The 144,179-nt window shown below is 40.0% G+C and overlaps 1 protein-coding gene, 1 non-coding gene and 1 pseudogene across 4 annotated transcripts; 1 reads left to right on the top strand and 2 right to left on the bottom strand.

Moving 5' to 3' along the window:
- Positions 1-1,095: 1,095 nt before the first annotated feature.
- On the bottom strand, positions 1,096-1,202 carry LOC133768400 (U6 spliceosomal RNA). Its single transcript, XR_009866949.1, has one exon. It is a non-coding gene; the product is annotated as a U6 spliceosomal RNA (small nuclear RNA).
- A 57,523-nt stretch (positions 1,203-58,725) lies between these two features.
- Positions 58,726-136,793, top strand: CWC22 (CWC22 spliceosome associated protein homolog). 3 transcript variants are annotated; one of them, XM_062188604.1, is made up of 21 exons: positions 58,726-58,965; positions 72,818-73,026; positions 82,464-82,601; positions 88,491-88,558; positions 90,746-90,856; positions 94,908-95,165; positions 96,351-96,479; positions 98,759-98,927; positions 100,282-100,335; positions 102,963-103,098; positions 103,191-103,397; positions 103,496-103,558; positions 108,661-108,765; positions 110,005-110,086; positions 117,255-117,315; positions 120,431-120,508; positions 121,406-121,558; positions 122,767-122,894; positions 127,104-127,205; positions 127,289-127,515; positions 134,310-136,793. In XM_062188604.1, the coding sequence occupies exons 3-21, from the start codon at positions 82,575-82,577 to the stop codon at positions 134,894-134,896; spliced, it is 2,745 nt and encodes a 914-aa protein (XP_062044588.1). In that variant the 5' UTR covers positions 58,726-58,965; positions 72,818-73,026; positions 82,464-82,574; the 3' UTR covers positions 134,897-136,793. The 3 variants fall into 3 exon arrangements, with proteins under 3 accessions (XP_062044588.1, XP_062044578.1, XP_062044597.1); XM_062188594.1 differs by lacking the exon at positions 72,818-73,026; XM_062188613.1 differs by lacking the exons at positions 58,726-58,965; positions 72,818-73,026 and adding an exon at positions 64,159-64,395.
- On the bottom strand, positions 72,655-72,926 carry LOC133757796 (protein AF1q-like; annotated as a pseudogene).
- Positions 136,794-144,179: the final 7,386 nt, after the last annotated feature.

Here is a 144,179-nt window from a genome sequence, read left to right as displayed (position 1 = left end):
AATAGCAATCTAATGCTGTTCCATTAAACAGAGATGAGTATAGAATATGGAGCTATGAAACTGAAACAATTTCATTTTGTATGATTAACAAATTATCTGAAAATTCAAGTCCTACAATTTGAGCAGTGTGACTGCTACACAGACTTTTGAGTGTCTAGGGCTCCCCAAAAGAAAGGGCTCAGTATTTCAGGTCAGAAGACCTCACTGGTATAATTCAGTAGCTACCTTTTCTACTTATATGAATTTGGGCAAGTTATTCAACTTTCTCTATGTTCACTTTTCTTCTGCAGAGTGAAAGAACCATCACTTCACTCCTCACATGGTTGACTAGAGGACCAAATGAGGGGAGTCACATGGGCAAAAGCCCTCCATCATCTGTAAAGAACTCTCAAAATCAGTTAACATGTTAATAATGTAGTGTGGGAATACCACAAGGAAGACAAAAGGGAAGCTCATCAAAATTGCTCATAACCTTTTTAAAATGCAACATGTACATTGCGCCCGAGAATGCTACATAAAAGAACTAGACATCCTCTGTTTTTTCCATTACTACTTGTTAATATGTAAAAACATTTACGTATTACACTTTATTTAATGTTCTAAGTTCTGCCATGCTTAAAGAGAATTGAGACTTTCTTATTTATATAAAGGGAACAAAATTCATACATATCATATATACAGTTCTTTTTTTATTTTATTTAATGAATATAAATTTCCAAAGTACAGCTTATGGATTACAATGGCTTCCCCCCCTCCATAACTTCCCTCCCACCCACAACACTCCCCTCTCCCACTTCTTCTCCCCTTCCATTCACATCAAGATTAATTTTCAATTATCTTTATATACAGAAGATCAATTTAGCATATATTAAGTAAAGATTTCAACAGTTTGCACCCACAGAGAAACACAAAGTGTAAAATACTATTTGAGCACTAGTTATAGCATTAATTAAACACCTAAGAATAATTGTGTATTAATTACAGAGTTCAACCAATAGTTTTAAGTAGAACATAAAAAAATACTAAAAGGGAGAAGTATTAAGTTCTTTTTTTTCTTTTTTTTTTTTTTTTGCTTGTTATATAGTTTTTTTTATTAAAAATATGGAACGCTTCACGAATTTGCATGTCATCCTTGCGCAGGGGCCATGCTAATCTTCTCTGTATCGTTCCAATTTTAGTATATGTGCTGCCGAAGCGAGCACCATATATACAGTTCTAAAAGCATAATACTGAGGTCGGCGCTGTGGCGTAGCAGGTAAAGCTGCTGCCTGCATTGCTGGCATCTCATATTGGCACCAGTTCAAATCCCGGCTGCTCCACTTCCCATCCAGCTCTCTGCTATGGCCTGGGAAAGCAGTAGAAGATGGTCCAAGTCCTTGGGCCCCAGCACCCACGTGGGAGATCCAGAAGAAGCTCCTGGTTCCTGGCTTCAGATTAGCATAGCTCTGGCCATTGTAGCCAACTGCGGAGTGAACCAGCGGATGGAAGACCTCACTCTCTCTCTCTCTCAGCCTCTCCTCTCTATGTGTAACTCTGATTTTCAAATAAATGAATAAATCTTAAAAAAAAAAAGTATAATACTTCGCACCTCATCTTCCTTCACTCCCACCCTCCTTCCTTTCTTATTTTGAGAATTGAGAATTTATAAATGCTTTCTTTAATTACTGTCATTCAATAATGTACCATATTGCAACACTTGGGGGCGGTATTTCTTTTTAAAAATTCCTCTGTCCTATGAGCTAATTCACTGAGGCGGTGCAATGAAACATCTTTTAATATGTCAAAATTAAAACAATTTAACATCCATGTCAACTATAACTCACAGCCACTGGGGAAAAAATCATAGTATTCCATTTCTGAATACACTCGAATAATTTCTAAAACAAGAAGCTCATGGGCTAACACAGCTGTAGAGCTGGAAAGTCTGCCAAGCAGAGCAGAAAAAACAAATGCATACTGCTGGCCCCAGCTACTCAAGCTGTCTTCAAGCTGGAAGCAGGTTAGGGAGCATGTCGTGGTGTAAATGGCAGCAGCAATTAGTAGGTGCAAAGAAAATCAAATCAAGTGTTACCTCACCACCCTAATAAGGTCCATTTGGGAAATACCATGTAAACTAACTGGTTGTTTCCCTGGAAACAGGCAGCAGGGATTCTGCCAAAGAATTCCCCACCCCATGCTTAAAATACTGACTTATAGAAACATCAGTTCAGTATATAAAGGGGCCAGAGTTATGAGCAGCTAGCCTACTACTCCTTTTTATGGAGGCTCTAATGGCATAGGTCAATGGGAATCACTGCTCTAATAGGCTGTAAAGATAGAATATATACTCTCCAGCATGAACCGAAACTATCATAGCTGAATCGACTCCAAATATAGGTCAAACGGCCAAGCCGATCAGCCTCCTCCCAGCGATATGGCATCAGTAACATCTATTGAGTTCTAAACGTGCCAGACTATCTTAAGCTTCATTTAGCGCACTCATTCTTCTCCCAAGGCTGAGATTGATACTGGTACTGAGCCACAGGTTAAATAAATAGCCAAAATTGAATTCAGAAGGTCTGACTGCGGAACCTAAGCGTTTAATATCGCATGGCACAATGCTTTACACAAGGTCAAATTGTTGAGTAGTATTCATGCAGCCCAGAGTCTAATCTTCTACTTCTGCTAAACCTATGAGGCTCCCCTATACTTTGTTTTTTATTAATATAAACAGAACAGATTTCATGTATTTCATATATACAAGTCTAAGAAAATGGCCGTACTCCCCTCCCACTACCCCTCCCTCCCCACTTTCTTTGTTTTCCTTTAAATTTTGCAATAACATATTTTCCATTTATTTTATAATCACAGGCTTAATGCATCACTAACCATAATGTTAAACAAGTAAAAAGTAGAAAGACCACAGTTCCACAGGGATATAGACAGGGGCTATAAACAATAACCAAATCATTAGATGCCAAGTTTCATTCTTATCCCCCATACCTCTTCACACTTGATCTTAGTCAAAAGTGATCCCCCAAACCTTCTTAAGTAAAGAAACTGCACTAAGTAATGTACAAGGCCCTTCTTTGGCTCAGAAATTCTCAGGTTGACACAAAATGCAGGATACCGTATTTTTAGATACTTGCCTCCAGCAATCATAGATAGTAACAAAGAAAACTCATTTTGAGAGGCCAGCGCTGTAACATAGTGGATTAAGCCTCTGCCTGAGGCACCGGCATCCCATATGGGCAATAGTTCAAGTCCTGGCTGCTCCTCTTCCCATTCAGCTCTCTGCTATGGCCTGGGAAAGCAGAAGAGGGCCCAAGTGCTCAGACCCCTGCACCCACGTGGGAGACCCAGAAGAAGTTCCTAGCTCCTGGCTTCAGATCAGCTCAGCTCTGGCCATTGCAGCCATTTAGAGACTGAATCAGTGGATGGAAGACCTTTCTCTCTGTCTCTCCCTCTCTCTGTCTGTAACTCTACCTCTCAAATAAATAAATAAAATCTTTAAAAGAAAACTCGTTTTAAATATTTCAAAGGCAGACCATAAGTCACCAGTTTAGTTGTTTAAATAAATGCACGTTTATCGCTTATCTACAGATTATGATATGAAGGGCTATACATAAACATTGTTTAACTGTAATTAAATGGGAAAGAGGCACCGCCATCGAGTGAGAATGAAGGGCATCAAATATCAGAGTTTGAGGCAGCCAGTACGAACTTCAGCTACGATACTTCCCAATTCTGAATTTAGCTGGCTTCCACTGGGACTTAATATGGCAGTTTTGAGAAGCTTCCTAACATAATAGAAATCATTGCCTAAAGATATTCTGACTGTAATTGCTGACCTTTTCAATAAAATATTCAGGAACTTAATGTAAAACACTGCAATATTATTAGGTAATCTTACATTCATTTTAAAAGATCTCTTTATTCTAATAGAATATCAATTCAGCATTAAATTAGACTGCTTCGTATTCATCATGGGTATGAAACTATTTCTCAAAAGCATAACTTCAAACTGGACTTTTCTACAAATTAAATGAAATATTTCTTCCTTCTAACAACGCATTTCTCAACTGTAAGTCTTAAGTCCTCCGAGATTTTAAAGAATGGAGCCCATTTATTTCTTCCAAATTCTTGTTCTTGTCAGAGACGTTGCCAGAGGCTTACCTGAAAAACAATTGCAGCATGATTTTCAGACATTAAAAAAAAATTCAGATTTCAAATAAGTCTCAAAACTGCTAAAACTTCAGAACTGAATTAAGTGCAAGTGGTTAAACATCCAGGAAGTAGGTTTTTCAAAAATAAAATTTAAAAATTTGTGGTATGTGCTCTTTATGTATGAACTAGCAAGGTCATCCAAGCAGACTCCAGAGTTTCCGATTCACAAACTGACTTTGGCCTTTTCCCCCAGAATGTAACCACTACATTGTAAAAACCATAAATATTAGAAGACAAGCTTCATGAATGAATAACCTCCCTTTTCTAGTTTCTGAATAATTCACTTCTTGTTGTCTGGTGCATATTCAAATTGGCAGTCCTGTAAGAAGGAGTCCTACATGTATTCTTTATACATGTCTACAGTATTCTTTCAGAGGTTGAGAAATTTGATATAAATTTTGTCATTTAGCCTATGTTGTATTTTTTTATTTGGAGGTAGAGGATCAACTGTCATATTTATGACATAAATGCTGGAAGAATTTTATTTCATTACTATTATAGCCTGACAATCTTACAAATATTAGGGAGTAGACAGCATCTTTTTCATTATCTTAAAGACTTAAGTATGCATTGGTGTCTTTATTTTTTAGGAATAATCCAAAACTAAAATAATAGTCAAAACATTCACAGAATTCTTCTTGGAAACCTACTTTAGTCTATTAATTCTCAAAAATCCCATTAGATCAGACCAAAAAGCTTTTCCAAGGGCCATAAACTGAACTAGAAAACAAGATCTCAGACAGTAATAACATAATGAGAAAACTAGCTCTATTTATACCAGAATTAATTGAAAAAATTGCTTAAATTGATTCTTAGCTTGATTTGAACTACATTTAATCAAACAAACAAAAAACCAAGAGTATCTAGGCAAGATAATCAACTTTAATATACTTTAAAAGTCATTTTTACTTTTATTACATTATTCTCATCTTTCCATTATGCTGTGTTTTTTCTTAAGTTGTCATATTGAAAGGACAAAAGGAAGTTAACATTTTTATATTCCAGCATAGTGCCAAAAGCCTTGAATTATCTCACTGAATAGTCATAACTTCCCTGCAAGGAATATATTATTCTCCAGCAATTTCTGATGAGAGACTTCGCATTTGAAAATAATGCTGCCACGCTATTTATTGATGTGGCTAAAAAGACTGACCTGGGAGCAACAATTTTTCAACCATGGAAAAAATACTCCTCTTGTGGAAAAAAATATCAGAACCTAGTGATTAATTCAGACTTTAAAGACCATAAGATTAGCCGACAAGAGCTTGTCATCGGACAAATGTGCACTCAGGGCACTCTGAGGCCTTGGGTGAGAACTGAGACTGAAGGTAACATAGGGTCCCTGCCTTCAAAAGGCTTAGAACTTAAGACTGCAGAAGATTACTTAAGAATTAAGCACTTGGGGCCAGCATTCTGGAACAACAGATTAAGCTACCACTCCAGATGCCACATCCCGTATAAGAATGCCAGTTCAACTCCTGGTTCCTCTGCTTCTGATCCAACTCCCTGTCATTGTCCCTGGGAAACAGCAGATGATGGCTCTAGTACTTGAGTCCCTGAGACTTGGATGTGATTCCTGGCTGTTGGCTTCCACCTGGCCTAGCTCCAGCTGTTATGGTCGTTTGGGGACTGAATCAGCAAATGGAAGTTCTCTCTCCAGCTGTCTCTCCCTCTCTCTGTCACTCTGCCTTCAAATGAATTGTTAAAAAATAAAATAAAATAAAATAAGCATTTGGGTGGGAATTTGGCTCAGCAGTTAAGCTGTAATTTGGGATACCTGCATCCCGTATCGGAGTGCCTGGGTTCAAGTCCCACCTCCGCTCTCCATTCTAACTTCCTATTAATGTGCACCCTCAGAGGCAGTAGATGTTGGTTCAAGTAGCTGAGTCCCCGACACCCATGCAAGAGACCTAGATTTAGTTCCAGCCTCCTGACTTCAGCCTGGGCCGGCCCTGGCTATAGCAGGCATTTGGGGAAATAAACCAACGGATGAGAGATCTCTGTTTGTGTCTGGCTCTTTCTCTCTGTGTCTCTCTATCTTTCAAATAAGTAAAATAAATTTACAAAAACTAAACCACAAAATCTGAAATAATGACCTAAATATTTTTTTAAAAATTAAGTACTTTCTTAGGTTTCCATAAACATCTAGGTCCAGATATGTTCTCATTCTAACCCAAATGTCTCTCAAGTGCCTTCCAACTAAAGATAACTGAACAAATCTTAGCCTGACTTCTAGGCTTTGATGATGTTTTCTCCCAGATCGCCTACAGAGCAATGTACACCAGGCTCTCTTTGTGCCCTGTGCTGTGCTATGATGGGTTTGGGGGCTCTTAGATCTCTTACCCAATTTCTGGACACAGTTACATGAAATTAAGGCTTCCAGGACTGGCTGCAAGAATGCGTGGTGGTGCTCTGGTACTGTACACAGCGTGGAGGTTATATATAACATGACTTCATGGTGTCGGTGGAGGAATTCCAGAGTAGGTTCTTTCTTAGTCTTCAGTAAGCATCTTTATTTGCTTTTAACAGTGCCTGTAACTACATTGTCACCATGTTTTCATTAAGTCTACTACGACACAGAAGGTGTGTACCTGCCCTTTCCCCATGTGCTACAGTAGGCATCAGTTAGTGATCAGTAAGTTAGGACACCACCTTAGGGTGCCGCCCAACTGAGCTTTACATCCATCTGTTGGAGAAGGTCCCAGGGCACAGTCCTAACCTAGAGATTGCCTCCTACTCAGGAGCCCTGGCTGAAAAAAAAATCCCTCTTAAAATGCAAATATCCAAATCCAAAAGGGAATTGCCATAATAAATGTCAGGCAAAGAGGACACTGTTGAGCTAATCCTAGACTGACACACACAATGAGCAGAGATCTGAAATTCACCCGCTCTCCAGATCCACTGCCTTCCTCAGGCCAATTGGAACTCCAGTCTGACTTCACAAATCCTGGCTCAGGAGCCTGAAGTGAAGACTGGTCCAGGACTGAAAGTCAAAGACCAACTGGAAGCAGTGTCAGAACGAAAGCAGCCAGCAGAAGGAGGGCAGACCCACTTGAGGAAGGCAAAGAAAACGGTCTCATCTGACACAACAATTAAGCAATGTGTTGTATTACTGCCCCTAGCTATAAAAGCTTGCATTCCCATTCTCCAGGTGAGAAATCCTCTAATCCATAAACACAGTTTTAAAATGTAAAATTTTTCTCTTATTTGGAAGTAAAATTTCCCCTGGAAAGCACCACAATCTTGGCAGACCCAATTGTAATTCCCACTAATGCACATATCCATGTCAGAAAAGGGAGACTCAAAACCTGCTCATGAAAAGCTTTAGGAAATGAAAACCACAGTGCTGCCTTTTGTTGTCACGATCTCCCAACCTCTCCTTCACACACTCTGCTCCAGGAACAATGTTCTCCCTGCTGCCCTTTGAACAAACTAGACACTCTTCTGCCCCTGGACCTTTGCACTGGTTTTTCCTCTGTACGGCAGATTGTCTCCACCTGCCTACGTGGCCCACTACCTCATTGCCTTCATGCCTTTGCCCAATATCACCTTCTAAAAAATCCTCTCTGACAAACGATCTAAGACTGTAATCCATTTCTCACTGCCTCTTTACCCACCATTCCCCTCATCCTGTTTTGTTTCTTCTCAGCATTTATCATATTACAGTAAACTATGATATTTAATTATTTACTATTGTTCAGGGACAGTTAGTATAAAAGACTTGGTGTTGCTCTTTAGAACGGGCCAACATAGGAGGCAGACCTTCGGCTGGTTCTGGGAACTTGAATTTGTAACATTCACTATTTTACTAACTGACATGCTTGTTTTGGATTCCTGGGCACTGAGTGCAGCTTTTCCAGGCTGTTCTTGAAAACAATCTGATTTATGGTGAACACATGATTTCCTGCACGGAGTCTAGAATCTTGGTAATGGATGTCTGGTTGCACAGGCAGCTCAGGATAAACATTCTGGACTCTGAGTCTCCAGTGGGATTCTCTGGGAAGAAAAGTGCCTCTGAGCATGTGTGGCTGTATTTCATTGCTACAGGTAGAGGCAGTTTCTAGGTGCCATCTCGGACGTCTCATCTACTCTGCCCCTCCTCCTGGGAGAAAGGACTTTGAGGGCTATGCCAGGACATCTCCACACTCTGCCTGTTAGCTTCTGTCCTCTCAGATCCTGGTGTATACCCACAACTGTGAGGACATCTGAGTCCTGTGAATCCTTCCAGTAGGTCACTGAACAAATGAATAATCAAGGGGCCCTCACACAAAAAAATTTATTCATTGCTTACCATGTTTTTTTCCCTGAGTAGAAGAACATAAGCTCCTCAGGGCAGGGATTTAAAAATCTCTTTAGTGAGCATTAAGCCTAACTGCTAAGATAATCACTTCCCTGAGTCAGATACCCAGTTCTGGCTCCTGACTCCAGCTTCTTGCCAATGTAGACCCTCGGAGGCAGCAGGGATGCTTGGTGAATGGGTTCCTGGGACCCACGTGGGAGACATGGATCGCATTAAAACTCCTGGTTCTCATCTGCCCAACCACATCATTCACATTCACAGGCGTGAACCAGAAGATAGGAGTGCACTCTCTTGCACAAGTGTGCTCTCTCTCTCCCCTCTCTCACTCTCTGCCTCCCAAATAAATAATGCTTTTAAGTAAAGATCGCTTTAGCTTATTGATATGACCCCAATGCCCAGAAGAATGTCACCACACAACAGGCATTCAAAAAGCAGTTGAATGAATAAATGAGGAATACAGCAAATATTATCCAATGAAATAGATTTATTGTTAATAAATAAAAATGTATCAGTTTATACTTCCCAAAATCTTTAAGAGGACATTTCATCTATAAAGAGAGAACACTATTCCATGAGGAAAAACTGCTCTGAAATGAAAGGCACACGCTGAATTACAAATATTATGATAAAGCAAAAGGCTGATTTCATACTGCAAAAATATCACAAATGTGAGTCATATCAGCTAAGAAAATTGTCTTCAAGCTCAGAGAAAAACTAGAAAAAAAGTGAATATAGTAAGTTACATTTCAAAACTCAAAATCAAAAACATCCAATAAGGAAAAGTCCAGTTATCCACACTACACATACATAGTAGGTTCAAAATAAATAATTGTTGAATGAATTCAGCAAAATAGAAAAAAAAAATCAGATTGGCATCAATATCCCTGCTTCAACTATCAAAGCAATTGAAATATTTTAGAAGAAAAGATACTGACACAAGAATTCAACAAGCAGCCAGCGCTGTGGCGTAGCAGATAAAGCTGCCTCCCACAGTGCCAGCATCCCACATGGGCACTGGTTCACGTCCCAGCTGCTCCTCTTCCAATCCAGCTCTCTGCTATGGCCTGGGAAAGCAGTGAAAGATAGACCAAGCACTTGGGCCCCTGCACCCACATGGGAGTCCCGGAAGAAGCTCTTGACTCCTGGCTTCAGATCAGCCCAGCTCTGGGCATTGGGACCACTTGGGGAGTGAATCAGCAGATGGAAGACTCTCTTTCTCTATCTCTATCTCTATCTCTATCTCTCCCTCCTCTCTATGTCTGTAACTCTGCCTCTCAAATAAATAAATACATCTTTAGGAAAAAAAAAAAAAAAAGAACTCAACAATCAAGAGATCATATACCAGGGCAACAAAAAGACATTCCCAGATACTCAGTAATACAGAAAGTATAGCAGTTATGAATACTTCCTAAAACATTTGCACAAAAAGAATAATCTTACAGACTAAAATAAATAATTACAAAACAAATTGAAGTAGCAAAACAATCAGCACGAACAGAAAATTTACAGAACAATGAAAGCCTTTCTATCAAGTTAAGGACCAAGGCAGAGATTTAACTATCACAATTTTAATTAATTTAACTCTGTCAAAGTTGTCCTCTAAATTCCGTGGGTTCTGGAACCAGAATATAAAATGAGGTCTATGTATCATATGCCTAAATAATTAGAAGGTGCAAATCAAGCTAAAAAGCAGCTAGTTAAAACCTGTCCGATCTCATAGCTTGACAAATATACCTTTCCAAGTGAGTGTGGTCACTCTGCTAGGGTGCTTCCAATGCAGTGTTGCAATTCTTCCATTGAAAGTGACTAACAGGTGACTCACAGGTGTGTCTATGTTCTAGAAGCTGTGTCTTGATTCCTCCTATCTACCCGCTCTCTATCCTAGAAATCTGTTGATGGGATGGAAGTATTTGAATGAAAATAAATTTAAAATGCATGTAGTTTATAAATTACTATAGATTGATTCCATACATTTATTCTCTTCATTGATTTCAATGAAGTTACTTATTACATTACGCTGCTGAAGAGTTTCACATAATTTGTATTCCATTGACAGTAACAGCAAATTAGACAATCTTCCTCTAGCCATTGTAAATCTTGGAACATTTTTTAACAATTTTATTTGGAAAAACTTCATTGTGCTATGACAGTAAAAATGGAAGTGTCAATAAAAATCTTAAGGGAATATTTGGATTTAGAAATACCCATTAATTCTTCATATTATGTTCAAATATTGTAATGCATCATGTATGAAAATTATCATAGAAAATAGTGTGAAATGTTCATTTTCATTATCACAATTTGTAACATTGCAATTTTCACCACCCTTAAAGCAAAGTCAGATGTAAAAATTCATATTTACTTTCACATGTCATATCTAGATTTACATGTATAGGAAATTTAGAGTATAGTTATTTAATATTGTGAAACATCCCCCAGTTGCCATGTGGAACCGTGACAAACACTGTGCTAATTCATAACTCCCTCCAAAACATGAAGAAGGATCAAGAAAATGGCAGCTCAGTACCCTGAGAAAACATTGTACACAACACTCTATTACATCTTTGTTATAATGACAGGAAATATTTTTCAAGTTAATGTGTCTTGTCTGTGACCAAGGACTTACATTGTTCAAGGTCTCACTTTATTCCAAACCAGTGTCAGCAGTAGCGCAGCCCCCAAAACTTTACAGTAGCACAATTTTTATTGACTTCTGTTTCAGGATCATCAGGCAGGACTCAGGGAGAAAAATTTCTCTGGAGAAATGATTGATGTTAGAAAAGTAGATAATTAATTTTACAGGTCATATTATATCAGCATTGAGTATAGAATCTCAAGAGGTAGCGACACTCATAAACTCTTTAATGCATTTATTTGGGGACTGGCACTGTAGTGCAGTGAGTTAAAGCCCTGGCCTGTGGTACCGGGATCCTATAAGGGTACCAGTTTGAATCCCAGTTGCTCCACTTCCTATCCAGATCTCTGCTATGGCCTGGGAAAGCAGTAGAAGATTGCCCAAGTCCTTGGGCCCCTGCACCCACATGGGAGACCTGGAAGAAGTTCCTGGCTCCTGGCTTCAGATCATCTCAGCTCTGGCCCCTGCAGTCATTTAGGGAGTGAACCAGCAGATGGAAGACCTTCCTCTCTCTGGCTCTATCTCTCTATATAGCTCTTTCAAATAAATAAAATAAACCTTTAAAAAATACATTTATTTGTATGTGTTCCTGAGATAGACCCTTATGAAATACATATCTCAAGCAGAAAGTCTCCTTGCCAGAGCCAACCAATATTATTTATACTTAGCAAAATGTAAAAGTATTAAATTTTGGAAAGAAGAAAGTGAAAATCTTAAATCCTACACAATTGTCTGCCTAGAAAATACAACTGAATCGATGGAAAGGCTATGGGAATTATTTCAATAACATGCCCAGTTATATATTTACACCTTGAAATGACTGTATGATATAACATGCGACAAAGAATCATGAAAAAATCATTCACAAAGGCAATAAGACATTTGTGTAGAAATATTTCTAGATGATGGAACACCCATTTGAATGTAAAACTCCTTGTGAATAGCACTATGCTGCCTGGTCTCTATACGAGAGCAGATATTACCGACCTGCATCTCTGCAAACACAAGACATCTGGCACATATCCAGTCTATGCATCTAGGAATGGAGATCCTTCCCCTCAAAAACAGTATGTAACTATTCACATGGTACCTCCAATCCCAAATAGACAGTCGCCCACATGTGAAAACACATCTACAAGAATCAAGGGGCAATTTATACATCTTCTTGGATTTCTCTAGCACACAAATTAAGAACACTATGGATGTGTAATGAAAAGACACCCTTACGTCACCACATTTAACTGTATCCCTCCTGTCTTATTTGAAAAGGTTTTTTTTATGAAGAACACTGTAAAATCAAAATAATAAACATGAATATTCAGTAAGAGACATAAAAGTACCTGATTGTTGCAGATAAACTTTAGGGTAATATATCAACAAATTTATCTAGAAAAATAATTGTTGTCAGCAGTTTCTTGATTTTGTAGATTTCAGAGTAAGAGACTGACTCATCTGTGGCTTTACCACTCACTTTACCTGCCACATCCTGGTTTTATCAAGAATTATTTTGTATTATTTCATAATATTCCAGCAAAATGATACCAAAATTACTATTCAAAAATGCATATGAATAAAATGAAGAGAGTTACATGAAGAAAGCTCTAAAATGTCACTAACTGGTAATGAAAATGGGCTTGAATGAGAGGAGAAATAAACCATGTGGGTACTCTGGAATAGTGTGCTGGACTATTCTATTTTCAACTTGGGAAAGCTAGAGCTACATTCCCGGACCCCCTTCTCTGTATGATTCTAAGTTTTAATTGGCCAAAAAGAGTGACTTTATGAAATTTTGGAGTTGGAAGTAAATCAACAGCTACTGTTCTGTGATACTGTTAATGTGAATGTACTTCAAAAGGCGCATAAAAAATGGACTTAAAAAGATATGTTTTTGGTGCAAAAAATGAGATCCATGAATATTTCTTTCATAATATACGTTTTCATAAACTTTTGAAAACTCTATTTGTATGAATACCCAAACTTTAAATACAAAAATAAACTTTTCTTCTTGTTCTGTGAAATTATTGAAGATACCCTGTAGCTATTTGCCATGACAGAGAGCAGCTGAGATTTCTATGAGTTCCAGGTTGTCTTCTCCATATTGTTCCCATGTCTAGCACTTTTCCTTGATTGCTGATCCTACTGACCAATAGTGATACCAGCGTATCACCAGACATTAGGATACAAACCCATATGACTGTGGTAGGCAGTCTCCATAGAGAGCCACCTTCAACTTCTCTCTTCTTTGGATGTGTTTTTCTTCTTTCCATCAACAGGTAGAATTTGTTTCTCCTCCCCTTAACAGTAGGCTAAACTTGTGACTTGGTTTGACCACTAGACTGTAGGAGACACCATGCTGTGCAGCCTGAGTTCTCACTTAAAAAAACTATAACTTCTCCTTTTGCACTTGGCTGTGCTAGAAAGAAGTTCAAGTTATCTAGCTGGAGAAAAAGGCCAAAAGGGGAAGAGCTGAAGCATCTATCTTAGCTGAGATTACTATAAAAGCAGTTATTTACTTCTTGTAGTCTGGAAGCTAGATCAGGGTGCAAGTATGGTTAGGTTCTAATGGGGGACTTTTCCATGTTTCAGAGTCTTTTGTTGGATCCCTACATGGTGGAAAGAGAACGAGAAAGCTCTCTTCTGTCTCTTCTTTTTTTTTTTTTTCCTCAAATTTTTGTTTATTTATTTGAAAGTCAGAGTTACAGAGAAGGAGAGGCAAAGGCAGAGACAGAGAAGCCTTCCATCTGCTGGTTCACTTCTCAAAATGGCCACAACAGCCAGGGCTGGGCCAGGACAAAGCCAGGAGCTCAGAGCTTCTTTGGGTCTCCTATGTGGGTGTAGGGGCCCTGTCAAGCACATTAGCAGAGAGCTGGATTGGAAGTGGAACTGCCAGGAACTGCCCACATGGGATGCCAGCACTGCAGGCAGCAGCTTTACCCACTATGCCACAGCGCCAACCCTCTGCTGTCTCTTTTACAAAGGCACTGATCCTACCCAAAAGAGCCCAACCTAACTACATCTCAAAAGTCCTATCTCCTAATACTATCACACTGGGTGTTGGGATTTTATGTGATGAATTCTGGGGGAACAAAATCAGCTATAACAATGTTCTAGCAACAGAGAGCATTAAGGCTCCAAAACTGTGAGAGACATCGTTGGAGTCTCTAGCCCAGCTTTGGCCCAGCTCCTGCTTGGATACAACCACATGAGCAATCTCAGCCTTCACTAGATGGAGCTGAAGAGCTGCAAAACGGAGCCCAATCAACCCACAAAATTATGTGAAATAATCAACTTTTCTTCTTAAACCCACTAAGTTTTGTACTGATTTGTCTCAGTAATTTAAACAGTGAGAAAATCTAGTCTGTAAAAACGGCAGGAATATTCTTCTGTTCCTCCTTTGGGTCTTGATAAATGTAATCTAAAGGTCATCAGTAAGAATATTCAGTGATGATGCCAATAATTTTTGAAAATCAAAATAATGGCACACTTGCCTGACCAAGCATTAAAGTTTTTAAAAGCCTCAGAATAAGAAAAAGAATCGTAACTATACTTATTCAACATTTACAACATCCTAGGCATTGTTCAAAGTATTGTTATTTGTTCTTAATGCATCCAGGTGAAAATCTGAAATCAATTTTTCTGGTTTTCATGTCAATAACTCCAGAGCAGCAACATTAAAGCAGAATAGGGAAGATAATCAATAAAGCTGCAAATTTATTAATTTAGGCCAGACTGTGAGAGTTCATTAATGGATCACATGTATAGGAACACTGGGTTTGTTCATATGTTTCACTGAATGAAGAAACTTTCAGAACAAAAGAAGTTTCAGTCTTCTGAAAGGTCTCCTAAGCAACCTAAGACAGGTATACCTCTCATTTTAGCGGGGGGAGAAGATTAGGAGAAAAAAAATTAACTCCAGGATTTCAGACATTGCAGCATTTTGTTCCACATAGCATCGTGTAACAGGAAAGAGTCATCGGAGAAGGTAAAGTATAACTTCTGTGCATGAAGCTTGCTTCCACAGTTCAGATGAAAATCCTTGGGGCAAAAAGGAGATCTACAGGCACTAATTTAAGCTGAAAAAAAACCCACTTTGAGGCCAATGAGCAACACATTAATAACACAGATGATGGAAAAGATGCCCAGTGCATAATTTGATTTGTTCAGGGCCATATTTTAGTGCCAGAGCTGTTCCCAAGATCCCAACCCATTCTATCCAGGAGTGATTCCTCTCTACTGCTTCCACGCTAAATCCCCTCAAGAATCATCCTCTTCAGTTCCTGCAACTTAAAGAAGGAAGAAAGCAAAGGCAAAGTATTGGTCACATCATCTCTCAACATCTGGCACGGATCCTCTCCATGGAACACATTGGAGAAGCATTATCAGGGGAAGGAAGTGAAATATGTATTACTCAACAGGATCTTCCACTCTGCTCAGCAAAGGCAAGCTGTTTAAAAGCTTAATTCTGTTTAGTATATCAATCTAATATACAAATATTGATTTCTATCTATGCTAATAAGGTATAAAGCAAGATTATCCTATTCTTTTAAATTAAAAGATTTATTTTCTAAATATAACTAGGATTTTTGGCTTTCATAATTAATACAGTACTTAAAAAGGAAGGATTTCTTCTTTTGATTTACCACCAACAGGGCCAGGTATTTAGTTGCAGTTAATGATTAAAATGCTCTGAAGTAGACAGCCTGCACTTTGCTTGAAGTACAATTTCATCTGTGGGAATATGGCTCCCAGTTCATGAAGCCACATTAAAACCATATGTTTCTTTATTTAAAGGCACCTGTTCACCAAAGGCAATGCCAGCATAAAATCAAGATTCAAGAGAGATCAGACCGTATCACTAAGAAAGGGTACTCCAAGGTCATGGGTGTTTTATAACATCCTAAACAAAGAAAATTCCTCTGAGGTCTTCAGAATGGCCAAAACACGTGCCATGTCATACTCTCTTCTCTAAATATGAATGCTGCTTATGTTTTTAGGGATTGTTCTGTTCCCAGTACTGCAGTGTCGCTGAAGTGTGTAGTCTCAAACATTCCCTAGCCCCTCCCAGCATTCTCAGCAGACAGCATCTATCAGTTTCTCATCTTGCAAGATGGGTCTGGGAAAATCTTTTATTATTTAGGAAACTCCCCCAGATGGCAACACCACCACTATTCATAAAGGCAATGAAAAAAACCCTCAGTTTTCAACTCAAGGAGTTTGTCAGGCTACACCTGGAATCCCCCTTCCGTTGTGCCATGACCAGGACACTGTCTCAAGGAAGTGAATTGGGGCAACTACAGCCCGTCCATTGTTTCCTGTCTTTCAGCGGTTACTGTCTTTCCTTCTTTGATGTCTAGAAAACCATTTTTTGATATATTTTGTATTTTTTTTGTTTGTTTATTTCGGGCAAAACAGTAAATCGAGTCTCCTTTTACCTTGGCTAGAAGCAAAACTCAGAAATCAGTTTTGTTAATTTAATATGAATATGATCTGTCTTAAAAACAAAATACAGGTTTCAGTGGCGATAAGGAAGAAAGGAAATGAGGTTCAAGGTGTGTGGGGATAGAAACAAAGAACAGGAAAGAATTGGACACTAACCTGCTCTACCTCAGTATTTTTCTAAGTGTAGCTTGGAAAACAGAGATCAAGAACTTTAGGGTTACGTGTAGACTTATATTGCTGACTCAGCATTGACTACTCAGACAAAACTACATAAATAAGAAGCCCTCATGGAGTCACCTTCTTTGAATTGTCTTCAGGTCAACATTTGCAGAAGGGCATCTCCGTGTAGGCTGTCTCTATTTCAACATGAAGAAAATGTCAGCAGCTCCCACAATAGAATACATTTCTAGGCACTCCTGTGTTGTGCATCTTCACTCCACCATACCTTCACCATACTCACTCTCCTTCAGGTCACAGAGCATGTAGTAGTGACCTAATTGACCAAAATCAATCTCTGAGGGATGATTGTCATTCAACATCCACAACCTTTTGTATCCCATTCCTCTCCTAAAGAATTAAGCAACGGTAAGGGTAAGTTTGAGCATATCTAAAGATTTCAAAAATAGATCTACCAGCACAGTGAGGAGAGGAAGTTCACAACGGGGTTTTTAATCAATCCCAGTAATAGGTGACATACTATTATGTATATGTGCAGTGATGTCTGCTTCATAAACGTCCCAGGACCCTGGCAGACTAGATGGAAAGTCTTTGGTAAACTAATGGACAATGATTTAGTCCAACAAGGAGATGTGAATCTTCTCTAGTGCCTGCCCATTGCTAAAATGAACCAGTCTTCACCTCTTTTATCTGAACAAAAGCTAGATTTCAGTCATCTGAATGTTAATTCATGCAAATCTCACAGATGTTATTTAAATGAACAGGAAACTGTCAGCATGGTTCCATTTAAACAGCATGTTGCTTGAACTTAAGTGCATGACTGAACAGGGCTGAAATGCAGCAGTGTAGATAAGCTGGATGACACGCTGAGTCAGACTGTGCTCAGGGGGGTAGTCTGATGATGCAAGCCATTAAGAGAGGGGGGAAAGACACCAAATAATAAATGTTTTCCCCTTAAAGCATAGCCTTAATCACTGACTCAGATGAGAAAAAAATAGTATATCAATCTAATACACAAATGTTGATTTCTATCTATGCTAATAAGGTATAAAACAAGATTATCCTATTCTTTTAAAGTTAAAGATATATTTTCTAAATATAACTAGGATTGTTCATAACAGTGCTTATGAATCAGGTTGATACTTAGAGTCTGCTAGGAAGTAGCGTATTAGAAAGGGCTGTAACCTGGCATTCTCACAAGAGCAGCAGTACCTAAAACACTACTTCTGTATGAAGTAATATCATATATGGCTTTCTTCATCAGGGGTAAATGCTACTCCCATACCTTCAGTATAACAGAATCCAAGTTGGCATCCAGAAATAAAATGCATGAGTGTTGCCATTGATTTCTCAACAACGTTGCAGTGGGTTCGTTTCTGAGAGGAGCAGCGTGGTGGGGGCAAGAGGCGCGGAGTCAACACACAGACCCCGGGAGTCGGGTGAAAGCAGGCTTGAGGCGAGCAGCCCGCAGACTCGTTTATTACAGTTGGTACAACAGCTTATATAGCCAAGACCAGCCAATCTGGTCAAGGGGCGGTCTATGCCCCAACCAATCACAGCCTGTTGCCAGGCAGGCTCCATTGCCAGGTGGGTTTCAAAGCCATTCCTGAGTAACTGATGCTTGCTTGCCAGTGGCCACCTTGGCATGGCCTTCTCATTCCACTACACATGAGCACCTTAAACTCTTCTTCACATCTTAGATACATTCATCTATAGTCTCTGAAACTCTTTACCTACAGGTTTCAGTTCAGAAATTACTGAGACAAGTAGGACTATGATATGAAGAGCTCAAATAATCTCCCTGATGCTCTTAAATTTATTTTGTTCCTAAAAGTACAGTATTTCGTAGGCATAAGCTATTAGTTGCAGTTGGCTCTCCAGGTAGTTCATAGTCTCCAGATCTCTACTGTGTTATCCTGGGCTAAAAGGATTGCCTCAATTTCTTTCTTAGTATTCTATTCTACTATTTGAATTATCTTGTTTAACAAGGATTGTGAACCTGGCTAACTATTTGAAGCTGCTTGTTCACAGAGAGATAGAACCATGTCCCTTCCATTCTTAGCTGAAATCCAGAGTCTGATTAGTAATAATGTGATGAAGGGGGAGAATTTATTATGACACCTGCTTAGCTATGTGCTGTCTACATTCTTTTTGTTTTATGGTTTATATATTTATTTGAGAGGCAGAGTTACAGACAGAGGGAGAGACAGAAAGAGAGGTCTTCCAATCTCTGGTTCACTCCCCAAATGGCTGCAATGGCAGGACCTGAGCCAATCTGAAGCCAGGAGCCAGGAGCCAGGAGCTTCATTCAGGCTCCCATGTGGATACAAGGGTCCAAGCACTTGAGCCATCTTCCACTGTATTCCCAAGGCATCAGTAGGGATGCTGGATTAGAAATGGAGCAGCCGGGACAGGAACCAGCGCCCATATGGGATGTTGGTGCCACAGGCAGAGGCTTAACCTGTTAACCCACAGCAGTGACCCCAGCACAGCCTACCTTCTGGCTGTTGTCTACTACCTTCCGGTCTTGACTACTGTTGAGCCAAAGTGTTGCTGGAATATTTGATGGTCCATGGATGATTCTCAGCAGTCTACGAACTCCCAACATAAATTTTATGTATGATTAGTTTTTATCATATGCTAATGTATGTTCATCAAAGTCTCCAAGAATTATTACCTCAAAGAAGTCTGAGGTTCATCATCCAAAAAAGAAGTCCTTTTTTCCTGTTCTAGTTTGTCCTATTCATAACTTCTTCCTTCTTCCTACTGATGAGGGCCACTGAAATCCCAAAAAGAACAGTAAAGATGAGCTAAACAGAATTTTTCCAACTCTACAGCAGGTTGTACAGGTCAACCAAATCACTGAGCAATGTCCCCTGTACTCCAATTTCTTCTTCATATTTCCCACTGTGGTTAAGAAAAATCAGTAACTGCTATTACTTAATGATACAATATTATGAAACAGTTTCTTAATGCATGGTTAATTGATTTTTCACCCAATTAAAGCATTTCCTTCAAACTGCACAGGATGTCAGTGGATGGTATCAACTTCCAAGGATATTCTCTACCACAAGTTTTATTGTTTCTTTGCTTTGCTTTTTCTATTTAAAGCTATCATAGTTAAAGGGAGAAAATGCCAAACTTAATCCCAGTTGACATGGAAAGAGGTAAACAAATGCAAACTAATTTCCTTGTTTGAACAGTCATTCTCACCAAGAGTTGGTTATCTTCAGAAACTAAACTCTTCTGTCAGCTCATGTCTCAGTTGTTACTGAAATCTATCAGATAGTATTTGCAACTACAACAAATCACTCTATTTCCTTAATTAATTCATTTTCACCTCAAATAAGAAATTGGTTGATTTAACAACTGGAGTCACTGTGCACTTGCTCCCCATGTAGGACCTCTGCCCTTAATGTGTTGTACTATGAGAATTAACGGTAAAACAAATCTTCAAACAGTACTTTGTACTTTATGTGTCTGTGTGGGTGCAAACTGTTGAAATCTTTACTCAGTATAGAGTTGATCTTCTGTATATAAATCTAATTAAAATGAATCTTAATGAAGAATGGAATGGGAGAGGGAGTGGGAGATGGGATAGTTTGTGGGTGGGAGGGTGATTATGGGGGGAAGAATCGTTATAATCCAAAAGTTGTACTTTTGAAATTTATATTTATTAAATAAAAATTTTCCATTAAAAAAAGAAATTGGTTGATTTTCCCCTGCTGTATTAAAATATAATTGAGAAATAAAAATTGTACATATTTAAGAAACAATATGATGTTTTTATTTTCACATCAAGCTAACATATTCATCAACTCACATAGTTACCACTATTTTGTGCGTGGTGAGAACACTTAAGATAAACTCTCAGTAAATTTTTGCCTTTTAAAATTTTTAATTAACAATAGTTGTACTTATTTTTCAGGCACAGAGTGACAATTTAGTAAATGTATACAATGTGAACTGGTCAAATCAGGGGAATAACATTTCCCTTTCCTTGTCATTGCTCTATAATTTATGGCTTTCAGCTTCTCTCTTCTATTTGCTCAGAAACTATATAATAGGTTATTGTGAACTATACTCACCCCACCATGTTGTATGACCCTGGGAAAGTATTCCTTCTATCTAATCTGATTTGGTATCCATCAACCAATCTCTCACTATCTCCCCTCACCCTCTTCCCAAACTCTAATATTCACTATTCCATGTTCAGATCCACTTTTCTAAGCTTCTACCTAAGAAACAGAAATGTAGTATTTGTCTTTCTGTGTCTGGAATAACTTAATTGTCCTCCACTTCCATCCATTTCATTGCAAATGTCATGATTTCACCCATGTTGTGACCAAAGAGTATTCTATTATGTATGTATGCCATCTTTCTTTATCCATTCATCTTTGGACTGACACCTTAGTTGATTCCACATCTTGGTGACTGTGAGCAGTATTGCCATAAACATGACAGATTCTCTTTGATATAATGATTTAATTTGTTTTGGATAAATATCCAAAACAAATTAATAATAGGATTGGTGTATCATATGGCAGTTCTAGCTTTCGTTTTTTAAGTGTCTATTCTGTTTTCCATAGTGGCAGTACTAATTTAATTTATATTCCCACTAAAAATTATATAATAGTCTGATCTCTTCTCTTAGCAAATTTCTGATCTCTTCTCTTAGCAAATTTCAAGTGTACAACGTATTGTTGTTAACTATAGCCCCATGCTATACATTAGATCTCCAAAACCTACTTATCTTATAAGTGAAAGCCTCTATACTTTGAACAAAGTCTCCCCATTTCCCTCCCCTCCAGCATCTGGTAACCACTATTCCATTCTCTGTTTCTACTTCTAAAGTTCAACTTCTTTAAATTCCATATGTAAGTGAAATCATGGAGTATTTTATTTTTCTGTGTCTGATTTATTTTACTACATATGAAGTCTTCTAGGTTCATCCTTACCTTGTCAGTTGAACTATTTTTTGCCGGAGGAAAAAAAATCCATGAAGGTCGATACATGCGTAGATGTCTCAGAATCTGTATTGTTGTATTTTTTGTTGTTGATGATTTCCGATAGAAGGAATTGCATTCAGCATTTCAGCATGAACACTGAAATAGTAACTTGTGTGTGAAAGGAGGCAGACTATGGTGGAGAAAGTGGTCCATGGAGCTAGCTTTAGGAATGATGTTTTAATAAGACAAAATGAAAGCAAACAAAACACTTGTGGGAAATCAGAGTAGCCCTCTCTTGTTTTCCCCAAAATACAACCGTAAAAGTCTTCACCATACCTAAGCCCAGGAGGCAGTAAAAACACTTTCCATTCTCCATTTCTAGCTATGGAATTATAGTCAGGATTGTAAATGTCTTCAGGGTTAGGCAGACAATGTAAGTAACTGAAGTTGCTGGATATTCATTTGGTAACAGAGCACATTGGGAACAGGGTTATATATCTATATCTAAAATCTTTCATATGCTAAAAAAGAATAAATAAGCATCATGTTGTCCAAATGACACACAGCAACACAGTAAAACCAGCCACCGTTCATCAGTGTGGTCCCTGTGACCTTCTTCTGCCATCCCCAGATCCAAGTTGTAGATGCAGTTCTCACAGGCCAGCGAAGGGCTCAGCAGACAGTGACTTGATGAGGATCTTAGAAACTGGAGCTAGGGGCTCCTGGGAATGATAATTTTAAAAGGCCATAATCTTGGCAAGTGCCCTGTCACGTCTCTCTTCTCTTTGGAAAGCCTCAAGAATTGACCAAGCTACTTCTACTTTCAATGCCACATTTTGCTTCTATCTAGGGCTTTTCTTTGAATAAATGGCAAAATAAGTAATCCAACAATTATTTCCTTATTCTAGTTTTATTGCAAGCATGGAGCATTTTTGTGATTTTTCTTATTTTTATTAATTAATCATAAAAAGTAATTTACAAGATGGCTTACACATACCTAGGCTTTTTTTTTTTCCAAATTCCCATTCTACTGTTTCACCTCTAGATGCAAAGATAATGATTACATAGGTGATAATGAAAGCTTTTACAGTGAAATCTGCTTCGTATTCAGAAGAATCACCAAGCATTTCAGAAGCTCCTGTTAGTCATAGTCTCTAGGTAGGAAGCTGAGTGGGAAAAGGGGATAGCTACAGAGAAGTGAAGGGAAATACTCCAAGACTACCCCTAGGATGAGAGAAGACAAGGGCAGGAAAGGAAGCAGTTGCCTCGGCAGCTTAAAGGTTTACTCATCCCCCACTTCTCTTTCATCTCTCTCCTGTCTCTCCATAGAACCTACATTTAAAAGCTGCAAGATAATGAACAAAGGAGATAACAATTTTAAGCAAAGGAAAGGTAAGACACAGGAGAGAGAATATCCTAGACCAGAGTACACAAAAGTAAGGAAGAAATATAAGGCGAGTTTCTCTGAGTAGCCACTCTGATGAATGAGGTCCATTAGCCTGGGCCAAAGTTCAGTTAACCAATGTCAGTCAAGCAAGTATTTTGTGGTCTTTCACCCATATTCCTAGTGAAGACTTTATAAGCACCAGAGCTCTGATATTGACTAAGCATTTCCAAAGTAATGTTCATGATCAGCCACTACTTTAGCAATGGTTTCCTCCTACTTCTTTCCAATTTCATAGCATGCATAATAATTCTAAACTCCAAAAATAACATTTTAAATATTCATTTGGCTTTAAATACAAGGTTGTGCATGCGCATGTGTGTGTCCTTGTGTATGTGTGTGTATACTCTGACTGGGAATTTTTCTGTACAATTTTAAAAACCAATTCTTAAACAATTAAAATAACTGAAAGACAAAAATTCTATTAACCAATGAAAAAAAATCAATCCAAGAAAGCAAAGAGAAAAGGAGAGCTGGAGTGATCTGTAGCATTCATTTATGTAGAACTAACCAGATCGTATTAACTGGAAGCAATGACCTTTCCTATGTCAACAAGAAAAAGGAAGTCAACATCTTAAATTGAGAATTTTGCTTGGAAACTTCTCTTAGCAATTTTTAACTTGATTAGTAAAAATAGTTTCTGCCAGCCAAAATTATGCAACATTCTCCAAGATTAACATATTCTTAGCAACTACATCCTCTTGGAAAAAACAAAATTATAGGTTGTTTTTTAGAAGTGTTTAAGAATATTTTAAGTGGGCCTACCTACTAAATATTCATTTTAACACATTAGAAAAATTGAGAATGAAGATCCAGAAGTCTCTCCATCATCAAAATATAAAATATATAAAATGTTTCTTAATAATTCAGTACTTAATTAATTATATAAATGAGCCTGAGAATTTCTAAAATTTACTAAAATCAGTTCATGATCTATAAATCGGTCTGTTGTTCTGCTATAAATCCAAGGTATTGAAGACACAATCAAAAGGCATTAATCAGATTGAAGTAATAAAATTGCATCAAGTTGCTATCTAAATACTCTAAAGAGCAAAAAATAAGAATAGGTCATTCACAGAAGAAGAAATCAAGTGGATATTAGGCACAAGGGGAAAGGTAGCATAATTCACAGTTCTTAAGAGCAAGGAACTCTAGACTGTCTACATTCAAATCCAGGCAGTCACTTTCTAGCTATGTGATCTTGGACAAATCACTGACAACTCCATGCTTTAGTTTTATCTATAGAATGAAGACAATGAGATAGCCTATTGCCTAGGAATGCTATCAGCATACAGGAGACAATCCACAAAAGGAATTTAGCAAATAATTGTCATAGTATATGCATTCAACCACTTATAGATGATTATTAATATTTTAAGAAAGTGGAGTCAATCTCATTAATTAGGAAACTGAAAAACAGAATGGGATTTTATTTTACCATATTGCAGTATCAAATTTGAATAGATTAATAGTGCCCAGTATTGTTAGGAAGTGAAGAACCTGGTATGCATATACACCATACATGAGAATTTATAATTGGTTCTACCCCTCTGGAAGAGAATTCAGAAACAAGAGGGTTGTAGAAAAGAAGAGAGGATATGGCCGGTGCCGTGGCTCAACAGGCTAATTCTCCGCCTTGCGGCGCCAGCACACCGGGTTCTAGTCCTGGTCGGGGCACTGGATTCTGTCCCGGTTGCCCCTCTTCCAGGCCAGCTCTCTGCTATGGTCCGGGAATGCAGTGGAGGATGGCTCAAGTCCTTGGGCCCTGCACCCGCATGGGAGACCAGGAGAAGCACCTGGCTCCTGCCTTTGGATCAGCACCGTGCGCCGGCCGCAGCGCGACGGCCATTGGAGGGTGGGCCAACGGCAAAGGAAGACCTTTCTCTCTGTCTCTCTCTCTCTCTCACTGTCCACTCTGCCTGTCAAAGAAAAGAAGAGAGGCAAACTGCATATGCAGCCTTCCCGAACTCTTCCTGGGGGATATTCTGGCATCATTACTTGTTATATTCTACTCCTTGCAAGTCATTTACTAGAAAGGTTTTATTTAGGTATATTTAACAAATACAAGAGCAAGGGAAATATTACACAAAGACACCTACTCTTTATATTAAAGCTATTTTCCAGTCCAGTGACGGACAATAGCTTTCTTTCAGTAAGTTCTTACAGACCTTTATGAATCTATATTCAATAAAATAAGCATGTGGCTTCTATTGGTTCTTGACTGTAAATAAATCTTTAATATATAATATTGAATGTATAACTTCTTTTTTCTCTCTTCTTTTTCTATTGGAAAATTTTCTCAAGACTTCATTCCTCTGACTTGAATCAGACTAACTTCACACATAAAAGTGAGGAAGTTCCCTTGGTTACAGCATTTTTTAAAGTACAAAACATAAAATAATAAAATGTTAAGCAGTAGTCAGATACTCTTGGAGCTATAATCCAGCCAACAAGCTCAAGTTGTGTCATTTTGAGACCTCAGGAGAGTTTCTCAACCTCGTTGAGACTCAGTTCTGTCATCTGTAAATCACAAGAATACTCTAACTTACTGAAACCACAGAATGGGAAAATATGTATCCCCCACATGTTGCTGCTTTGTTATTTTTGGAAAGAACTTCCTCCTCCCACAGTTTATCAATAGAGACACTGGCTTACAGAGCTCTCTATTGATCTCACTCCAAATCTAAGAGGACAAGACCCTCCATGGGTCAATGTTGAAGTGGGATCCTCCACCATGCAAAGTTATCTTCAGCACTTCGGGATGATACAGAGGGAAGACAGGGTTGAGAGAGGAGAAGGTGTATGACTTTTAAAAGGGAACAGAGTTCCCCTGCTGCATTTGACCTTTACAAAGAGAAACAAAGAGAATAGATATCAAGTTAGAGGCATCAGATTTTGTTTTGTTTTTTTGCATCCCCTGGAAAAAAAATTCAAGAGAAACCAAACAGGGATGATGGACTGAAGTGAGCCTGGCAGTGGGAAATGGAAGAGTGCTCAGCATGAAGTCTACCCTAGACCTGTATCTGATGCACAAAGAATCCCTGAGCACTCAGATCTGCATAACAAGAACGCAGCATTCAGAGGCTGCAGCGGTTGAGGAGCCCCTGTGCCCTATTCTTGATGCTAATGCACTGTCCCAAGTGACTTCAAGAACATTTGCTGTTTTGAGATTAAACATTTTGCTCTAACCTATTCAATAATACTGTTCAAGCTTTGAAATCAGGCAAAATCTGGAATTGGTTTGTCCTTCCTTCTCGCCTTTTGTTGCTGTTGATTTCTTCTGAGAGGATTCGTTCCTGAGAGGAGGAGCATGGTGGGGGCAAGAGACGCAGAGTCACCACACAGACCCAGGGAGTCAGGTGAAAGCGGGCCAGAGGCGAGCAGCCCACAGACTCATTTATTTCAGTTGGTACAGCAGCTTAAATAGCCAAGACAGTCAATCCGGTGAAGGGGTGGTTTATGCCCTAACCAATCACAGCCAGTTGCCAGGCAGGCTCCGAAGCCATCCAATCACAGCCTGTTGCCAGGCAGGCTCCGTTTGCCATGTGGTTTCCAAAACCATCCAATCATAGCCTGTTGCCAGGCAGGCTCCATTGCCAGGTGGGTTTCAAAGCCATTCCTGAGTAACTGACGCTCACTTGCCAGCGGCCATCTTGGCATGGCCTTCTCATTCCACCACAGCCTTTCTTTTTCCTTCCAACACACGTACAACACCATGTTTCCATATACATTTCCTGTGGTGATCTTTAACTCCATCCATCTTCCTGTAGGCTGGGATTCTGGGAACAAGACTCAGAATCTAGGTCTTTAATTCTCCATCCCCCAAGATATTGGACAACCTGTTCTAAGAGCCTTTGGGGCTTCAGAAACAGAGTTTTGCATGTTACTTGATACCTCTTATGATCAATGTCACCTCTATTTTTATTCTGAAGGCAATTAGAGTCCCTAAAATAACACTGCCTCATAGAATTATTACTACAGTTGAGGTGTTAAAAGTATCTCCAGAGATTGCTGAATTTCTAAAGAATCATTTCACAACCAGAAAGCCCTATGAGAAACTCAGAGTGAATGTTCTTAGAATCCCTGTATTTCTAATGATGGAATAACCTTGGGAAACAGTATGGGTAGTACATGGTGCATTCATTTGGACCATTAAAAGTGATAAATGCTCACCATCGCTTGTTTTCATGCATGATGCAATCTGAAAATGTGTCCCAAAGTAATAAATGGTGTCATTTAAAAATTAATTAGCTAATATAACATTTGACTTTTATATGTCTTAAAATCAAGAAATTAGTGATGCCCAAGGTTGATGTCAACAGGGAAGAGTTAGCTGTAGGCAAATTTATGAATAAGCAAAAGTTTTCTTTGGATTCCCAAGCATTGCAGACTGTACTGTGGATCTTTGGGAAGATCCTCAGCACTCAAGCCTCTATTCCTGTCTTCTAGTGGGCTTCGGACTCCTGCAAATGTCTGCCTCTGACCGGCCCAATGTAATCTAATTCAAGATCTAACTTGTCATATATTCTACTCTTACTAGATTCTTTGGAGCTTTAGAATTGTTTATTACTAAAAAATTAAAGTGTGTTATGCATTATTACCCAGTGATTCTATTATTAAACACTAACACATTTAAAACAAATTCATAAAATTCATGATAGTTTTCTATAAGACCCTTTCTCAAGTCAATGACCAAGCAATCTTCTGCAGTACGCCTATTTCTTTGCCTAAAGCAAAGATTCTATCAAATATCAAGGCACGGTGCCATGTTAAGAGTACACAGTGATGGGGCCGGCACTGTGGCACAGTGAGTTAATCCTCCGCCTGAGGCGCCGGCATCCCATATGGGCTCCAGTTCTAGTCCCAGCTGCCCATCTTCCAATCGAGCTCTCTGCTATGGCCTGGGAAAGCAGTGGAGGATGGCCCAAGTCCTTGGGCCCCTGCACCCGCATGGGAGACCTGGAAGAAGCTCCTGGCTCCTGGCTTCGGATTGATGCAGCTCCCGCCATTGTAGCCTTCTGGGGAGTGAACCAGTTGATGGAAGACCTTTCTCTCTGTCTCTCCCTCTCACTGTCTGTAACTCTACCTCTCAAATAAATAGATAAAATCTTAAAAAAAAAAAAAGTACATAGTGAGGCCACCAGGAAATAATGCCCTACACTTATCCTTTTTCCCAGTAGAAGCACAAGGAATGGTGTAATGGGTAGAATTAAAAGAATATGGAGGGGCCAGTGCTGTGGCATAATGGGTAAAGCCACCACCTGCAATGCCAGCATCTCATGAGTGTTGGTTCGAGTCCTGGTTGATCCACTTTCGATCCAGCTCACTACTGTGGCCTGGGAAAGCAGTAGAAGATGGCCCAAGTCCTTAGGTCCCTGCATCCACATGGGAGACCTGGAAGAAGCTCCTGGCTCCTGGCTTTGGAATGCCCCAAACCCGACTGTTGCAGCCATTTGGGGAATGAACCAGGATGGAACATATCTCCCTCTGTCTCTATCTCTCTCTGTGTAACTCTACATTTCAAAATAAATAAATAAGTCCTTTAGAAAAAAAAGAATATGGGGAACTGATGTTATGTTCTATACTTTTCCCTCTCTTTTGGCACACTGTTGGAGATCTAGTCCATTTGTGCAACTAGAACACAATACCACTGACTTCATAATTTATAATGAACAAAAATTTATTTCTCTGAGTTCTGGAGGCTGGGAAGTCCCAGATGAAGACAACAGCACCAGGTGCCCATTGAGAGCCTTCTTGCTGCAGCCTTATGTGACAGAAAATGGAAGGATAAGAAAGGGTGGAGGAGACTGAAGGCAACAAGAGGATAAACGATGTGTCCTTAGATGATGTAAAAGTACCGGGGGGGGGGGGGCAGTGTTGGGAGGCAGCAGGTTAAGCTATGCTTGCAACGCCAGCACCCCATATTAGGTTGCCAGTTCAAGTCCCAGCTGTTCGGATTCTGATCCAGCTTCCTGCTCTTGTAAGTGGGAAGGCAGTGGAGGATAGCCCAAGTGCTTGGCCTTGCCCCCAATGTGGGAGATCTGGATGGAGTTCTTGGCCCTTAGCTTTGGCCTGACACAGCCCTGACTGCTGCTGTTATGTGGGGAGTGAACCAGCACCTGGAAGATATGTCTCTCCTCCCTCTCTCTCTTTCAAATAAATAAATAAATCTTTTATAAAAAGGGCAAGAAAATGTTCTCTTCAACCTCAATCGTTTTTATAAAGGTGCTAATTCCATTCATGAAGGCGTCAAGGTCCACACTGTTTAATATTGTTGCATAGTGGATTACATTTCAACATGACTTTTTCAAGAGACACTATCATTTAACCTGTAGCGTGCTCTTTTCATTCAGGAAAGTACCAAGGTCCAAGGAGCTCTATGTCAAGAACTAGAGTCAGAGAGTAAAACATATGCAAGGCATCTTCAAAAAGTTGCTAGAAAACATGTGTTATCTTTTTATTCCATTTTCTCACAAGTTTTTTGAGATACCCTCATACGTATTTTGTATTTTATGACAATTATGAGCAATGCATAAATGTCCACTGTCACCACTTCTACACAACACTGTAATGGAGATTGAGCAAGAGTATTCAGTTAAGAAAAATAAATAATAGAAATCTGGGCTAGAGGGCTGGCACCACGGCTCACTAGGCTAATCCTCCGCCTTGCGGCGCCGGCACACCGGGTTCTAGTCTCAGTTGGGGCGCCGGATTCTATCCTGGTTGCCCCTCTTCCAGGAGCTCTGCTATGGCCCGGGAAGACAGTGGAGGATGGCCCAAGTGCTTAGGCCCTGCACCCCATGGGAGACCAGGAGAAGCACCTGGCTCCTGCGGTCGGATCGGCGCAGTGCGCCAGCCGCAGCACGCCAGCCGCGGCAACCATTGGAGGGTGAACCAATGGCAAAAGGAAGACCTTTCTCTATGTCTCTCTGTCTGTCCACTCTGCCTGTCCAAAAAAAAAAAGAAATCTGGGCTAGAAAAAAAACTTGTAAATCTCTATTGACAGATGACATGATGCCATGTATCAATAGTCCTAAGGAATCCACTAAAAAATTATTTGAATTCATAAACTAGTTTGTAAATGTTTCAGGATATCAGGTCAACATACAAAAATCAATACTGGTCGGCACCGCGGCTCAATAGGCGGCGCCGGCACACCGGGTTCTAGTCTCGGTGGGGGTGCTGGTTCTGTCCCGGTTGCCCCTCTTCCAGGCCAGCTCTCTGCTGTGGCCTAGGAGTGCAGTGGAGGATGGCCCAAGTACTTGGGCCCTGCTCCCCATGGGAGACCAGGAGAAGCACCTGGCTCCTGCCATCGGATCAGCGCTGTGCGCCAGCCGCAGCGGCCATTGGAGGGCGAACCAACGGCAAAAGGAAGACCTTCCTCTCTGTCTCTCTCTCTCACTGTCCACTTTGCCTGTCAAAAAAAATAATAATAATAGTATTTCTGTACGCTATAAATGAACAATACAAAAATGAAAATAATAAAACAATTACATTTACAAATAACATCAAAAATAATAAAATATTTAGGAATAAATTTTCAAAAGAAGTCAAAACATCACTATAAAAAATTATAAAACATGACAGAAAGGAATTAAAGGAGATCTAAATAAATGCAAAAAGACTGGCCATGGATTTGAAGATTCAGTATTGTTATGATGGTAATACTCCCGAAATTGATTTATAGATTTTCAGCATAGTCCCTGCAAGAATCCCAACTGACCTCCATGTAGAAACTGACAAACTGATTCTGAAATTCATATTAAATTTTATTAAATCCAACATAGACCAAAAAAATACTGAAAAAGAGGAGAAGCACCTGGCACCTGGATCAGCACCATGCGCCGGCCGCAGCGCAGCGGCCATTGGAGGGTGGGCCAACGGCAAGGGAGGACCTTTCTCTTGTCTCTCTCTCTCACTGTCCACTCTGCCTCTCAAAAATTAAAAAAAAAAAATTAAAGAAAAAGGATAGATATAGTGTAAGACCCCTTAAGCAGGTGTCCCACAAATTGACCGGACCCCAGAAACACGGACTCCACTCCAACCGATGCAATAGCAAGAGGAAGTTTATTGCATTTGCAAATGGACCATCTCAGTAGCACCCTCTAGTGCAGTGCGAAGAGAACGGCCCCGAACATCAGCTTTACAGGGTATTTAAAGCTCAAAACCACAGCATTAGCATACTGAATCGTGTTACAATTTCATTGGGTATGTTAATGGTTACTAGGGAAGGATTTTGGGTTGGGGGGGTAGTACAGGCTGTTCGTGCTTTGCGGTTCTTCCTCTTTTCTTATCAGCTTAAGCAGGCAAGGGCGGGTACGGCAGTAAAACCTTGGTATGTCAAAACAGGATAAGGGGTTGGGAACATTCCGTTCTTTCTTATTCTAAAATATCGAATGCAAGCTTAGCCAACTCATACAGAAGCAAGAAAAATGCGGTTAGCCTAAGTTCCTCCATTTTGTCCCTCAGTCAGCCCTTTCAATAGATAAATGGAACAGAATTGAGAATCCATAAATAAAATCATCTCTCTACAGTCAACTAATTTTCATCAAGGGTGCCAACATCATTTAATGTGTACTCTTTTCAACAGATGATGGTGAGTTTACTGGGCAGTCATTTACAAAAGAATGATGCTAAATTCTTTCTTTATGTTATATACAAAAATAACTCAAAATGGATCAAAGAGCTAAATATAACCGCTAACACCATAAAATAATTAGAAGAACTCAAACAGTAACTCCTGTGAGCTTCAACGTAGCAAATTATTCTTGAATAACACATCAACAGCATGAGCAACAAAAGGAAAAATAAAGTGGACTCATAATTAGAAACTTTCATGTTTTAAAATACACACTTGAGAAAATGAAAGAATAACCCACAGAATGGGAAAAAATATTTACAAACCATATATCTGATGATGGACTTAACATACCAAATATACAAAGAACATTTACAACTGAATAAAAATAGAAAACAATTTTAAAATGGGCAAAAGAGCTAAACAGAATTTCTCCAAGGAAGATGTCTAAATGACCAATAAGTACTTGAAAGGCTACTCAACAACATTAATCATCAGAGAAATGCAAATCAAAACCAAAATGAGATATCATCTTACACCCACTAGGAGGTTCAAAACAAAACCCAGACAGAGCAAGTGGTGCAAATATGTGGTAAAATCAGAACCCTGAGCAGCAAATCATATATAACTGTGGATGACAAAAGACTTTAAGTCGCCATGTTTAAAATTATAAACTCAGGCCGGCGCCGTGGCTCACTAGGCTAATCCTCTGCCTTGCGGCGCCGGCACACCGGGTTCTAGTCTCGGTTGGGGCGCCGGATTCTATCCTGGTTGCCCCTCTTCCAGGCCAGCTCTCTGCTGTGGCCAGGGAGTGCAGTGGAGGATGGCCCAAGTGCTTAGGCCCTGCACCCCATGGGAGACCAGGAGAAGCACCTGGCTCCTGCCATCGGATCAGCGCAGTGCGCCAGCTGCAGCGCACCTACCGCGGCGGCCATTGGAGAGTGAACCAACGGCAAAAAGGAAGACCTTTCTCTCTGTCTCTCTTTCTCACTGTCCACTCTGCCTCTCAAAAAAAAAAAAAAAAAATTATAAACTCATCAACCAACAAGAGGCACTTGCTTACTTCACAGTATTTTTGAAAGCACCTGTAGGATTTTATAAGTATTTAACCCTTTAGGCCTCTGGGGCTTTCTCATTAAGATAACTATCATGTCTAGTAACACAAGATCATTAGACTTTTTAATTCTCAAACATTTGTATTAATAGCATTTTCCATTATAGAAACTTAAAGTTTGGTACCACATCACATCTTGACAGTACTTCTAATATAATCCAAATAGCCTGATTAGTTGGTGTCTCTATAAGATGAGAGACATAGGTCCTTCGATTTTTTCAGTTGGGCCCAAACTGGAAAAACCAAAGTCCAGGATTTACTGGAAATTTTAGAGTCCAGATTGTTTGGAACTTTGATTTTTTGAATGCCTGTCAAGAATGCCAAGAAGGCTCAAAATCCAAAATATCTGGTTGAAATAAGATTCCTTAAAATCATGACATAACATAGACCAAATTTGATCATTGTTACAAGGTGATTATTCAAATCTTTGAAAATAAGCAAATATTTAAATAACCCACAGCTCTTAATAAAAATTCAGCTGTTTTTGAACAATTAGAATTTTTTTTTAATTTATTTTTGACAGGCAGAGTGGACAGTGAGAGAGAGAGAGACAGAGAGAAAGGTCTTCCTCTTGCCGTTGGTTCACCCTCCAATGGCTGCCACGGTAGGCGCACTGCGGCCGGCACACCAAGCTGATCCAAAGCCAGGAGCCAGGTGCTTCTCCTGGTCTCCCATGGGGTGCAGGGCCCAAGCACTTGGGCCATCCTCCACTGCACTCCCTGGCCACAGCAGAGAGCTGGCCTGGAAGAGGGGCAACCGGGACAGGATCGGTGCCCCGACCGGGACTAGAACCCGGTGTGCCGGCGCCGCAAGGCGGAGGATTAGCCTAGTGAGCTGCGGTGCCGGCCACAATTAGAATTTAACAGATATCAAGAGAACATAATAGATTAACACATTGCTTTAACTAAAACATTGTTGGTTCTGTGTTTAGCTGTCCTCCTATAGGTTCCTATGGACTTTTTCCAGCCACTTCTATTGTATTCAGTACTTTGGGATGGCTCTGTAAACAGATGAAGCCAATAATGTATTAACAGTACCAACTAAGAGAAAGTATGGTTAACTGAGGTTACTAAAAACAAAAAGCAATTCAAATCAATTGGCAATCTACAAAAAGAGTTAAAGATTTTAAAAGCTATTATTAAAATTGCTATATTGGTCTATTATGCTATGTTATATGTGTGTACATATTGTATGTCCACATGGGGAAATTTTATTAAGAGTTTTATTTTAAATGGCTTATAGATAAGATTGTCCATAAATTTAAGCTGCTAAAATCAATCAAAGATACATTTTAATTTGTGTGAGCTGAATCTGTGTATCATATGTTTTAAACGTGTTAGTAGAAAGAAACTAAAAACATTTTAAATTGTTGTTCTTAAGTTTACTGGTTAAACAAACTACACCATGTTAGATATTTAAGAGGTGTTTTCAAATACATGATTCTTAAAATTTATAGAAGGCATTGGACCTTCTGGTAAATGTTTTCTTAAGTTGTTATCTAATGGTTGAAATGGTTTGCTAAGTATTCATGTAATATTGCTATTGTCAGCAAGCGATCTAGGACTTGCTCCCTCATTTCTCTATTCTAAGCCCAACTTGTTCTTTCATTTCTCTATTCTCTTCAAGGTAGGAAACTAATTCTATTATGAAGGAATCTGTAGGACGCACAATTTAATCTTTAGACTTTATAAAAGAGATGGCTAACATTTTTCTGTAATAGCATAGCCAAAATAAGAACTTAAATAATAATCTCATAGCTAGATTCACTTCGCCATCAGCGAAGTAAACAGTAAGTAGAAAAAACCTCCCTTTCAGACCAAAGGGAAAGAAAGTTTTAAAGTTAGAATATAATTTTCCTCATGGGCATTGTCTACCTTAGAAAAACTACTACAGAACATGCCTGTGACTATAGACTTGTAGTTCAGGCCACCGAAGATTAGAGATGGGACATGGGCACTCCCTTGACTTGCATCCTCTGGTCTGCTTTAACACAAACCAGGAGGAAAAGAAAGCTAGGCATCAGAAGCAATGGGTGGCAGGCCTATTAATGGCTGATCTGTACAGTGATCTGCCCTCAAGGAGACCCAACAGGCCAGTCCACTGCAGTGGCTTTCAATGTGGTAAGCCTGGGCTTCAGCAGAAGTCAGCTTGTGAAGAGCCCTGGCAGCTCTGCCAAGAGTTGGATCACTGGAAATGGACCTGCCCTGGAGTCGAAGGATGCCCAGGTCAGAGCCACAGATCTTATTGGCTCTAAGCTGAAAAGCCCTTCACTCAGCCCAACTTCCAAAGTGACCACTGCAGCTGAGGGGATGGTCAAGCAGGGTCAGCAACATTGCAGGCAGAACTGTAAATTTCTTGTTAGAGATGCCACCTGCCTTTACCTGGCCAGCTCTCCTCCCAGGCCAGCTAAGTAATGAAAGTCAACAGAGTGCCTTCCCCTAGGAGGTTCTCACCTCCCTTAAGATATACTCCATGTGAAGAGATAGATAGGTCTGGGCCTCTTAACTCACAAGGCCTAAAGCCCACCAGATTATTACCAGGCCCCTTCTATCAGGTTCTATTTACCTCTAAATCAGAAAACTTAATTGTAGCTTAGACAGCACCTTTCTTAGCTCCTCTAATAAAGACTCTGTCCTTTGTTCTAGACCCTGTCTAGCGCACTTGGGCCTCATTCCTTTGTAATCATAACCTCTACTCTACCACCAATGGCTCTACTCCCAACCTGTGTGTACTGATGGTCCTCTTCCCCACTTAATGCTGTATAATTGTTCAAACCTGGTAAATGCCACTCTTAGGATCATTGGTTACTATCCTCACTCTGTCTTTTATGACCTTGTCTAAATATGATCAGAGTCGGCACACTTGGAAGGCTTCCATAGCCTTGGCAACTCATGACGACAGCCTAGGGTGGTTACTGGCGCCATAAACTAGAGTGTCAATTTGTTGGGTCAACAACGGGAGCCACTGTGCAGTTGCTCCTCATGTGGGATCTCTGTCCTTAATGTGCTGTACATTTTGATTTAATGCTATAACTAGTACTTAAAGAGTATGTTTCACTTTGTGTTGCTATGTGGGTGCAAACTGTTGAAATCTTTATACTAAATTGATCTTTTGTATATAAAGAGAATTGAAAATGAAAAAAAAAATCAGAACCCTGATACACTGCTAGTAAGAATGTAAAACTTTGTAGTCACTTGAGGAAAGAGTCTAGACAGGCTGGCTTCGTGGCACAGTAGAGTAAGCCTTTGCCTGCAACACCAGCACTCCGTATGGGCACCAGTTCATGTCCCAGCTGCTCCTCTCCTGATCCAGCTCTCTGGGAAAGTGGTGGAAGATAGCCCACTTGCTTGGGTCCCTGTACTCTCATGGGAGACCCAGAAGACGCTTCTCGCTCCTGGTTTCAGATTGGCCCAGCTCCAGCTGTTGCGGCCATTTGAGTGCCTGGGTTCAAATATCTGGTTCTGGCTCCTAACTCCAGACTCCTGGTAATGGATCTTGGGAGGTAGCAGTGATGGCTCAAGGAATTGGTTTCCTGCCACCCACAAGGCAGACCTGGACTGAGCTCCCAGCTCCCAGCTTCAGCCCTCAGTGGGTCTTTAGGGAGTAAAATAGTGGATGAGAGCTCTGTCAAAAAAAAAAAAAATGGAGATAGGTATTTAAGAGGTTTCCCACATATATTTATTGCAGCACTTTTCACAATAATCAAAAGGAAGAAACAACCCAAATGTCCATCAACTGATGAATGGAAAACCACAAAATGTGATATACTCATTCAATGAACCATAATAAAGAATTACTGATACATGCTACAATATGAATGAATCATGAACACATTATGCTAAGTGAAACAAAGGGACAAAAGACCACATGCTATATTATTCCATTGAAATGAAATATCTAGAAAAATTCAAGACAGAAAGTAGATTAGTAGTTGTTTAGGACTGGAGAAGTGGTAGGGCTGGGAGGGATAATAGTTAAGCACATGGGATTTCTTTCTAATGTGTTGAAAACGTTCTGAACTTGACTGTTATGATGGTCATATATAACTCTGAATTCACTAAAACCATTACATTGTATAATTTAAGTGAGTAAGTTGTATGGTATGTGGTACATGAATGTTATCTCAGTAAAGCTGCTTTTAAAGATCATTGTTCTATTTTAAAAGCAGAAGTTAAAAAAAAAAAAGAAAGAAAAAAAGCAGAAGTTATTGGCTTAAAACACAAAACAAAACTAATGCCTATAAAAGGAATACTGTTTATTTTATTAATTATTACATTTCATGCTAATAATCATTTCACTGCCTTGGGGAGAGAGCCATAGGTTAGTTAAGTTGTCTTATTTGAAAATAATTCCCCAGGAAGCACAATGATTCTTTAGAAATTAGAGCTAGACACAAATTAAATAATTCCAAAAACAAAGGTATAAAAAACATTTACATCCTGTTCATTACACAGATAATGCATTTAATGTGGCATGTGGGAACACTTAAGTATGTTTGATACGATATGCTGTAGAATTTCCAAAATTAACTGCAGTACTAGGAATAACAACGTCTTAAAATGAATCTACTTCCACCATGCCTTTCCACACAGACGTATTCCCAGACCTTTTATTTCCTAGGGGAAAAAAAGAAAGGAAGGAAGGAAGGCAAGCCTTGCTAATTTCAACATAATTTTTCTTAACTCACATTTTGGTTTCTGGAGATTCTTGGCTCAGCTTCTGCTTCCAGGTTTTCATCATTAATCCGTTATTTGGCATCTTTCACACCAGGAGGTTTGTGCTTTGATATAAAGAATAGGGGAAAATGTGAACAGATTAACCACTAAGAAATTAGCTCAACTTTTATGGAGATGTCTTTATTAAGAGAAAATGTCTTCATATCAGCAAATCTAAAGGGCCAAGTCACTACAGTGAAATCAGTATAGCAAAAAATAATAATTATTATTATTATTATTATTCTGGGCCCAGCGTCGTGGTAAAGTGGAATAAGTCACCTCACATCAGAGTGCCAGTTGGAGTCCCTACTGTTCTGCTTCTGAAACAGCTCCCTGCTAAGGAGCCTGGGAAAGCAGAGGAAGACGGATCAAAGTGCTTAGGTCTCTGCCACCTATCTGGGAGATCAGTATGGAGTTCCCAGCTCCCAGTATCAGCCTGGCCCAGCCTCAAAAAATGTTGTAGCTGTTTGGGGGAGTGAACCAGTGGATAGAATTTGCCTCTCTGTCTGTGTCCCTCCCTCTCTTTCTGTCACTCTGGCTTTCAAATAAATAAACAAATCTTTAAAAAATGTATTGTTCCCAGAGGTAATTTATAGATATCTTAATATTTTTAATTAGGCCAATCATAAAGGTAGAAAGTTAAGGGAGACATTGGAGACAGAAAGTCTTGAGTTTGGATACTTCCTTATTCATTTACAAGTTATGTCATCTTAACAAAGACTGAGTCTTTGAATCTCAATTCTCTTGTCAGAATAAAAGAGAGGGATAATAAACTCTATGAGGATACTGCAAGAAGTTCATAGAAAGTGAAATTAAAAGGTAAACTTACTGGAGTGACCACTGTGGTGCAGCAGGTTAAGCCACTGCTTGGAGCATCTGCATCCCATACCAGAGCACCTGGTTCAAGTCCGAGCTTCTCTGCTATTGCACATCCTGGGAGAGAGTAGGCTGTGGCTCAAAAACGTGAGTCCCTGCCACCCTCAAGACCCATGTGGAGTTCCAGCCTCCTGGTTTTGGCTTGGCCCAGCCCTGGCCATTGGGAACATTGGGATGGTAAACCAATTGGATGAATGGATGATTCTCTCTCTCTCTCTCTCTCTCTCTCTCTCTCACTCTTTCTCCCTTTCATTCTGACATACAAATAAATAAAAATAAACGAGTAAATATTTTGAAGATAAGCTTATTTTGCTCCAAATTTTTTTGAAATCCACGGTTTTTCTTTTTTATATGGTTTTTTTTTCATAGTAGCCATTTTCTGTGAGCTTTTTGAATATTCCTCATACATACTCATGAATCACAACATAATAAGGAAAAACATAAATAGGCCTAACTATAGTAGATCTTCAAAAATGTTTCCATGTTTATATATTCTGAAATCTCAATGCAAAACAGCAATGTCAGTCATGTCACCATTAGATCATTAAAGAAATGTTGCTTGAGGGGCCAGCGCAGTGGCACACTAAGTTAATCCTCTGCCTGCGGCACCGGCATCCCATATGGGCGCTGAGTTCTAGTCCTGGTTGCTCCTCTTCCAGTCCAGCTCTCTGCTTTGGAGAGGCTCCACATGGGGAGCCAGGAGGAAGAACCTTGGCTCCTGGCTTCGGATCAGCGTAGCTGCGGCCATAGCAGCCATTTGGGAAGTGAACCAACAGAAGGAAGACCTTTCTCTCTCTCTCACTGTCTAATTCTATCTGTCAAAAAAAAAAAAAAAAAGAAATGTTGCTTGATACCAGTAACTGAACAGATTTGTTCTGCAAGTGCCAGAGATAAATCACAAAAGGTTAGCAGACTACACTCTCTGCTCACTCTCTAACACTTTATAATGCATAGTGATAGTGATAGTTCTAATATAGTTCTCTGTGTAAATTTAGAACAGACTTGAGAGCAAGAAATTAATTGAAGTACATCTGATAATAAAAAGGCAACAGCATCTCAATTTTACTAATAGTAGAATAATGTTTCTTATAATTCCTCTCTGATATGGCATTGGACCTACAAACTTACATTATGCCACAGAGAAATTATGAAGAATTAAATATCTAGAAAGAATTAAAGATCTGATTGAAATTCACTGCTTGACTATATGTAACCAATTCCTGCTGAATTAATGAACAAGTAAATTGATATTATATGCCTCCTAATATGATGCATTGAGAGAAAGGCACATCACTTTTATGGCATTCCCAACAAAAATGCACAAATAATCTAAATCTAATCATGGCAAAGCATTTTTTAAAATTGAAGAGCATTTTTCATAGTAATTGGTACTGGTCAGTACTCTTCAAAAAATGGCACTGTTGTTAAAGAAAAGAAAAAGAAAAAAATTACGAAACTGGTTCTTTTCTTTTTTTATTTATTTATTTATTTTATTATTTTTATTTATTTATTTATTTTATTTATTTATTTATTTATTTGAAAGGCAGAGTAACAGAAAAAGAGAGATATGTTCCATCTGCTGGTCATTCCCCAAATGTCCGCAACATCCAAGGCTAAGCCAGGCCAAAGACAGGAGCCAGGAGCTTCTTTCTGGGTCTCCCATGAGGTACAAGGGCCCAGGCACTTGAGTTAACTTCCGTTACTTTCCCAGGTGCATTAGCAGGGAACTAGATCAGAAGTGGAGCAGCCGGGACACAAACAGGCGCCCATATGGAATCCTAGCACCACAGGCGATGGCTTTGCCCACTATGCCACAGCACTGGCTCCCTGGAACTGTTTCGAATGAAAAGAGACTTAAGAGATACAACAACTGAGAGCACCCTGGGATTCAGGATGTCCTCTTAACAGCAAAGCATGTAACTGAGAAAATTGTCCAAATCTACAAAAGATCTGTATATATTAAGTGTTAGTGGTTTGTCAATTATAATTTCATGATTTTGTTAACTGTATTATGGTTTTGTAAGACACTATCTTCTGAGAGGACATATTCTAAAATACTTCAGTATAAATAGGTGTCATTTTTTAGAGCTTCCTCTCAAATAATTTGCGTGTGTGTTTTGTGGGAACGGAGAAAATACTGGTTAGCATTAAAAAAAATTTATTGTACTAGTCATAATTTTCGATAAGCATGAACATATATTTATTTAAAGCTAAAACAAAATATAATTTAGGTATTCATTAAAAAGTAGCAATAATGAGGACAAATTTCTATTCAAATATCCACTCAGGGAAAGTGTTTGGCTTAGTGGTTAACATGCTGCGTGGACACCTTCATCCCACAGCAGAAAGCATGGGTTTGAGTCCTGCTCAGCTCCAGATTCCAGCTTCCTGGTAATGCACACCCCGGTAAACAGCAGGTGATGCTCAATGTCCACAGCTCATGAAGTCTTAAGTCCTGGATGAAGCAGATGCATCCCAGGAAAGAGGGCATTTTGATCTACAAGTAGGAGGACAGACTTACACATGGAGGCTTATGGCTTCTAGCTCAGAAATACTAAGCCAAGTTCCTGCCGATTTATCCCAGATCAGCCACTCCACTTCCAATCCAACTTCATGCTCATGCATTCTGGCAGAAGGTGATGACTCAAGTACTTGAGCAGCTGCCACCCATGTGGGAGACAGAGTTCTGGGCTTCTGGCTTCAGCTGGCCCAGACCCAACTGCTGGGAGTATCTGGAGAGTGAATCAGTGGATGGAAGCTCACTCGCCCTCTCAAATAAATAAATAAACTCATCAAAAAAATGAGATTTATTCTCCAGATAATTATATTTATTTGAGGATAGAATGGCACTGAAACATACTACAAGTGCCACAGCAAACTACATATGTATTCGAGGAGGTTGAGGCAAGGGGACATTTTCAAAGGTGAAAAGGAAAATCATTTAAGATGCTTGGATACAAAATTCATTGGTTTTACAGACCCAAGGAAAGAACTGGTATCAGTTCTTTAGTGATGGGGCTGGTGCTGTGGTGCAGCAGGTTAAAACCCTGGCCTAAAGCACTGGAATCCCATATGGACTCCGGTACTAGTCCCAGCTGCTCATCTTCCAATCCAGCTCTTTGCTGTGGCCTGGGAAAGCAGTAGAAGGTGGCCCATGTGCTTGGGCCCCTATACCCACATAGGAGACCCGGAAGAAGCTCCTGGCTCCTGGCTTCAGATCGGTGCAGCTCTGGGCGTTGTGGCCATCTGGGGAGTGAACCAGCAGATGGAAGACCTCTCTCTATGTCTCTACCTCTCTCTGTAACTCTGTCTTTCAAATAAATAAAATAAGTCTTTAAAAAAAAAAAAAGTCAGTCATACTCTAAAAAAAATTTCTTTAGCGGTGGTGCCATTGCTGGGCAAGTGTTCTATCTAAAGTATTTTGTCTGAATTTTTGCAGTTTTAAAGAATGTTGAAGGGATCAGCACTGTGGTGCAGGGGAGTAAACTGTGGCCTAGGATGCTATCATCACGTATCAGAGCACTGTCCTGAGTCCCAGCTGCTCCACTTCCCATCCAACTCCCTTCTAATGCACCTGGGAAAACAGCAGCAGATGATCCAAGTGCTTGGGTCCCTGCCACCTGCGTGGGAGACCTGAATAAAATTCCTGGATCTTGGCTGCTGCCTGGCCCAGTCCTAGACATTGCAAACATTTGCGTAGTAAACCAGCAGATGAAAGCCTTTCTCCCCCTCCCCCTCCCCCTCCCCCCTCCCGCTCCCCCTCCCCCTCTCCACCCTCTCCTCTCCTCCACCCTCTCCCCCACCCTCTCCCCCTCCCCACCCTCTCCCCTCCCCACCCTCTCCCCCTCTCCCTCCCCTCCCCCTCTCCCTCTCCCTTTCAAATAAATAAAATAAATCTTAAAAAGAAGTTAAACTTTGTGACAGAACTCTGCTCATACTTGCTAGATGTGCAAAACACGGATATATTGAACAAGAAGAAATAAATCTCCTTGGGCTTGGACAATGTCCTTGAGAAAGGATTTCTCTTAGGCCTGCATGAGGCCATCCCCTCCCTTCCCAGCCCTAATTTTGTCTGGGTGTATATCTTTAAGTTCCACACCAGCATCAGAAAACAAAAGGCAGCAAAGTCTTAGAGTGGCTTCTAGTTTCAGAAGATCCCAAATCTTCCCCGAGGCAAGGGTGGTCTCTGCAAGTTTGGGAGGAGGGAAATGCTCAGGATGAGAGAAGCAAGCTCTATAGATTATCATCTCAGACTCTTGTTGCAGACAGAGATAGAAGTTTGTTTAGTGGTTTTCCTGATGTAGTGTTCTAAATAAGTAATTTGGCCCTGTTTAGCAAGGCCTGGAAAGGAATGGGGCCACCCTTTCTAAGTGGTTGTAGCTCATGCTGCTGTCACCTGGCCCTATCCCTCAGCCTCCCCAGAGGTCAACAAATCCTTGGTGGGCAATTTCCCCAATTACCTGCCAGCACAAGTACGTGCATCTCCCTGACCGTGGTCCTTCTTCACCTGCATGGGTGACTTGGGCCAGCCAGAAGTCCTGAGAGGGTAACTCCTGCAGGACAAACCCTCACTCAGTGAAGGACCACATTGTCTTGTTAGGTGGCGACTCCCAGATATAGTCTGTATATTATAATTGTCTCAGAAAATGAAGCCACTGAGCATTTGAAATGTAGCTAGTCTAAATAAATATGCCTTGTAAGTATAAAGCACGCACTGAACGTCAAAGGCTGTATAATAAAATAGTAAACTATCTCATGAATATTTTTACTGATTACATGTTGAAACTCTATTTGGACTTACTATTAAATAAAATGTATCAAAATCAACCTCTTTTAAATATTTATTTATTTATTTATTTGAAAGGCAGAGTGATAGAAAGAGGGAGAAATGGAAAGATCTTCCATCCCCAGGTTCACTCTGTAAAACTACAACGGCTGGGACTGGGTAGGCCAAAGCCAGGAGCCTAGAACTCCATGCAGGTCTTCCACGTTAGTGCAGGGGCCCAAGGGCTTGGCTGCTTTCCCAGGTGCTTTAGCAGGGAATTGGATTGGAAGCAGAGCAGCCAGGACTCAACCAGTGCTCTGAATAGGAATGGCAGCATCACAGTAGGCAGCTTAACCCACCATGCCACAGAAGTTTGGCCCCAGTTTTTTTAATTACCAAAAAATTTAAAATTAAAGATGTGCTTGCATTGCATCTTGGTTAAAGGATCCCCAGCTGTAATTGCCCACAGTCATAGCTTGATCATTAACACATTCTTTATTGCGTTTCCTCCCTTCTCTGTCTCATTTCTCCACTGCCTCATGGCGCTGGGATCACATAAATTATATGTAGTCAGACTCGTCTCATGGTTCTAATTTGGAGGAATCCAAGCTAATACAGCGATGATTACAAAAGAGAAGTGGAGGAGTGAAAAATGACACTTTTCGGCCGGCACTGTGGCTCACGAGGCTAATCCTCTGCCTGCGGTGCCAGCACCCCGGGTTCTAGTCCCGGTTGGGGCACTGGATTCTGTCCCTGTTGCTCCTCTTCCAGTCCAAATCTCTACTGTGGCCCGGGAGGGCAGTGGAGGATGGCCCAAGTGCTTGGGTTCCTGCACCCGCATGGGAGACCAGGAGGAAGCACCTGGCTCCTGGCTTCAGATCAGCGCAGCGCCGGCCATAGCAGCCATTAGAGGAGTGAACCAACGGAAGGAAGACCTTTCTCTCTGTCTCTCTCTCACTGTCTAACTCTGGCCAAAAAAAAAAAAAAAAGACACTTTTCTTGCTACTAGGAGAGTAAAGAACCAGTTGGAAACTTCCCCCTGGTGTACAGAATCTATCTGAAACTATGAAATCATCTTTGAATCTAAAATGCAAACTAAATAGGGAAATCCCATGACTCCTTTCAGATTATTTTAATTTTGATTTCTTTTTCATGTAACCTAAGATTTTCTCAAAATCATTTTAAGATAAATACATGAGTGATACATTTCCTCAATTATGAATGTCTATAAGTGACTTTTTAATCATTATTTAATAATACAACTTGAAATGATACAAACTGACATTTTTCTTGGAAAATCTTACAACCCAAATTCACTGTCTTTTCACATTTTGTTCTACAAAGAAGAAACAGCTTTGGTATTGTATTTTGTAGGCAAACTGGTTTTTGGATTCTGTATTTATAGAATTTTTCTCTTTTTTATTGCACTACCACAGAAAGATATTTGGTCTTTGTTCCCAACTGCTGGCACAGAGCTCCTAAAACCCTTGGAATATCTGGGATGACAAGCATCTTCAGAGAGGGAAGAGAGTTGGAGATTTAGTTAATCACAAGTAGTCAATGACATAATCAATTGTGCCTTTATAATGAAATTTCTAAGAAAATTCCTAAAGGAGATATGTAGAGCTTCTGGGTCGGTGAAACACATCGAAGTGCAAGAAGGGTGGTGCACTCAGAGAAGGTCTGGGAGATCTCCACCCCATCCCCATACCACTTCCATGTGTTCCAGAGTTGTAGCCTTTGTGATAAACCGGTAATTGTACAGCATTTTCCCGAGTTCCGTTGTCATGGGCTTATGTATCTTAATTTATATTACAAGTTCTCACCCCCACAGAGATAAGAACTCAAAGCCGAGGCATAAGTAAGGTGCACAATGAGTGAAGGATTTAGTGTAAAGTGAGAGTAAACATACATTCTTGCCTGAGTGTGGGCAGCCCACATGAACAGATACTTGCCATGGGTGGGCCAGAGAGTTGACTACAAGGGAGGAACATGGGAGGCGGTCAGAGAAGGACTGACTACAATGGTAGAGAGCCAAAAAAAACAAAACAAAACAAAAAAAAAAAACAAACAGAAAAAGGGGGCAGCTACTGCGCCTGAATCACCGTGAGTTGTCCTCGTAAATGATCAGACCTGGGGAAGCCAGAATGGTCATGGGCTCTGGGAGGAACTGAATGAGCCAGAACTCAGACCCCTGCATGAGGACTTCTTGATGTTACAGTCACTCTGCCAGCCTGGGTCAGTGAAGCTGTAGTGTGAAGGCAAAGGAAGCTCTCTGATTTAAGCCACTGTATGTTTCAGATCTTTCTGTTACAATGGTTTCACCTATGCCCTGCCTAAATGCAAAGAGGGACCATACTATAAAGAAACATGTAAAGATATGCAGAATTAAAATTTGAAATTCATCACAAACTAAAACACCCTGTCTCTCTCTCTCTCTTTTTTTTTTTTTTTTTTTTTTGACAGGCAGAGTGGATAGTGAGAGAGAGAGACAGAGAGAAAGGTCTTCCTTTTTGCCGTTGGTTCACCCTCCAATGGCCGCTGCGGCCAGCGCATCTCGCTGATCCGAAGCCAGGAGACAGGTGCTTCTCCTGGTCTCTCATGCGGGTGCAGGGCCCAAGCACTTGGGCCATCCTCCACTGCCTTCCCGGGCCATAGCAGAGAGCTGGCCTGGAAGAGGGGCAACCGGGATAGAATCCGGCACCCCAGCTAGGCCTAGAACCCAGTGTGCCGGCGCCGCAAGGCGGATGATTAGCCTGTTAAGCCACGGCGCCGGCCACCTGTCTCTTTCTTATACTTCACATGGTATTTTGTCTCTTTCTTGTGTATCTATTTTTCCTTCTGCTAGAGATTGGCTTTTAATTTTGTTTATGTAACCTGTAAAAGCTGACCATTCCACAATTTCCCAAGTTTCCATGTTCCCCTGTGATCAGCTAGTTTCCCCTCCAGCCCAAACACAAGATACCAGGAGACAAAGTGTGACTGTTTCAGTTTGTATCAGGTGTCTACCTCCATCTCAAAGTAGGGTGCCAACTACAGAATCATGCAGTTTAAACACAGTTGTTGGAGAGCATGAAAAACATAGTTATTACAGAAACCAGGTCACTGCAACCTCAATCACTTCAAAAAGTGTGAAACATGCCTTCCTACACTTTCCCTCTTTGATCATTTGCTGCAAGAGGTATCATACCCAAGCCACAGGCTTCCTCATCAATCACTGTTACCATGGTGTAGGCTTACAAGCACTGAGGTATGGAAATTGTTGTGATTGTTCCCCTAACAACTTTCAACTTCTGGCCACATAGCAAGCATCCGCCCTAAGTATCTTTACATTATTATATGTTAATGTAGTTTTGGGGTAGACTTTCCAGTTCCTGAGGCCCATTTAAATTACAATTTCATATAAACAGTAAATGTTTAACATAAACATATTCTAAATAATGTAAAGTATACAGTTGTTTGAAATTTTTTCATTGCGTATCCAAAATTAAAATAAGCGAGTTAGTTTCCTATTCTTTTTTTTAAAAAGATTTATTTATTTGAAAGAGTTACAGAGAGAGGTAGAGACAGAGAGGTCTTCCATTCACTGGTTCACTCCCTAGATGGCCGCAACGACCAGAGCTGAGCCGATCCAGTCAGGAGCCAGGAGCCCAAGGACTTGGGCCATCTTCCACTGCTTTCCCAGGTTACAGCAGAGAGCTGGATCAGAAGGGGAGCAGCCAGGAATTGAACCATAAGGGATGCCCATATGGGATGCTGGCACCTCAGGCCAGGCCTTTAACCCACTGCACCACAGCGTGGGCCCCATTCCCTATTCTTTTATGTGTTAAATCTTGCAACACCAATCAATAGAAGCAGTCCTTTTTTCTCAGCTTCAGAATCTATTCCTTAACCTTTCTCTTCAGGGATACTGTTCTTCTCGTGTTCTGGGATACTGGGATTTAGCAGACTTAGATGCTCCTCACTCTCAATGAAAGTTAGAGAAGAAAGGCTGCCTCTTCCTTATGCACCAAGATAAACTCATTTTTAATTTCATCTTCCTTGAACTGTTTGAAGTACATTCATATATTGTCTATCTACACTTCAGTAAAGTTTTTCAAATACCACAGCTGTGCTTTGGGAAAATAAGGGTTAGGAATCAGACCAATCTTTAGGGCATAACTAAAGTGGGAAAGAAAATAGCAACAAGTGTTTATAAAATGGCTGTAGTTGATGAGCAGAAAAGCCTGGAGCAGTATATTTTTGTGGGGAAAAAAAAGTGAGCAGAAACCAGCTCAAAACAGTATGCTAGTGGAGTGGGTATTGCAAGGCAGAAGGTCAAGAGGTCATTTAGGGCACCTGCATCTCATATGGGAGGGCCTGGTTTGGATCATGACTACTCCTCTTCCAATCTAGCTTCCTGCTAATGCACCTGGGGAGGCAACAGATGATGGCTCAAGTGCTTGAGTCCCCACCACCCAGGTGGAAGATTTGGATGGTGCTTCTGGCTCCTGATTTCAGCTGGGCACAGCACTGGCTGTTGTGGGCATTTGCAGAGTGAACCACAGGATGGAAGATCTATGTCTGTCTGGCTGGCTGACTGGCTCTGTAACCCTAGCTTTCAAACTAGTATTGTTTAAAAAATAATGATATGGGGGCCAGTGCTGTGCTATAGTAAGTTAAGCCTCTACCTGTGGTGCTGGCATCACATATGGGTGCCGGTTTGAGTCCCAGCTGCTCCACTTCTGATCCAGCTTCTTGATAACTGCCTGTGAAAGCAGCGAAAAATGGCCCAAGTGCTTGGGCCCCTGCACCTGCATGAAAGACCTGGAAGAAGCTCCTGGCTCCTGGCTTTGGACTGGCACAGCTTCAGCCATTGCAGCCAACTAGGGAGTGAACCATCGGATGGAAGACCTCTCTCTCTCTCTCTCTCTCTTTCTCTGACTCTCCTTCTTCTCTCGGTGTAACTCTGACTTTCAAGTAAATAAATAAATCTTTATATTAAAAAAAATAACATGTTCCAAACTTTTTTTTATATTATCTCATTTGGTTCTGATAGTAGCCTTACTATTCCTGCTTAATGGGTAGGAAAATTCAGCTACAGAGATGTGAAATGGTTTGATTAATATCACTATGTAAGTGGCAGAGCCAAGTTATAAATTCTGACAGCTGTGTTTCAGGGTCAGTGTCCTTAACCACTGTCACAGACTATCTCTTGAGACAGGTTTCTGGGACAAGTATGGTAGTCTTCCTTTATCTGCTCTTTCACCTTCTGTCAACCACACCACAAAATTGTGGAGTGGGAAATCCCAGAAATAAACAATTCATACATTTCAAATTGGCTGCCATCTTGAGGACAATGATAAAATCGAACACTATCCCCACCATTGCACCCAGGACATGAACCATCTCTTTGCCTAGCACATCCATGCTGTGTAGACTACCCTCCTTCTGATCACTTAGCTACTGCCACAGTGTCAGACTGTCCCAGTACCACAATGCTGGGTTTGAATTATAACTTATTTCACTAGATGACGGCCAAGCACAAAAGTTATGAGGCTAGCAATTTGGATATGCCAAGGAAAAGCCATACATTGCTTCTTTTAAGTGACAAGCTAAAAGTTTTTCACAGATATGTATGTGTGGGGACAAACAATACATTGAGGGGGGACAGTATCATCCGCGATTTCAGGCACATGGGTTCATCCCCCTCCTGTTGGGAGGTCTTAGAATGTATTCCCCACGGATACAGGGTGGGGAGTGGCGCTACTGCACCCACTTCATATGAATTTCCAGAAGTCAGTAGGGAAACCTGATTTAAACAAACAAACATATTTCAACCAAGGTCACTCAAATCATGAAAGCTCTCAACTAGTCAGAAAACTTGAAAGTTCAGATCAATTTTCTAAACCTCATATTCTTCCTGGTGCCACTCATTCTGACCTGTACTTGGGATAATTCCTATTTGCATATCAAAAACATAAAGTGAGAAATATACTTTATTTGTTTGTAACCTGAAATTTTCCAATTTTCCATTGATTTTTAGTTCGGCATTTTCCCAGCACAGATTTGATTATATGACAGAATATTTGCAGTATTTTAATATAATATTGACTAATTTGCTGACTACAGATACATGACTTTAAACATACTACCAAATGATATTAAATTTTAACTCAAACTAAACCTAACCAAGCAGCAAAACCCACATTATTGCTTTTCCAGGGCACTTTTCATTTTGACTTAATCCAAGGATTACTGAACACATGCTGCAGGAGTGAATGAGATTCCAGAGAGCTTCTCTCTGTGAGAGTCTGGCCACTTTCCTTCACAGGATTGCTTATTTTCACCAAGTTGATTATTCAACAGTTAAAAAACAGAGACTTTGGCCAGCGCCGCGGCTCACTAGGCTAATCCTCTGCCTTGCGGCGCTGGCACACCAGGTTCTAGTCCCGGTAGGGGCACCGATCCTGTCCCGGTTGCCCCTCTTCCAGGCCAGCTCTCTGCTGTGGCCAGGGAGTGCAGTGGAGGATGGTCCAAGTGCTTGGGCCCTGCACCCCCATGGGAGACCAGGATAAGCCCCTGGCTCCTGCCATCGGATCAGTGCAGTGCGCTGGCCGCAGCGCGCTACCGCGGCGGCCATTGGAGGGTGAACCAACGGCAAAAGGAAGACCTTTCTCTTTGTCTCTCTCTCTCACTGTCCACTCTGCCTGTCAAAAAAAAAAAAGAGACTTTTTAAATGTATTATTCCTGATTTAGCAGGAGAAAGCTCAGCATTCATTCAACAGCCCCTTCCTGGGACTTCTTTCCCTATGTTTTTCTCCAAGGTTTTGATCTCCACCCCAAACTTTCTGTTTCCACAAGGGTCTAGACTTTGGGAAGCAAAACCAAGAAGACGGGAGCTGCAGGCCCTCAGCTTATTCTGCCACAACTTTCTCATGAAAAATGAGCAGAGGAAACCAGTTGCTTGTATGGGGGGGAAAAGCCATCCCTAGAAGGAAAAAAATCGTAAATATTTTAAAACTATTTTGCTCAGTATGTTATCTACAGTATCTTAATTCATCCTTCAACAACTCTAATGTTTATTATATTAATGTCATAAATATTATTTTTAGAATTATTTATTTTTATTTGTTTGAAAGGGAGAAACAAACACATACACACACACGAGAGAGAGAGATCTTCCACCCACTGGTTCATTTCCTAAATGCTGAAAACAGCCAGAGCTAGGCCAAGTCAAATCCAGAAACTGGGAACTCAGTTTGGGTTTCCCACATGAGTCGCAGGAAACTAACAGCTTGAGCCACTACCTACTGCCTCCCAGGGAATGTATTAGCAAGAAACTAGAAACAGAAGTGGGGTTAGGACTCAAACATAGGTACCGTGATATGGAATGTGTGTGTCCTAAGCACTATCTTAATGGCTGTACCAAATGCCCACCCCCGCCCCCAGTGCTATTTTTTTATCCTCCTGGTAGAGTTCAGGCAATAGAAGTCTGGTAGGTTGGGTTACCCAACATCATGAGATGATCCCCCGACAGTCATGTTCTTGACTCATTCCGGTTCTCAGCCTACCACTCCCTCAAGCATTGGCTGACCCTCATGAATGGAGTTTGGCAAAAATGATTGGCTGTCACTTTTAAGATGAGGCTGTGAACTTTTGCATCCTTTCTTGCTTGTTCACTCTAATGGAAGCCAGTTATTTCCATGCTAATGACCAAAAGCTGAGGTCTCTGCTGAACAGCCAAGGGGGACCTGAGGCCTGCCAATGAGCACAGGAGTGAGCTTGGAAGCTGCTTTGTCTCCCTGGTCTGCCAAAACAAAAATACCATCTATTGAGTGGCTTATAAACAACATATATTTATTTTTCTCAACCCCAGAGGTTGCTTTGGGGTCTGGGGTGGCCCATTCCTCATAGATGGCGCCTCCTAGCTGTGTCCTCTCTTGGTGCAGGGGCAAACAATCTGCCCCAGGGCCTGTTTCATAAGTGTACTCACCCAATTCCAGAGAGTTCTGCCCTCAAGACCTAATCGCCTCCCCAAAGGCTCCACTTTGTGATGCCATCTCTTTGGAGGTTAGGATTTCAACACATGGATTTTGAGGAGACAGAAGAATTCAGATCATAGCAGAAACAATCATCTTCCAGTAAAGTCTTGAGGTGATCAAATCCTCACATGACACTTCCATTTGTGATCTTGTGAGAGACCAAGGACTGGAGAGGCCAGCTAAGCTGTACCTGGATTCCTGATGCACAGAAACTGTGGGAAAATAAATGCTGCTTCCGTGTGTTATGTAGCAGTAACTAACGCACCTGGTAAACGTGACTGGAGTAATATGGCCATGGACATCATGTTTTAACCACTGTACTCTACTGCTCTCTATGACTCCAGATCAGTTCTCTGAGCTTCTCCCACAGAGGCCAGACGTAGTCTGCTCCATGCTGCTTCCTGAGAGTCCAGGTAGTGGTCAGCTTCTAGCACACAGCAAACACTATGATAAACTCTTTCTTGTGGACTAAAGAAAGATTCCTGCTGTCTTCTTGCTTGCACCACGAATTCATTATTGTGGAATTACACTTCGGAAATAGCAATTCTTAATACCATTCCATTTATTTTCACTTCCTTCTCTTTTTTCACTGCTTTTTTGTATCTGATGCTTTTCTCTACCCTTTACTTCATTTTCTTCTTCCTCTCTCTTTTCTTTATTCTGTAAACTGTTTGCTCCTGCCTTTGCTTGCACTTACAGGCGAAGGCACCAGTTACTTGCTGGAAACATTAACATTTGTCTGAAAGGAACAGCTTTTTGGAAACAGCACCAGAAAGAAAAACACAGGTTGGGGGTGAGTTTGGGGAGTGCTGTGAGAGAACTGTTTTCAGTGTTTTTTTTTCCCCCCTCATCCACTTCCTTATATCAAAACATTCCCTGTGGCAGTAAAAAGTTGTTGGCTACACCAATTAAAGTGTTTTTCTAGAAACTGTCAGAAATAGCACCAAGAGTACTTTTAAGTTATTACTTGTAGATTACATAAGCAGTAGAGACTCATTAAAACACTCAATATATGATTTGAATTGAGTCACACAACAGTGAGTCAAAACAGCTTTTCAATGTCACTACATGATCATCTAAGATATAGGCACCAGCAAAAAAAAAAAAAAAAAAATCTTAAAGAAATGAATTAAAGAATACCTTTTGTTCCTTCTAGAAATCTATACCCCTAACTTTAAAAATTTTGGCTATCGGCTGGCGCCGTGGCTTAACAGGCTAATCACCCGCCTTGCGGCGCCAGCACCCCAGGTTCTAGTCCCGGTTGGGGCGCCGGACTCTATCCCGGTTGCCCCTCTTCCAGGCCAGCTCTCTGCTATGGCCCGGGAAGGCAGTGGAGGATGGCCCAAGTCCTTGGGCCCTGCACCCGCATGGGAGACCAGGAGAAGCACCTGGCTCCTGGCTTCGGATCCGCGAGATGCAGCGGCCATTGGAGGGTGAACCAACGGCAAAAAGGAAGACCTTCCTCTCTGTCTCTCTCTCTCACTATCCACTCTGCCTGTCAAAAAAAAAAAAAAAAAAAAAATTGGCTATCATTACTTTGCATTTGGATTAACTGTGATTTTAAGCATAGCTAAATAAGGCCTGTCACTTTACAGATTGGATATTGGAAACAGAGGTAATTCTGTATTTACTTTAAACTTATCTTTTCTCCTTCAAGAGCCCCATGTACTATGGGCTGTGTGGAGCACGGAGATGCTAAGCAATTTTGCTAAACCAAAATGCATGAATTTATGTACCACCTTTCCAAATTTCTCTTGGCAATTTAGAGGGCACTCAAGATGGGACAGTTCTTCCTAGAGCTCGGAAGACACTTGCGATCCCCCACCCCTCCATATTCTAACTTCTTCCTCTGCAAAATGCCAGTAGCAGCCTCTGGGCATTGGAACAGCCTGAACTACCCTTACACATTTCTAAATGCCTTGTGTAGCAGTACTTCCCTCCCCCAAACAAAAATACTTAGTACTGCTCAGGTTTTTTTGTTTTTGTTTTTGTTTTTTTGTTTTGTTTTAAGATTTATTTATTTATTTGAAAGTCAGAGTTAGAGAGAGAGAGAGAGAGAGAGAGTTCTTCCATCCACTGGTTCACTCCCCAAATGGTTGCAATGGCCAGAGCTGGGCTTATCTGAAGCCAGGAGCCAGGAGCTTCTTCCAGTTTTCCCACAAAGGTGCAGTGGCCCAAGGACTTGGGCCATCTTCTACTGCTTTCCCAGGCCATGGTAGAGAGCTGGATCGGAAGTGGAGCAGCCAGGTCTTGAATGAGTGCCCATATGGGATACAGTCTTTCAGGCTAGGGCGTTAACCTGCTGTGCCTCAGTGCCGGCCCCCTGCTCAGGTATTTAGATAAACTTTCTAGCATGTCTGTTCCAGCCATCCCCTCACCTCCTCCCCAATGTACCATCTGTGTTTTTTAGGAAATGGGATTACTGAAGATCTTTAGATCAGTGCAATGTTCCCGGGTCCTCTGATCTCCAAGGCATTGGTCATTACTCTAAGCTGGTTAGACTTCACAACTAATGTCAGCAGCTAATGTCACCCAGGAGCTGACCTCCACACACAAAAGCCTTTGCTGACACATGCTTAAATGAGAATTTTTCTCGAATGTGACACTTCATATATGACCTTACCACACAACTGATTGGATCAATTATATCCGGAAGAAAATATTCTTATTGGTCTTATGCAAAACTTATTGTGCTATGAAAGTAAGGAGACTTGGTAAAAATAGTTGCTTCTCAATTTTAGCTCTCAGTAAGAATCAGATCCCAAAAGCAGAGTCTACTAAACTGAGGATTTGGAACAGGTGCACAAAAAAAAAAAAAAAAAAGGGATATCTCATGTATCTGCAAATAATTTTTAAAAGAACATTAAAATAATATCAAAATATTAATAAATAACCACTTTAAAATTCCCTTATTAGTTTCTTAAAGTCCCTTTTAATTAATTCTTATTCCATTAGACCTAGATCAGGAAGATGGATTTGCCTAATAGAGATCTTAAAAAAGTTTATGGCAAATGAAAAAAAAATTATGCATGGATTTCAAAGATTTCTGCACCAAAATTGACTTCTCTTTTAATTCCCTTTTCCAGGAATCTTTCCAAGTTCTCTTGGACGTCTGCTTCTGAGCAGAAAAGAGTTCTGGAAATCCTGGATTGGGCCACTGTTACAGCTTGAAAATTTTCTAAGCAACTTCATTTGAAAGATGTTCCCAAGAGTCTATTCTTACTTCAGAGTCCTTGGAACGGTTTTCCAGGGGCTATGAGTGTCTTATTTTGGAGACACAAAGATTAATCTGTTGCCTAAACTAGGATTTTCAGATCATCTTTAGAGAAAAGCAAAAACCTATTTGAAAAATGAATCTGAGTAGCTGTGATCCATTTACAGAAATATCAATAATACCAGAACAAAGGAGAGTAAAATTCTTTTTTAGCTATGTCATAAGAGATTGACTGATGCTTCCCATGAAGTAACAGTCTATTATTATGGACAATGACGTTGTGGTAAATCTCCAGCCTCTTTCATTAAGTTCTGTGATCTCTGAAATTAACTTAACCTAAGATAGGCAGAACATCACTTCTGATTCAACAATTCTTCCTATGCAATTCTTACAGTATTGTTGAGCTAATTATGTGGTACATACTGAGTAATACTAATTATTTCTAGCATCTCTCTATTACTGGTACCCATTGTGGTAGACACAGAACTGGACCCTTAAGATATTCGGATATAGGATGCCAGCTTTCTCTCAGGTCAGCCTCAGAGCCCTGGTCCTGATTTTCTTGAGGTGGCCCCAGCCACAACCAAGCAAGACTATGGTTTAAGTTTCATCTAATGCAAGACTCTTCTAATAGGGGAGCCTTGCTCTGGACCTCTCTGTTGAGTTTTTGGATATTTTGTCAGATTCACCTGGTGGTTAGGGGTTGACTTTCCTGCTCAATCATGTTCCCTGCCTTTTGCTTTCATAGGTGTTAATCTCTAGTAAACCACCTATATTCTTCTCTATCTCTGTCTGCTTCTTAAGAGACTCAACCAACATAATGGTAGTAGGAATGATACAGAAAAGCATCAGGTAACGTGAGATTTTGCAGATGGAGCCCTGAAGGGCGAAGATCCTACCTCAGGTGGTATAAGGAGCACAATTATGCCTGGCACAATATAGTTGACTAATTACTAAATATTTTCATAAGTAGAAAATAATTCTAGATGAGGGAGAGTTTAGTGACTTTCAGCAGTCTCTTGGCATATAGCCTTATGCTCTTGGGAAGGATCCAAAGGCACAGTATGTTTGCTCTGAGGGTGACATGACACATCTGGAGAAAGTGATAGCCCATGCTGAGGAAAACTGAAATACTTAAGTTTTTATAGATGACCACAGTTATAGGGAATAAACTCAGGAAAGTGGATATGTGGGAGTGGGCAGGAGACCAGAAAAGCTACCAGAAAATTATTTTCCAGAGAGATTCCAGTGGACACATCACTTCCCAAGACCATCAGGAAAGTGTTGGTGAGCACAGCACTACCATCAGCAACATGTCCAGTGCTGGCTCTTCACAAGTCAGGGCTGACTTTGGGAGAGGCTGTCACAGAACTGAATCCTTAGCAACAATGAGAATGCAGGGGCCCTGCAGCAAGAGAAGGTGAGGCAATACTTCATCCCCAAAGCTTGGGGTTCACAGTCATCCTACTGGCCAGACTTAACAGAGCAGCAACCAAGAGGACATTCGAAGATGGTGAATAGAATATGGTGTCTCTTAAGAAAGAAATACCTGTGCATCCAATGAAGTGGTTCCTTAATTACACATAATTAGAATGAAGAATGGATGAGGGGCTGGCGCTGTGTCACAGTGAGTTAACGCCCTGGCCTGAAGCACCGGCATCCCATATGGGTGCCAGTTCAATACCTAGCTGTTCCACTTCTGATCCAGCTCTCTGCTATGGTCTGGGAAAGCAGTAGAAGATGGCCAAAGTCCTTGGGCCCCTGCACCCCCGTGGGAGACCTGGAAGAAGCTCCTGGCTCCTGGCTTCGGATTGACGCAGCTCCAGCCATTGCGGCCAATTGGGGAATGAACCATCAGATGGAAGACCTCTTTCTCGCTCTGTCTCTGCCTCTCCTCTCTCTGTGTAATTCTGACTTTCAAATAAATAAATAAAAATCTTAAAAAAAAAAAAAGAGTGGATGAGCTGAAGGTAGTCAACTCAACAAAAAACTCTGAATCTCTTTCCTGTCCAGTTTTCAAGCCATTAATTGGGTTTTGGAAAGAAACATCCTGCAATATCAAGTCAGGTATACACAGTCATGATTCCTCTGATCCTTCCCCAAAGAGAGTCACTTCCAATTATCTGAATTATGGCACACAAGGAAAGGGGAACTGGTAAACGCACAGCAGCAGTGAACAATGACACCTGAAGATAGGAAGCAACATTATGGCTCTCCTGCTGGAAGGAGGTGAGTTGTAGTTTTGGAGTCATGGCTAGCCGTCTTTTTCACAGTGGCTTCACTGGGCTCACAGGCAAAACTAGTAGCCAGTTACTCAGTCCCAAGTGTAAAATTGGGAATGACATACTTCAAAGGTGGTACGTTTCCATATATTTCCTGTGACCTGTAAAGTAAAAGCTACCATAGTGGGTATATTAGTTAGCTTCTTGTTACTACAATTAACATACCTGAGAAGGGCTACTTGGAAGGAAGAAAATTGATTTTGGCTTATAGTGCTGGCAGCTCACAGTCCAAGATCAGGCAGTCCTATTGGTTTATGCATTTGGTGAGGCTGGAGGCTGGTGTGGGACACACATATGGTGAACCGGGAAGCAGAGAACAGTTGAGTTGAAGGTGGCTTATATAATCAACTCTCTCACAAGAACCACCTTCTGATGGCAAGCCCCCAATGATCTAAATACCTCCTAGTGAGCCCACCTTCCAGACACCATAATTGGATTAAGCCTCAACCCTTAATCCTTTAACCATTAACATTGACCTGTTAATGGTTGACATAAGACTTTGAGGATTAAGTCCTCAACCTACATACCTTTGGGGAACACACAAACTATCATCCAAACTGTAGCAGTGGATAAGGCTAAGCAAAAGTCTTTGAACTGTCTCTCTTGGCCAAGAGAGCAATCAAAATCAGTGTTATATGTTAATAGTAGAGTTTAATGATACCCAGAATAGAAATTTTTTTTTTTTTTTTTTTTTTTTTTTTTTTTTTTTTTTTAGGCAGAGTGGATAGTGAGAGAGAGAGACAGAGAGAAAGGTCTTCCTTTTTGCCATTGGTTCACCCTCCAATGGCCGCTGCGGCCAGCGCATCTCGCTGATCCAAAGCCAGGAGCCAGGTGCTTCTCCTGGTCTCCCATGCGGGTGCAGGGCCCAAGCACTTGGGCCATCCTCCACTGCCTTCCCGGGCCACAGCAGAGAGCTGGCCTGGAAGAGGGGCAACCGGGATAGAATCCAGCGCCCCAACCGGGACTAGAACCCGGTGTGCCGGCGCCGCAAGGCAGAGGATTAGCCTGTTAAGCCACGGCACCGGCCAGAAAAAAATTTTTTAAAATGATATCCAGAAAAATGTCAAGGTTGTATGATAATGCCAACATAGCTCCAATTAATTTTGACGGTCTGATCTAAAGAAATCAACTGAATTAGGATAATTATAATAGAATATAGCAACTTCAACCAAGTATTAGCCTGATGGCAGTTGTAAATCAAGCATTGTATCATTGATAAAACAGAATAATATAGGTGGGTACTGCTTTTACTCCTTACAAATCAGGAAATGGACACAGAATGTGAAGTAACTTACTCGAAGTCAGTGATTCATGAATAAATCCATCGTTTAAGCATAAGTAGCCCAGCTCCATTTTGTTTTTTAATGCCTTTAATCTCTGCAACTAGAAAAGAGTTAGAAGCACAAGTAACCTAAAATTGTAATGAAGTATTTGCACAAACCAGTCCTGGTTTAAAAAAGCAAGAGAGCTCCCCAAACAGTTAACAATTACTTGGACTTCTGGGTTTTGTGATTGCAAAAACGAAACGGAAATTGTTTGATTGAAGCCCTACCTCTGAACTCAGTATAAGACAGTTTCTAACTCAGCTGTGGAATCTCTTTATCTCGACCGTGTCTTGTCACCCGGTATCTTAGCCCAAAGAGAGACATCATCGTCTTCACAGAATTAGCTTCTCTCAGTCTATTAATGGGCTAATATTCTCTTGGAACTTAGTAGGCACTTAACTATTTAGTAACATTTTGCTTAATATGCTCTTGGTCAAACCAAAATGTCTGAGAGGATTTCTGTTTTTTAATATTTTCACGGAAACGTGATCACAGAGGACTACTTTTCTGCCAACCGCAGAGAAACAGTTTTGGATTATAATTAATCTTATCAAACCCTAATTACTCTCAGGTATTCTGTGAGCAGCCTGGAGGCACTCGCAGATGCTTATATCCAAGAACTACAATTCCCATCGTCCACTGGGGCCTTCTCGCGCTAAAACTACAATTGCGGTTAGTCATTTCCGCCTGACGAGGGGGAGGATGTTTTTCGTTGCCGTGTTGGTAAGGAGACAGTATGATTCGATGCGCTGCTTTCAATCTGGCGTTGTGATGTGGTGTTTAAGATAATAGGCAAAGCGCATCAAACCCAAGTGAGCGTCCGGTTTTTATGTACTTCACACTCCGCCTCCCTCCTCTTGCCGGTGCCCAGGAAGGGGAAGTGATGTGCATCCGGTGTAATGGCGCCGCGGTGGAGCTCTAGGTAATTATCGAACTCGGTCGAGTCGTCGCGGGGAGGCAACAGGAGTGGGGGGTGGCGGGTTGCTGGACCGGGGGGGGGGGGGACAGTGAGGAGGTCTGTGGGCGGGTGGGGTATGCCTCCGGGTCCGGCTGTGAGCGGCCCTGGGAGCGCGTTGCTGTCCTCCCGCCACGCGTGGGCCCGCGAGGTTGGGCTAAGCGAGCGGATTGGGCCGAGTCGCCCCGTCGGGTGGGGAATGGGCGGCCGTGAACTGGCTCTCCGCCTGCGCGGACGGACCTCAGGCTCGTGAGGTTCCTGCGCCGTGCCTTGGCCGTGTCTCAGTTGCTGGGTGACCGCATCAGAGCTGGTTCTTCCTTCTGCCTTGTGCAGTGTTTTGGGCGCGGATCACTTCGAACCCAGGCCCCTACCTAGTGCCCGGGTCCCCGGGACTCGGGGAATAGGATTAATGAACTGTAGTTCATTTAAGAGATAGGTAACTGGCTTTTAAGCCTCTCGGCGGAGTAGTATCCCTGTGACTATCTTTGTAAAATTCCATTAGTGGTTTCTTTTTCATGTATTTGCCCTGCCGTTTACTGATACTTACGGATGTTTAGTCCTGGGAACCTCTCCTTTTCCATTGTCTTCATCTATCATCTTTCGTCCCTCCGTTAGTTGAACCACCTCCAATAAGATTGACAACTCCTTAACTTGGTCCTCCGATTCGTCCCTCTCTGCTGAGCTCTGGAGTCCTACAATACACTTAAATGTAATGGTGATATGATAGTTAATTTTGCTTAGACTAACTGAAATAGCGTCTTTACCTGTATTTACTTAATCCTCCGTGCTTTGAGGGGAGTGAGAATGAGAAATTTGGGAAAAGGCTCTTCTGGATGTAAGAGTTGGGTGATTTAAATGTGATGCGTTTCCTTTGTGTTATGAGATATCTACAGACTAGAAATAGCAGATAAACGAACAAGCTTGGTCTTAAAAAAGATCAGTTAGCCTCCCTCTTCCTTATCTGCATTTAGGTTTATTTAGGAACACAGGAGTTAACATCAGTTATCCTGTGGAAGGGCAGATTTAGAATTAGCGTTAAAAGTGCGGTTTTGGAAGCGTTGCTACAGGCAGTTGTCTATAGGAGGAGGAGATGACTTGTGTTGGTGCTGGGTGATGGACTGGCAAGCCAGAGATTGCAGTCTTGCTTCAGTGATTATTAGATTTATCACTTGGGGCAAGTGTACTAATATCTCTAGTCTCAGACTCCTTGTTTAAAGGTAATAGTAGTTGTAACAATAACTGCCTGGCTCACTGGTTGAGTCTGAAGGCATTGGATGTCAGGCAGTGTGCTCCCTGGCTGGCCTCCAGTGTTTTAACATTGTTACTATATGATAGAGTTAATGAGTTTTCTCTGTTCTGCAGTGCTTGTTCTTTGCTTCTGAATGTTGCCACTTTTAAGTGCTCGTGTCACTTTTGTGGAATCTTTCCTAACTCATTGGAGTTCTGAGATTGTTTTACTGGTACTTGAGAGGCCAAGAATCGTTTTCTATTACCCTGGCTTAGTGGTTCCTAAAATGTGGTTTTCTAAGTCGGCAGCACCGGTATCTCCTTGGGACTTGTTAGTCATGTAATAATTGTTGAATCAAAAACTGGGGCATGGGACCCATCTGTATGTTTTTTACCAGACCGTAAAAGCTAATCCCTTAGAGATAGGCTGTGGTTCCCCAAATCAGGTTGCCTGCCCTCTTTGTTCCAAATTATTTGATCCATGGCCAGCCAGTTTCTCATTATTATTATTATTATCATCATTATTATTTCACCACATCCTTCCCTGCTTTGGGTAGTTTGGCTTACTCACTTTTGCAATTCTGATGCTTCATAGACTACTTAACTACTTTTCTAAAGCACCTTTGTCAGTTTTCTCATTTGCTGAATTGTTAGAGATGATCTCATAATTTTGCATTGCCAAATGACCTACAGTGGTTTGTATCTGACATCACTTCAAAAAAAGGAGACAGTGACACTTTATGTGTCTGTAATACCCTTTATGTGCCTATACTATGCCTTAACTTGAACGGTAGTTGCTATTTATTGCCATCTTGTATGTAGACTGAATTTTGTTCTACCTGATTTATCCCTTAGTCATGACTATCCTAGAGCTATTCTAAGTAAGAAAAAAGGGGCTGTTGGTAATGTATATATAATTCCACCTATGTTTTGGAGGGCTTCCTTGTTGAATTTCCCTTTCTGTTAAAGTCTGACAGTCCTGCCATTGGAGGGTAATGGGACAATAAGGCCTGCTAGTTTCCTACTACAAGCATTTCCCAAGGAACATTGAAAAGAGACATTTTGAGGCTTTCAACAAAGTACAAACTCTCAAAGCATTTTCTTTAAAAATAGAACTTCAGGAGAGGAAGCAGTACATTAAAGTAAACCTTTGCTACTGTAGCCAGGCTAGCAAGACTTCCCAGTGAGCAGACACCAGAAAGGGACTGTGGGCTGCTTAGGCCTGGGGACACATCAAGGGCTCCTGTAATTGAAGAATGGCTGGCTAAAGAGAGAGCGGGACTGTGGGCAGCTCATGTTTAACCTACCTTTGAGCCTAACTCATAGATGGATCATACTAGACAGCACTTCCACTGAAAACATCTGTGGTCCTTCCCTGAATTAGTCTGTCTGGACAGCTTTATTGCAACCATGGTGACAGGAGTGGCCGTGCTGGAATGGAGTGCTGTAGAGGCCACCACCTCCAAAGATTCTTTACACCAGAATGTGGTTGACTAAATGGCTCTCAGAATGATCAGAAAGGCCCCTCTTGGAGCTGTGCTGTCTGTTAAGAATGTATCCAGCCCATATATTCAGTGACCTGAAAAGGAGCAGATTTTGGGGGAGGGGGACAGACAACAGTGGTATGATTGTATGGTGCAGACATATAGCACACTCCATAATTAGGCATGTTTTTGAACTGTACCTTTAGGGTCAGTTTTTCTCTTGTAATTTCTGGGAAGGAGCTCAATAATAGGGAAGTTTATACAAACTGCTTTCCGGGTTAACATAGAGTAAAAACAAATATGCAAAGGCACGTGACAGTGCTGTCTTGCTGCAGTTGGCAACAAACAGCTTGGTGGTCCCAAAAGAAATAGGAATTATAGGTGGAACAAGGCATTTCTTGATAAGGAAGTTGTCAAGTAGTGCGATGGAGAAGTCTGTGTAGGAAAAGCTAGGAATAATTATCCAAAGTCCAAACTCTACCCCTTTTGATTTTAGAGTTGTAATTTGTTAAGTGGTAATGCTGTCCTAGGTTCTGAATGTAAAGCAGTGACCAAGACCCCTAGGAATCCAATATATTCATGTGAGGTCTTTCATGCTTTAGCTTTATGGGTCTCTCATGTTCCCTTTCATTTCTTCTCAGTTTTCCTTGTGCATGCTGTGCACTTCTCGTACAAGCCAGAATTCTCTGTTGTCTTGTCTTTGAATATTTGCACATGCTGAGCTCTTTTCCACCTTTCCATACGGTAATTCCTACTGGTCCTTTAACACTGAGTGTCAGTACCAACTTCTTTCTGTACGTCGCAGATCCACTTAGTTGTACTTCATCTTTTCCTGTAGTACTGTGTTTATGATATAGCATTCAACAGCTTCATGGAAAATGTAATTACAAGATAAGTTTAGAGGTGAGCGCTTGGCCTGATGGTTAAGACATTGGTTAGGATGCCCAAGTTTCGAATCCGGAGTGCCTGGGTTCAGTGCCTGGCTCTGGCTCCTGATTTCAGCTTCTTTCTAATGTGGACACTAGGAGACAGCAGTAATGACAGAAGTTAGTTGGGTTCCTTCCATCTATGTAGGAGACCTTGACTGAACTGGCTCCAGCCTCCAAACCATTACAGGCATTTGGAGATGAACAAATGGATGAGACCAATAATGTTTTGCTGCAAAATATTTTTTGAAATCCATGCATAGTTTTTTTCCCCATAATATGCTTATTTTCTGTGAGTTCTTTGGAGACCTTTCATAGCTACAGCACTTAAGACTTTTCTTCCCTACCTGAGAATATGAACTTTGACCTGCCAGTTCTGTTTACCTTGTGTGTTGTTTAATATACATCATCCCCCTGTACACTGGCCCATCTTTAGTGAAAAGAGCATGGCCATACTTCTCTTTCTGTTAGCATCATACTTCCTCATTTTTTCTGTAAGTACTTTTCTGAGCCATTTAATGAAAATATGAACTGTGGCCCCAACCTTATCATTTTTTGGTCTTCTTTTCCTATAACAGACTTTTTCAGTTGTTATAACCTCTGAAAGAGAGCCTCTTCTGCACAAATACAACTTGAGCAAATGAAAAAGTGTTAAGTGGGTGACTGGAAGCCCTAGAGCTATTTCTTTATTTTACTATCAAGCATTTAGTAGAGTGGTGAGGACGTGAGTATAGGTTTGAAATATGAGGTTTTGTTTCATCTTTGGTATCATGAAAATGTGATACATTTGCTTAAGGAATGAGATGTGGGGGTTACTGAAGTTCAGTCCTGTTGCTCTGCAGCTGTTTCTCTCTCGGGGAAAAAAAAAAAAAGATAGGTGAAAGACACTGGGCTGCCTTCTAAAATGAAACTAAGGTTGTCTCATTATGGGATCTTCCCTAAATGAAATTTTCCCCTAACCGCCTGTGAGTGTATATAGTGTCAGAGAGATCAGAAGAAAAACAGGTACAGATTTATTTTGTCTGTTAACTGAGGAGGTAGCATCAGTAGGATTTGGTGACTGAGAGAAGAGAAGGAAATTGCCATCTGGGAAGCTCTAGAGGTAACATTTTAGAGGAAGAGCTGCTTTGAAATAGGAAGAGGAAGAGTTCCAGTTTGGCCTTCCTTAAACTTGGTCTGTGGAATATTTACTGAGAGGTTTCCTGTAGCCAGCTGAGCATAGGATTTGGAACTTGTCTGTGGAGAAGATTCGGCTAGAAAATTTTGTTTTCCCATGTTAGGTGAAGGTTTACAAGTGGAGGTGGTCTTTCAGAGAGAAGATGGTGAAAGAAAAGGACTATTCATTTAACAAATATGTGTTGAGAATGTAGTATTGAACAAAACAGACAAATATCCATGAGCAAGACTAAACTTTGAGGGATGGTAGTCTTTCTGTTTTAAAGTTTATTTTTTTATTTTCTTTTTTTTTTAAGATTTATTTTTTATTTTTTGACAGGCAGAGTTAGACAGTAGAGGGAAGACAGAGAGAAAGGTCTTCCTTCTGTTGGTTCACCCTCCAGATGGCCACTACAGCCAGTGCGCTGCGCCGATCTGAAGCCAGGAGCCAGGTGCCCCCTCCTGGTCTCCCACGCGGGTGCAGGGCCCAAGCACTTGGGCCATCCTCCACTACACTCCTGGGCCATAGCAGAGAGCTGGACTGGAAGAGGAGCGACCGGGACTAGAACCTCGGGTGCTGGCGCTGCAGGCGGAGGATTAGCCAAGTGAGCTGTGGCTCCGGCCTTTTTTTTTTTTTTTTTTCCTTCCCATCAATTTGAAAGGCAGAGTGACAGAGAAATTTTCCATCTCCTCGTTTACTCCACAAATGCCAAAAATAGCCAGGTCTGGGAGAGCTAGAAGCAGGAACCAGAAGCTCCATCCAGATTTCCCATGTGGGTAGCAGCAGCCCAAGCTGCCTCCCAGGATGCATTAGCAGGAAGTTGGATCTGAAGCAGAGGTGCTGCTACTCAACCTGGCACTGTGACATGGGATGCAAGTGTCTTTTTTTAAAGATTTATATATTTACTTAAAATTCAGAGTTACAGAGAGGTAGAGGCAAAGAGAGAGAGAGGTCTGTTTCACTCCCCTAGATGGCTGTAACGGAAGCCAGGAGCTTCCTGCAGGTCCCCCATGGGGGTGGGGTGTAGCGGCCCAAGGACTTTGGCCACCTTCTACTACTTTTCCCTGGCCATAGCAGAGAGCTGTATCAGAAGTGAAGTAACCGGGACTTGAACCAGTGCTTATAGGAGATGCTGGCACTGTAGCTGGTGGTTTTACGTGCTGTGCCACAGCGCTGGCCCCAAGGGATGCAGGTGTCTTAAACAATGGCTTACCCTGCTGCACTATAGCACCTGCCCCAAGGAATAGTAAATCTTTTTTTTTTTTTTTAGGTTTATTTTAATTATTTGAAATGCAGAGGTACAGAGAGAGAGAGACAGACATCTTCCTTCCACTGGTTCACTCCCCACATGGCCATAATGGCCAGGGCTGAGACAGGTCAAAGCCTGGAGGCTCTTCCAGGTCTCCCACCTGAGTACAGGGGCCCAAGCACTTGGGCCATCTTCTGATGCATTCCCAGGTGCCTTAGCAGGGAGCTGGATTAGAAGTGGTGCGGCCAGGACTCGAATCGGAGCCCAGATGGGTTGCTAGTGTTGTAGGCAGTGGCTTTACCTGCTGTGCCAAAATATCTGCTCCAAAGGATAGGAAATCTTAGGGGTGGGTAGAAGAGGAAAACCAGATGAAGGTGGTGTCTCTGTAGGTTGAGAAATGAGAACTTCGGGAAGGGCATTAGCAGTAACCAAGTGCCATAGCAGTGACAAAGGGAGTTGCCCTTGGATTTAGCAGCCAGAAGATTGTTGTATAACCTTGATACATGCTGTGGAGGAATGGGAAAGGAAAGCCACATTACACTGGGTAGAGCGGTTAGTGGGGCATCAAGAATTGGAGACAGGAAGTGTGGATCAGAAACATCTCAGCTTTGTAGGGAAAGAGAACAAAAGGGGGTTGTAATAAAGGGAATTTATCACATAAATGCCACTATTTAGTTTCAGTTGAATCAGTGACAAAGAACCCCAGATGTAGAGATTTTCTTTAAAGCCATCTCAAAAGGAAATCAATACTATAAGTCAGAGAAGGCTGATTGAAATTTTGAAACAAAAATAGACAAATTTTGCTCTCATAGATTCCACATTCTGACACAAAAGTAGTACATCCAGAATCTTCCTGTGTACCAGTAAATTTTTAAAATTCTAAAGAATATTTCTATGTGATTTTATGTCATTGCTTACTTAAATGTGGACTACATGGACTAGCTTCATGATGCAGAGAAAGAATGGAGATATTGGCTGGCACCGTGGCTCACTAGGCTAATCCTCTGCCTGTGGCTCTGGCACCCCGAGTTCTTGTCCTGGTCGGAGTGCCGGATTCTGTCCTGGTTGCTCCTCTTCCAGTCCAGCTCTCTGCTGTGGCCTAGGAGTGCAGTGGAGGATGGCCCAGGGGCTTGGGCCCTGCACCTGCATGGGAGACCAGGAGAAGCACCTGGCTCCTGCCTTCGGATCAGCACAATGTGCTGGTCGCAGCGGCCATTGGAGGGTGAACCAACGGCAAAAAGGAAGACCTTTCTATCTCTCTCCCTCACTGTCCACTCTGCCTGTCAGAAAAAAAAAAAAAAAAAAAAGAGTGGAGTCTATCCTCACAGCTAATGAGTAATTTTCAGTGTAAGACATTGGTGGCATCAAGTTCATTGAAATGTCATTTTTTTTCTTATCTGAATCTTACTGTTGTAAGATGTCCCCAAGTGGGGATTTTCTCCCCTGCACGGTGTCGCAGACAAGTCAAATGCTTTTGTTTTTATTATTTATTTATTTATTTTTTGCCAGGTAGAGTTAGAGAGAGAAACAGAGAGGAAGCTCTTCCTTCTGTTGGTTCACCCCCCAAATGGGTGCTACGGCCTGCGCGCTGTGCTGATCAGGAGCCAGGTGCTTCCTCTTGGTCTCCCATGCGAGTGCAGGGCCCAAGCACCTGGGCCATCCTCCACTGCCTTCCTGGACCACAGCAGAGAGCTGGACTGGAAGAGGAGCAACCGGGACAGAATCCGGCATCCCAACTGGGACTAGAACCTGGTGTGCCGGCGCTGCAGGCGGAGGATTAGCCTAGTGAGCCACGGCGCCGGCCTCTGTTTTTTAATTTTTATTTTAAAGATTTTTGTTTATTTTGAAAGGCAGAGTTACAGAGAGAGAGAGAGATCTTCCACCCACTGGTTCACTCCCCAAATGGCTGCAATAGCTGGTGCTGGGCCAGCCAAAGCCAGCAGCTTCAGGTGGATCTCCCGCATGGCTGGCAGGGGCGTAAGCACTCAGGCTATCTGTCTCTGCTTTTCCAGACATGTTAGCAGGGAGCTGGATTGAAAGTGGTGCAGTGGGACTTGAAATGGCGCCCATATGGGGTGCTGACAAGGCAGGCAGCAGCTTAACCTGCTGCACAATTCTGGCCCCAAATGCTTTTATATTGTGTTTATTCTTTGTTAATAAAATCAAATAGTATACAGAACTGAGATAAATGCAGAATTTGCAATTTCATAGCTTCTAGTTAACAGTCTGAAGTACTTTTTACAAATGTTATTAAAGATTTTGCTTTCTGATGCTTGCTGAAACAGAGGAGATTCTTCATTGTTTTGAATTTGGTGTTCCCATGAGTGCTACGTCTCCTTTTGTGAAATATGCCCCTTGCTCAGGAAAGCAGGTGTGATTTTGCTTAGTTGCTTGCTTGTGACAAGGGGAAAAATTTAATAATTCATCATAAAATCTACATAGTGATGCTAAGAAGAGCAAGGAGAGCTATAAACTCTAGATAAATTGCTCTCACTGCAGGAATTTCCAATTAGTCTAAGTATCAAGCATGCACATGTTGAACTCTCAGAATTTCCCTACAGGCATATTCTGTATAAATTTGGACAATGATGGTACTTCATGCATTTTCGGTTAGAACTGCAGCAGCAGTCAACTTGATGATATTACCAGTTTCACACTTAAATTCCAAGATACGGAAATGTAACAGATTGCACTTGAAATTACTTGTTGATGAAGGTTGAAGGGTAGAATGGGAAAGGAAGAAATTGATAAAGAAAACTCATTAAATAAGTAAGGCAACTAGAAATAAAACATTTAGAAAATTGCTTTTTTCTTTTTAAAAGACATAGGGAGTGGGATGGTAACTGGGTTTAAGACCCTTTAGGGGGCAGGCACTGTGGCGTAGTGGATAAAACCACCACCTGCAGTGCTGACAACCCATATAGGCACTGGTTCGAGTCCCCAGCTGCTCTACTTCCAATCCAGCTCTCTGCTATGGCCTGGGAAAGCAGTGGAAGGTGGCCCAAGTCCTGGGGCCTCTGTACCTTTGTCAGAGACCCAGAAGAAGCTCCTGGCTTTGGACTGCTGCAGTTCCAGCTATTGTGGCTATCTGGGGAGTGAACTAGTTGATGGAAGACACCTCTCTCTCTCTCTCTCTCTTTCTCTCTTCCTCTCTTCCTCTCTTGCTCTCTCTCTGAGTACCTTTCAAATAATTTCAAATAAATAAATCTTTAAAAAAAAAAGACCCCAAAGGAATAACAAAGGAAAATGTTCTATCTTGCATAACACAGGCATGCAATTGATTTCCTCATGTTTTATGTGATCACAGTGAATTCTAGGTATGCTAATTAAAGGAATTAAAATTAAGCATTTGTGGGCCTGGTGCTGTGGCATAGCAGGTAAAGCTGCCACCGGCAGTGCCAGCATCCCATATGGGTTCTGGTTCGAGTCCTAGCTGCTCCTCTTCCAATCCAGCTTCCTGCTATGGCCTGCAAAAGCAGTAGAAGATGGCCCAAGTCCTTGGGCGTCTGTACCCACATGGGAAATCCTGAAGAAGCTCAGATTGGCACATCTCTGGCCTTTGCAGTCATCTGGAGAGTGAACCAGCAGGTGGAAGACCTCTCTCTCTGCCTCTCCTCTCTGTGTGACTCTGACTTTCAAATAAATAATTCTTTTTTAAAAAAATAAGCATTTGTGAAAAGTAATGCTTCATTACAGTATCACAGCCTTTCCCATCTTCAACTTTTTAAGGATCGGCTCAGTTTTGGATGGAAAGTTTTCTAGATCATAGAGACTGTACCATTTTATGTTCACTAATGTGGCATCAATTTATTAATGCTGGCGTTATTGTAGGGATGTGGTGTCAGATTGTTTTGACGTCAGATAAAGCTGGCTTTGAATTTTAGCTCTGTCATTTAGTAGTATAATTTACTTGGACAAATTGCTTCAACTTTTTGTATGTACCTCAGTTCCCACATTGAAAGATAAGGCCAAAAAACAAAAATCACTAAAACAGATAATATTGAGTATTGAATAAGACTATATAAATGTATATAATTTGTGTCCATAATTTATTATGCTTAAAGAGTAAAGGGGGCTGGCGCTGTGGCACAGTGGGTTAAAGCCCTGGCCCAAAGTGCCAGCATCCCATATGGGTGCCGATTCTAGTCTTGGCTGATCTTCTTCCAATCCAGCTCTCTGCTATGGCCTGGGAAAGCAGTAGAAGATAGCCCATTCCTTGGGCCCCTGCACCCACATGAGAGACCTGGAGGAAGCTCTTGGCTCCTGGCTTTGGATCAGCACAGCTCCGGCTGTTGTGGCCATCTGGGGAGTGAACCAGTGGATGGAAGACCTCTCTCTCTCTGTCTCTACCTCTCTCTGTAACTCTTTCAAATAAATAAAATAAATATTTTTAAAAAAAGAATACTGATATCGATACTCTTTTCTATTCATCAGCAAGCATATTAGCCATGAATGTGTAGGAATTAATATGTTTGGAATGTAAATGTCTTATTTCAGTTGATATATTACCAACTTTTTCACTATATGTAGGTTGTGAAGTTTCTAAGTGACTCATAGTTTAAGAAAAATTGTGAAGCAAGGTTTCTTATTCAGAGTTGGGAAACTGAGGAGACTTGGATATTGGAATTACCTTCCTTTCACCCTCATCTTTTCTGGCTTAGTAAAGCAAGATAGGCATGAATATGTGAGGGTTCATCAAAAAATTTACAAGAAATGGAATTAAAAGTTAAATTTATTTTGCTGCAGAAAAAATTCTGCAATCCAAATCTTTAGAAACTTCATAAAAATATGTATTATGAAAAAACTGTGGGCTTCCATTATTTTCAAATTTATTTATTTGAAAGAGCTACAGAGAGAGATATTGATCTTCCATCCTCTGGCTCACTCCCCAGATGACCACAACAGCCAGGAATGGGCCAGGCTAAAGCCAGACTGAAGCATCTTCCATATGGATGCAAGGGCCCAAGCACTTGGGCCATCCTCCACTGCTTTCCCAGGCACATTTGCAGAGAGCTGGATCAGAAGTGGAACAGCCAGTACTCGAACAGGCACCCATATGGGATGCCAGCATTGCAGGCAGCAGCTTTACCCGCTGTGCCACAGAACTAGCCCCATCATTTTTTTTTTTTTTTTTAAGATTTATTTTATTTATTTGACAGAGTTATGGAGAGAGGTAGAGACAGACAGAGAAAGGTCTTGCATCTGCTAGTTCACTCCCCAGATGGCCACAACGGCTGGAGCTGCGCTGATCCGCTGATCCGAAGCCAGGAGCCAGAAGCTTCTGCCAGGTCTCCCACGTGGATGCAGTGCCCGAGGACTTGGGCTATCTTCTGCTGCTTTCCCAGGCCATAGCAGAGAGCTTTATCAGAAGTGGAGCAGCCAGAACTAGAACCGGTGCCCATATGGGATGCCAGTGCTTCAGGCCAGGGCTTTAACCCGCTGTACCACAGAGCCAACCCCTATGTTGTTTTTCATACTGTGCTCAATATTTTCTCTGTATCTTTGATTTTCAGTCATTTGACTATAGGTTGAGCATTCCTTGTCTGAAATGTTTGGGATCAGAAGTTTTTCAGGTTGTAGATGTTTTTGGATTTTGGAATATTTGCTTAGAGTTTATTAGATTGTTTTAACTTGAAATCCACAGTGCTTCAAAATCTGAAACTTTTCTGTATGTCATACATGCTTTCAGATTAAGGATACTTCATTTGTGTTCATCTGTGTCTATGACTAGTGTAACTGTGGCTTTAAAAAAATATTTATCCTACTTGATACACTCAAGCAATTTACAGATTCTCAAATCTGTAAATTTGGAGCAATGTTGGCTTTTTTTTCCATTGAAATTTTTTTTGTCTCAATGTTAATTTTCTTCTTGGACTTCAGTTGCATGTATATTGGTCCCTTTGATATTGCCCCACATGACCTTCATTAAAATTTTTGTTTCTGTGTTTTTTTTTTTCCAAAGAAAATTAATTAATGAGTATAAATTTCATAAGTACAACTTTAGGAATATAAAATGATTCTTCCTACCATACCTGCCCTCCCACCCACCACTTCTTACCTCTCCCATTCCTGTTCTCCACTAAGATTTGTTTTCAATTAACTTTGTACACATACCAACTCTATGAAGTAAAGATTTCAACAGTTTTAACCCCCCTCCCCACACAACATATAAAGTACTGTTTGAGAACAAGTTTTGCAGTTAATTTTCATAGTACAACTCATTAAGGACAGAGGTCCTACATGGGGAGTAAGTGCACAGTGACTTCTGTTGTTAAGTTAACAATTAACACTCTTATGTATGTCAGTGATCACCCAAGGCTCCTGATGTGAGCTGCCAAGGCTATGGAAGCCTTTTGAATCCACAATCTCCATCAGTATTTAGACAAGGCCATAAGCAAAGTGGAAGTTCTCTCCTCCCTTCAAAGAAAAGTACATCCTTCTTTGATGGCCCCTTCTTTCCACTAAGGTCTCTCTCATAGAGATCCTTCATGTAGGACATTTTTTTTGCCACAGTGTCTTGGCTTTCCATGCCTGAAATGTTCTCATGGGCTTTTCAGCCAGACCAGAATGCCTTAAGGGCTGACTCTGAGGTCAGAGTGTTATTTAGAGTGATTGTAATTCTGAGTCTGCTGTGTGGACTGCTTCTTGTGCTGGAACATTCTCCCCTTTTTAATTCTATCTATTATTAGTACCAAAAAACACTTGATCTTATTTATATGATCCCTTTAACACTTAATCCTATCTATATGATGATCACTTTAATGTTTAATATAGTTGCTTTAACACTTAAGATGGCATTTTTATCACATAGCTTAATGGGATTTGGGGTCCCATAGCAAGTTTTTAAACTATACACTTAGAATTAAGTCCATAGGAATGTATGCAGAACTATACGCTTTACAGTTACAAACTTCCTCCTACCTGTCTTATTCCCACTCTTATTTTTTACTGAGATTTATTTTCTATTGACTTTATACACATATGATTAACATTATGTTAAAGAGTTCAACAAATAGTATGAAGGAGAGAAAAAAGATTGTTCCTTGACAGTCAAGGACTACCAAGTCATTGCTTCTTAAAGTTTCAATTTCACTCCTACAGATTTCCATTTAGGTGCTCTATTGTTGTCATAGATCAAAGAGAACATATGGTATTTGTCCCTTTGGGACTGGTTTATTTCACTAAATATGATGTTTTCCAGAATCATCCATTTTGTTGCAAATGATCGGATTTCCTCCCTTCCTCCCTCCCTCCTTTCTTTTTTTCTTTGTCTTTTTTTTTTTTTTTTTAATGCTATGTGGTATTCCCCAGAGTACATATCCCATAGTTTCTTTATCCAGTCTTTGGTTGATGGGCATTTAGGTTATTTCATGTCTTTTTTTTTTTTTTTCCAACATTCCATTTCCTGAACCCTTTACTTTGTGCCTTGAGGGCTTTTGAGAGAAACATAGATAGATAAATAATAAATGCATACATACATACATACATACAGCTCAAACTCTGGCAGATTCATCAGCACCACCAACACAATAGAGGGAGAAAGAACAAAATTAAAATGGGAAAGGTATGGAAAGGCAAGACAATGAGGGAAAGGTGGTGGGAGAAGTCTCAGCCTTAGAGCAAGTCCAGTTCAAAAGAGTGGTTGCTGGCAATGGGAGCCCTCCAGAAGTTGAAGGTGCTGTACTCAAGGAGAGCGTCACCTTCAAGGTTCTTCTCCTGCTCTGCTCCAGGTGCTTGCCTGGTCACTTTGCCAGTGCTGCTGTCCTTCTTCTTATAGGTGTGTGTATCTGACAGACCCCAGCCTTCCAGTTCCGACAGATCCAGTTCTGGGATAGGCATCCTCCAGAAAAGAAGGAGCTGTATTGGCTACTCACAGGGTCCATCATAGCTTCCTATTATTAAGGAATTACTAGCATGCTGCAGAGATGGAGGGAGTGCCTCGGGGGCTCGGGGTCCGCTCCGGGCTGGAGAGGAGGACTGCTGTTGGTAAGTGATGGCTTTGTCTTCTCACTCCCTCTCTGGCTTCGGTGAGTGAGGCTGTCCGCCCCAGGTTAATTCATGTTTTAGCTATTGTGAATTAAGTTGCAATAAACATGGAGGTTCAGATAGCTCTTTTATTTGCTGATTTCATTTCCCTTAGGTAAATTCCCAGAAGTGGGATGGCTGGGTCATATGGTAGGTCTATATTCAGATTTCTGAGGTATCTCCAAACTGTCTTCCATAGTGCTTTTACCAACAGTGGATTAGAGTACCTTTTTCCCCCACATCCTAACCAGCATTTGTTGATTTTTGTATGAAACCCATTCTAACTGGGGTAAAGGGAAACGGCATTGTGGTTTTGATTGACATTTCCCTGATGGCTAGTGATCCTGAACATATTTTTGTGTGTCTGCTGACCATTTGAATTTCCTCTTTTGAACAATGTCCTGTTTAAGTCCTGTGCCCATTTCTTAACTGGGTTGTTTGTACTGTTGTGGAGTTTCTTGATCTCTTTGTAGATTCTGGTTATTAATCCTTTTTCAGTTGCATTGTTTGCTAATAATTTCTCCCATTCTGTCGGTTGCCTCTTCACTTTCCTGAGTGTTTCATTTGCAGTACAGAAGCTTCTCAATTTGATGTAACCCTGTGTGCTAATTTTGGTTTTGACTGCCTGTACCTCTGGGATCTTTTCTAAGAACTCTTTTCCTGTGCCAATATCTTTCAGGGTTTCCCCAGTGTTCTCTAATAATTTGATGATATTGGGTCATAGATTTAGGTCTTTAATCCATTTTGAGAGGATTTTTGTGTAAAATGTAAGGTAGGGGTCCTACTTCATATTCCTGCATGTTCAAATCCAGTTTTCCCAGCACCATTTGTTGAAGAGATTGTCCTTGCTCCAGGGATTGATTTTAGCTCCTTGGTCAAATATAACTTGGTTGTAGATGATTGGCTTGATTTCTGGTGTTTCTGTTCTGTTCCATTAGTTTATCCATCTGTTTTTGTAGTAGTCTCAGGCTGGTTTGATTATAACTGCTTTGTAGTATGTCTTGAAGTCTGGCTTTATGATGCCTCCAGCTTTGTTTTTCTTGTATAAGGTTGCTTTAGCTATTCTAGATCTCCTGTGTTTCCATATGAATTTCAGAAAAATTTTTTCTAAAGTTGAGAATGTTTTTGGTATTTTGATTGGTATCACATTGAATGTGTAGATTACTTTAGGAAGAATGGACATTTGATGATAATGTATCTTCCAATCCATGAACGTGAAAGATTTTTCCATCTTTTTTGTATCTTCTTCTATTTCTTTCCTTAATATTTTGTAATTCTCATTGTAGAGATCTTTGACATCCTTGGTTAAATTTATTCTCTGATGTGTTGTTGGATTTTCTTTTTTTTTTAAGATTTATTTATTTGAAAGAGTTACACAGAGAGAGAAGGAGAGGCAGAGAGAGAAAAAGAGCTTCAGTCCGCTGGTTCACTCCCCAGTTATCCACAATTGCCAGAGCTGTGCTGATCAGGTTCCAGGAGCTTCCTCCAGGTCTTCCCACATGGGTGCAGGGGCCCAAGGACTTGGACCATCTTCTATAGCTTTCCTGGGCCATAGCAGAGAGCTGGATAGAAAGTGGAGCAGCTGGGACTTGAACCGGCACCCATATGGGATGCTGGCACTGCAGGTGGCAGCTTTACCCACTACCCAACAGTGCCAGCCCCATGTTGTTGAATTTTATCCGCTAGAATTTTGTTGGAGATTTTTGGGTCTGTGTCCATTGAGGAAATTGGTCTGTAGCGCTCTTTCTCTGTTGCGTCTTTTCCGTGTTTAGGAAATAAGGTGATGCTGGCTTCATAGAATTTTGGAGGATTTCCTCCCTTTCAATTGTTTTGAATAACTTGAGAAGAAGTAGAGTCAGTTCTTTAAATGTCTGGTAGAATTCATCAGTGAAGCCATCCAGTCCTGGAGTTTTCTTTATTGGAGGGTCTTTATTGCTGGTTCAGTTTCCATTGGTAATGGGTCTGTTTAGGTTTTCTGTATCTTCATGGCTCAATTTAGGTAGGTTGTGTGTATCCAGGAATCTGTCCATTTCTTCTAGGTTTCCCAGTTTGTATATAGTTCTTTGTAGTGATTTCTGATTATTCTTTTTATTTCTGTGGTGTCTGTTGTTACATTCTTTTTCATCTCTAATTTCTAATCTGGGTCTTCACTCTGAGTTTTTTTGGTTAGTTGGGCCAATGGTGTTTCAATTTTATTTTTTTTTAAAAATCAGCTCTTTGTTTTGCTAATATTTTGTATTATTTTCTTAGTTTTAATTTTGATGTTTTCTTCTCTAATTATTTCTTTTCTCCTACTAGTTTTGGGTTTGGTTTGCTATTGTTTTTCTAGATCCTTGAGATAGATAGCTCCTTTAATGGTGTCTTTCCAATTTCTAGATGTGGGCACCTATTGCTATAAACATTCCTCTTAACACTGCTTTTGCTGTATCCCGTAAGTTTTGACATGTTGTATTGTCTTCATTTGTTTCCAGAAATTTTTTGGTTTCTCTTTTGATTTCTTCTTTGACCTACTGTTCATTCAGGAGCATGTTGTTCAGTCTCCAAGTGTTTGCATATATTCTAGAGATTCATGAGTTGCTGATTTCCAGCTTCATTCCATTGTGATCTGAGAAGATGCATGGTATGATTTTGATTTTTTTGAATTTGCTGAGACTTGCTTTATGGGCTAGCCTGTGGTCAATCCTCGAGAAGGTTCCATGCACTGGTGAGAAGAATGTATATTCTGCAACTGTAGGATAAAAAGTTCTGTAGATACCTGTTAGGTCCATTTGGTCTATAGTGTCAATTAACTCTGCCGTTTCCTTGCTGATTTTCTGTCTTGTTGATCTGTCCATTGCTGAAAGTGAGGTATTGAAATCTCCCCATTACTATTATAGTTGAGTCTATGTCTCCCTTTAAATCCCATAACATTTCTTTTAAATAGCCAGGTGCCCTGTAATTAGGTACATATATATTTATAATAGTTACATCTTCCTATTGGATTATCTCTTAGTCATTACATAGTGTCCTTTGTCTCTTTTAACATTTTTGTGTGTGTGTGTGTGTGTGTTTAAGTCTATTTTGTCTGATATTAGGATGGCTACACCAGCTATTTTTTGGTTTCTGTTGGCATGGATTATATTTTCCCACCCTTTCACTTTCAGTCTGCCTGCATCTTTGTTGGTGAGATGTGTTTCTTGTAGGCGGCAAATAGATGGGTTTTGTTTTTTAATCCATTCAGCCAGCCTGTGCCTTTTAACTGGAGAGTTGAGGCCATTTACATTCAAGGTGACTATTGATAAGTAACGACTTTGCCCTGCCATTTTTCTATAATTATTCCTATTTTTTACTTAGGATTTCTTTTTCACTTTTGCTGGGAGATTTCCTTCCTTTCTTCTTTCATTGTGATGACCATGTTTCTGTATGCAGCACATCCTTAAGCATGTTCTGCAGGGCTGGTCAGGCTACCAATTCTTTCAATTTCTATTTCTCATGGAAGATCTTTATTTCATCTTTGTTGATAAATGAGAGCTTTGCAGGGTATAGTACTCTGAGTTGAGAGTTCTTTTTTCTTAAAAATGGAATATATCTCTTCATTCTCTCCCAGCCTGTTGGTTTTCTGGTAAGAAGTCTGCTGTGAGTCTTATTGGAGATCCTCTAAAAATAATATAGCGTTTCTCTCATGCACATTTTAGAATCTTTATTTTTTTACTGTGGTGAGTTTGATTACAATCTGTCATAGTGAAGATCTTTTCTGGTCATGTCTATTAGGAGTTCTGTGTGCTTCCTTCCTATAATTGGATGTCCCTTTCTTTCTCCAAATTGGGAAAATTTTCTCATTATTTCACTAAAAAGGCCTTCTAATCCTTTCTCCCTCTCCATGCCTTCAGGAGCTCCTAGACCTGTGTGTTGGGTCATTTGATAGTATCCAGTAGATTCCCAACAGTGTTTTTTAGTTTTATAATTTCTTCTTGTGTTTGGTCTGACTGTATAATTTCCTGTGCTTTGTCTTCTAAGTTGGATATTTTTTTTTCTGCTTCACTGATTCTGTTAAGGCTTTCCACTGCATTTTTATTTGTTCTATTGAATTTTTCATTTCCAGGATTTCATTTTGATTTCTCTTTAAGATCTCAATTTCATGGGAAAAATTTTCTTTCATGTCATGTATGGATTCCATTGGTTTGTGCATTTGCTTCTGATTACTTTTAAGCAATTCTGTTATTGATTTTTTGAATTCCATTTTTGGCATTTCTTCAATGTCATCATCTTCACAATCTAGCATTGAATTGTTGTATTTTTGAGGGGCATCATGTTGTCTTCCTTATTCTTGTTTCTTGAATTGGTGCATTTGTTATTCGGCATTTGTGGAGATACTTGTTGGTTTCTTGTTTATTTGCTATAGCAGCTTTTATCTTTGGACTAAGTTTGTGTGGATTAGGGGAGTGTCTGCTTTCAAGGAATACCTAGAAGCATGTGGTGGGCATGGCTAAGGAGTTCTGATCAGTGTTCCAGGGTGAAGGGCGTGTCAGGTAACACACTCAGGTTTGGTGTGGTAAATCTTTTTTCTTTTTTATCAGAGGGGAGGTTTGTTCTTGTCTGTCGGCGTAGACTCAGCTGAGCTCCTCTCTTCAACAGAGACCAGTGCCTGGGGACTAGCCCCAGTGTAAGTTCAGATTCCCTAGCAGTGTCCCTCACCAGGTAATTAGGGAGCCCTGATCGTGTGAAGCCTCTCACAGTGACTGCCCAATGTTGCAGCTACACTCTGAGTCCCCCTACACAGCCTCAGTGTTTTCACAGTCTGGGCACACAAGCCTCCCACAGTCGTGAGCACCCAGCCTCTGTCTGTTCTCCCCACTAGACTCAGGAGCCTCTGCTTGGCTAGTTGCTGGGCACAGACACAAGCTGGCGCAGTGTCTGTCCAAAATGGTGTCTGCTCTCTTTTACCTTGTTAGAGGAGGCCATTGCAGTGTGATTAGGGAGAGGGAAACTGTGCCCTCCCTTTTGTTTTTTTCTCCTCTAGTTTGGCAGGTACACTATCCCCAACAGGGCTCTAAGCCAGGTTCCCTCTAGGCTCTTCCTGCAAGTGTTTTGCCAGTGGCTTGGGCTGCTGCAGTCTGGTCACACCTCACTCTCCAAGGCTGGTGCGGACGCTGTCAGCTGCTGGGGTCCTGAGTTGTGAGTGTCCTCGCCTTCCACATAGGTCCACTGTGTTCCTCCAATTTGTGTAAAGTTTCCTCTGCTGTTTTCTCCCTAACTCTTCCCTGAGACTGCTTTCTTTTTACTTTTTTAAAACTATCTTCTAGACTAGAGCAACAAGCTCCCTCCCTACTCTGCTCTCTTAATCTTATTTTTCTGTTTCTTTGTTCTTTAGATTGAATAATTTCTGTTGATTCATCTTGAGTTTCGGTGACTTTTATCTTCATCCTGTGGTTTATATGCTGCATAAGGTTTTTTTTTTTTTTTTTTTTTTTTTTTTTTTTTTTTTTTTTTTACAGGCAGTGTTAGACTGTGAGAGAGACTCGGAGAGAAAGGTCTTTCTTTTTCCGTTGGTTCACCCCTCAAGTGGCCGCTACAGCTGGTGCATTGTGGCCGGTGCGCTGTGCCAGTCTGAAGCCAGGAGCCAGGTGCTTCCTTGGTCTCCCATGCGGGTGCAGGGCCCAAGGACCTGGGCCATCCTCCACTGCACTCCCAGGCCACAGCAGAAAGCTGGATTGGAAGAGGAGCAACCGGTACAGAATCCGGCACCCCGACTGGGACCAGAACCTGGTGTGCCAGCACCGCAGGCAGAGGATTAGCCTAGTGAGCTGCGGCGCCAGCCCCATGAGTTTTTAATTTTGTATATTTTTGAGTTTTAGAATTTGTTTGGTTCTGCTTTCTAATTTATCTTTACTGAAATTTCCTAGGCATTTTTTCCATTGCATGTTTGAATGTGCTTTAAAAATCATGCTTTGAAAACTTAATATGCCTAATCCAGTATCTGGGTCATGTTAGTGTTGGTTTCCTCTAGTTGTTTTTTCTCTTAAATTTGGCCATATATATATATATATATATATACATACATATATATATATAGTTACTTTTATAAAGATTTTGAATTCTGTTAAATTACTCTGAGGAGTGGCAACTTTTTAAAGAATTGACTTTGGATTCTTGTGTCCATTGTAGGAATCTGTTTTTTACATGTGTTGATTCGCAAGTAGTTACAGGTTTTTGAGGTTTACCGCCAGCCTGTGGGGGTTCCCCTTCTCTGCTTGCCTCCCCCTGATGCAGTCCTCTAGTTCTTCCCAGGACAAAGACTGCAGCTTTCCCCTCATTTCTCACCACATTTGCATGATACAGATGCAGCTTGTCCCCAGGCCAAAGTGGTAATAAACAGATAACTCCTTCTTGCTCCTCTTCCCAGGTGTCTCCTCCCCTCTGAAATCAGCCTGTTTTTGTGCAGTCTCCAGGGTCCTCAGGTTTTGGTTGTTGTCTGTGAAACGATTGGTCCAGTAGAAATTGCTGAGCCATTTCAAAAGTGGAAGTCCTTGTTCCCTTTTTAAAAATTTGCACCAAGGGTCAGGCATGTGGCCTAACAGAATGTTAGGATGCCTGCCCAAGTCCCACATCAGAGTAACTGGATTTGATTCTTGTCTCTAGCTCCCAATTGCAACGTCCTGCTAACACAGACCCTGGGAGGCAGCAGTGATGACTTAAGTAACTGGATTCCAGTCACTCATGTGGGAGACCTGGATTGAGTTCCTGGTTGCCTGCTCTGGCTTTGGCCTGGCCCAGCTGCCTGCTGTTGGGGGCACTTGGGGGAGTGAATCAGCAGATGAGAGATCTCTCTCTCTCAAATAAAAAATTAAAAAGTGGTTTTTTTTTTTTTTTTAAATGCAGAAATACCTAATGGGCTTTTCAGTGTCCTTGGGAATCAAAACTCCATTATTAATTAAATTATTATAAGAGAATAGTGTAATTATTTTATGTCTGATGCTTTCTAGGCTCCAACCTCCTCTTTCTCCAATGTAATTTTTTTTTATAATCTGACTTTTGATAACAAAGCTTTATTAAGGTTGCAATTTCTGCATTGTATCAGGATAGACTGAGGAGAGGAAGACATGCTCCTTTTCTGCCTGCTACTACAGAGTCTGACTTTATGAAGCATTTTATATAACTTATTCAGAGATTTTCTCCATTGTTTATCTAATGTAAAATGTTCAGTAGTATAAGTTACTCTGAAACTTGAGTTCAAACAGCTGAACTTAATTCATACAGTAATGTCATAGTAGAGGGCCTAATAAGATTCTAGGTAGACTTTACTGTTTTATGGCTAAGATAATTTAAGACAAGAATAGCTCTTGAAAAAAATAAAATCAAAAGATGTTTTCGGACATCTTGCCAGTCAGAAACAGGGCTGAGCTTTGCACACAACTCTAATAGTAACTCCTTGAGGAAAGAGTAATCTTTAATACTCTTCCTGGCATTCAATTTTTTAAATTAATTTTAAAAATTTATTTATTTATTTGAAAGGCAGTTACAGAGAGGCAGAGGTAGAGAGAGAAAGGTTTCCATCTGCTGGTTTGCTCCCCAAATGGCCACAACGGCTGGAGCTAGGCCAATCCAAAGCCAGGAGCCTGGAGCTTCTTCCAGGTCTCCCATGCGGGTGCAGGGGCCCAAGGATTTGGGCCATCTTCTGCTTTTCCATGCCATAGCACAGAACTGGATTAGAAGTGGAACAGCTAGGCCGGCGCCATGGCTTAACAGGCTAATCCTCCATCTTGTGGTGCCGGCACACTGGGTTCTAGTCCCGGTTGGGGCGCCGGATTCTATCCCGGTTGCCCCTCTTCCAGGCCAGCTCTCTGCGATGGCCCGGGAAGGCAATGGAGGATGGCCCAAGTCCTTGGGCCCTGCACCCGCATGGGAGACCAGGAGAAGCACCTGACTCCTGGCTTCGGATCAGCGAGATTTGCTGGCCGCGGCGGCCATTGGAGGGTGAACCAATGGCAAAAGGAAGACCTTTCTCTCTGTCTCTCTCTCTCACTATCCACTCTGCCTGTCAAAAAAAAAAAAAAAAATTAAATTAAAAAAAAAAAAGAAGTGGAAAGAAGTGGAACAGCTGGCATTTGAATCAGTGCCCATATGGGATGCTGGCACTGCAGATGGCAGCTTTATCTGCTACACCACAGTGCTGACCCTATGGCATTCAAATTTTTAAAAAATTTCCTAGTTGTATTAATTTATTTTGGTATTAAATGCAGTGCCCCGACCCCTTTCTTTTAGCAGTAAGTATGCCAGCAAAGTTTAATGAAGAAAATATGCCTGACAGGTCAAGAGGGCATCTCTGAAAAGAACTGGGTGCCAGTACTTTCTGTATATAGTCTATTTGAATATATGTGATTGATTTTCTATTTTTGGAAAGGCAGAGTTACAGAGACAGAGGGAATGACACAGAGAGATCTTCTATCCACTGGTTGACTACCCAAGTGGCTGCAATAGCCAGGGTTGGGCCGGGTTGAGGCCAGGATCAGGAGCTTCTTCCTAGTCTCCCACATGACAAGCACCTGAGCCATCTTCTGCTACTTTCTTAGACACACTAAGGAGCTGGTTCAGAAGTGGAGCAGCCCAGACTTGGAACTGTGGCCCATATGGGATGCTGGTATTATAGGCAGCAGCTTAACCTGCTGTGCCATAATACTGCCATAGCTCTATATCTTTTAATCATTTTATTTTTTGATTTCATTGTCTTAGACCCTTTAGAAATATAATTCTGTTAAAATGCTTGAATTTCAGTTCTTTGTGAACATAACTATCAGTTTAACATTTTGTGGAAACTACTAAATTTCATTTACCAGATAAACCATAATTTATATTGATGGCTGGTTTTATTCTGATCCAAATACTTAGTTTTCATATGTATATGTATCTGAAGCCTTGTATCTTTAATAGATGACACTGAGACCTAATTGTTTTAGCTTATTAATTTATATTTCCTTGTGAAGTATATTTCTGAGTGATCATTATTGCAGAAATATTGGATATTTCATTCTTAGTTTATATAGAAACATTAAATACTTTTCATTGTTTATAGAGTTTCTCTTTTATAGTTGTTTCCTTTTCTCTTTTTTTTTTATATCATAATACTGTTTTATAATGTTAGGCATAAGCTGCCTTCAATGAATGTCTGTTTTTAAATTAACTTTTGTTCCTCTGAGTCGTTAGCATAAAATCCCCTCTGTTTGCTCTTTTGTACATGGAGTCTTTTCTACTAAAACATGAACTGTTAAGGATTATTTTGAATTTTTATTTAATTGTTTATCTTATCTGTGCTTATTAAGAAAAATAAGGGGTTCAAATTCCCACTATGTGGAAAAAAAGGTATTGTTATTTCACACACATTTTATCAGTGTCAATCAGATTTTCTTTGATGTATTTTATAGGTGATGTTTGCAGATAGAAAAAGTAAACTGTCAAGGAATTCAGCCCATTGGTCACTTGTTGTTTGGACCGACTTGAAGAATCTTTGATTTATTGGACCAGCAGGCTACAAAATGAAAAGTAGTGTGGCACAGATAAAAGTAAGTAAAAGTTACAATAGAAGACACAAATTTATAGCTGATACCTATCCTTTAAACAAAAATGTGCTTATATAATTAGAATTTTAGATCTAGGCAGTAGAATGGTATCATATTCATGTAACTTGCACAATTTCTCATGTAGACACTTGGCCAGATGGAAGTAAGAGTATGCAAAAAGGTGGTTGAAAGACCAGTGTTTGTATGTGGATATCTGTGTGTGTATGTGTTTATGTGTATACACACACATATATGCATCAGTGCCTGCATAAGTCATGTCAGTGACATAAACAAAAGAAAAATTAATACAAATACTACAGGAAATCCCACTGTTATTCTCATCTAAGAGCGTGCCTTCCTGAAAGAGCTTGAAGTAGAAGACAAGTATTTCCTTCCTTCCGTTGGTGTAGGTTTCTGCGTGTCTATCCACTGTGTGAGTTTCTGGTTGCATATTTCCTGTGCATGAATGTTCAGCTCTTTATTCTGTGCTCTGCTTTAAGCAGTATACATTCATTTATTCAACAGTCTTCAGTTGAATTCCTACTGTATTACAGTGACTATTCTAAGCCCTCGTCTGGAATAGTGAACAATACAAAAATCCTTGCTCTCATGCAGTTTACATTTTAGAGGAGGGGCAGTAGAAAATCATAAACTTGATATGTAGGTGTTAAGTGCTAGACTTGTGCTAAGGAGAAAAGAAATAATATAGAGTAAAGATGATTAGTAGCACCCAGGGGTTGCAGTTTTTAATGGGATGGTAAGTGTATGATCCATAGAAAAGATAGCCATGTGAGCAAAGACTTGAAGAAGAAAATTTAATCATGCATATGTTGGGAGAAGAACATTCCAGGAAGAGGGAATAGCATGTGCAAAGGCACACCTGTTAGTGTGACTTTAATAGGTTATAAGAAGGGAGGAATTGTAGGAGTTACAGTCAGAGCAGTTAACAGGGAACAGTCACTCCATCTGCTTTTAAAACTGTTCTGCCTCTGAATGGACTTGGCAGGAGAGCAAATCATTTAGTTTCTTTTTGTTTTCAACTGTATGAATGTGCAAGCTAGTATCACTTCCTGGGCTTTGGATTCAGCAAAGAGGAAAATATGTTTTTTATTTGATTATAGATATAGGCACTCCTCTCTTCACTTCTCTACTAGCTCTGCATACCTACACTTTCTTCTTTGACAAACACCTTGACAGCAGGCTGTGGGTATAAGTTGTAGTGTATAGTAAGTGATTATTAAACTGTAGTAAGTAGCTAGGACTTACAGACTAAGGCAGCCTCAGCTGTCATCTTTTCCTGTCTTTGTCATGGGGGGTTGACACTCTTCAGCTTCCCTGCTAGCCAGACTTTCAGCCTTTGCTTGCATTTCTGTTGGCAGGGGGCTCACTGTCTTCTAAGCTAGCTCTCTCATCGTAAGTTGTTCTGAAATCTGCCTCTTTGAGGGTTGTACTCACTGGTCCTTTGTTACTTAAACAGTTAACTTATTGAAGGTCCAGTAGGTGGTCGCCTCCATGTTAGGTGCCGGGCACTCACATTAAAAGGAGACCTTGTGCAGAATTGGCACTTGGCTGAGCTGTGCTATACAAGAGTACTCAGATCTTTGGACTGGTTACCTTTTACAGCGAGGGAGAAATGTTTCCTTTTTCTCAGAACTCTTTTCCTGCCCGTCTTGGACTTTGCTTCTTCATATTTCACTCTCATGGTTCTGATGTGTCCTCCGTACATCCACCTAGCCTGGGAGTCAGCATGCCATCCACACACAGGGGCTTGGCACTCCCTCCCTGCCAGTTCTGTTTAGTCTGCCTCCGTCTCTCCTTTCTGTTGCCACAACAGGTCAACTGGCCAGGATGTGGCCTATTCTTCACATGAAGCTTGGATCTTCCTTTGCTATTCTGAGAACTCATCTGTTAGGTTTGCAAGGCTTCAGCTTAGGAGCCCCAGTTTTTTTCCTTGAGCCTTGCTGTGGCTTCCTTAGTTGGATTACTGAGCTCTCTATGTCTTCCAGGTGCTTTTCTGTTCCTTCTTAAAGACTGGTTCCCTAAGCCTAGTAGATGCTCAAAGCCACTGGATCCAAACTGCCTGCTCCACTTACTTCCTTACACTGCTCTTTATGTAAAGACGATTTGTTTTGCTTATTGGATAATTTAGAGAATTTTAATGTCTTTAACTATTGCTCTGACTTACAGTCTAAACTCTGTGATAAGGTAAATAGGGAAATTCAGGTTCTTAATATTTGGATCATACTCCAGAATGATTTTTTCTTGGTGAAATCCTGTTCATTCACCAACGCCAAATTAAAATTCCCCATAACCCATTATAATCTCTCAGTCTCTGCCACAGTGTTGTTCCCTACTCAGCATTTCCTATTAACGCTTGCTGTGTGTCCAATTCTTTGTTACTTGATCATATTATAAGCTGCTTCTGACTCACTACTTCAGTGTTTTTGGTTCCCCTCTCTTACAGCAGATGTTGCAGAGATGTGTTAAAAATCATTAACATGGAATTGAAGCCTTCTCTAATGTAATCAAAATAATGGCTTTGCCTTAAAAAAAAAAAAAAAGTAGATGGTACAGTTTTATTGTTCTCTGTCACCTTTTTTTTCCAGGCAAGTGTTTGTCAATCTGTCTGTCTGTCTGTTCTTTTTTTTTTTTTTTTTTTTTTTAAAGATTTATTTGCTTGAAAGGCAGAGTTACAGAGAGGCAGAGAAAGAAAGGTCTTCCATCCACTGGCCCACTCCCCAGTTGGCTGCAATGGTCAGATCTGCGCCGATCTGAAGCCAGGAGCCTCCTCTGGGTCCCCAGCATGGGTGCAAGGGCCCAAGGACTTGAACTATCCTCCATTCCCTTCCCAGGCCATAGCAGAGAGCTGGATTGGAAGTGGAGCAGCTGAGACTCAAACTGATGTCCACATGGGATGCTGGCACTGCAGGTGGAGTTTTTACCTGCTACGCCACAATGCTGGCCCCAAGCGTTTTTCTTCTACATACTGTAGACATGCATACATGAACACACATGACAAACTTTTGGTGTTTTTCACCACTACATAAACTAAAATAATTTTACTCAAATTCTTCTGACCAGATGATTACCTGGCTCTGTTGACTTCTGTCATAGCACATATTCCTGACCCAGCAGGTTTAACAAGTATTGTTAGCATTTCCTGGCTGAAAGAGCAACTGTACCAGAGATCCAGTATAGTATAAAGAACCAATTTTACAAGAATCTGAATATATAAGGATTCTTGGGTCATGAACCTAATAATCTGACAATAGGTGTAGTCTTTTTAAGATTGATGAAATCTTGGATCTAGGATGCTACATCTACTGCTAAACCACCTGGTTTTTAGAAAAAAGTATAAATCAAAGACTAAAAACCATTCACTACGTGTATTACATCAACCTGAGTTACCCAAGCTTATGATTCTGTCACTTTGGAAAGAGTGTGTGGACTTTTGAAATTATCTTTACTGCTTTCTTAAATGATTGTTTTAGGGGCTGGCATTATGGCACAGCGGGTAAAGCTGTCACCTGTGATGCTGGCATCCCATATAGGCGCAAGTTGGAGTTCCAACTGCTCCACTTCCAATCCAGCTCCCTACCCGTGGCCTAGGAAAGCAGTGAAAGATGGCCCAAGTCCTTGGTCGCCTGCACCAACCTGGGAGACGCAGAAGAATCTCTTGGCTCCTGGCTGTTGAGGCTATCTGGGGCGTCAACCAGCAGATAGAAGATCCCTCTCTAATTCTTGGAAATAAATTTTTTTTTTGACAGGCAGAGTGGACAGTAGAGGGAGACAGAGAGAAAGGTCTTCCTTTTTGCCGTTGGTTCACCCTCCAATGGCCGCCGCGGTAGGCACGCTGCGGCTGGCGCACCGCGCTGTTCTGATGGCAGGAGCCAGGTGCTTCTCCTGGTCTCCCATGGGGTGCAGGGCCCAAGGACTTGGGCCATCCTCCACTGCACTCCCTGGCCACAGCAGAGAGCTGACCTGGAAGAGGGGCAACTGGGACAGGGTCGGTGCCGCAACCAGGACTAGAACCCGGTGTGCTGGCGCTGCAAGGCAGAGGATTAGCGGAAATAAATTTTTAAAAAATAATTATTTTAACACAATGAGTGTTAACTTTGATCATATATTTTGTGTCTACCAGTAAAATGGACTATTTAAAGGATCTTACATTTTGGAACATTAAGAACTTTGTAAGCATAATAATGATTTTTAATTGGAAATTTTTCCTATGCCTTAACACTTTTGTCAAATCTTTCTTGCTTTTCCAGTTTTAACATGTTGGACTATTGTGCCTTCTGTTTAGCCTGGCTGGTCATATGCACTTGAGAAAGTCCACAGTCAGGCATGTCTGACTAAACAAGTTCTTGAATTACAAGCACAGGGAACATACAAAGTGTGGGATATAGGTGTCATTTTGGATGGGGAAGAAGGAAAATTGCATTATATCCAAAATTTTATTGTAGAGTCTGTTAATGTAGTGTGCAATTTATCTCAAACATAAATGGCTCCAAAAATACACATAGTCGTACTTGGATTTGTCCTATTTGAAAGCAAATTTATTCTTAACTAGTCATTCTCAAACTGTGAATTTAGAGAAGTAGAAGCTTTTTTTTTAATTTTCAAAAATGTTTATTTATTTACTTGATTCATTTGAAAGGTAAAGTGACAGAGATCACCCCTCTAATAATTCTTTCCCCAAATGCCCATAACAGCCAGGGCTGGGTCTGGCCAAAACCAGGAGCCAAGAACTCAGTCCAAGTCCCCCACGTGGGTGGAAATGTGACCCAACTGCTTAAGCCATCAACCGCTGCCTCCCAGGGTGCACATTAATAAACAACTGGAATTGGAAGTAGAACCGGGATCTGAACCAAGGGCTTCAATATAACATGCAAGTGTCCCAAGCAGCAGTTTAACTGCTGAACTTAATATGTTGAGGTTTTTTTTTTTTTTTTTTTTTTTAATTTTTAGTTTTACTTAGTTTCTTTCCTTCTTTTTTTTAACCCAGAAACCTTTTGTTGAAGGTATACAAACTTCATGTATTTCATAAATACAACTTTTCTTCTTACTTTTTTCTCTGTTGCTCTTTTCTCTCTCAGGAATATCTAATCTGATGTGTTTGATTGTAAAAATTTTTATAAGCATCTCTCTTCTCTAAGGTCATAAGATCCTTGAGGGTACTCCCTACCCTTCAGAATGTCTGCACAGGAAGGACTATGTCTTTAATAAGTCCTCAGTCAGTACTGTAATTTAAGTAACTGTTGACCTCAGTGAATCTCGCATTCTGTATTTAGCTTAGGATCTTGTGAAGTTTTATGGAAACACATGTCATATACACTGAGCAGTTCCACTTCAAGTGTTGTTAAACAGCTTTTAAAACTTTGTTATACAGATTAGAAACAAGATTTCAAGATGGCTTCCTTTACTATAAAATAACAGCCAAACTATGGCTACCTTAAATTATGAATCTTGTTATGTACTTATTCACACACAAAGATTTAACCTAGTTGGTGTATGCTATTCAAAAATTCAGTAGTTAATGATAATATTTTACAATTTTTTGTGATAATGAATGTTAGACTCAAATGGCTGTGAATTACAAAATCATAAAATCAGGAAGTTAGAGCCTATTTACATGTCCAGAATAATTTTCTATTTTTAAATGTGTCTTCTCATTAAGAAGGAAACATATAAGATTGCAGTACAGATTACTCATTGCTTTATTTTTTCTTAGGATGCTATATTAAAGTAATGAACTCTTATGGATAATTTAAATTATTTTAATTCTTAAAATTTCTGAAGTACTTTGATTTTCTGAAACATATACATATATTTCATTTCTACATAGTTCTGAATAGAAATGATTTTTGAAATGTTCCCTTTTTTCCCTGACAGTACTCATCTGGTCATGACAGAAGGGACAACTATAATTCATATCAGAGGTCCTCCTCTCCAGAAGACAGGTAAATGATTTTATATGTTATGAATACAGTTTAATTTTTTATAAGTTTGTGCAATAACTTACCTGTTGGGTTCCCGTTTTTAGGATGGACAACTTCTTTTTAATGTTTTTTTTTTGACAGGCAGAGTGGATAGTGAGAGAGAGAGACAGAGAGAAAGGTCTTCCTTTTTGCCGTTGGTTCACCCTCCAATGGCCGCTGTGGCAGGCAAATCTTGCTGATCCGAAGCCAGGAGCCAGGTGTCTCTCCTGGTCTCCCATGCGGGTGCAGGGCCCAAAGACTTGGGCCATCCTCCACTGCCTTCCTGGGCCATAGCAGAGAGCTGGCCTGGAAGAGGGGCAACTGGGATAGAATCCGGCGCCCCAACCAGGACTAGAACCCGGTGTGCTGGCGCCACAAGATGGAGGATTAGCCTGTTAAGCCACGGCGCCGGCCCTTTTTAATGGTTTTACAACCAGTGTTACTGGAATGAGCCATAGGAGGAATCTTCCTTGAGTAATTATTTTAGGAGTTCATTAGTAAATAACTCCAGATTTTGTATAATTATTTAGGTGAAAAATAATTTTAGTATCTCAAATACTAATATATCTTAAATCATCTTACCATAATAATGTTAAGATAAATGATTTTTAAAATTGTACAATTATTGTGCATCGTGCACTCATATTAGGACTAATGTTATTTCTCTTAATAAACTATGACCTTTAGCCATAATTTATGAGATGGGTGTTTGGTGCAGTGGTAACCACCTTACTTGGGAAGCCTACATTCCATGTTGGTTTATCTGGGTTTGGGTCTTGACTCTGCATCCAATTCTAGCTTCCCACTGGTATTGCCCTGGGAAATTTACCCTGGCTCAAGTACTTGGATCCCTGCCATTCATATGGGAAACTAGAGTTCTGGCCTCCTGGCTTCAGCCTAGCCTAGCTCTAGCTCTTGTTGGGTATCTGGGAAATAATCTGGTGAATGGAGGATCTCTCTCTATCTCCCTACCTTTCAGATTAAAAGAAAAAAATTATAAAGCAAGGAGTATCCTTTAAATTTCCTTCTGTTGTCTAACCTCAGCCTTACTCCCTGTGTACTTCGTATTTCACTGTGCTTAATAGCTCTAAAAACTTTTGCTTTGTGGACATCAAGTTAATTGTCCTGGTTTGTGACTTCTTACCTTTCACCAGTTAACTACTTCCATATTAAAAATGAACAGTAACCAAAAAAACCTTCTCCCTACACTCATAGACACTCCTATGTGCATAACTTAATTGTGGATGTGTGTAAAAAATACAGATTATGTTGCCATGTGTATTTATTATACATATGTTTATTTGGCTTCTCTTAAAGTTCTGTGATTTTATTGACTTTTGAAATTCAAATAGCAGGTCTGATGCTATTCATTTCTTTTTTTAAAGATTTATTTTATTTATTTGAAAGAGTTACAAAGAGAGGGAGAGACAGAGAGAAAGATAGGTTTTCCATCTGTTGTTTCACTCCCCAAATGGCCACATGGCTGGAGCTGAGCTAGTCTGAAGCCAGGAGCTTCTTCTGGATCTTACATGTGGGTGTAGGGGCACAAGAGCGTGAGCCACCCCCTACTGCCTCCCCAGGTGCATTAGCAGGGAGCTGGGTTGGAAGTGGAGCAACCAGGACTTGAACTGGTATCCATATGGGATGCTGGTACTACAGGCCGGGGCTTTAACCTGCTGAGCTACAGTTCCAGCCCCTATTCATCTTTATATGCTATCCAATAATGCAGTTGCAAGAGTAATAGCTGATGAATAGTCAGTGGAGTTATATTGGTCCTTATGGAGACCACACACTGACATACTGAAATGATAATATCAGTGTTGTGATGAATGAACCAACTAAACAAAAGGATTGGTTGCAGGATAGCCTTTTCCCCGCCAATTATATGTGGTATCCATATATATATATCTCCCAGTAAGGACAACATGAATCAAGATGAAGGGGTCTGATTAAGTCAGTTCCAAGAGTAGTTTCGCTGTGCTTGAAGTCAGTTTATGTAATTCTGATGGAATGACTGGGTGTTAGCAAAATGAACAGTTTGTTAAAAACAGTTTGACAGGATGTTGCTCAGTTATAGAGTTGCTTTAGCATCACTAGTATTAAACTTTCCAGAGGGGTTTGTAACAGTTATTTTGAACTTACAACTTTGATTTTCTTATTTTCTGTTAGATATGCAGAACACGAAAGATCCCCCCGGGATAGAGACTACTTTGACTATAACAGGTCAGACCATGAGCGTTCAAGAAGAGGACGTTCTTATGATGATAGCACGGAGTCACGGTTAGTACTGAAAATTTTAACTGTAGAAAAATGGTATTCTTTATGCTTAATAATAAAATTGATAGTAGCAGCTAGTGTTAATTGAATGTTATTAAGCTCCAGGCTTTTTTTTTTTTTTTTTTTAAGATTTTCTATTTTTTGAAAGACTAGAGAGAGAGGGAGAGTCAGAGAGAGATCCTCAATCCTCTGGCTCACCCCACAAATGGCTTCAAGTCCCATAGCTGGGCCAGGCCAAAGCTGGGAACATGGAATTCTATCAGGTCTCCCACATGGGTGGAAGGGGCCCATCTTCCGCTACTTTCTTTTTTTAATTTTTTTTTTAAATTTTTATTTTTTTTCATCTTCCGCTACTTTCCCAGAAGTATTAACAAGGAACTGGATCAGAAGTAGGGCAGCTGGGAATTGAACTGGTACCCAAACAGAATGCTAGTGTTGCAGGTGGCACTTAACCTGCTAAATCACAACATCAGCCCCAGCCAGGCTTTCTGAGAAAGGCTTCATGTGAATTAAGTGTTTATTGCAGTAAATATGTATGTAAAACGGATACTGTTATGTGTACTTCGTAGCTGAAGAAACTGAGACCTAGACACGTTTTGTATTTTATCACAGCGGCTCGTCCAGGTCTGATTGACTGAAGGCCCCAAGCTCTATTATGCCAGAGGGCCTGACGTATGTGATTTTGTTGAGATTCTTAACTAAATGAAAGAAGTTTATATCCTATGATGTAGAGTATCTAAATTTGCTTTCCTCTGTCATGACAGAGGAACATTGAGAATGAAGTTACTAATTTGTAGGGAGGGGAGGTTTTTAGACACGTGAATGATTTCTGCTTGAATCTTAGAAGACTTGGCTACCCATTTGGCTAATGGGATCTATAGGGTTTACCTGGTTGAGAGATGAGAAAGAGAGGTGAATGAAGGGCAGATGAACATTGGAATGAGAGTGTTTCCATACTTTCGGGGCAGGATTTAAGAAGAGGCAGACATAAGTGTGTGCCATTCATGTTTCATTGAAAGCTATGTAGAGTATTAAAACCCTTTGTTATTGATCTGTACCTAATTCTTTTTCCCTTGGATGATAACATACCTTATTTGTTTAGGTTTATTTATTTATTTGAAAAAGAGAGAGGAGAGAGAGAGAGAAAGATCTTCCATCCATTGATTCACTCCTCCCAGGCTGGGCAAGGCTGAAGCCAGGAGCTTCTTTTGGGTCTCCCACATGGGTGCAGGGGCCCAAGGACTTGGGCCATCTTCCACTGCTTACCCAGGCCATTTACAGAGAGCTGGATCAGAATCAGAGTAGCTGGGACTCCAACAGGTCCCCAGAAGGATGCCAACACCCCAGGTGGAGGCTTAATCTATTATGCCACAGCACTGGCCCCTGAACTTCTCTTCTATACTTTTGAATAGTATACAGAAAGCAGTAGAGGAATTTAAATTCTAGTGTTGTACAAAGTGGTTGATCCTGATTTTATTTTTAATTGACAAAACCAACAGATTCTATTATTTCAATATGAAGAGTAACTGATCTGTTTCTTACATTCTGTGTTTGTGCAACAACCATTCTTTGAAGACATCTATTGATCTTTGTCATTTGCATAAAACCAGCTCTCTCCTGATTTTTGTATTTATGCTTATTAGCCATTGAGTTTCAAAAACTTGTCTTCCACATTTGATTGTTCACTAAGGTCTGTATGCATGTTGATGCTTCTCTCATATTATCTGTCCACTACATAACTGCATCTTCAGTAGAGTAGGCTTCCAATAGAATTTTGATCAGATTCTTCTGTAGTTTGGTATGAAGTACATCCTTTGATATCTGTAGCCCATACTTCCTTCTTAGTACTTTCTAATATAGACTCAATCCAAAAATGCCAGATTCAATTAACCTCAAAAAACCAGGCTTATAGCTGAGACCTTAATAACAACTTAATAAAAACAGCTACTGTCATAAGCGTGACAGTTTGCATACTTTCTCAAATACTATCAAAACTCATAAAACTGGATATTTTTCCCAATTTACAACTAAGGACATGGGTTTGAGGAGATTAAATAACTTACCTGAGATTCACTTACCCATCTGGTAGGAATTGAAACTGAGATTTGAACTTAATTCTGACTCTGAAACCTTTGTTTTAACACAACCCCTGACCTTACTGCTTTAGTGTCATTCCTTAAGTTTGGTCCAGTCTGTGAACTTAAATATCATGTGATCCACACAATCACACTGCAAAAGAAGCAGATGAGGTATTATGTAGATTCTACATTGTGAAATGTAAAAGACAACCGTCCAAAAACATTTGGAGACAAATATCTCTTTTTTAAAAGGATTTATTTATTTATTTATTTATTTGGCAGAATGAAGAGAGAGGGAAAGACAGCAAGATCTTTCATTTGCTGGTTCACTCCCCATATGCTCCCAACAGCCGGGCTGAAGTTAGGAGCCTGCAGTGCCATCTGAGTCTCCCACTTGGGTGGCAAGAGCCCAAGTACTTTATTTTATGTTTTATAATGTTTTCTGTCCTTTTTGAAAAACATCTGGGAGGCCATCATCTGCTGCCTCCCAGGCACATAACGGGAATGTGGATTGCAAACAGAGTAGCCAGGACTCAAACCACCACTTTGACATGGAACACAGGCATCCTAAGTAGGGGCTTAACCTGCAGTTCCAATATGTCTGCTCCCAGATGTTTCTATTTGGACTCTGAGAATACTCTATTCCTTCTGCATTGTAAAGGGACAAACACAATAATTGTAAGGCTATGGTTCTATCAGTCAGTTAGATGTCTTACCTGGTGTTTCTCAGACGAATCATAATGTCAGTATATTCTTCATTTAGGTACTCTTGTGCAACATGCCATATTTGCAATATGAAACAACCCATTTGCAAATCAGTGGGTTGAATTTGGAGCACCTGCCTTTGTGACTAATTGAAGTTTAAATTTGAAAGCAGCCCCCATATACTCTTTGTTGGTGTATTTTAATTGTTGTCATAGGTAGTCAGGTCTTATCCCTCCACTTCAAAATTGTTCCTCCACAACTGCCCTTTAAGGTGATTGCTCTTCTCTCTCCAGATAAGTAGTACTATATATTAAAATAGAGCTTCCCAAACATACCTTTTAGATTTTGCTACACTCTATTCTTCCCTCAGTTTCCTTGTATTTGCAGTGATGATATGAAATTTACTTTTATCTACTGTGTTCATGTAACTCATGGCTGCACAGAGCATTAACAGAATTATATGAGTTTCCAAGACAATATATGAAAAAGCATGAAGTGGACAAATACCTTTTTGGGGAATGATAGCAGTAGGCCAGGACTTGCCGTTTACCATTCTTGACAGATTCAAAGAAAATGCTGATTGTTTTAAAAGTGTTAGCTGAAGAAAGGATAATCACCTACATTTGTAGGGAAGAGTAATTGTGAATAGAAAATGTGGTTTTTTCCCACATTGTGTCAAAAAAACCAGGTGGCGCTGATATTCTGATATTTCTATTAAAAATAATTCTATCTAGAAATTTTCAAAGATTGCATTTTTTGTAATAACTTATACCTAAAATTGCTATAATTTTAGATAAATTCTGGTCTCTCCTTTATACAATTTATCACATACACCTGTCTTCTCAAAAGCACTATTTTCTTGCACTCAGAAGCTTTGAATGATTCTCAATCTTCTCTGGTAAAGAAAACTTAGAGTCTGTTTTCTGCCTTTTAAGATTTCAAAGCATGATTGAAATTCATCTTTCCAACATAATTGTTTGTTTCCTGATTGTTGTGCTCATTCTGGCCTTAGCACCCTTTCATTTTTCAGTACTTATTCTCTCCTGTGCTGTTTGCAGAATGCCATCCTCCCTCCCTCGTCCCAGTCTAAGTTCTGCCAAGCCTTTGAGACCTAGTTTAAGTTACATTTTCTCTGACAGGTGTTACCTCATCACTCTAAACCTCCTTTCCTAGTTTGAACTTGTGGGGCCCTCTTGTGATCTTGTTTGATGTGCAGTTTATTACAGCAGTGTATTTCATATTGTTCTTCCGTTTTTAAAACAATATTACAGAAGCAGGGAGCGAGAAAAACGCAAAGAAAGAGACACAGATCGGACAGATCGGACAGATCGGAAAAGGTCCCGGAGATCCCCAGCTCCTGGGAGACGAAGCCCAGAGCCCTCCGTCACTCAGAGTTCCTCTGCTCAAGATGAACCTGTTACAAAGAAGAAGAAAGATGAGCTGGATCCTCTCCTCACTCGCACTGGTGGAGCGTATATTCCTCCTGCAAAGCTGAGGATGATGCAGGAGCAGATTACAGATAAAAACAGGCATGTTAATATCACTAAGTATCCAAGGCAGTGATGTCCTCGCTGAAAAATCAGGCAGCTGGGGGTAAATACCCTTGGCTGCTGAGGCTTCACATTTCGTCTTTAACGACAGAGACCTCTTTCCTTCTTTTTTTTTTTTTTTTCCCTTCTTTTCTTCATTGGAGCTCTGCATACTGCTTTCTCTGACTTTAGCTCTAACTTCCTTACTTTTTTGCATGCATGAATTAAAATGTTTGAGGAAAGCATTTAATTTCTTTTTCTTTTTTTTAGCATTTTAAGCTGTTGTTCCTTTTCTAGTCACATGTGTGCTTACTACCAGTATCCTTTGTAATCCTATGAGTTATATATATTCCCAGAAGTCTATTGGCAACATCAGACTTCCAGAGAGTTGAATAGAAGGAAAAAGTTTAAGATTTCTTGAAGCTGAAATCAGATTCCACAAAGAAACTGTTATAAAACCATAGAATTATAGAACTTGAAACACCTTTTGACCTTATCAAGTTCAACCTAAAGAAATTTACTGAAGCTGAAAAAATTTACCTGAAGTCTGAATTATAAACAGTATAGCTGTATAGCATTCACTTGGTATTGCTATAGTACAAGTGCATAAAAACAGAAGTGATCTTTAGAATATTTAGAACAGTTTTTCAGCCCCATAAGTCTATGCTATTTCCTGTTTCCTTTGTCTAATACCATTTCATTATAATGTAAAACATTTAATGTTATCTCTGATAGGCCTTTATAAGAAGAAATATAATAGAATTTTTCTTTTTTTCCTGGCTTATATTTGAGTGCTTCACGGTTTTTAAAAATTTTTTTCAGTTGCATTGCTTTTTAAAAGGTTTCTGTTAAAAGCAACTTGAAGTGAATCATTATAATGTAAAGTAAGCATGTTTTGAATTTGACTAATACATGTTTTAAGTTGCAATATACATGGACATAAGAACAAAACATTATCCTTACATTATCTTACTAGGTGTGTAAAGAAAAGTGGTCTGCACTTAAGCAATACAGGCAGAAAACCAATATGGTTAAATGTTTACTCCTTTAATCATCATATATTTATTACACTTTGGGGTCATTCTGTGAAAATAATGAACACAAGTAGTTTTTTATGTTCTTAACAGCTTCTTGTTCTTACAGTTGTTGACAAAGGTTTAATCTATTAAAATAAATTGTTTTTAGCTTAGCTTACCAGAGGATGAGCTGGGAGGCCCTAAAGAAGTCAATCAATGGTCTTATCAACAAAGTCAACATTTCCAATATAAGTATTATTATTCAAGAGCTTCTTCAAGAAAATATAGTTAGAGGAAGGTAAGTGTCAGCTATTCTGTTTGTTTATACTCATTTCTTCACAGGAATATAATACTTGTATTTACACTAATAATCATTGAAAAGTAGTTGGGAGTGTTTATTTAAAATGCAATTCTTAGTTATGCTTTATTGTTAAAAATGTTATGGAATTTTTGCTTTTTTTTTTTTTTTTGTTAAGTTTTTAAATTTATTTATTTGGAAGACGAAGTTAGAGAGAGAGAGAGAGAGACAGATAAAGAGGGAAAGAGATCTTCCTTCCACTGATTTATTCCCCAAATGGTTGTAACAGCTCAGGTGAGACCAGGCCAAAGCGAGAAGCCTGGAACACTATCTGAGTCTCCCATGTAGATGGCAGAAGCCCAGGTACTTGGGCCATCTTCCATGCCTTTCCTAGGTGCATTAGCAGGGAACAGGATGGGAAGTGGAGCAGCCAGAACTCAAAGGATGCTTGTATAGGTTGCCGGCATTACAGGCAGTAGCTTAACCTGCTATGACACAATACCTCCTTTAAGTTTTTTTGCTTTTTAAGCTCTAGGGGCTGGCGTTGTGACATAGCAGATTAAACCTCTTCCTGTGATGCTGGCATCCCATATGGGTGCCAGTTCGAGACCTGGCTGCTTTATTTCCAATCCAACTTCCTGCTGATGCGCTTAGAAAAGCATCAGAGAAGATGGCTCAAGTGCTTGGGCTTTTACAACCGTGTGGGAGATCCAGAAGTAGCTCCAGTCTCCTCCTGGCTTCTGCTTGGCCCAGCCCTGACTGTTGCAGCCATTTGGAGATTGAACCAGTGGATGCTTTTTCAGATTCTTGTTAGCATATGCTACTGATTTTTATATGTTCATTTTGTGTCCTACAAGTTTACTGAATTTAACAGTTTTTTGGTGGAGTCTCTAGGGTTTTCTAAATATAAGACCATGTTATCTGCAAACAGTTTAACTTCTTCCTTTCAAATTTGAATACTTCTCATTTCTTCCTCTTGCCTAATTACATTTGCTAAGATTATTAGTACTATGTTAAATAGAAGTAGTGAGAATGGCATTTTTGTCTTCTGCCTGATCTTAGAAAAAAATTTAACTTTTTGACCATTTACTGTTATATTAGCTATGGTTTGTTGCATGTAATCTTTATTTTAATTTAGTGTCTGATGAAAGCAAAGTGAGAATGTTACCAAAATGAAAAATTAAGAAATAATTTAGAAAATAGAAAGGACTCATTTACGATTTTTTCTACTTGACTTTTAAGCAGTTGGTAAAATTGAAAAAGCTCAGGAAACAAAAATATTGTATATTCTATTTATTATTTAAAAATGTGAGGGCTCTTTTCTGATGTTATTTCACATTACTCAGATTCATCACCTCAAAAGAATAAAAAATTTGGGAAATGAAAGTAATTGCAGTGTGCTGTAAGGATATAGCAAGTTGACCAAAAGGTAGCTGCTGTCCTCAAAGTTAGACATACCCTCCCCATTTTACTTAGAGTAAAGGTAGATTTAAAGAAGTTATATGGATTGCTTAAGATCTTATAATTTATAACCTGAGTATAGTTTTCTCATATTCAACTCTAGTCATTCAACTGTCATTACTAAATTTGCTATTAAGACATAAAAAAAAATCACCTTGTGTTTTGGTAATCCAGTAATTATTTGTCATTACATTGCTAAAAATAGCTTCATCTTCTTCATCAAATGCATAAAAATCATAACCATTTCTAAGTAAATTACAAGTGGGCAACGTTTAATTTTCTTATTAGCATTTTAGCATTAATCTTGGAATGTTTGTATTATTTATTCCAAATCTTCGTTTTTATCCTAGTAAAATTAAGTTTAAAGACAGAAACAACTCAAATTTGTTTTTAGTCACAGAATTAATTATATTGAATGATGTATCTGTAGTGGAAAATTTATGTTGTCTAAATTTTACACTTTTGAAAGAAGTCTTTTTCCTTGACTTTTTTGAAGTTGTTAAACAAATGATTTCTGTGATATTGAAAACTCTCAAATTTGTTAGCTGTAACAACAAGCAGGAAGAGAGGAACTATCTCGAGATAGAAAATTTTGAAAAAACAATTGTAGTAAACTTTCTATTTTACAAATGCAAAAATTCAAAGTTTAGTTTATCAAAAGCAGCTGTTATTTATTAGTAGGACTAACATTTCCCTAAATAAAGCAGTAAAAATTTATCTTTTAAAATTTACAGAATTATAATATTACTGGATTTTAAATGTTTTTTTCCCATTCTAATTAAATTGATTGTTTTTGACCCCTGTTTTCTTTTAAACAGAGGACTGCTGTCTAGGTCTGTTTTGCAAGCACAGAGTGCTTCTCCTATCTTCACCCACGTTTATGCAGCATTAGTGGCAATTATCAACTCAAAATTTCCACAAATTGGAGAATTAATCCTCAAGAGGTTAATTCTTAATTTCCGAAAAGGCTATCGAAGAAATGACAAGGTATATATGAATGGCTTATAAATAAACTGTTGCTTAGGGACAGACTAATAAACCAGTGTCAAAAAGAGTAACCAATGTTGATTCTACTTAGAAATGCTTTTAATTTAATTAATTTATTTAAGATTTATTTTCTTATTTATTTGAAAGTCAGTGTTAGAGAGAGAGGAACAGAGGTTTTGCATCCTCTGATTCAGTCCCCAAATGGCTACAACAGCCAGTGGAAAATCAGGATCCAGGAGTTTCTTTCAGGTCTCCCATATGAGTGCAGAGTCCTAAGAACTTGGATGTCCTCCAAGTGTCCTTCCCAGGCGCATTAGCAGAGAGCTGGATCGGAAGAAGAGCAGCCGGGACTTGAGCGGGTGCCCATATGGGATGCTGGCACTGCAGGTGGTGGTTCATCCTGTTATGCCACAACTCTAGCTCCATGCTTTTTATTTTATTTTAAATTTATTTATTCTTTTTTAGTTTATTTAAGAGGCAGAAAGAGACAGACCTTTGATTGGCTGGTTAACATCTCAAAAATTTATATAGGCTGTCTCTCTCTCACTATCCACTCTGCCTGTCAAAAATAAAAAATAAAAAAAAATTTATATAGGCTAAGACTAGGTCAGGACTCTATCTAGGAACACAGTTCCAAGTTTCACATATGAGTGGCAGAACCCAAGTACTTGAGCCATCACCACTGCCTCCCACAATCTACACTGGCAGTAAATTGGAGCCAGAACCAAGAATTGATTTGGGCAGGCATCTTGGCTGCTGGGCCAAATCCCTGTCCCAAATTTCTTTTTTAAAGACTCTACTTAATGGGAACTTGTGGCATTTTGACTTTTGGTGTTGGGGTTTTTTTTTTGAAAGAGCTCTTTCATATGCTGTCTTATTCCCCAGAAGCCTCTAACAGTTAGGAATGGGATACACTGGAGCCAGGAGCTGGGAATTTAATCCTGAGTCTTCTACATGAGTAGCGGTGACTCAGCTACTTGAGCCATCACCACCACTTCCCACAGTGCAGATTAAGAGGAAGCAAGGCCAGTACTAGAATCCAGACACCCCAGTATGGAATGGTGGTGTCTCGAGCAGTGTTTTAACTGCCATACCAAACACCTTCCCATGAGAACATTTTTGTTCTAGTATATATCCTTGACAACTAGTAATGAGCCACACATATGGTAGCTATACCTGTAGAATTACAACTTTTTAACCAGAAGTGGCACTCTTTCACTTGGATTATGTTCATATAAAAATCATCTTTGTGTAGTATGTTTTTTAAGTAGGGGATGTTAGTATGCTGTGGATTCTGTTGATGAATGAAAATTGGTTTTAGTTTACAACTTTGTTTTCTGTCTTCACTTTTCAGCAACTTTGTCTGACTGCTTCAAAGTTTGTGGCACATCTTATTAACCAAAATGTGGTAAGTAATAATCTTTAAAACATGGTGTCTTTCAGTGCCCTTAGAACTCAAGCTTGATACACTTCAGTAATTATATTTCTATTTTTATTTTGATGTATTGTCCTTGGGGTAAATATCTTGTATGATATTTTAGTTTTAAAAGCTATAATAAATGCATTTAAATTCTTTTTTTAATGATTTATTTATTTATTTGAAAAACAGAGTTTACAGAGAGAGGTGGGGAAGGGACAGAGAAAGAAATCTTCAATTTGCTGGCTCACTCCCCAAATGACCACAATGGCTAGAGCTGGACCAGTCCAGAGCCAGGAGCCAGGAACTTCTTCCAGGTCTCCTGTGTGGGTATAGGGGCCTAACGACTTTGGCCATCTTCCACTGCTTTCCCAGGCACGTTAGCAGGGAGCTGAATCCGAAGTGGAACAGCCAGGACTTGAACCTGTGCCCACATGGGATGCCGGCATCACAGGCGCTACTTTACCCTCTAGGCCACAGCGCTGGCCTCATAATTTTTTTTTTTTTTTTTTTGACAGGCAGAGTTAGACAGTGAGAGAGAGAGAGAGACAGAGAGAAAGGTCTTCTTTCCATGGGTTCACCCCCCCCCCCAAATGGCCGCCATGGCCGGAGCACTGCGCTGATCCAAAGCCAGGAGCCAGGTGCTTCCTCCTAGTCTCCCATGTAGGTGCAGGGCCCAAGCACTTGGGCGATCCTCCAGTGCCCTCCTGGGCCACAGCAGAGAGCTGGCCTGGAAGAGGAGCAACCGGGACAGAACCCGGCGCCCCAACCGGGACTAGAACCTGGGGTGCTGGTGCCACAGACTGAGGATTAGGCTACTGAGCCGTGGCGCCAGCCCATAATATTCTTTAATAAGAGACATTAGATAGTTCTAGATATTTTATCAGAATTGATCTAAACGTGGTTACTTGACTACATATCTTTTTCTTTTTTAAAGAATGTAATTTAATTCATTTTCTAAAGCAATGTAGTATCTTTTCTACTTTTTTCCCCATACATGGTGTTCATGAAGAACCAATAAATAGCTGATAACTGCAAAAAACTCTTCCTGTATTTGTATAGATATTTATAAAGTAATTTTATTTTTTTCAAATAATAATTAGATTATTAAATAATTTTGATCTGTCTTCACTGCAGGTGATTTTATCACTTTATTGTTCAATGTTTGTGTTTTATATGCATCCATACAAAAGATTTAGCTTCTGTTTAACTTTGAAAATTGTAAAATTGCTCTTATTTGTCCTCACAGGTTTTCTTCAGATCTGTATTCACATTTTTAGTGTAATGTCTGTATTTGAAGTCATATTTAACCTTATTCCTCTAACATTAAGTAGTAGTTAATTTTTACCTATCTGAAATTCTTTCTAGTGTCCACTCTTAGAAATCTTTTAGATTTTAACCTAATTAGTTTCCACACCATTTACAATGGAAGCTTGTTGCTTAAGACCATGGAAACTAGCTTTCATATGTCTGTACCACAAAGACACATTTCTGTTTTTGGATTTAGAGTACACATCAGAGGTTTTTGTCATTGCCATAAAACAGTTATGATGGTAAATATTTTGGCTCTTTGCAACTGTGGTGCAAGACAGTATTTTCTTGTCATTGATGTAAGACTGTTTGATGCCCTTCTCTTCCCTGGGAAAATCAGTATGTATTTGCGGTTGTGTACAATATGAAGATGATATTCTCCTGAATTGGGATTTAGACTTCTTCCCTTTTCAAATAAGTATCTGATTTTGGAAAGGCATTATTCCCACTCTTCTTGGCATTTGTTATTAATGGTAATTGTTGAACATGGCCAATGTAAATAGTTTACTTACAAAGGGGAAAGTGATCAAAATTGTTACGTGTGCAGCAGATAAAATTAAAGTATCTTGTGACCATGTTAGTATTCATGCAGTTCAAGAGCCAGTGCTCAAATCCAAATGTGCTGATACAGGATGTGAGCATCCCAACCCACATCTTAATTGCTATGCTGAATACCCACCCCATGTAAGTTCTTAAGAGGTACAAAATGGGAGCTAGCACTGTGGTATAGCAGCTAAAGCCACCACCTATAGTGCTGACATCCCATATGGGCACCAGTTCAAGACCTGGCTACTCCACTTTTGATCCAGCTCTCTGCTATGACTTGGGAAAGCAGTAGAAGACGGCCCAAGTCCTTGGGCCCCTGCACCTGTGTGGGAGACCCGGAAGAAGCTCCTGCCTCCTGGCTTCAGATTGGCACAGCTCTAGCCATTGTGGCCAACTGAGGAGTGAACCAGCAGATGGAAGACCTCTCTTTCTCTGCCTCTCCTTCAATCTCTGTGTAACTCTGACTTTCAAATAAATAAATAAATCTTAAAAAAAAAAAAAATAGAGAAATACAAAAAGCAAAAGAAAAAAAAAGAAAAAAAAATTTAAAACAAAAAAATTAAAAATTAAAAATTAAAAAAAGAGGTACAAAATGAAATTATCCCATATTTGGAGTATTTATATGTACATTATAAAACTTTGCTATTCATACGTGTAGTATAATGATTTTAGTATAATGATTTACTAATTATTATTACCAACAGTAAGTTAATGTTTGTAAAAGCATTTTCTCTCTCCCCTATGTCTGCATTCTATTTAAGGCACATGAAGTTTTATGCTTGGAAATGCTTACTTTGCTGCTTGAAAGACCAACAGATGATAGTGTTGAAGTAGCAATTGGTTTTCTCAAGGAATGTGGCCTCAAGTTGACACAAGTGTCACCAAGAGGAATCAACGGTAGGTGTATACAAATATTCTTGGCTTGATGTTAATCTTCTGTTTGAGTATTATGTTTACCACGTTTTTCATTCCCTTTTCTTTTTGTTTAGCTATATTTGAACGCCTTCGAAACATTCTGCATGAGTCTGAGATTGACAAAAGAGTTCAGTATATGATTGAAGTGATGTTTGCTGTACGGAAGGATGGGTTCAAGGACCACCCTGTTATACTAGATGGACTGGACTTAGTGGAAGAGGATGACCAGTTCACCCACATGCTCCCTCTGGAGGACGACTATAATCCAGAGGATGTTCTTAGTGAGTCTGGGTGGTTGGGAGTGGGAAGTGGTCTATCAAGAAATGTAAATATTGGAAATAAATGTTTAATGTTTGCTTTTTTTTCTTTTTTTTTAAAGATGTTTTCAAGATGGATCCTAATTTTATGGAGAATGAAGAAAAGTACAAAGCTATTAAGAAGGGTATGTAGAATTTTAAAAATAATTCATTTGGGATAAACTGAAACAATTTAGATAGTTATACAATACCGATGAAAAAGGAAGTATTAATAGATCACTCAGCCTCACGCAGTACAATCTCTTCTCCTGTGGAGCCAATCACTTCAGTGTTTCCCCCTGCTTTATTTTACTTTCTAATCTTGTCCATGGTATCAATGATTTACATCATCTTGAGAAATACTCCGTTTACTAGGGGCCTTCATTTAACTTCTGTACATTTACAGTTACACTTGCAGACTCATTTTGCTATTCAGTTTGGTGGGATGCTTTATTATAAAATGCTATCCTTTGTTATCTGGGGCGCGGGTCCTTATAGCACCAAAGTTTGGGTTCCTGGGAAGTCCATGATTATCATTATTGTTTGTACATCATTGGTGTGCTGTAAGCACTAACTTTGCACAGATTTGGGTTTATATTTTATCTTTAGTAATACTAGCTAAGTGATCTAGAACTAATTACTTGGTTGACATGTGAGTGACTTTTACTGCTTGTGAAAGGATAAATGCAGTATTTTGTGTTGCTACAGAGTAAATATGCAGACACTTAAACTATTTTGGAGGACAGTAATAACTGTTGTTTTCACATGTATATCATTATTTTTCCTCCTAAAACTAATATTCAGGCCTACTTTTATAACAGCTTTATGGATTTATTTCCCTTGAGCTGTGATTTTACCTCAAAAGGACTTAGTGCTCTAGAAGCTCCTAGAAAGGGGAGTGAAGACTTAAAACCATGTTTTCCTGTGTTCTGTGCTTTAGTAATGCTTGGAAATAGAAGGTAAAGGTGCAAGGAGCCTTCCAGTTTTGTACATTATTCTAAAAATCTAGTACAGGAAATCAATTCTCTTCTTAGATGCTGATTTCCCAGGAGCATTTCACTGCTGCTTGCCAGATCCCTTTGTCTGTTCCATAGTTTAGTTTCCAAATGTGGAAAACTCCTTAGACACACTTCACCTTCTTTTCTTATGACCTCTTTCCTATGATTTCCCTAAAATATTTCCAAATGATTTTTTTTTTGAATTCTCACTATATTTGGTATGATTTATTTTCTCTTTTAAACTTGGGAATTTCCTGCCTATTTCTTTAGGGTGTAGGCAGTTGCCAAAGCCTGGAAAATAAGTGGCACTTTCCTTTATTTTAGCAGTCCTCAAATTCTTTGGTTTCATTTACTATAAAAGGCCTCTGTTTATGTGTGGTTTGTCTATTGATTATTTATCATTTCATAAATTTTAAAATAAAAAGTAAGCAACTTACTGACACTAAATATATTAACAAAATTATATATTTTTATGAAAACAATTATTTCACAAAACACATTTAGTAAGAAGAATGGCATGATAGTTTAGTATCTGGCCTGGTGGGAAATCGCTGTTTTCTATATTCAGTCTGTTGTAGTAAGTGGTTTTACTTGAAGTAGTTGAGGAAGCCTCATGTGGGTATGTGTTAGAGGAGGGAAGAGTATGTTAACCGTCTTAGGTAATTGCATATATTCTTCCTTGATACTCTGTCAATATTTAAAAGCTGATAGTTTCTTAAAGATGAATTTTAATGTGAAATCTGAAACAACATCAGTGAATTTTCATACTCTGTTATGTTAAAATCCATTAATCTGTCCCTTAGAATGGTTCTTTTACACGTACATGATTTTATAACATGTTGCATTTGTTATTTGGAAGATACTGATTAATCGCATCTTCTAAGTGTTAACACATTAAGATTATCAAAATGAAATTATGTTAATACAGTATCAGGAAATTACATGTTAGTATTAACACCTGTCTCGTCAGAAAAGTCAGTGTTAGGGAGCTCTGACGCTCACAGAGATTGGTACAGTTTTTCCGAAAATTGACTTTTCTCTTGAAACCTTTTTAGCATGGTAGCAAACACTGTTAGTTGTTTCTTCTGAAATGACAGTCTCACTTTGTCTACATCTGAGAAGGTATCTGCCAAACACCTAACAGCTATCATTTGTTGGAATTGAATGGCATTCTTTCAAGTAACAAATGAAAGAAGTAGTTGTTTTATCTTGCACCTCAGTTACACAAGTACTTTTTCTTGAGATAACCCTTACCAATCATTTTACATGAATTTCAGTGTCACCATTTGTCACTCAGATTATGATAAAGGCCTATATGTAAATGCTGAGATTTTTTTAAAGTTTTATTTATTTATTTGAAAGGCAGAGTTACAGACAAAGGGACAGACAGAGAGATCTTCCATTTGCTAGTTCACTCCCCAAATGACTGCCACAGCTGGAGCTTGGCTGTTCCGAAGCCAGGAGCCAGGAGCTTCTTCTGGGTCTCCCATGTGGGTGCAGGGGTCCAAGCTCTTCGGCCATTTTCCACTGCTTTCCCAGGCCATTAGCAGGGAGCTGGATTGGAAGTGAACCAGCCGAGGTTTGAACCAGCACCCATATGGGATGCCCACACCACAGGCCGAGGCTTAACCTACCAAGTCACAGTGCCGGCCCTAAGACATTCTTGAGTGAAACTAGCTTTTCTTGTATCCTGTTGCTGAAGTGCATGGTAAAGAATGCATTGATTACTGGTGTATTGTGTGCTTTGATTTGTGTTTGGGTTTCAGCAGTTTTAACCTGTTTTGCTTTTGGAAAATCAAAAATGTCAGCCCAGGGGCCGGAGCCATGGCTCACTTGGTTGGTCCTTCGCCTGCGGCACCGACATCCTATATGGGTGCTGGGTTCTAGTCTTGGCTTTTCTTCTTCCAGTCCAGCTCTCTGCTGTGGCCCAGGAGGGCACTGGAGGATCGCCCAAGTGCTTGGGCCCCTGCACCTGCGTGGGAGACCAGGAAGAAGCTCCTGGCTCCTGGCTTCAGATCGGCGCAGTGCCAGCCTAGCGACCATTTGGGGAGTGAACCAACGAAAGGAAGACCTTTCTCTCTGTCTATCTCACTATCTATAACTCTACCTGTCCAAAAAAAAAAAAAAAAAAAAAAAGCCCAATCAAAAATAGTATCTTAGTATCATTATAAAAGCTGTTTTTTTTTGAAAGGCACAGTGACAGAGAAGGATTATCTTGATTTTCTCCGCAAGTGCCTGCAACACCTGGGGCTAGGCCAGGCTGAAGTCAGCAGCCGGGATCTCAATCTGCGTTTCCCCCATGGGAGGCAGAAACCCAAGTACTTAGGGTAACATCTCCTATCTCCCCCACACACCCCACCCCCTGGGTAGAAATGTGGAATAGCAGGGACTCAAACAGGCACTCTGATGTGGGATGCAAGTGTTGCAAGAAGCTACTTAACTCAGTGCACTGCAATGCCCACCCAATATTACAAAAGTAGTTATGATGTCACAGGCCACTTGATGGGTCTCAGTGATCCTCCAGGGCCTCCTAGACCATGCTTTGAAACCATTACTTTATTCAGATAATGAAATCCCATTGTCATTGCCTAAGTGATTCCAGTAAGTTGATTTAGAAGTGGAGAAATGAGAACAGGACTACATAAACAATTAGACAATTCATTTGACCTTCATTCTTTCCTGAAATGGTTGTCTAGGACCGGTGTTTAAAAATGGCCACAGCAGGGAGTGAGCACAGCTTTAGTAATTAGCACCTTAGAGTGACCCAGGTGTACTTGAATTCTAGGTCTTACAGCATTTGGGAAACCAGCAGGAGTGCCTATCTTTCTGTTACTGAATACTAAATAGTTCCTTATTCTAAAAGTCTGTCTAAGCTATATTGTATAATAATAAACTTGACACTTCAGGTTATTTCTTGGTCATGTTCATTAGGAATATTCTTGAGATTGCTATGTCAGAAAAAAGCTGAATTCTCTAATTTTTGTAAAATGATTTATTTTTCATATTACAAAGGTGTGTTAGCATGAAATATGTAGCTCCTTATGTATATTGCTCATATATAAAGACATTCAAATTTTCCTACATGGGAGTTGGCATAAAACTTTGTATTAAAAGTTTTCTGATTATAATAAATACACAAAAGTAAAATTGGCCAGATTTGTAAAATCTTTTATCAAGGTATCAGCATTGTGGCACAGTGGGTTAAGCCATTGCCTACGACACTAGCATCCCATATAAGTGCCAGTTCAAGTCCTAGCTGCTCTACTTCCAATCCAGCTTCCTGTTCATGCTTGGGCCCCTGCCACCCAGATGGGAGACCCCAGTCAAGTTATGGGCTCCTGGCTTTGGTGGGTCCCAACCCTGGCCCTTGTAGCCTTTTGGTTAGTGAACCAGCAGATGGAAAAATCAATCTCAATCTCAAATCGATCTCAATTTCTCTCTCTCTCTCTCTCTCTCTCTCTCTCTCTCTAAAACTCTGTCTTTTAAATAAATAAATAAATATTTTTGAAAAGCCTTTTATCAGGCTAACAGAACCACTGGACAAAATATAATTTTAGTTTGTCCCTGATTTACTATTAGCATAATGACTTGCTTTTTGTAGCCTCTCCTATGCATCCCTATTTTCATGGAGTTCTGAATATGGCTTGTGTTTTCATTTGTGATAATCCAAGTGTTGTCTTTTGATTTGCTTTAAAGTTTTTAAACTTCTGTTTCTGTTTACATATTAGAAGTCTTTGGATGGATTTTTTTAATGTTCAACTTATTAGGTATATATTCCAATAAAAATCTGTTAATTTAAAGGAAACACTAACTCATGCAGTTGTTTCCTGTCTCTGATCTAAGTACATTCTTAGCTTAACTTTTTTCTATATGTAGTAGACAGATGATAAAATAGTATCTTGATTTCCATATGCTGGTTGTTAGTCTTAATTTTATAGTGTTCTTGCTATTTTGGAAAACCTTCTTCTGCCTTTTCTTGTTTTTTATTTATTTATTTATTTTGTATTCCTTCCTTGGTTCATGGCCACTTTCTAGCTGATGGAAGAGTGACATTTATGGCTGTCTCTAATCAGAGTAGTTGTAATGCTTCCTCACCACCGTGACAGTAACATGAGGCTTGTGTGGGCTTCTTTTTTTGTTAGACCACTATGGATCTCCATGAATGAGAATTATCTTCTCAGAGATACATTATATCACTTACTCATTAGTTATTATTTTTTTTTTTTCCTAAATGTAATTTGTTCATGTAGAAATTCTAGATGAAGGAGACAGTGACTCAAACACAGACCAAGATGCAGGAAGCAGTGAAGAAGAGGAGGAAGAAGAGGAGGAAGAAGGAGAAGAAGATGAAGAAGGTAAAGGTGTTATATTGTAAAATATTTTAAGATCAGATTAATTCTAATATAAGCCTCCAAAACAGTGTTTCTCATGGGGTTGTGATGGGAGGGATGCTGTTGCCATCTAGCAAGTGAAAACAAAGGCTGCAGTTCAACAACTGTTTCCTACAACAGGGTACTATCAGCCCCAAATGCTGGTATTGGCAAGGTTGGGAAACTGTGCTCTAAAAGGGAAAAACAAGTAAATTAATTTTTAAACATCAACATAATTTTAATTTGACATTTTGTGCTTTTGATTATGTTATAAACTGGAAAAAGGTGTATTCATCTTGAGTATGTGTGATTTATGTCACCCTGGCGAGAATGTGGAGGATTAGAGTGACTAGATATTTTCTATTCACTTTGGCAAAATAGAGTGGGGAGGCCAAAAGCTATATTTGTACAGAAGCAGGCATGATGTTCTTCCTCTTCAGCTTTCATTACATTATTTCTCAGAAAAATAAACTCAAAGCTTTACTTTGGTTCAGTCTCAGTTAATAACATCAGAACGTGCTTGAAGTGATCATTATTTATATGTATTACATATTTGAAAATATTAGTGTATCCTTCCCTTTTAGGATATAATGTATTTTAGTTCTATTTACAGTGTGGATTTGCTCTTCTGTTACATTTTATAGCAAATGTGTTTAAATGTTTCCTGATGTTTTCCTTATGTAATTCATCTCTTTATACTATATTTTACTTTAGTTTTTGTTTTATATGTAGTAGTATTCAAACAGAAACTATTAAATATATATAAGGAAAGTTTTCATGTGTTCAAATGGGAGGAAATTTTCACAAATGTATGTATGAGTATTTATACTGGACCCATCCAACTTGTCCTGGCCCAGCAATCTCTAAAACTGAATTTCTACCCATAAGTTACACTTATGAATTATGAAGATACTGTTCTCTAGCAATAATATTTTACCAAATAACAGCATGAGTGAAGGCTTTCATGGTATCTAAAGGAGCACATGACATGGTCATAACAACAGTTTTTCTTGCTGTGGTCTATACTTCCTCAAGCTAATGGAATGATATGACAAAAGACTTGACACAGTGACCTTGAGTTCCATAAATATTGACTAGCACAGTAGAAAATATTATTTTGAGATTGTAAATAGATTTATTTTTAAAACTTTTACAGATACATTTTCAGATATCCATATTTATTTTTTATAGTTTCATGGTTTTGTCATGTTTACTTTCTTTCAGGACAAAAAGTGACCATTCATGACAAAACAGAAATTAATCTCGTCTCATTCCGTCGTACAATATATCTTGCAATTCAGTCAAGGTAAGACATTATACCTTAGTTGATATATATATATATATTTTTAAATTTTGTTTAGGATGAGGAAGGAGACCAGGGATACTATTTAGAATTTGGTAACAGAACACAAGATACTACTTCAACATTTTACAGTACTTTGCTCTCCTCTCTCATATCAGGCCCAGATCCCTAACTGTTGGTTCTCTGCTTTAATGAAAATTGCTTTTACTTGGAAAGTCTAGTTGTATTACAGAATTAAGTGGCGTTTTTTACACTATGTAATTTCCTATAGTTAAGTATCACTAATAAAAAATTAACAACAACTGTATTATATAGCTCATATGGAGTTAATATTTGTATAAGGGAAATTTAATTTTTCTTCCCATAATCTGGTTTCTAATTCTGGTTTCTAACAAGAAGCACTATTGTGATGACTTTGGGACACTGATTTGCTATGCAGTTGAAAATGAATATAAATAGAAATACAAATTAGACTTACGAAGATTTTAAGGGTCCTTTGAAGTAATCATTAGAACTTTCATAATCTCATGAAAACAATACCTATCCCTTTTGAAGACTGAGTTGGCTTTAAAGGGAAATAAATGAGAATGTTAAATGCTTAGTGCATCTGTCATTTATATGTGAATCAGTTATTGATTTAGTGGGCATAGTGTTTACATTTTACACTGGAGAAGGAATGTTTTCTCAGTTCTGTTTTATTACTAAGTCTTGTGTATTTCCATTCAGTCTGATGTAATAGCAATAATGATTCATAAGTAAGAGTCATCTTGTTTTCAGTCCGTCTGAAACTTTTTGGCTTTAGATTCATCTCCAAATAGAGGAATGTGAAACAGCAGAACACTGGTTGGAAATATTTTGGTTTATCCTTACCTATTTGTTTGCCTTTCACATGAAAACCTATTAATTTTTTTTGCATAAATTCAAAATGGAAAATGAGAAATTATTTGTTATAGGTAAATATTCTTAAGTAGAATTTGGCCTTTCAATAAGTTGTCTTTTTCCAACCCTGGTATGGAATATTGTTTAATTTTATTTATTTTCCTTGACAGTTTATCTTCACTTTTTATTTTAAAGATTTATTTATTTATTTGAAAGTCAGAGTTACCCAGAGAGAGAAGGAGAGGCACAGAGAGAGAGAGAGAGAGAGGTCTTCCATCCGCTGGTTCACTCCCCAGTTGGCTGCAACAGCCGAAGCTGTGCCGATCCAAAGCCCGGAGCTTCTTCCAGGTCTCCCATGTGGGTGCAGGGGCCCAAGGACTCGGGCCATCTTCTACTGCTTTCCCTGGCCATAGTAGAGAGCTGGATCGGAAGTGGAGCAGCTGGGACTCGAACTGGCGCCCACATGGGATGCTGGCACTTACAGGTGGCAGCATTACCCGCCATGCCACAGTTCCAGTCCAAATCATCACTTTTTATAAATTATTCTTTAAAATTTTGATTAATAGGGGCCAGTGCTGTGGCACAGCAGGTTAAAATCCTGGCCTGAAGCGCTGGCATCCCACATGGGTGCTGGTTCAAGACTTGGCTGCTTCACTTCCTGATCCAGCTCTCTGCTGCGGCCTGGAAAGCAGTGTAAGATGGCCCAAGTCCTTGGGCTTTTGCACCCTTGTGGGAGAGCAGGAAGAAGCTCCTGCCTCCTGGCTTTGGATCATTGCAGTTCCAGCTGTTGCGGCCAATTGGGGAGTGAACCAGTGGATGGAAGACTCTCACTCTCTCTCTCTCTCTCTCTCTCTCTCTCTGCCTCTCCTCTCTCTGTGTAACTCTGACTTTCAAATAAATAAGCAAATCTTTTAAATAAATAGGGGCCAGTGCCGTGGCTCACTTGGTTAATACTCTGCCTGCAGCACCGGCATCCCATATGGGCACCAGTTCTAGTCCCAGCTGCTCCTCTTCCAGTCCAGCTCTCTGCTGTGGCCCAGGAGGGCAGTGGAGGATGGCCCAGGTCCTTGGGCCCTGCACCTGCATGGGAGACCAGGAGGAAGCACCTGGTTCCTGGCTTCGGATCAGCACAGTGTGCCGGCCGCAATGCGCCGGCTTGGCGGCCACTTTGGGGGTGAACCAACGGAAAAAGGAAGACCTGTCTGTCGCTCTCTCTCTCACTGTCTAACTCTGCCTGTCAAAAAAAACAAAAAACAAAAAAAACAAAAAAAAAAAAAGAAAAGTTACACCGGTACTTTTGAATAATTATTTAAAAGAACCCTTTTTTTATTGACCTAACTAAAATTGTCTCTGGGAATACAACAGACTAAAAAAAATTAAAGCATTAAAAAATAAGTGGTATCCACTATTTCATGATTCTTGTATGTTAGTATTTGTTGTATTCCAAGTACCTAAATGCCTACATAAAAAATACTTACATATGGCAAAGGTTACTGTACTTAAAAGCTCATAGAAATGTTAGAAAACAAACTTTTTTTTTTAAAGATTTGTTTATTTGAAAGATAAAATTACAGAGAGGCAGAGGCAAGGAGACAGAAGTTTTGCATCTGCTGATTCACTCCTCAAATGGCTGCAGTGGAGGAAGCTGGGCTGATCCAAAGCCAAGAGCCAGGAGCTTCTTCTGGGTCTCCCACATGGGTACAGGGGCCCAGGAACTTGGGCAATCCTCCTCTGCTTTCCCAAATCATAGCAGAGAGCTGCATCAGAAATGGAGCAGCCAGGACACAAACCAGCGCCCGTATGAGTTGCCCGCATGGCAGGCATCAGCCCCAGCAAACAGACTTTCATAGCTATGTATTTAAAGGACCTGGATGGCAAATTTCATATAACAAGATTATAAATCATGATAATAAAAATGTTACTAAATATATTCACTGTAGACAAAGAAATGTTATTGTTGGTCATTAGAATAGCTAAGGTTGGCTGGCGCTGCGGCTCACTAGGCTAATCCTCTGCCTGTGGCACTGGCACTCTGGGTTCTAGTCCCAGTTGGGGCACCGGTTCTGTCCCGGTTGCTCCTCTTCCAGGCCAGCTCTCTGCTGTGGCCAGGGAAGGCTGTGGAGCTTGGCCCAAGTGCTTGGGCCCAGCACCCACACCGGAGACAAGGAAAAAGCACCTGGCTCCTGGCTTCAGATTGGCGCAACGCATCGGCCATAGTGGCCATTTGAGGGGTGAACCAATGGAAGGAAGACCTTTCTCTCTCTCTCTCTCACTGTCTAAGTCTGCCTGTCAATAAATAAATAAACAAATAAATAAAAACTAGAATAGCTAAGGTGGCTTATTTTTTAAAGCTGTGGTGTGCAGTACTTCTGAGAACTTTAATGAGATACATGTAATCAATGGGAAATTATATTAGTTAGACTCTTTTAGGACTTACTGTTCTTGCCATTTGACCCATCTTTTTCATTATTATATAAAGAAATATTGATACATAATTAAAGACTGCATTGTTTAATATGCACACAAAAACCAGAGAGAGTCATCTTATGTAACATGAGTAGCCTAAATGTCTGATTTATGTGACCGTTGAAGATTAGGTTAATGAGGAGTTATAAATATGGGCAAATGGTCTGATACACTGTTGGGTGGCAGAAACAATATAGATTTTATTAGACTGTGATGTAAAATTATCAAAGCTGTTAAAGTAGCAGGCATATTCTAGAAATAATACATTAACATTGATGGTTATTTTGAGGGTGGATTATACATTTTTTGTATTGTGTAGCTTTTCCAGTCATGTGGTTTCTAACAATCTGTGTCTCTAATACCAGGCTAGAAATCCAGTGGACTATAATCATCAAGTCAAGTAGCTTTGAAGGCATTTTATGCTTATACTAACAGTTTGTACTTGGGAATCTTGCAAACAAAACCAAGTTCTAGCCGGCGCCGTGGCTCACTAGGCTAATCCTCCACCTTGCGGCGCCGGCACACCGGGTTCTAGTCCCGGTCGGGGCACCGATCCTGTCCCGGTTGCCCCTCTTCCAGGCCAGCTCTCTGCTGTGGCCAGGGAGTGCAGTGGAGGATGGCTCAAGTGCTTGGGCCCTGCACCCCATGGGAGACCAGGAGAAGCACCTGGCTCCTGGCTTTGGATCAGCGCGGTGCGCCGGCCGCAGCGCGCCAACCGCGGCGGCCATTGGAGGGTGAACCAACGGCAAAAGGAAGACCTTTCTCTCTGTCTCTCTGTCTCACTGTCCACTCTGCCTGTCAAAAAAAAAAAAAAAAAAAAAAAAAACCAAGTTCTGGTAACTGAACTATGTGGAATATTTTATGTTTTAAATTTTTGTTGACAAATATCACCAGTACTCTTGTTTTCTAAGTGTTAAAGCCTTTTATTTTCATAACATATAAAGCCACCCAACCGGCTTCATCGTTGAGAATAATGCTTTCTTGTTTGCTTGAGGCTTTAACCGATAGTCTGCTTTTTGCTTTAGGGAAGTTGTAGTATCACAGGGAAATGAACTACTATGTCCTCATCTATTTAAAGTTTTTCAAATTAGAAACATTAACAAAACCAGTTGATATAGCTTGAAAACTGGCAGTAATTTAATGTCTTTTTTATTTACTGTCCTCTATTAATTTGTAGTAAGCCTGCAATTCATTTGATTTCGCAACCTGAGTTAAAATATCAAGCAAATTTAATGCAAGTAATATTTGTAATTAGTGCTGTTTCAAAGCAATCTTGTGTTGAGTGAGTCATCGGTTTTAAATTAAAACAAGAACAAGGAGAATACACTGTCATAGAACTTTACCTCTGAAACGTCACTAATTAAATGAAAGGAAGGTGGTAAAGTATTTTCATCAGCTACTTGATTTTTTTTTTAAAGAATTATTTGGTTATTTATTTATTTATTTGAAAGGCAGGGTTAGAGAGAGAGGTATAGACAGAGAGAGGTCTTCCATCTGCTGGCTCACTCCCTGAATTGCCATAATGGCTGGAGCTGAGCCAATCCGAAGCCAGGATTTTCTTCCAGATCTCTCACGTGGATACGGGGGCTCAAGCGTTTGGGCCATCTCTGTGCTTTCCCAGGCACATTAGTAGGAAGCTGGATTGGAAGTGGAGCAGCCAGGACCCGAACTGGCGCTGGCCCCAACACACTGATATTGTTTAATGTCACTGTTGCAAAATCTCTGTACTGGTAGATTTCTTTTTTTCTTTTTCCTCTTATTCTATTGCCTTTTATCATCCTGTATTATTACCCAGTTGTGCTTATGGAACCCAGTTAGTAAGAGAAGCTGAAGAGTACAGATAAGCTGCCAGACAAAATTCGTAATTATTATATTTCAGTGAGTGAAGATTTTATACTGCTATTCCCAAAAGATTAAGTGATCCCAGCAGTGGGCTCTGTGTCCCAGCTGTTGAGTTCAGGGTCCAGAATCTCTCTACCCCAGCTGCTTGTTAGGCTCAACAATGAGGCTAAGGCACTCTTGAGTTTATCAGAAGGCAGCCTTGAGAAACTGCCTCCATGTCCCCAAGGTGTCATGATCTTGTGCTTGGAACCTGGAAAGGACTTTGAGGACAGATTGTACAGTTGAAGTAGCTTGGAGAAAATAGCCATAAAAGCCTTGGTCTTGGTGACATAACCTTAATTGTGTGGCTCTGCTATCCAAGTTCCATCTCTGGCTTTCACCTGGCATCTTGGCTCTGCTTTCAATATACTGTCTGAGGGAAGTTTCCTAAGTTACCCCAAATCTGGTTCAGAATAAGGATCTCCTGGAAGGAGAAAAGGAAGGAAGGAAGGAGGAACGAACTTAGTCACAGGAAAACTACTACATATTTGAGCTTGTTTCAAGAGAAGTGAGTAGTGGATAATGTAGCCCTGCCCCTCTGCAGTGATTAGTTCTGCCCTGATAGTTTTGTTTTGTTTTGTTTTGTTTTAAACAGGCAATGTTAGACAGTGAGAGAGACAGAGAGAAAGGTTTTCCTTTTTCCGTTGGTTCACCCCCAAAGTGGCTGCCACGGCCAGTATGTTGTGGCCAGCGTACTGCGCCGATCCAAAGCCAGGAGCCAGGTGCTTCTTCCTGGTCTCCCATGCGGGTGCAGGGCCCAAGGACCTGGGCCATCCTCCACTGCCTTCCTGGGCCACAGCAGAGAGCTGGACTGGAAGAGGAGCAACTGGGACAGAATCCGGCGCCCCAACCGGGACTAGAACCCCAGGTGCCGGTGCCGCAGGTGGAGGATTAGCCTCGTGAGCCGTGGCGCTGGCTAACCCTGATAGTTTTAAAAATTGAAGTGTAGTTTACATATAATAAAATGTACAATTTAAATTGAAAAGAATAAGGGTTTCGACAGTCTACAAAAGGTACAAGTATGTGGGGGAGGGGCTTCAAAAAGTTCAGGGAGTAATGGACTTAAAAGATTATGCTTTTCGATGAACTTTTTGAAGCACCCTCATATTAGCATTGTCGCTGGCTCAAATTCACATTGAATGTGCTTATTCCTTAGCTGAGGTATGTTGAAGATATTTTAAATTCAGTATATATGCAGATTGTAAGAAGTTTGCATTATCTAGTAAAGATAGATGAAGTTACGTTATGGTAGAATATATTCATTTACTGTTCCACATTGAGGTTTATGGTTAAACATGAGAAACTTGACTTGTGTTTGCCTCTGTCTTAATTAGATCTCTCCCTGGTTTCTCTGAACATATAATATGCATTTCAGGAAACTATTCTTCCAATTAAATATTAATTAGAGTTTTTGCTTGTGAAATATTAGGTGAGAAAGCTAAGTATTCCTGTGTTCAAATTTTACTTCTGGGACTATTTGGTGAGGAGCAAGTCTCACAACACCAGAACTCTGTTTTCTCATAGAGGAAATAAAATAATATGAAACTACGGTCAAAATAAGAGTCTTCAGAACAGCTGTTGGGTACTGTGGCACAGCAGGTTAAGCTGTCTGCAGCACTAGCGTCCCATGTGTGTGCCGGTTTGAGTCCCAGCTGCTCCACTTCTGATCCAGCTGCTTGGGCCCCTGCCCCCACACGGAAGACCTGCATGAAGCTCCTCACTCCTGGCTTCAGCCTGGCCCAGCCCTGGCTGTTGCAGCCATTTGGGGAGTTAACCAGTTGATAGAAGAGCTGTCTGTCTCTCCCTCTTTCTCTGAAGTTCTGACTTCCAAAAAAATAAGTAAAAATTTTTTTTAAAATAACTTGAAGTAAGATTCTTGTATGTGAAAAATGTTACAGTTTATGTTGTAGGCTTTTAACCTGTTATGACCGTCTTATCTCCACAGTTTAGATTTTGAAGAGTGTGCTCACAAATTACTGAAAATGGAGTTTCCCGAAAGCCAAACAGTACGTTGATATTTTTTTTCTATTAGGAAATATGTAATGGTTAATTGCCTATTCTGTCTTCGTGCACAAAAAAAGCATTCTTGGCTGTTGGCAGTTATAAAGCACAAGCTGTTACATTGTCCTAATTTAATACAGAAGAATTTATGTTCTTTTTTCATTCATTATATCATTCATGTACTATGCAACAGGCACTCTGCAAGGTATCGGGGATTTATAGATCCTTAAAGTACACAAGACTCTCTCTCTCAGCCGCATGGGATTCATTGTCCTATAACTTGGTATACTTCACTACTCAGAGTATCAGAATCTTAGTACTAGGGATAGTAAAGATTAGAACAAATAGATTATCTTATTTTTTATTTTGTTTTTTGTTTTTTTTCCTGATTTATTATTGTATCTGCCCATCTTGATTTTAGGTCCTTGGAACTTGAGCTAAGGCTTTGGTAGTTTTGTTTTTCACACTTCGCTTTACATGTGGTAGACCCAGCACAGATGCCACAATGAGTATATCAGCTCCAAAAGGCTCCTCAGTGTCTAACTGTTCTAGATTTTCTGGTTTAGCTGAGATAAGTCACTATTAGAAGGAAATTTGTTCTCAAGACTTGAAGTGAAATGTGTTACAGCTCATTTCTGTTTCAATCAAGTTTTATTGGGATATAGCCAAGCTCATTCATTGATGTTTCAGTTATTGCTGTTCCCAAACCACACCAGGAGAAAAAATAGTTTTGACAGAAAGACCACATGTGCTTCAAAGCACAAAATAGTTGCCAACTGATCCTTTACAGAAAAAGTTTGCCAATCTTTGTTCTAGACTCATTCTTGAAGCGCCATGGTGTAGAAGTTTGAAAGAAAAAGAAAATACTCCTTCCAACTTTAAAAACTTTTTTCTCTTTTAAAGTTTGTTTATTGCTATATTAGTAATTGTGCTCCTATTTGTGCCCCAACTGCACCTGGTATATCATCATTGGAAGGAAATAAATTAGTAAATTAACCTTTAAGAGTATAATTGACACAAATTATTATATAATTTGTCACATTATTTGAGAAATATAATTAAGCTATTACAAAAGTTTATTAATATTCATCTAGAGCATAGTTGTTCTAGAACTAATCTCAACATGTTTTGATAATATTTGGAAGAATGTAGTACATCTATTTTTAAGCTCTCAGGACTCCTAAAATCTTTGTAATACTTAATTAAAATGTTAAAATATTTAATTATGATAAGCCAGAGGGACTGACTCTTATAATTGCATTTGACCTAGGGAAGAAGAAAGTGATTTGTTTTGTAAGTAGTACTAACTATTCACAGTGCTTTCCTCTTGTTATCATGGTTTATTTTTTAAAACCTGATTAACTGCCATATTATAAAAATACAATGGTGAAAAAAATTGAAAATAAATTTTAGTATATCAAGTTAACATAATATGGAAGAATTTAGAAAAGTTTCACCTTAACTTTTCAGTAATATATGAATATTGACAAAATATGTTCTCTGAACTTTATACATGTATAAACCCCTTAATTGAGATAGCTTATGACTAATCTTAAAACAGTAGCAATAAGTCTGGTAATATAATGACATCTGAAAATATCCCTGTGTTGTAAAGTGAGGCCTTTGGGAGAATTGTTTCTTGAGTAGATTATCAGCTTCTGGAGCATCACTTCCTGTGATGATGGCAATACTGATTTTCTGCATGGTCCAGGAGAGTAGCCTCTACTCACATGCAGCTTTTGAGCGCATGAAACATAACTAATGTGATGTAAGAAACTAAGGTTTTGATTTTATTTAGTTTTACATAATTTAAATCACCACATGTGGCTAGTGGCTACCATATTTGACAGCATAATTATAAAGTGAGTGGTCTGGGGTTCCTGGCCTACCTCTTGCCCTGAGACCTGAGTCTCAACACAAATAGTTTACGTAGATATGTACAATAAATACTTACTGACTTCATTTCAAAATATTTACAGTTTTTACTATGTCCTATGTTAATACAAAATGTCAGAATTATTCATTATAAATATAAAGGATAAAGCTACCTAGTTACCTGAATCAACATATATTTTATTTTTATAGGCTTGCTTTTTGTTTATGGAAAATAGTTTACAGTTATATACTTGGAAAAATATTTTAAACTTTTAATGTTTTATAGAAAAAGACAATTTAGCAGATTCTACTGTGGTGGTCAGGGGATAAGTTTGTGCCTTTTTTCATTTTGTCTGCATTTACTTTGTGTTGCCTGAATTCTTTCATCTTTGAAATTGTTATAATCTATACATTTCATTAGGTTTGTTTCAGGAATTAATAAATGGAATTTGTTAATTTAAAATCTGTGGTTAGTTAAGTACAAATGATTTGTGATGATGGTACTTCCTGATTGGAGATTTTATTCATTGATTGAACAGAAGTTTTAGAGAGGCTTTCAAGACACCTAAATAGCTGATTGGATAAAATTTTATTTTAGCAGTTATGGAATGATTCCATCTATTTGAATGGATCCATGTATAGATAGATCTGTGTGCATAACATTTATTTTGAGGCTAGAATTCACCAACAAAAGTGTTTCTTTTTCTTTTAAAAGACATTTTTCATTTATCAACCAGTGTCATTTAAGTTAACATTGAAGTTATGCCCCTTGGTGCTTCTGTAAAGTGTTAGCATATTCTGTCTGTTCCATATTAGCTAGATGTATTCCTTAACAGCTGAGTTTGTATCTTTGGGAGGGAGGTAACTGAATTGTTACATGTTGTCTTGGTGAGTATTTTTAAAGGAATTCTGTATAGAATCCTTTCATAATATCATAGGTATAATCTCTCTTAGTGTTTTATATGCCAGATTTTCTTGAAGTGGTTCATACTTAGATGAATTTAGAATCAAATGATTAATCTGATTAACATGAATACTGGAGGCTGCCAGTTAAATTAATGCCTTTAAGGAATTATGAGCTTAACATAAATTGACGTTTTTATTTTATCCTAATAATGACAGTTCATAAGATTTTGAAATCTTTTAAAACCTTAATTTAAAATGCAAGCAGTTGCTGTCATATTGGTAAATTATCAAATAGTATAGATCCATTGAACCATTAATGTAATTTTTTTTTCCAAACAGAAAGAACTCTGCAACATGATATTAGATTGCTGTGCTCAACAAAGAACATATGAGAAATTTTTTGGCTTACTAGCAGGAGTGAGTTCCATACTTTTTTTTGTTGTTGTTGGAATTTAATAGAACTGTTATGTGATTCTTACCATGAATGTTGTGAATTAATGATCTACTTATAGTCTGGTCTAATATAATGAGATATCTCTGTTAAAAGCAAGTTGTTGAGGCCAGTGTTGTGGTGCATTAGGTTAAGTTGCTGTTTGTGACACATGTCAGAGTGCTGGTTCAAGTCCTGGCTACTCCACTTCTGACCCAGCTTCCTGCTCATGTGCCTGGGAAAGAAGTGGAAGGTGGTCCAACTACTTGGGCCCCTGCGTCCTATAGAGTAGACCAGGATGGAAGGGCTAGCTCAGATTTGGCTGATGTCAACCATGTGAGGAGTAAACCAGTCAATGGAAGATCTTTTCCTGTCTGTCTCTGACTCTGTGGGCCTCTGTGCTCTCTCACTCTAGCTTTCAAATTAGTCAGTTAGTACAACAAAAGCCAGTTACTCACATTTTCAGATTCTCCACTCTTCTGCTTCCACCTTTCCCATTTCATTCTTGCAGTGCCTCAACTTTGCATTTAATTCTTCCAGAACTTTTTTGAAATTCCTTCTACTTCGTAATAATTTCCTAGTAAAGGACAATTCATTACTATCTTTTTAGAATCTCAGAACAGTTAGAAAAGTCAAGTACTTGTTCAGACAGCACAGGTAAAGCATGAGCTAAAATATTTTTAAATCCAAACACTACCCCCAGAGTAGAGGCATATGTATACAGTATACAAATATATGTGTTAATGATCAGCTGTATGTATAATTTGTTTTAGCATATAAATCTGGTTAAATTTGGTTAAGTAAATTTAGGAAGATTATTATGCTCATAATTGTATTAACATTCAGTTTTTAATGGTATTGCCATTCAATTTTTTATTTATTAGCGATTTTGCATGCTAAAAAAAGAATACATGGAATCCTTTGAAAGTATATTCAAAGAACAGTATGATACCATCCATCGCTTGGAAACAAACAAATTGAGAAATGTTGCTAAGATGTTTGCTCACCTTTTATACACTGATTCACTTCCATGGAGTGTAAGTAGATGGGTCAATATTTGTACTTTGTTCTCATCTGCTGTTATTCTCAAAAAGGTTCAAACCTAGGCATTTTTATCTATTGGTAGATAAGCTTTAAAACGAACTGTAAACTTTACTATAGTTGCTATATTTGGGATTATGTTCATGTAATATGGAATTAAAACCTAAGTAAATAATGTATAAGAAATATATATTATCCTGGATTATATTTCACAGCCTAAATCCAGTGCTTTTAAATATGAATTTCTAAGAGCATTTTCAGGAAAAATCTGAGAAGCTTCAAATAGTTCATGGAAAATTTACATTGCCTCTTAATTCCATTTTTCCACAATTTTTTGTAGCCACTCTGTGTTACAGATTTTTTGTGTTCTGTGTGTTGTGCTATTACTTTGGTGCTGTGTGTGTCTCTGAATTACTGTCCCTGTTTTCTCAGGGATTAACCTCTCCATGGTTCCTGTTGATAGGAATCCAGAGAAATGGTTGTGCTAGTAGGATATGTTATTTTTATTTTTAACAGACACTGAAGTTAGGTAAGCAGTGGGGAGGAGTTGCCACAGTCATCGTTAGAACAAGGAGAGATAGTCTTAATGCAGAAGAATCCAGTGCACTGGATTGGAATTTGAAATACATTTAACGCTGATACTGATTATACAACCACTAATCATTCAACCACCGTTAGGTTTCTGAAATAAGTAGCACATAAAAGCGGAAGGTTACTTTTATTTTTATTTGCCTTAAATTATCTTTCTAAGAGTTTCAGTTACTAATCTGTAATCTTAGCATTCAGAAAAAGCCATAATTCTATTTATATTGGCTTTTATTATCTGTTACATGTGCTTTACAAAACTGTAGCCTAGTGCTGTAAGTAGTATTTTGCCCCAAACCCTCATATACACCAAATTTTGATGAGGGAGGTTTAGCAGTTCTCTTTGCTTCTTCTGCATTATATGCTCAAGACAAGATGTCTTCCCTGCTATAAAAAAATGTATTAAGAAAGAGAATGAAATCTATTTCTGTAACATCTTAACATTTTGAAAATTGGGATAAACTTTGCCAGAAATAATACATGTCAGCATAAAAGATTTTCAGAAATAATTGTGATTGACAGTGAAAATAAGTCATAATTTCAGGAGATACTTCTTAACAATGTATTGGTCACCTTGTACTGTTTTTGAAAACCAAAATAAAATTGTTTTAATTTTCAGGTTCTTGAATGTATAAAACTGAGTGAAGAAACCACTACATCATCCAGTAGAATTTTTGTCAAAATATTTTTCCAAGAACTGTGTGAATACATGGGTCTTCCCAAACTTAATGCAAGATTAAAGGATGAGTAAGTTTGTCGTTAAGCACTTTTTATTCTTATTGTCCTCAGGGATTTTCCCCTTCTTTGGCAGATATAAGTCTGTCCTCGGTTGTAAAGAAAGAGACAGACAGAAAGAGAAGGGAAGGGGAGGAGGAAGGAGAGAAGGGGGAAGGAAAAGAAAAGAAAGAAAAGGCCCCTATGACTTTTTTAATGCATTAATCATCTACTTCTCTGTATTTCATGTACCATAGACAGCATGCAACTTTTTTTTTTTTTATAAAGATTTAATTTATTTATTTGACAGTGAGAGAGAGAGATAGAGAGAGAGGTCTTCCATGGCCGCAATGGCCAGAACTGCGCCAATCCAAAGCCAGGAGCCGGGAGCTTCCTGTGGTCTCCCACTTGGGTGCAGGGGCCCAAGGACTTGAACCGTTTTCTGCTGCTTTCCCAGGCCACAGCTGAGAGCTGGACTGGAAGAGGAGCAGCTAGGACTAGAGCCGGTGCCCATATGGGATGCTGGCATCTCAGGCAGAGGATTAACCTACTGCACCATTGCGCCAGCCCCCAGCATGTAACTTTTAATTGTACTTTTACTGCTAGTCGCAAGAACACAAAATTAATGCTTCCTTTAATTTCATTAGAGCATATGAAATTTTTTTTTGCATGCTCACTGAAATTCTGCAGTTGATGAGTACTTAGTTTTCTCTTATTTTGTACCCTTATGTTGAGCCCTAAAACAATAATATTTTGTAATCAGTGGACACCATTGAAGTCATCCTTCTCAGCTTCTTCCATGACCACTGCCAAATGCTGTAGTCGTTCCGTATGCCCCTTCACTTCTCTGCCTCTCTCTAGCAGTTGGCCACTTGCTCACTGTGACTTCTCACTTTCTCCTTAGCCTCCATCTCCTCCTCAGCTGGCCTCTGCGGTGTTAAGGTTCACCAGAGGTCTGTCCTGGGTTCTGGATGCTGTCTGTGGGCTATTCCATCCACTTCTGGCTTCATATACTTACTGACTCTGGTCCCTGTCAGTTGTACCAGGCTCAATTCCTTTAGCAAATGGCACTGTAGCCACATCCCCACTGCCATCGTGTCAAGCCTGTCTGGCTGTTGATGTTTCTTTATTTCTGTTTCTACCCCTGGCAGTCCCTTCTCTTTTTCATCTGTCTAGCAAACTCTTAATCATTCTTCTTGTAATAGTTTACCTTTTTTTTTTTTTTTAACTTTTATTTCATGAATATAAATTTCCAGTATACAGCTTATGGATTACAATGGCTTCCCCTTCCCATAATTTCCCTCCCACCCGCAACCCTCCCCTCTCCCGCTCCCTCTCCCTTTCCATTCACATCAAGATTCATTTTCAATTCTATTTATATACAGAAGATCAATTCAGTATAAATACTTCAACAGTTTGCACCCACATAGAAACACAAAGTGAAACATACTGTTTGAGTACTAGTTATAGCATTAAATCAAAATGTACAGTACATTAAGGACAGAGATCCCACATGAGGAGCAAGTGCACAGTGGCTCCTGTTGTTGACCCAACAAATTGACACTCTAGTTTATGGTGCCAGTAACCACCCTAGGCTGTCGTCATGAGTTGCCAAGGCTATGGAAGCCTTCCAAGTTCCCCGACTCTGATCATATTTAGACAAGGTCATAAAAGACAGGGTGAGGATAGTAACCAATGATCCTAAGAGTGGCCTTAACCAGGTCTGAACAATTATACAGCATTAAGTGGGGAAGAGGACCATCAGTACACACAGGTTGGGAGTAGAGCCATTGGTGGTAGAGTAGAGGTTATGATTACAGAGGAATGAGGCCCAAGTGGACTAGACAGGGTCTAGAACAAAGGACAGAGTCATTATTAGAGGAGCTAAGAGAGGTGCTGTCTAAGCTACAAGTAATTTTTCTGATTGAGAGGCAAATAGAACCTGATAGAAGGGGCTTGATAATAATCTGTTGGGCTTTAGGCCTTGTAAGTTAAGAGGCCCAGACCTATCTATCTCTTCACATGGGGTATATCCTAAGGGAGGTGTGAACCTCCTAGGGGAAGGCACTCTGTTGACTTTCATTACTTGGCTGGCCTGGGAGGACAGCTGGCCAGGTAAAGGCAGGTGGCATCTCTAACAAGAAATTTACAGTTCTGCCTGCAATGTTGCTGACCCTACTTGGCTGTCCCCTCAACTGCAGTGGTCACTTTGGAAGTTGGGCTGAGTGAAGGGCTTTTCAGCTTGGAGCCAATAAGATCTGTGGCTCTGACCTGGGCATCCTTCGACTCCAGGGCAGATCCATTTCCAGTGATCCAACTCTTGGCAGAGCTGCCAGGGCTCTTCACAAGCTGACTTCTGCTGAAGCCCAGGCTTACCACATTGAAAGCCACTGCAGTGGACTGGCCTGTTGGGTCTCCTTGAGGGCAGATCACTGTACAGATCAGCCATTAATAGGCCTGCCACCCATTGCTTCTGATGCCTAGCTTTCTTTTCCTCCTGGTTTGTGTTAAAGCAGACCAGACGATGCAAGTCAAGGGAGTGCCCGTGTCCCATCTCTAATCTTTGGTGGCCTGAACTACAAGTCTATAGTCACAGGCATGTTCTGTAGTATGCTATGTTATATGTGCGTACATATTGTATGTCCACATGGGGAAATTTTATTAAGAGTTTTATTTTAAATGGCTTTTAGATAAGATTGTCCATAAATTTAAGCTGCTAAAATCAATCAAAGATACATTTAAATTTGTATGACCTGAATCTGTGTATCATATGTTTTAAACTTGTCGGTAGAAAGAAACTAAAAACATTTTATATGGTTGTGCTTAAGTTTACTGGTTAAACAAACTACACCATGTTAGATATTTAAGACGTGTTTTCAAATACATGATTCTTAAAATTTATAGAAGGCATTGGACCTTCCGGTAAATGTTTTATTAAGTTCTTATCTAAGGGTTGAAACGGTTTGCTAAGTATTCATGTAATATTGCTATTGTCAGCAAGTGATCTAGGACTTGCTCCCTCATTTCTCTATTCTAAGCCCAACTTGTTCTTTCACTTCTCTATTCTCTTCAAGGTAGGGAACTAATTCTATTATGAAGGAATCTGTAGGATGCACAATTTAATCTTTAGACCTTATAAGAGATGGCTAACATTTTTCTGTAATAGCATAGCCAAAATAAGAACTTAACTAATAATCTCATAGCTAGATTCACATCGCCATCAGCGAAGTATACAGTAAGTAAAAAAAAAAACCTCCCTTTCAGACCAAAGGGAAAGAAAGTTTTAAAGTGAGAATATAATTTTCCTCATGGGCATTGTCTACCTTAGAAAAACTACTACAGAACATGCCTGTGACAATAGTTTACCTTTTTCTATGAAACGTTTTCCTGACTCCATCTAGTAGTCATTCAGTGTGGCACTCAGAACTGACCAGAACCACAGTACATTGTTAATGTTTTTCTGTTTGCCTTGCTCTGTAAATACAGTAATTCTACGCAGTCCTCAATCCTAAATGCCTCCCTTTGGTGGACTGCTTCCTCATATCTCCCAGTGTTGTGTACACATGCCTGTATATATATTAAAATACAAGAGGGTTTTTTTTTAAATCTTATGTACGGGGACTGGTACTGTGGCTTATGTAAAGCCACACGGGCATCCCATATGGGTGCTGGTTCAAGTCCCGGCTGCTCCACTTCCTATCCAGCTCTCAAGCTGGAAAACAGTAGAAGATAGTCCAAGTCCTTGGGCCCCTATACCCATGTGGGAGACTCAGAAGAAGCTCCTGGCTCCTGGCTTCGGATTGATGCAGCTCCAGCCATTTTGGCCAACTGGGGAGTAAACCAGCGGATGGAAGACCTCTCTCTCTCTCTGCCTCTCCTTCTCTCTCTGTGTAACTCTGACTTTCAGATGAGTAAGTAAATCTTTAAAAAATTTTATATATATATACCATACACACACACACACACATATATATATGTATATGTCCATGTGTATTCTTCTGTGTTGGCATGAGTGAAAAGTTTTTAAAAACCTCTTCTGTTGCATAAGTATAGAAATTCAGCTTAGTATATTATTTCTTGATCCTACTCATTTCATTTAGATAGCAGGTAGCATAACCTAATAAGAGTCATACACCACCATTTATTATTTCATTTGTTTGTTTAATATACTGGAAATCTGCAAAATAACTGTAAGGATTTTGTCTTTTTGTTCTCTTCCATTCATTTTTTTTTCTTTTATAGAACCCTACAGCCGTTCTTTGAAGGGTTGTTACCCCGAGATAATCCAAGAAACACTCGATTTGCCATCAACTTCTTTACTTCTATAGGTCTCGGAGGTTTAACGTAAGAATTTTGTTTTCACCTTACACAATTATCTTACAATTGCCTTTGAGACAGAATCTAACAGAGACTATGTTTTTAATTAGGGATGAATTGCGTGAGCATCTCAAAAACACACCGAAAGTCATAGTGGCTCAGAAACCAGATGTTGAACCAAATAAGTCCTCCCTGTCGTCTTCGTCATCAGCATCCTCCTCGTCGGAGTCCGACTCCTCTGACTCTGACTCTGACTCTGACAGCAGTGATAGCAGTTCAGGGTCCTCCAGTGAGGAGAGCGATTCTTCATCCTCCGGGAGTCACAGCTCCGCCTCAGGTATTGAAGCTCGTCTATAACCTATCCTGCTCTTTCCTAACAAGCATATTGCTGGTGGTATTTATAATGAGGGAAGAAAGTGGTTGTATTGTATTGCTTGTTTTAGAGTTGAGTGTTTAAAGCTTTAGTTGTTAATACGCACAATCATCCATCACTAGTACGATCTGTTAGTATATCACAGCATCTATAATGCCAACATCACCTGTTGGAATCCTCTGCATCGAAGCCAAGATACTTCATGGGCAAGTGTTTATCATGGTCTCAGCTGTAATATAATGTGTAACAGTTGCCTGATGCTTTTATTTGGAAAAAAAAAAAAAATGTTTAGGCTTTTCTTCTAACAGCAAAGCTTTATTTCAGTGATTGATATATACCACACATTCAGTGCTTATCCTGTGTGCTATGTGAATAGCTAGCACTCTGGCCAGAATTTCTCCTTGTTCCCTCTCCCAGTAACTGCCCTCCCTCAGGCCTGTCTGCTACTATTCTGGTTTGTAATTCTGTAGATTAATTTTGCATGTTGTAACTTCAGAACTGTGCATTACGAATCCTCTTTATGTCTGACATTTCTTTCAACATTACATTTGTATAGAATTGCATTTAGGTATAGTTCATTCATTCCTGTTACAGTTCTCTACTTCATGAATATACTGTAATCCTATTATCTTTTTAGTCAGTGGACATGTAAATTCACAGATAGTGTCCCTCTGAATACTCTTGTACATAACTTTTGCTGACCATATATACACAGTTAGTCTCCAACCTACATTGGTTCATCTTAGGAGTTTTTGACTATGATAGTCCATATGCATTCCATAAAAGCTGTACTTTGAATTATGTATTTTGATCTTTTCTTGGGCTGGGGTAATGCCATACATTGCTCTCATGATGCTCAACTGTAGGCTAATGTTGAGTATTCTGAGCACATTTAACATAGGCTAAACTAAGTTATGTTTCGTAGTTTATGTGTTAAATTCATTTTCATCTTGGTATTTTTAACTTGGAATTGATTTATTGGGACATAGCCCCATCATTAGACAAGAAACATTTATGTATATGTGTGTGTATGTGTGTGCACATTGCCTTTGGGTATATACCTACAGGTGGTATATCAGATAATATATTTATGTAATTATTGCTGATAATCAGATGTCATAGCATGTGTCTATGTTTGACTTTAGTAAATACTGTCAACCAGGGGTTTTTTTTGTTTGTTTTTAAAGATTTTATATATTTGGGGCCGGCGCTGTGGCTCACTTGGTTAATCCTCCGCCTGCGGCGCCAGCATCCCATATGGATGTTGGGTTCTAGTCCCGGTTGCTCCTCTTCCAGTCCAGCTCTCTGCTGTGGCCCGGGAAGGCAGTGGAGGATGGCCCAAGTGCTTGGGTAGCTGCACCCACAGGGGAGACCGGGAGGAAGCACCTGGTTCCTGGCTTCGGATCAGCATAGCTCCAGCCGTAGCAGCCATTTGAGGGGGTGAAACAACGGAAGGAAGACCTTTCTCTCTGTCTCTCTCTCTGTCTAACTCTTATCTGTCAAAAAAAAAAAAAATTATATATTTATTTGAGAAGAAGAGTTACAGCAGTGAGAGGGGAGACAGAGAAAAAGGTCTTCCTTCCTCTGGTTCATTTCCTAAACCACTGCAACTGCCAGAGTTGAGCCAATCCAAAGCCAGGAGCCAGGAGCCAGGAGCCTAGTCTCCCACATGGGTGCAGGGGCACATGTACTTGGGCCATCTTCTGCTGCTTTCCCAGGCCATAGCAGAGATCTGGATTGGAAGAGGAGCAGCCAGGACTTGAACTGGTGCCTGTCTGGGATGCTTGTACAACAGGCTGGGTCTCTAACCTACTATACCATAGTGCTGGCCCCTGCCAAACAATTTTTTCAAGTGTTTATTTCAACATACACTCCCACCAGCCACATACAGAGTTCTAGCAGCTCCCTACCAGCTCTTGAGATTGCCCATGGTTTTCATTTTGGCCAGATCTTGTGGCTATGTAATGATATGGAATTGTGGGTATTGTACTTTAATTTTCATTTTCTTTCTCACTGATGAACCTAAATACCATGTAAGCTTTATTGGCCATTTTAATATTTCCCTTTTTGTTAGGTGGCTGCTCCAGGCTTTGTGTGACCCCCACCTTCTTTTTTTATGTCTGCTCTATTAATTTATCAGAATTCTTTACGTATCGTAGATGTGTATCTTTTACCATGTGTGTGTTTTGCAGCTCACTGGTGCCCTTCTCTCCAGCCCTGTGAGCTTGCCAGAACTCCCTGAGTCTTCTGTCTATTCCCTCAGCAGCAACCTGAATCAGCAGATGCTCCCTGACAGGAAGTAACTGTGGAGCATCGGCTTACTGTGCTTCTGTGGAGCTTCATGGAAAATTTGGCTCTTCTTGTCCTCATTTTTTCACTAATCCTCTGCTGCCTTTATTTCTTATTTTGATTTTGAATTAATTTTACACTTATAGGAAAACTGGAAAGACAGTACAGACAGTCCACATAAACATCTCATCCAGTTTCCTCTAATATTATAATTTGTTACAACTTTGGAAATTAACATGGAAATATTAGTCCTGATTGACCTGTAAACCTTACTTGAGTTCCACCAGTTTTTCTGTTAATGTCTGTTTTTTTTCTCTCAGGAGCCTACTGCATTTAATTGTGTTTTCCTCAGTCTTCAGCAACCTGTGACAGTTGTTCTCGGGCTTTTCATTCTTCTAGTAGCCTTCGGACTTTCTGAAGTCCTCTAGTCACTTAATTTCGTAGGCTGACCCTCAACTTAGAGATTTGTCTGGTGTTTTCTCATAGGTGGAATGAGGTTAGGCAGTTTTTGCAGTAATACCATAGAAATGATTTGTTGTTAATGCATATTGTCAAGGGCTTCATAATATTGATGGGTTTTATTTTTAGTGACATTGACCTTGATCACTGAATTGAGGTGATGTCTGCTAGATTTCTTTTTTTTTTTTTTTTTTTGACAGGCAGAGTGGACAGTGAGAGAGAGAGACAGAGAGAAAGGTCTTCCTTTGCCGTTGGTTCACCCTCCAATGGCCGCCGCGGCTGGCGCGCTGCGGCTGGCGCACCGCGCTGATCCGATGGCAGGAGCCAGGTGCCTATCCTGGTCTCCCATGGGGTGCAGGGCCCAAGCACTTGAGCCATCCTCCACTGCACTCCCTGGCCACAGCAGAGAGCTGGCCTGGAAGAGCGGCAGCCGGGACAGAACTGGCGCCCCGACCGGGACTAGAACCCGGTGTGCCGGCGCCGCAAGGCGGAGGATTAGCCTAGTGAGCTGCGGCGCCGGCCCTGCTAGATTTCTTAACAGAAATAATTTCCTTTGTTAAATTAATACCCTTTTTAGGGAGACAAACGTAACACTGTGCAAATCTCTTTCTCCTTAACTTTCACTCATTCATTTTAGCATCCATTCGAATCTTGTCTGCAGAACTTATTATTGTAGTTTTTGCCTAATGGTAATTTTTTTCTTTCTTTTTTTCCTTTTGTAAGGTCATCTTAGCAATTTCGTTTATTTGAGACACACACACAGAGAATTCCAGTTAGCTGGCTCACTCCCCAAATGCCTACAGCAGTTATGGCTAAGCTGAGCAGAAGCTGGGAGTGAAGAACTCAGTCCAGGTTTGCCACGTGACTGGAAGGGATCCTGCTGTTTGTGCTATTTATTACCTGCTGTCTCGCAAGTACACTTTAGCAAGAAGCTGGAATAAGGAGTAGAGCTGGGACTGGACTCCAGGCACTCTAATAGGAGATGCAGGCATCCCAACCACTAGGCCAAAGTCCTACCCCATTGTCTATTTGTCTCTTTTTCTACATTTAGTAATTGAAATTCATCTAAAATTTATTTTTTTCACCTATTTATTTGGAATATAGAATCACACATGTTTATCTTCTATGAATTAAAGTCTAATGTTATCTCTTCTTAAAAGATTTATTTATTGGCCGGCGCCGTGGCTCAACAGGCTAATCCTCCGCCTTGCGGCGCCGGCACACCGGGTTCTAGTCCCGGTTGGGGCACCGATCCTGTCCCGGTTGCCCCTCTTCCAGGCCAGCTCTCTGCTGTGGCTAGGGAGTGCAGTGGAGGATGGCCCAAGTCCTTGGGTCCTGCACCCCATGGGAGACCAGGAGAAGCACCTGGCTCCTGCCATCGGAACAGCGCGGTGCGCCGGCCGCAGCGCGCTACCGCGGCGGCCATTGGAGGGTGAACCAATGGCAAAAGAAAGACCTTTCTCTCTGTCTCTCTCTCTCACTGTCCACTCTGCCTGTCCAAAAAAAAAAAAAAAAGATTTATTTATTTATATATTTAAAAGAGTTATAAAGAGAGGGGAGACAGAGAGAGAACAAGGTCTTCTGTACAGTGGTTCACTCCCCAAATGGCTGCAATGGCCAAGGCTGGGCCAGGTGAAACCAGGAGCCTGGAACTCCATCTGGGTCTCCCACATGGGTAGCAGGGGCCCAAACACTCAGACTGTCTTCCACTGCTTTCCTAGTCACACTGGCAGGGAACTGGATCAGAAGCAGAGCCTGGGGACTCAAACTGGCACTCTTATGGGCTGTGGGCATTACAGACAGCAGCTTAACCTCCTGCGCTACAGCGCCGACCCCACCAGTACTGTCGTTTGTTCTGTTCTGATTTTTTCAGTTTGGCAAGCCTGAGTTGCTTCACCTTGTCTCTAGTATTCCTTTTACATATCTCCACCCATTTTTTGAGCACTTTCTTCCATTTTAGTATCATATATTGTTTTAGAACTTCAATACCTTTATATAGAAAATTTTAAAAATTTTTACCTGTTTTCAGCAGGAACACATGTCTTCTATAGTCTTCCCTGTCCTCCTTGGAAGTGGATATGCTGTAGCAAAAAATGTTTTTCAAAATTTCATTCTGGTTCATGTTTTTGACATAGGTCTGTGTTGTTTTACCCAAGGTCAGCGCTGCTTTCTTCCACTCTGGTATCTTGGGCTAAATAAGGGCATGCTTTTCTAAAAGGCATACCATTTCTTTCTTAGTGTTTGTGTGTGTATATGCATTTGTGTTATGTGTTGTGTTTTTTTAATGCTGTGTTTCAGAGTGGTAGTACTTTTCCCTGCAGCCTTAGGCTGGAAAGGCTAATCTTTATAGTCTTGTTCACTAGCTTGTTACATTTCAAAGTGTTTCACATACTATGTGGCATCCAGAATTGTGGAGCTCTCGGTATTTTATATTTTAGACCCAAATTCCAGTTTCTCAAAGGAACTTTTATTCTTGAATGGAAATACACAAATATTGTTCATTTAACATTCACCTCTTTAATTCTACAGAATTTGTTATTGTATCTGTTTTGAGAACAGATGATAACACAGCATGAATTGCTGCAATAAGGAAGCTGGCTGATTGAAAATTAATTTCCCTTACTATACAGTTTCAGAAGAGAGCTTTGTTTTATTAATGTAAAGGTATTAGCCTAAAAGCAGTATAAACTTTCCACAAAGTAGAATATTGCAAAAGCAAGCAGGGCAGAGGGAAGGGAGATTGCAATCATGTTTGATGTCTGGATTTTAGTATTGACAGGGCCCTGAGAGAGGTGCGGAGTGGAGTCAGAGACGTCGGTGTCACACAGAGCCAGATGGTTTCTGCTTGGGTAGCTGCAGCTCAGCTGAGCTGTTTGATAGGAACCAGAGAAATAAGTCCTTGGTGGCAAACCAGCTGACTGTCCTGTGAGCCAGGGGCAGGCATTTGGCAGAAGAAACAGAAGCTTTGAGATTGGATAGAGTTAGGGGAAACATAGACAAGTTTCTTTCGTATTTTTGTCACTGTAGTTTGTACATAAATTTTTGACAGAATTTTGGTCATCTCAGTATCTGATTTATGCACTCAAATAACAGAAAGTGGTTAAATTTGTTTTATAGCTTAAAATGATAAATTGTTTCATTAAGATTTATATTTGTATTTGTGATTATATCAGTAAAATTAAATTGTTCAAGGTCTTAGAATGATTTTTCCACAAACTAAGCCTCTGTGGCTCTCATTAACCTGTGGCTATGTATCTTCACATAGCTTTTCTCACTTGTGCAGTTAGTGCCTCTCTGCCAGTACTGGCGGGCCCAGCTCTTGTTTTCATGGGAAGAGATTTTTATTTGAAAAATATGTGTTCGTGTTGTTAAGCAAACTCAGTTACTTCATTCCTCTCACTTTAGGAGTGAAGTTTCTGGTGTTTGTGGTCATTTGTTGTGATTATGTGCAGCTCTGACATAATATTTCATAGGAGATGATTAATATTTATGGTTCAGAATTTCCAAGTTACATTAAAATTTTAAAATGGAAATATACCATTGTAGTCACTTCATAAAAATGTTTACAACATTTGCTATACAAAAATACTTCAAAAATTTGTAGGAATGAAATTATAAAAGATAAGTTTACTTTAGTATAGAAACTTTGAAATCCATGCACATGAATGGCTTAATATTTGTGGAAGATATATTATGAAAACAGTATGCATGGATTTCAAAATGTTTTGGCATCTAAATCTCTTTTAATTCCATTTTTCCATGTGCTTTTTGGAAAAGTGTTTATTTAATGGGCCTGTTTACTATCTTGAGCTAAGGATCAAAACAGTGCTTTGGGTTAATGTTGAGATAATGTATATTCCTGAAAATTATGCATTTTGTAAAATACTCTGTCATCAGATTCTCCATTTTATCATTTTGGCTTTATAAGTAGGCTATCTGAATTAGAATAAGTGATTAAGTTATGAAAACAAGGTTAAGATAAATCTAATTGTTTAATTTTACACATGCAGCTAAAGACATAAGAAAGAAAGGACAAGGGAAGACCAGAAGAAAAGAAGTAAATAAATTGATCAGGAGCCAACATACAAATGACAGGAAGCAAGAAGAAGGAAGACAAGGACAAAGGCACCAAGAAACAAGGTCTGAGAGAGAAAGAAGATCAGAAAAACACAGAGATCAAAATTCAAGAGATCCAAATTGGAGAGATCCCATAACAAAGTACACATCAGACAGAGGTGTTCCTCCTGAACGAAATAGTTATGGTAGAAATGGGAATGACAGAGACCAAGAAATTCATATGGATTTGGAAAAGAGGCATAGTGATCCCAAAAAGAAGAGAGGAGAGAGGAGAAATTCTGTTTCCGAAAGTGAGAAACACAGACACCAAAATAAGGACAGTGAACATTTCAGAAGAAAAGATAGATCAAAGTCAAGGGAAAAGAATAAAAAACACTCAGGTTCTAGAAGTGATGAAGATAGGTATCAAAATGGTGCTGAAAGACAATGGGAAAAATCTAGCAGATACTCTGAACATTCCAGAGAATCCAGGAAAAATCAGGAACGGCGGAGAGAGAAGTCTCCAACGAAACAAAAATAATTCTACAGAATTATATAAACTGAACATGCCTTATATTCAATTGAAAAGAAGTATTTTTACATTGATTGACAAACTTTATACAGAATTCTTATACAAAATACTAGTTTGTAAATTTTAAGAATTTTTTTTCATTTCAACATGTTTTATAGTTTATACATCTCAAGGCCTTTTACTTAAAATTATTTGGAGAGAAAACTTTCAACTGAAAGGGGCTGTAAATCTTGCTTCTATTTTGTGAATAAAATGATCCAATGGTAATTGAATTGGTGATTTTTTTTATGGACAAAATATTTTCCCCAAATTAATGATTTTAGTTGTTTACAAAGGTATTATAATGAATTATTATAGCTTCTTATTTGTAACTGAATACCAAAATAGACAAACCCTTTCAAGTTTCATATTATGTCTTGAACAAAATAGGTAAGGTGTAATTTTTTCCACGAGTGTTTTGGTGAAGCTAGTTGAATTTTATTAGTCTTTAAACTGATGTATAGCTCTCATTATCTACAATGAGGACTTCTCTGTTGGGTAACATTTCTTCTTTGGATGGCTATAAAGTGTTAAACTTGTGATTAGTTCTTTTTCTCAGCCTTAAAGCTGTATCACTGTTGGTGAATAAATGTGTATTTAATTTTTAATTTAGATTAGTAGGTCATTGGGAAACGTATAGTCATGAGATACGCAAACAGCCTAACTGAAATAATTCCACTGTTAGAAGAATTTTAAGTATTTCCATTATTGTAACTTTCATCAGTGAATATGTGACCATGTTATTTATTGCTTTTGAAATATTACCTCTGAGATCTTAGATTTACTGACACATATTAAACCCTACTTATGAAATAGATTTCTTGTGCTTGCTTGTTTTGCAAGGAGATTAACAGTCCATCTTAGCCAATGTCTAGTTTCAAGATGTGTGAAATTAAACTATCTTAGTGTTTAACTTTCAGGCATACTCTGATTCAAAGTGTTTTCTGTTTTGGTTTAAAAACTTGAGTATCAGTATAGACTCCTTATAAATAAATATTATGTGCCCACCACCAAAAAAATATTCATTAAATATAATAGCTTGGAAAACTTCTCTATAGTGTTTTCTAGAACTGCAGTTGTTAGAAGCTGATGTCATTAGAAGGGGCTATCATAAGGTTAGCACATTTCGTGGAACTATTAGCCTAGCCCATAGGCTATGACTCCTAAAGGAAACAAGCAAGAATTTATTTTTTTGCTTGAACCTTGCATGATCTTTAGAGGTCATAAGAAAGAAAAAACAAAAACAAAAGCAATAGACTTACGATGTGTGTATCCTTTGAGCTAAAGTAACTGCTTCATATACAACTTGTTTCACATTTCTCAGATTTGTGATGAGAGGAAAAAATATTTTGTATCTGTGATAGCTGTGAGTGAACTTTGGATTCTTGCCTTCAATACTTGGTTCACAGTTTTCTGTTTATCTTGACTGGTACATTTCTCCTCATTTCACAGCAGCTTCCATGCATCAGGATTGCTTAGAACCCTGATCTGTTTTCTGATCCAGGTATCACTTTTACCAGTGTACTTACTGTGGCATGGATATATTGGCTTGAATGTTCCCCAAAAGCGTGTGTGTTTTAGGCTTGGTCCTCAAATTCTTATGTTAATGGTACTAAGAAGGTAGAAACTTAATAATCCAAACATGGTGTTTAGATGTGCTGCCTTCTTGTAGTGACTGCATTGGATTAGTTTGAATGGAGCCTGCATGATTGAGTTGTGGTGGCTTTATAAGGAGAGACACAGATACATGTGGCCACTCTTGCCATGTGATGCTATGTATCCCTCTGGACTCTGCCAGCAAGAATATTATCACCATATGTTGAACAAATGGAATCTCCCAGTCTTAGTCTGTGAATCTCCAAAACTGTGAGCCAAAATACATATTTTTCTTTCATAAGTACCTTGTTTCACGTATTTTGTTATAGAGAAGAAAATCTGATTTAAGCAGCAAATGACCTTTTTGTCTGATCTTAAAAATTATTTCCTTCTGTTCCATGTTTATTTCACAGAATGACTTTTCCTTCAAATAAACTTTCTGACATCCACTGTTACTTTAGCAGAAAGCTCAGAGTGCCAGTGTGACTTGGAGGATATTTATGTTCCTTTAACATGGACATCATCACATTACACACTTTTAAACCCTAGCTGAGACACCTCCAAATTGTGTTCCTGGCTTTCCTTAGTCTGATCTCATGTCTCCTCAAGCCTTGGATATGCCATAACTTCCATTTATACCTACCCATGTGTTTCCTTCTAAATGTATTTTTAAAAACTTTTGCATCTGTTAAATATCTCTAGTTCAAACAAGCATTTCTTGAAGATAGCTCTATTTGTGTGTTTTGTTTTTACTACCGATAAAAGTGAGGACAAGTCTTACTGACCCCCGCCCCCATCATCCAAAGTCCCTGTTTTATGCTGAGGAATTGAACTGTTGAGTTCACCTTTTATCAGCTATGCACAGGTTAAAGAAAGAAGATGCTCAGTTACCCGAAGTTGTATAGAAGTCTGCATGTTTGCATACATTGCAGAAAAGAGCACAAGTATTTATGGCTGAAGTGAAGGCACTTGCTGTTAGAAGAAGACCTGGGGTGGCACATGCAATGCTGGCCACATGAGCACTAGTTCAAGTCGGCTGCTCCACTTGCGATCCAGCTTCCTGCTGATGTACCCCAGAAGGAAGTGGAAGACAACCCAAGTACTTGAGCTTCTGCCATCCACATGGGAGACCTGGATGAAGTTCCAGGCTCCTGGCTTCAACCTGGCCTGGCCCTGGCATTTGTGGCCTTTTGGAGTGTGAGCTAGCATATAGAAGATCTCTGTCTCTCCCTAACTTTCTAATACATACATACATACATAAATCTTAAAAAAGACTCAGTTTCATGAAGTTATTTATTATAGTTGGACTATGACTTTTTTTTTTTTTTGACAGGCAGAGTGGACAGTGAGAGAGAGAGAGAAAGGTCTTCCTTTTTCCATTGGTTCACCCCCCAATGGCGGCCGGCACACTACGCTGATCTGAAGCCAGGAGCCAGGTGCTTCTGGTCTCCCATGTGGGTGCAGGGCCCAAGCACTTGGGCCATCCTCCACTGCACTCCCGGGCCACAGCAGAGAGCTGGACTGGAAGAGGGGTAACCGGGACAGAATCCGGCGCCCCGACCGAGACTAGAATCCGGGGTGCCGGGGCCGGTAGGCGGAGGATTAACCTATTGAGTCATGGCACCAGCCGGACTATGACATTTTTGACAATACATTTAATTCTGTCTGGGTTTCTATCTCACTTTTTAACACTTGCAGGTTGTTGACCTTGAGACAGTTACTTGTCTCAGTCCTCCCATCTATACAGTGGTATACTACACTTAGAACAGTGCCTGGAACCAGCAGCTCCATGTGCAACACTTAACTGTTACTGTTTTTATTGTTGTCATTGTCACTAAACCTCTCAACCAGAGCTAGGTTGATCATGCAAATGAGGCAAGTTGAATTGGGTCATAAACTGGGGTCACTTAAAGGCAGCAGCTTTCTTAGCTCCATCCGGTTCTGCCTGCAGAAACAAAGGCTCTGAGTTGACCACCTGACTGTTATCTAAGGGAATTAAACAGTCAGGATTTTTATGTAGCTTCTGATTTTTAAATGTTAGCAGTGATCTAAAAATAACTTAAAATGGGCCAAAAAATATGTAGTCCAAAAAACCAATGTACAGATTAACATTTGAATAGCTTGTTTTCCTATGCCCTCAAAAATTATTTATTGTTTACTTTCAGATGACACTACTTGTACAAAGCAGGCCATTTTTCGTTTCTGCTGTTCGTGCAGTGGGAGGGTAAGGCCCTTCATATTCCTTGGGAAGCCTCATTTACTGTGCCAACCTCAGCAGTCCCCTCACTACATTGCTCTGAAACTTGTGTCAAGCGTTAGTTCTATTCTTCATTGGTCTACTCCCTCCCCATAATTCTTGACATTCAAATATGATTCATTTTTCTTCAAAACTTTTCTAACTTCCCTGCAACTAATCCTGCCAACTCCTCATGTTTTGAGTTTCACGGCTACCCCACACATAAACAAATTTTATCCATTTTGCTTCCAGCAAACTCTGGAATATGTCCTGACTTCCCACTCAAACTGCTACCACCATAGTTATAGCTCTTTTTACTTTTTAACTTGTGGTGAGGCTGTTTAACCACAGTCTGTTGATGTCTGCTGTGTGCCAGGTACTGTTCTAGTTGCTGAGGTTACAGCAGTGAGCAGTTAGGGACCTGTTGTCTGCTGAGCATAAATTCTTGCACAAGGAAACAGAACATAAGAACTTAGACTTCAAACACTGCCATTCAAAAAAGCTGAGAGAATAGAGCAATGACCACCTGTATATCATCCACCTAGATTCAGATTAGTCTAAAGCATATTTTCATCTCATCTCTCCTTTATACAGTGAAGTCCAGTGACTTCATCTAAGCCCAGAGGGTAAATGTAAATTCCCAGCCTGTTCAGTTTCTTTAAAAGTTCAAGTTCAACCTTTCTTTCCTTGATGGTTACTCTCAGACCTACCATTCTTTGAGCATGACTGTGACAGGCATTTTAATGCCTGATTTTTAAAGGAGCAACTTTAAGGTAAGAGGCACTCGGATTTTATAGCTCATCTACCGGTGTCTCCCCAGCTAAGAGCTATCAAGAGCCAGGATTCCATTGGCCACATTTTCCTGCCTGACAGCTGATGTATTGTTTTCCTCCAAGATTTTACTATAGCTCCACTGGTTAGTTGTTCCAAGAAAACACTGTTCTTATCACTTTGCTTCATATCCCAAACTTCCCACCTAACTACCACCATAGTTCTGGCCCTTTTTATTTTGCGACTCCAAAATGAATGCTTCGCTCTTACTCTGCTACCTGAAATATCATTTTTTTTCGCTTGCCTATCCAAATCTTTTCAGAGTCGACATACATTCATCCCCTGCACGTTTCTCTGTTGTAGATCACAGCTGTGGCTTTTGCTTCTATAGCACTTGGTGCAACCCAAGGCAAACATAGTAAAGGCCTTAAAATTGTCAGTCAAACATTGTACAGTGAGGTCAGTTTTATTTATCTTCCCCTCAAATTATATACTCACCATGATCATGTCCTCTGTCTTAAACACTTGCTTTATTTCTGTACCTTGTTAAAAACCAGGGTTCTTAACTTCAGCCCTATTGACATATTTGGACCAGTTAAATTTGTATTGAGTAGGACTGTGTTGTGCATTGTAGAATGTTGAGTAGTATCACTGGCCTTATCCAGGAGCACAGATCTCCGAGTCCCAAGATTGTCTGCAGACATTGCCAAGTACATCCCGAAGAGGGGGGACAAGATCATCACTAGTTGATTACCAATCCCATGGATCTAACATTGAGAAACCATGTAGCTGATAGCCATGACAGTGTTTATTCTAGGCAGTATTGCTGTTCCCTCAGAAAGCTGTGTTGACTTAGCGTTTTGTTTTTTTTTTTTTTTTTTTTAGGGCAAGATTCGTTTTAAATTGGGAACTCATTTAATAGAGTAGTCAGCAAGAGTATTCCAATTGTCTTAATGTAGCAAGATATCCTGATATCTCATTCTAGGGAAGACATTCCGGTTAGCATTTATAACACGTTTGCTGAAAATGGAAGCATGATAAGCCTGTAAATATAACTGTCCCATAAAGTTTTTTGTTTTTCACTGTAACTCTTTATAGAACCAACGTTTATACTAGGAATGGAAAACAACCACTGTGACTGTTAATACTTTATTACAGAGTTAGGTTATCCAGTACTCAAATTCTTCAGTTTTTTAATATCTATAATTTTCTACTGTTTCAATAGATTGTATTGTATAGAGCAGTTTTAGGTTCACAGCAACATTCAGCAGAAAGTACAGAGATTCCCCACATTTCCTCTGCCATGTACACCTCTTCCTTTGTCAACATCCCCCCGGACTGGTATATCTGTCAAAACAGATGAACCTACACTGATACGAGATGATCAACCAAAGTCTATAGTCGACATTAAAAAGTTTGGTCTTGGCAAACATCTTCTTTTTTTTTTTTTTACTCTAATACTTCAATGACATTCAAATGGTTGTTAAAGTGAATTAACTGGTTCTTTAATCTGTAACTTCATGCATTACAAGACCTAAAAAGTGAAATTGAATCTGCTGCAAGACAGCTTCCCTCATGGAAATAAATTCTGCAGTAAGCATCTTCGATATGAATTAGGAATTCTTGTGAGTTTTTATATAGTACACTGTCTTGCTAGACTAGAGAGCTTCCCTTCCCTACAACTATTTTTGTGAAGCCTGTGAGAGCTGTGTTGAGCATTTGCTGTATTTGCCTGAAGATTATGTCTTTTTGATTAGATGATTCTAGTTAGTCTACCAATGAAAGAACTTCTTAGCCTGGCCACTGTAAATGGTGTGAGAGTGAGCATGTGACCCGTGCTGGGATGCTCAGAGTTCTTTCCCAGGAATTTTTCAATTTGGGGCTTGAAACAGTCATGTCTAAAGGACACACAGAGCAGGAAGGGAGTTCAGTGGAGTGTTTCTTATCACCTGCCCCATGGAATAAGCAAATTTGTAGTCAGAGAGACTCATGTACCTGGAAGAAAGCAGTGACAGTGCCAGTAATTTGAGTCTCTGAATTGAATTGTGCCTGAAGCTGGACTTCTCAGTTATGTGCCCCAGTGAATTCCCTTTTCCACACAAGCTACTTTAAGTTCGTACCACTTGGGGCCGACACTGTGGCATGCTAAATTAAGCTGCTGCTTGTAGCGCCAGCATCCCATGTGGGCTCTAGTTCATGTCCTGGCTACTCTACTTCCAATCCAGCTCCCTGCTGATGTGCCTGGGAAAGCAGTAGAAGATGGCCCAAGTGCTTGGGCCCCTGCACCCATGTGGGAGACCCGGTTAATGCTTCTGGCTTCTGGCTCCTGGCTTTGGCCTGGCCAGCCCCAGCTGTTGTGGCCATTAGGGGGAGTGAACCAGCAGATGGAAGATCTCTCTGTCTCCTCTGTCTCTTTGTCTCTCTCTCTGTGTCTCTGTCTCTCTTCCTCCCTCTCCCTCCCCTTCTGAATAAATAAAATCTTGGGGTCAGCACTGTGGCATAGTAGGCTAAGCCTCCACCTTCTGCTCTGGCATCGCATATGGGCACCAGTTCTAGTCCTGGCTGCTCCTCTTCCAATCCAGCTCTCTGCTATGGCCTGGGAAAGCATTAGAGGATGGCCCAAGTCCTTGGGCCCCTGCATTTGTGGGAGAGACCAGGAGGAGGCACCTGGCTCCTGGCTTCGGATCGGTGCAGCTCCAGCCGCTGCGGCCATCTGGAGAGTGAACCAACGGAAGGAAGACCTCTCTCTCACTGTCTGTAACTCTCTCTCTCAAATAAATAAATGAAATCTTTTAAAAAAATAATAAATTTTTACCACTTGCACTAAAAGGATCCGTATGAATTTGGGGTGATTTCCTGTCAATGGCCAGGTTGGTACTCTGTGGGTGGTAAGGATTCCTGTTTCTACCTAACTACACTTAAAAAAAATTTATTTATTTTAAAGAATTAAAGACAGAGGTTGGGGGGGGGGGGGGTCTTCCATCTGCTGGTGCACTCCCCAAATGGCTGCAACGACCAGAGCTGAGCCAATCAGGAGCCAGGAGCTTCTTCCAGGTCTCTCATGCAGGTGCAGGGGCCCGAGGACTTGGGCAATCCTCTGCTGCTTTCCCAGGCACATTAGCAGAGAGCTGGACTAGAAGTGAAGCAACTGGGACTCGAACTGGTGTCCATCTGGGATGGCTGCGCTGCTGGCCAGTGCTTTAACCTGCTGTGCCACAGCACCGCCCCCCCCTCCCTGGCCCCAACTGTACTTCTGCTTACATAATTTTGCTGGAATCCCTTTCTTTTGACTACAGATGGAAATAAATAGACCCAATAAAAGTAGTTGTGAAAAGATACAGTACAGGACCTTTGGGTGGCTTTTAGTAGTTTACAGAAAGAAATTATATTACACAAGGAAACAATTCAATTCACAAACAAAAAGTAGTTTCATATTACTGTGAGAAGGACTAATTATTTTAGAAGTTGTAATACCACCTTTAAGCCATAAAGATACTTGAACACATTAACAACTAATGTATTCTCCCAATCATTTAACTGTTTGAAACACTCAACAGTAAGGTCACTGCAAACGTTTTCAGTCTTCTTATTCAATACACATGTAGTTTGAAAATGTTATTAGCTACAAATAGATCCAGAAACTCTTCCTCCAAATACAGAATACCTTTGAAAAGTGACTGCTACCACCATTCCTCAAGGTTCGAGATTAATTTTGCTCATGATCTTAACAATTGTTGTCCAGAAAAGAACTCACTTCTTATGAATAGTTATCCAGAGAGGGAAAAGAGAGGGAAAATTATGTTTGTGGTTAATGAAAGATGCTGCCTATGGTACTACAAATAATCCCATTCACAAGGGCTGGCGCTGTGGCACAGTGGGTTAAAGCCCTGGCCTGAAGCCAGCATCCAATATGGACTCAAGTTCTAGTCCCGGCTGTTCCTCTTCCAATCCAGCTCTTCTGCTGTGACCTGGGAAAGCAGTTAGAAGATGGCCCAAGTCCTTGGGTCCCTGCACCCACGTGGGAGACCAGGAGGAGGCTCCTGGCTTCGAATCAGCGCAGCTCCAGCCATTGCAGCCATCTGGGGAGTGAACCAGTGAATGGAAAATCTCTCTCTCTCTCTCTCTCTCTCTCTCTCTCTCTCTCTCATTCTCTACCTCTCTCTGTAATTCCGTCTTTCAAATAAAAAAAAATCTTTAAAAATAAGAAATTTTAATTAAAAAAAATCCCATTCATAGCCACCAGCCTGTGGTGTACTGCTTACGTAGGGTATAGAGGCAAGTGCTGAAGTGACGGAAGTGGAAAGGAAGGCACCGAAGGGCAGACGGATACTGATGAAAATGACTCATCAACTACTGTTCACACTTCTTGGAAGCTGGAAGTTTAATTTTGCTTTTCATTTCTTGGTAAAGCAAGGTTCAAATCTAAAGTCACAGGTGTTCAATAAACAGTTGATTTATGGATGGGGGACATAGTACAATTATATTTGCTTATTCTTAGGAAGATTGGTTTGATATACTTTGAGATTCTTAAAATTGTATTGGGATTTTAAACTTCGGAGTATTTTATGGTCGAGTAGGAGAAAGAGAGTACCTAGGGCATTAGCTGAAAACCTAGGACACTAAATGAAGATAAAATGTATGCATAAAAGT

This window comes from Lepus europaeus, chromosome 1, assembly GCF_033115175.1.
Source record: "Lepus europaeus isolate LE1 chromosome 1, mLepTim1.pri, whole genome shotgun sequence".
NCBI classification, from domain to species: domain Eukaryota; kingdom Metazoa; phylum Chordata; class Mammalia; order Lagomorpha; family Leporidae; genus Lepus; species Lepus europaeus.
This window is presented reverse-complemented; position numbering and strand designations above follow the sequence as displayed.

Coding starts and splice junctions, on each gene's coding strand:
- CWC22 (XM_062188594.1), top strand. CDS start 82,575: ATGAAAAGTAGTGTGGCACAGATAAAA. Junction 120,509..121,405: donor TTTTTGGCTTACTAGCAGGA/GTGAGTTCCATA, acceptor TTTATTTATTAG/CGATTTTGCATGCTAAAAAA. Junction 122,895..127,103: donor AATGCAAGATTAAAGGATGA/GTAAGTTTGTCG, acceptor TTTCTTTTATAG/AACCCTACAGCCGTTCTTTG.